Source organism: Vidua chalybeata, chromosome 10 (genome assembly GCF_026979565.1).
Source record: "Vidua chalybeata isolate OUT-0048 chromosome 10, bVidCha1 merged haplotype, whole genome shotgun sequence".
NCBI lineage: Eukaryota > Metazoa > Chordata > Aves > Passeriformes > Viduidae > Vidua > Vidua chalybeata.
This window is the reverse complement of record NC_071539.1, coordinates 17,651,760-17,795,938: the sequence shown is the minus strand read 5'-3', so window position 1 is coordinate 17,795,938 and position 144,179 is coordinate 17,651,760. Positions and strand designations below refer to the sequence as shown.

The following is a 144,179-nucleotide window of genomic DNA, read 5'->3' as shown; positions in this document are numbered from 1 at the left end:
GAAGTTTTTCTACCTTTTTGCATTGCCAAAATTGGAGACCAAAAGGGCCATTTTCTCTACATGTTGCATAATCCTGCTTGTCAAGAAAACATGAACATCCTGTTTTTGAAGTGGTGTTGTGTTCTGATATTTCATGAAAAACAAGCAATTGACATTTCTTAAATCCATGTATTTTATTGACATTTTGATGAACTGACTTAACCTTATACTGAGTCATGACTCCTGAACTTCAAATTCCATAAATAAACAGACCATTTTCTTCCCAATCATTAGCTTCCCAAAGCAAATTTCCTCTTTTCCAGTGCACCCTGTCATACTCCTCTCAAAAAACTTTAGAGAAATCAGTGCAGTTCTTGTCATCAGTCTCCATTTTCTTCCATGCACTGAAAAACTACAATTTCCAGAAGACAATGTCTACAAGGTATAAACTTAATTGTAGATACAGTCAAAAAAAACCTTTTGAATTGGATCAGATTAACTTAAAAATAGAAGAACTAACAAACTACCACAACCTTTATGAAAACAACCCTAGGCAAATACTTTTTACTATTGTCAGAAATACTTCCAAGTAACAAATAGAGAAAATATTGATTTGTGCAAAGACATCTTTCCAGCATGAAGTGCTCACCTGGACCTGCCATCCAACAGCTGACAAAACAACAATGCAGCAGAGTCTTTTGTTGTCTTCAAACTGTCCTAACAAGGTCATTGTCTTGTACTGCACCCCTCAATAGTGTTTCTGCTTTTCTCTATTTAATCCAATTTCTGAAATAAAAGTATGAAACCATCATTCCAGCCAGGGCAGAAGTACAAGATTGTCTGTTTCACAACAGTGCTGGTTCACAGAGCTCACTCCTATGAATTTCCTTCCCAATTTTTCAGGCTGCAGAAGTGCAGAAATGTATCAGGATTCCTGATGTTAAGCCAAAATCCCTGATCCAGCAGAAAAATATTTGAGCAGCTCTTTGCTGCATCAGTGTTCACATCCTTTCTAACTTAAAAATGTGCATATTGTTTTTGCTTCTCAAAAATTATGCTAACTCTAAATCCATTTAAAGCAATCCAAATTTTACTTGGAAAAATAGAAAGTAAGATCTCTCCATAATGATACAGGTTAAAAAGAAATCTTAAATCACCAGTATAGAAGAAAAATACCCCAGATCGTAAACATTGATAGGTCTTTAATTTCTAATAGAAATTGAGCCAGAAACTTGCCTGTCTGAAATAATAACCATAGATTTATTATAAATGTGCCAATAACACATTTCCCAGATAAATATGTTTCAAATTACAAGAAGTATTTGAGTCACTGGAGAATTTAGTCCTTTTTTTTGCTCCAATCACTTAGAAAACTGAAATGCATCTACATTTTGCTTCTCATTAACACAGCAGTATTAATCATTGCAATGTTTCTGTGTATTTAAATATGTAAGCACTGGCATTTAACTGTGTAAGACGATCAAAATGAACAAGCTTAAGTAAGAGAAAAAAAAAAATCAAGACAATGTCCTTTACCTGGAATTTTGTTGATGTAGGTACTCCTCGAAATGCTATCATGTTTTAATATCTTACTGAATAGCAAATTGAACCATATCTCCACTGTCAATAGAAATTAAATCAATTAACCTTTATGCTTGATTAAAACAGAAAATATCAAATATATTAATATCACAGCAGAGCTCTGATGACCTGTGTTATCATAAACATTATGTTTAGAACTACAAACAACAGAAAGAAACATTGTTTATACATATTTGTTCAGTAATTATACACTAAATTCTAATTATGGCCATTTGTTTTTTGTTTAGCTATGGAGGTGACAAAATAGTCTTTAATAGGATCAGACAAAAATATTATATATGCTTTATTGGCAGGCTGAATGCAAGTCTTGTACAGTGCTCAAATTCTGTATGTACCTTCAAATTAAGAGCTGACCTGGACTTCAGTGGGGTTTTACTTCACAACACAAATTACTCTGATGATACTAAGGTATTATCTCAAGTCCATTCATCACAGACTACATCTGCAGAGGGATTTAATTAGATCTCAAGATAAATCAAGATTTTTACCCTTTGGATTAAATTATGAACATTTTTTGCCTAAATAGAGGGAAAACGTGGTTATTGTGTATAGATAACAGCAAACAGAGCAAGCACCCCCTTCTCAATCTACATATAGGGTAAAAAAAGGGGTACAGACACATCACCATGTTGATCAGGCTGTTGATTTATTTAGGTAAAATTCTCTTACTACGGAATTATTGGATTCCTCTTACAGTTCATCACAATCAGGTATCACCAGAGCCTGCACCATGTAGAGAGCACATCCTTCTCAAATTCCATGCTGGTGTGGTGCTAGCCACTGACCTCAGCTCCCCAGCTGAGACCCGTACCCTGACTCTTCGCTAAGCTTGCCTAGAACATCCTTCCAAGTAGTTTCATAAATTCTTACTGGGGGATTTACCTTTTCACACTAGTGTAACAAAATCAGGCCAGTCAGCTTTTGGCAGATGTGGTTACTAGTTTACCTAAGAGAACAGAAATCCCTGTAGTCCATATTCACTCTGTGGTGAATCCCCTTTGGCCCACACTTTTCCCCATGGGCTGCAGAAGTTCCTAGGTTACAGTGACTGCAATCCAAGACATTCCTGATACACCCCTTCCATGCTTTCTGTATTGTTTTCTTCTTTTCCACACTTCTGACACATAGTGAATCAAATACAGTGCTTGGACTCTATTCCATGGACAAATAATGGTTTCAAGAGGCAGCAAAAGAGTCTGGAACTAATTTGAAGCCAGATATCTTCAGATTTTCTGCAGATTGCTTTTCTAATTACAGCAAAAGTAAACATTTTCCTCCTGGCACATCCCCACCAAACACTCACTGAGACACAGAACTGCAAATTCTAATGGCACCATCCACTAATCCCACATACTCTCTCGTCCTTGAAATGGAAAATTATCACATATCCTACTTAGGATAAGCCAGTTTTTTGCTCCTTCTGATATGACATATCTTTGCTCAGTGGCTTCCCTAATTCTAAAGAATCATTGAAATTGTGTATGAAAACCCAATTACCTCCAAAGTCAGCAATGACAGCAGCTTTGCCACCCACCACACACAACCCCAGCAGGGTCAGTGTCCTCTGATCATCTGGTCATCTGATTCATCCTCCACCTCCTGAAGGCAAGGAGGTGGAACAGAAAACTTATATTCTCCAAGAGCAGAAAGAGGAAGACTCAGCCTTGCTGATGGATGGTACCAACATCAGCCAGGCCATGAAAACTCAGAGAGAAAGCTGACTCTGTGTGTGGGAAACCAGGACAGGGGAAATTATTAGTCAACTCATTTCAGCAGAAGATTTGCTCTGTTTTGGAAAAGATACTCTATACTCCCTGCAGCTGCTCTGACGTGCTCTCCCTGAGCTCTGCTCCTGCATTACTTACCCGACAAGTCCCAGCTCCTCAGGCTCCCTCCAGTAGGAGAGCCAGCCTTAGCAACCTTTGCTGCCTTCTGCTTTTCCAGCTGTCAGGCAGCAGCAGGAATTCACTCCCTGCATAGCTCTGCAGACTGGGATTTTGCACCTGGCTGACTCCCAGGGACATCCATCGCCACTCTAAGTAGGGAGGAAAGCAGTGGGAAACAGCTTTTCCCTGTGAATTCTCTCAAAGATACTTGCATTTTTGAATTGCATACATCTTAATGCCATCAGAGCCTGCAGGGCAAGAACTGAAATGATCAGAAAGTGATTCCTCAATTCTCTGCATGGCTGGGAGCCAGGAATACACCAGCTCCACGTGGATCCTTTGCTTCACTTGAACCAAGCTGCAGTTTGACCAGTTCTGTTTCCTTAAAAGGTGATTGGCTGGTTTTAATCTGTTCCACACAACAAATGAGCTGAAAGCAAACATATCTGTGTCTAGATCAATTTGCAGGTTTCCTTGGCTTGTCCTAAATGTTATGCTGTTGGAATCCTGGATGCTGAAAATTTTAAACTTTCTGTGCTGAAAGGCACAGACTCACAAGAGAGCACTGCATTTGCCCTGAGGCTGTGGAGAAGACTTCCAAAATTGATTAATAGCACTGGGAAAATGGGTGTGTGGTTGGTTAGAAGTCTGTAATATCACAGGGTGGAAAACTTAAAGTTTGGGGTATTAGAATGTAGAAATAAATATAAAGCAAGATTATTTAAGGGCAGAGGCAAGTTGTTCTTCTTTACATTCTTCTTCTTCATGGGTTTGGGTGATGTTTTGTGATAGGACAGAAACTTCGAGGGATCAGCTATTGGGTTAAAAGGGAAAACAATCTAGGTGTCCTTTGTTAATTGGATAGTTTAGTTTTAAAAGACCTTGTAACAAGAGCTAGTTGGCTATTTTATGCCTTGCTAATGAAAGACTGCAGAACTCACAGCTGTGAGGCTGTTTCACTGATAAGAAATAATAAACACCCAAGTCAGAACATGAAATACCATCTCAAGTGCCTTCAATCCCAACCTTGACAGAGGTAGAAAAAGCAAACAGAGAACCCACATTATCCTACTCTTATATTCTCCTCTACAGACATAATCACACCCATGTTTACAGTTTCACCTCAGACCTCCAATCTCTGTAATCTACCTGACTTTACACCTAACATCCCAGACTGAAGAGCATTACTCTTTCAGAAAACATCCTTCCAATAAGCACAGTTTTCCAAGTGCTGGATTTGGCACTAGGTAAGGAGTTCCAGTGATCATTTTAGCCACTTTTACCATTTTGGTACATGTTATTAAAAAAAAATATAGGAAAAACAAGAAGAAAAAACAGGGGAAAGAGGGGGAAAAGAAACATAGCCAGTCACAAAGGATGTGTCTTTTCCATTAAACCATGCAGTTTTCTCTATAAGGAAAGTTATAAACACTACCCTAATTGCACAAGTAGGACTCTAGTGAGGTACATCTAGACCTGGCTCTCTGACTTGCTCAGCATAGCTGTTCATCCTGGCTGTTTGGCTTGATAAAGCCCACCCACACACGGGACAATGGCTCAGATGTTCTCAGATAGGTCGCTGCAAAGACTGCTGGTAAAAGGGAGAGAACAAACCCATCTTTACATCTGCAGGCAGTAGTAAGCTTAAGGTATAGCAAAGGTGACTTCAGTTAGCCATTAGAGAAAGCTTTACAATGGTGGGGATAATTAATACATCACCAAGAGACAAGAGATTGTGGTGGTTGAGGTTTTCCATTACAGTTCAGGCAACATCAGACAGGGATAAGTTGCTGCTACCAATCACGTTTTCTACAATTCTGTATCTGTACCAGGATGCAGAAGCCACAGCAATTACCTCAGTTTATCCAGTAGGTATCATGGAGCATCACTGAGTATGCTATGAAACACCACCAGATTAGTTAATGCATGGGAATTCCTTAGCAATGAGAAGTCATGGGAGAAGCAGAACGATGCACTAGAACTGAGCACAAGGCAAATATACCCTTATGCACAATTTATCACTCCACTGAACTCAGCTTAATTTCTGTTTGAGCCTCTAAATGCTCCTGGCCTCACAGCAGGGTAGGGGAAGAGTGATCCAAAACCTGTGTTCCAGTTATAAGCTATTGTTTAATAAATATTTCTCATTTTTATCCTTAACTTGTTTATTCATATCAATTTATAGCCATCAACATAGCAGCAAACAGTAAAATGCTTAGACCAAGCAGAATCATGTTCTGCAGAGGGCAAAGCAGAAAGTAAGTGAAAATTTATTTAGGTCTTTGAATGTGACAGCTTTCCTTCTGCCAGGATTGCTTAACTTCTGCTTCCCCTGGAGCTCTGCCTCTCTGCCTTGATGCAAACAATTGCTCACCCACAGACTTTACAATCCCTGTCAACACTTCCAGAAATGATGTGATATTTTTTGCTTTTCTTTTTGCTTGCTCCTATTTAAAATATAAAATAAAATCTTGGCATAGCCCACACCTACCCATTACATTCCAGCAACCAGTTGAGACTGGCAGGAGGATTTGAGTTTTGCTAATCATCCAGAGATGGATTACCATCAAGCATATGGCAAAAAAAAATCAAAAAGAAATAGTGAAGTGTCTCAGATTCTCAGCAAATATATCCTCTGAATGTTCTTCATCAAGTTGTTACTGCCTCTGCAAGTCCAAGAAGCCTAAGTCAAACCTGAGCTCTGCCTGCTGCAATGTGCTTGACTCCCCGAATTACCCCATCACTGAACACTAGAGAGCAGCCTTTATCCAGCATATTAAGAGTGGCATAGTGCTTCTTCCTCTGCTTTCTGGAAGAAAATTGACCCACATTCTAAGAATTCAGTGCTCTCCACACAGGAAAAAAATTCAGCTGTCTGATCATACCAGACAGAACCATAAATCTTCTAGATAGCATAATTATGGCATTTTTTATGGATACCAGCTGTTGATAGTTTGCACCCAGCCTTCAGAGAGTCACACATTTTTATTGCAGACTTTATTTTCTCATCTGGGTTATTTGGATTACTGTTGCATTAAAAAAAAATCCAAAACAACCAGACATGGCTCCAAAGGGAACCTGAAATTGGTAAGGAAATGTTCATGTCTGTTTTACAGCCTGGAACCTCAATTTAAAAGAGTTAAAGAATATAATGAACTTACAGCAACACTGGGAATTAGACCAAAGTGTCTTCAGTGGTAACTCTTCTCAGGACTGTCTGCATTAAGCCCAAACTTATGCCTTTGGAGTGCTTAGGCTTTGCACTGAACTAGCAGCACTGCAGTCTCAAATTCCTGTCCTACCTGCAGGTTATCTAGTCATCAGGACTGGCACATCCCTAAGGTTTCCTCCACAGCCACCCCCTCTGCTTGGGCACATCTCTGACAAGGCCTTTCATGGGACTGGAGGGAAAATGTTGTGCTGTACTTCTGCAGGGCTGGCCAGAAAGGATACCCATTAGTGCTGCTCATGACAGCAGTCTGTGACACAAAACCTGTCCCCTGAGCACTGCAGCGTGGCTTTCAGCTCATCTGCTGAAGCCCTGAGTCACCAGAGTGAAACATTACCAGTTCTGATGCTAAAAACCTGATGGCAGCTTCATTGCATTTAGAATAACTTCAGCAAATATCATTCAGTTCAAGACACTTTAAAAGGCTCAGAAGAGAAAGACCTATTCCTCACTTATTGTAACAGAGACATGTTCTGTCCCCAGATTATGCTGTTTTTAACATTTGTGATATGAGATCCCACTGAACTAAGGTGCATAAATGTACACTACGGCTATACATATGTATTCAAACTGTACTTTTTACAATGCTTTACACTTTGGCACTTAAAGTCCCAGTGTTGATAAGAGTACTTACTGGCTTTTGAATCATGATCACAGCTCACAATTCATCACTGTGACCATGGGATAACCTACATTCAGGTAGCAGCAAAGACAGAAGCTAAATTTTTCAATAGCCAAACCATAAGTGGCTGTCACTTCTGTTCAAAGAGGAGCTTATCAGATATGGACTTAGGGTGGTGACTTTCTTTGGCATTAGACAGCAACAGTAATTCCTTGGTCCTCTGCACTCCCATCACATTGTTATTTCTATTTCTTCCTTTATTTTGAATTGCAATGTTCTGTCCAGGGCAGTGTATTTTTGCTGAGTGCATCTATGTTGCCAAGCACAGGAGCCTCAGGGAGCCCCACTTTCATCTGCCATACAAATCCTTAGATTAGATAGAAATAAATTTTTGGATTGGCCTGCTCCACAAGCTTCCCATTACACATTTCAGGTTAACTTGTAGTCATCTGTATTTAAGCAAGACTTTTTACCCACATGAGCATCACTGCATCATGAGCACTTAAGTCATGCAGCAAGGCCAGATTTTGCCCATTTGCAAAGGCATGCAATTAACCACAGAGGATTCATTACAGGCTGTCTGATGGCCTTCTTGGCTGATAAAAGCTCAGTTTAAATAAGAAATGTGGTTAGGAACTTACCTCTTTGAAATACATGCAGCAAATTTCTGTATTTTGTCATCCAGTTCCTTTCTTCCCCAGAAGACAACTCCTGCTAAACCAATCTCACTCCAGGGGAATGTCAGACAAAGGGAGGAAGCAGAACCAGCCCCAGCAAGGTCTCTACCCTTGGCCAGCCAACAAAAGAATCCCCTCATTACATGTTAAGAACAGCACATATGAAGATGCCAAATGAAAAAAAATATATGAGGCAAAAGACGTATTGGATGTTCGTAAATGAAATACAAGCACTGAAAGATGCACTGATGGATGAAGCCTGGGGGAAGCCAAGGCTAGAACCAAAGCATCCTAAACATCTTATAACCCTGCTTGTATCACACGACCTTTGAAGGATCAGTATCAATGAGCCAGTAATATCAATAATATTTAAGATTCAACCTCCTCTTGTCTCAAATACCTAAAAGTACATTGCATGTCCCAGTGAGCAGCATTCATTAATTCAGAGTTCCCAATACCTTCCTGGTAACAAAACTAAGGAAACTCAGCTCATCCACATTTTTGATCCTCCACCACACAAAGAAACATATTTCCTTCCTTCTAATTTGCATAATGTTAGTTCTACAGTAATTACTATGTGAGGAAACTCACATTTTTACTATAGTGTAAATATGAAGAACTACAGCTATTTGGTTTGAAATATGGAAACAGAAGATAAAAATGGGACACAAGGAAGAAAGAAATAAAATGAGGTTTAATAAAATAAGTTTTGTCTCAAGTACTCATTCATTGAAACAGGAATGTTAAACATTCGCAGATTAGTCAAGTTTCAAATTGAAATAAAACTTTAAGTTAATTCTGCAATTGTAGAACACAAAGCACCCAACACAGCTGATAGGAAATTACCCTGTGAGGACTGTAAGTCCTCTTGTGGCAAACGAAGATAGCAAAAAATAGTTTCTTCTTGTTCTGGAGTGGAATTGTTTGGTTTGGGTTTTTTAATGTAAATAAAAGAAGCCACAAAGATACTTTTGTCATTTTCTTTCTTTTCCTGCTCAGCATATTTGGTGCTGGATAGTAGAAACTCTGAACCAGAACACCACTAATCCAAAGTCTTATTTTCTTAAATTACAACAGCATTTTGAAATATCTCAGTTTACAATGATCAAAAAAGATCATACACAATAGCTTCTCCAATGAAAAATGCAGATTTGATTAAATTAAAATATCCCACAAGAAATGTCTTTTTACACTTACAACATTGAACCATGTAACTTTTTAAATTTGCGTTAGAAGAAATAACCATAGAAACCTTATCAAACATTCTGATAAGGATTTTTTTAAAAGCGTATTTCTGTTGGTTAAAATTCCTTTTGCTTTCATTCAGGATGAAACCAGTAGACAGAAATTCTGCTTCCCAGTCAGCTGTTAGCAAGAGCTTAGCCAAATTCTACTGTATTCGTGAGGAGTCCTGCATTAGTTCAGGCAGCCCTAGAGCAGGCCAAAGAAACACAACAGAACCATGTGAGGTGTGTCTCGGGCTTAAAGCTCTTCTCCAGAGCTGAATCCCCTCTGATATCTGTTCATGCCCAGGACTATAAGGTACAGGTCACCCTTCTCCTGCCAGATCAGTTCTACAATTGGCACAGGGACTGATCTTTCTTAAGCAGGTGGGGTTTGCACCAAAACTATTACAGGGCAAGCAGCAAGTGATGGCTAAGACCATGATCTTTCACTGGCAGTACGCTGAAATGGAAAACCATTCAAGATCCATCAGGAAATGTTTAAATTCCTATTCTGATTTTTATTTGACCTTCTTTTACCCCTTTATATGTCATTCATTGTCCATGTTCCCTTTTTTCCTAATTTGTTGCTGCTTTGTAACACAGGCAGACCTCTTAACTTTGACTACTTTTCAGTAGTCAAGAAGTAGTCACATCAAGAAAAGCTTTACTGAAGGCTGGCAGTAATGATAAAATCTATCAAGCTGTGTAATCTGGCAAGACCATATCTGTTTAATGAAGACAACTTCTTTGCAGGGATGGCATGAAAAGTATTCCATAGGTGTCTTCTATTTAAGGACAGAAAAAGCCAAGATAATGTAGCTTTCACCCCAGGCTACCTGAAGGCAAGGAGGACCCTGTCAGCTACAAGTATGCCCTGTATCCTGTGGTGCTTTTTTTCTTCATGACTTAATATGATTGTTAAGATTACCAAAATCGTCACAGAACAATGCATTATGCTACACTTGGTTTACTTTGCTGTGCACAATGCTAAGGACATGTAAAACTGTTACAGGAGAGAGGCCAAAATGTTAAGTATTTCTGTATAACATCCAGATTTGTTTCAGTAGTCTTTAGGATTTTTGTTCCTGTAGGTTCTTCCCCTAGACAGAAAAACGCTTATGTGCAGAAAGTTATTCAATCTTCCTTATGCCTGAATGGAGATGTTGTCCTACTTCATCAAATGGGAAAAGCCTGGAGAGACTTCCCCCATACTTTAGTGCTTCATAGTGCTTAAACTCAGATGGGATCTCAACCTAATGCCGTAATCTGAGTACAGTTAAAAGCATCAGTCACTGTTCTGCTGACAGCCTCTGTTAATCCATCAATATCTGAAATCTGTACACCAAGGCAACAACACAGCAGTGAAAAAGATGTCATCTTATCAGATGAAAAGGAGCACAGGCCAAGGAGATACCATTTATAGAGAATAAGCACCAGAAGTGACAAGTGAAGCCCAAGACTCCTGGGGGAGGGAATGTTGGTTTGTCCTATAATTAAATTCACCCTCCCTTTGCCAAGCTCCCTAATCCTGTTTTGAGTGGGAGTCATTTTCCAACAGGGAAAATAATATATATGGAATCAAACAACTTGCTTCAGGCAGAGCAGAGCAGGAGGGAAGGGTGGGAAGCGCACTCTTCAAATAGTTTCCACTCCTGCTTTCAGCTCACTGACCTCAAGCTGTTGCAACGTGAACCTCACAAGAGGCTGCAAGGACCTGCTCGAGCAAACAGCCGCCCTGCCACGCTGGCAGCTGGCCTCCAGGGAAGAACACTTCAGGGGAGCAGGAAAAGAGACAGCCTGGAAAGACAGATGCTCAGTTGTTTCACCCAAAATAGCCTCATCCTTACAAGAGAGCCTTCGATGTAAGCGCACAACCAAGGCCCCTGAAGGTTTTCAGGAGTCTCAGGATTAGGCTTTAAGCCTGGACACCTATTCCCAGTCCTTACCTTGCCACTCATTTCCTTTGTGGTCCTGTCACTGTTGCCCAGACATATCACAGCATTGACAGAATTTCCCTATCCCAAAGAGCTGATAAATAACAGAGGTACGCCAAACCCTGGGTGAATTGCTGGTCACAGACGCTCACTGACACTTATAAAATGCCAGATTTCCTGCTAAGCCAAATTTAAACCTCAGTAGCTTATAATAAATTTGGGCTGACAACCTTTTCTCCTCAGTGTGAGCACATGTGCAGTCTTGGTTTTAGCCACTATCCCCAGAAGGGTTTGTCTTTGCATTAATACAAAAATATAAGGCAATATAAGCAGCTGTTTGTTAAGCTGGGGTCAGACAGTTCCTCTGCTCTAAGGGAAGCTTGAGCAGGGTTTGGTCAGACTCACGTTCAAACACCGACCACTAGCCCTTTCCAACCAGTTTTATGCAAGTGTAGCAACTTACAGTGAAATTCTACTGCAGGAGCACTTATTCTAACAGCACCTTGCTGATCTGAGCGCTGTTTGGGGTTTTCCCTTGCATCAAATTGCTTGAGGGTCTTTTTGAGACAGCCTAGGGATGTCTGTCTGCTGTTTCAGAGTTAAATATTTTCAAGCCCATCAGATGACTTACCTGGACAATGAGGCAAAGGCAGAAAGACCTGATTCAGAACTTCTCTCCAATAATAACCATCCAACAAGAAAATAAGTTAGATCCCTGTTTCATGCATGAGTGTTCTCACTGATGTTTATTGGCTAATATTTAGTTGTTTAAGAGTTATTTGGCAATGCTCCAACACAACTGACAGCTAAATAATACATAATCTGTTTTTCAGCAAAGCAATTACTAAGTAAACTTGAACACGCTGAAGGAGTAAACGACAGGTTACAACACCTAGAACAAGATGCCACACCTGAAAAAGCTAATATTACCTGAATAACTATTATCTGTAATCACCAGAATATGCTGAAATTATTGCTCTATTTAAGGGAAGATTAAGCCACCTGCTCGTAAAAGTACATGCTAGGAACTTGTTTACTGTTCTTCCCCTCTTGCACACACTTAGGAGATTCCATAATTATTCTAGTAGCACATTACTGGAAATTCTGTGTGAACTTCAAGTTTCAGGGCCAGCTTGTTCACAGGGACATAGTCCTCTTGAATCAAGCTACTCCTTCCTCTTGAAAAGCAATGTACAGGATCTGGTATTTTGTCAGAGGTCATAATTAGAACTGTGCAAATATTAGATTTTCAAAAAAAAAAAAGATAATTTAAACTGACAGTGTTCCATCTTTACGTTTAAATGAGCCCTCTCACTCTCAGCAAAATATTTTTGAGGGTCAAAGTATTACATCTGAGAGAAAAATCAAAATTTCATGTTCCATCCAGCTAGATTAATAGGAGCCTAAATATTGAATTAAATAATTTGTTTTCTCCCACATGTTTGATTGAAAAAAAAATGAATAGTTAAAATATTTCAGTTAGTCCATTCCATGTCTTCTGGACAAAATGTATTTTTAAGTATTTTCTCATCACTAAATCACAAAGCTGTCATTTGTCACTAGTATCATATGTTAGTTCTTTATTACACTTACAGATAATGTGATAAAGCTACCAAGCCATACCTTTAAGCTCTGTTTTGAATTTCACAGTAGCAGTATTGAAAAAAACTAATAGTAATCACAGTCAATGGGTCTCCCTAATCAAAGGTGCTCATTTAGAACCAAACTGAGATAATAACCACAGCAACAAGCTGCAAAAGGCACAAATTACCACTTCCCTTCCTTCTCTCTGCCAGTTCAGTGCTTCTGATAATGTTACATCATCATTAAGCCATAGGAGAATCCAGAGCATCACAAGGCAGTGATGATGATAACAGAGCTGTTTGAACAGCTGCATGGCCTTATTACATGACATTCTAGTTTCATTAAATTATTATTATATACTGGAGGATTTTCCTGAAGTTATGTGTCTGCTCTGAAAATCACCACACTGTAGTGGTAAATACATCTTAAAGCAATTAAATGCATTTGTGCAGTCTTCAAAAACAAGACACTCTATCATCTCATCCATAAAATAAGTATCTGGGGTAAATGTGCTTTTTGAATAGCAGCTCAATCAAAACCAGAGCCCATCATCTAACCAGTCTGGAGGAGTTTTGACCCAGTTTTGCACTTCCCAGCAAGCCTCTCTCTCTCTCTCTAGTAAGCCAGACTGAGGGGATGTGCACAGAGTCTTCTGTGTACAAGATACAAACAAGCTTTGCCTTTGCTGCAGGCAGCTTCCACACTGTTCTGACATAAGCAGGATGCAGTGCCAGTGGCAACACCTTGCCCTTCAGCAGCTCTCATGTGCACAGTGGGAGCACGGTAACAGCCGTGGCAGCGCGGTTCCTGCCCCGGGAATTGTGCACACAAGGCTGAAGCATTTAAGTGCCTGTTTACACACTGCCTCCAGCCCTGCCTCAGCACTCCTCTGCAAACGCCCTGTGTTTGCAAAACTCCCATCTGAAATCCAGCCTTGGCTCCCAGCTCCAGCCCGTTTCTGAGCCAAGTGCAACACTCATGCAGGGTGCACAGTGCCCATGGGCCCTAACCCTGCCTCACTCCTACTCACTGCTCCCGGGAAGTTAGAGCTGTAATCCCAGAAAGGAGATCAGGAGTGAGTCTTTTCTTTCAGTGCTGGGAACTTGACTTTTAGATTGCTATTGTTTCATTGCATGTCTTCATCCTCTACTCACTGCAAGCATGAGTAACAACAGAGTTTATGCAACTTCTTCTTTTAGTTATCTGCTCTTGTGGCCAATTTTTCTATTCTCATGTGCCATTTAATATCCCATTTTTTTTATACTCCCTCTAGGGGTGCACAAGCTGCTATTACTGGGGGCTGAAGGAATCCCTTCTCCCACAGACCTCTTATTAACCAGTTCCTATTTAATTTGATGTATTTACAATGGTTTAAAATGTTGAATATTACCAAAATTATAGACAATAAGCCTCAGTGCAGAACATTTGTTTCAGGCTGCATAAACTGCCACAAGAAGACTGTAACTAAGTTTTATTGTATGCATTAATTATTGCATGCATTGATGTATATTTTATTGTATGTGTTATTGCTTTGTTTTGTGGGCTAAAGCAAGTATGAATTTAGGTATGCTTTAAAAATATGCAAATAAGTCTATATTAACTCCAATATATTTATCTGAAGGGAAATACTGATCTTCCCATGACCAAGTTTCTGACTGCCATATATAAGCAGATACAATCAAAGCTTTTCAGGCTTTAGGGAAAGAGAGTTTTATCAAACTAACAAAATAAAATTGTGACATGCTCACATTTCTGCAGGACTGCTAAGAAAGTTTTTATATGAAAAGCCACTTTGTTCCAAAAGGGACGTTCAAACAAACATTCCCCACCTTACTGCAGTCCTTGCAGTCCAAGTGGGAACAGCAGATGGTGCTGTTTGATGTTGTCTTCTCCACTCACATTTTATTATCGCTGGAATTATCACGCTATTCTTAATGCACTTTTACAATATGTATTAGGGGCATTTCATACAGGGACCTGTTACATCACCACATTTAAAAATTACTAAATATTTATTCTGAAATGATATATTTCTTTAGTGCTTTCCAGACTTCATTTGAAGGCATATTTCTTAACATTTCTTACCACCTCAGAAAGTGAGGGGGGTCTATTTGCCTGTCAGGAGGTCATTCTCTAGTGCATGACAGAGCTTATCACAAGAGGGACAAATCCTCCCCAAACTAATTCATTTGTGGGGCTGAAGCCATAGAAAGGGCCAGCAAACATAATTAACAATAATATTTTAACACTTTTTAAACATCCATCAGTTTGGAGAACTCTGAGTACATGAGCCCGATAGAAAATTAAATCAGTTATAAACCTGAGAAGTTAATTGCTTGTTCAACAAACACACACCCCAAACCTAAGTAGATTTTAATGATGTCAGTTTCAACAAGCTAACAATTTATAATCAAGTGCCACAGTTTCTCTTCCTGTTGTTAAAAATATAGCTCCAATCTCTTGGCTGCAGGACACTCTGCTCCATTCCTGTCACTCGCCGTTGACTGACTTGCTCAGCATCACATTCAAACTTCTTGCCCTCACTTTGAAGTCCTTCACAGAAATAACCTTCTGCTGCCACTTCTATTTATAACTAGTTCCCTGACCTTAATGATTCACCACTTATGTTACCTTAATGGACATGTCTGTCTATGCCCCCTCTACTCTGCACTGTCTGCTGGATCCAGCACAGCTTAGAGCACTCCAATCTGCTACACATTTTTCCTCCTTGACTGATAAGAATCTGCAAAAAAATAAACTACAGCTGAAATGTCTTTTTAAACTGAAGGTACTTTTATGTCTAGAATATTTACATAAGAATACTGTGAGATCAAGACACAAATATGCACAATTATATACAAAGACAGGCTAACACTTCAGTAGGACCATCCAACTTGCATGCTTAAAAGTCTTTAGGACCAACTGCATAATTTGAACATCTGCATATTTCATGCTACCTGTGCTTCCAAAGCACAACAGCAGCTCAAGTCATCAAAAGCAGGTGAAGAGTTAGATGCAAGATATTTTTGCATGTCAGCACAGAAAACAAAAATCCCCAACAGAAAGTTTCTATGGTCAAATAAACAAATCAACCATCTTGCACAAGGCAACAAGAAAACAAAGACCGAGACTTGCATGCAACTTGTTCCAAAACACAGCAAGGTTTTTCCTTTTAAAATATGTGTTTTTTCCACAAATATGTATTTCATGTTTTATTTTCCTACCCAAGAAAATGGACATTTTTCATTCTCCCCACCACTGTTTTCCTTATCTCTGTCACTACTCAGAGCTTTTCAGCTGTGAAGGCATTGGGAATCAGTGTCAGACCAAGGAATACAACCCCAAGTCTTTCATTCAGTGCAGGCAAAGGAGACACTCAGAATAAGACCACCCCCACCACCACCACCTTCCAGCTGCATCTAGAGACTGGCACATTTGCAAAAGCTGTTCCCAGGGTTTGCAGAGGTCCTTCAAGCCTAGGAAAAGGAGGAGCAGCATTGCAGCTGGGGGCAGTGACCTTCCCACTACTTCCAGTGCTGTCTCAAGCAGGTACCAAGCACAGCAGCTGCGGTGGGCATCCCCTGAAGGGCTCCCCACAGCCTGGGCAGCCTCAGCACTGTGAGAGGACGCAGCAAAAACTGCCCAGGTTTAGAGCACTGATATCAGAGCTCCTCTGGGAAGGCAGAACAGTGGTCTGCCAGCAGAGGGGAAGGACTGTCTTATTTGTCTCAGTTTGTGATGTGAAAAAAGGCATGGTAATTCCTGCATTCACATGGGACATCTGGATTCAGAAAAGTTTTCTTATAGCACACTCTTAAAAGAGACTTAATTGCATAAACAGAAACAGCAAGAAGAGCAGGAGCAGTGTAAGGAAAGGAGTGATAGCAGAAAATGGGACAATTGTGACTCGCCTGAAGGACGGGGTGGCTGCCATACAGGTACAGCACAACCCCCAAGCCATGTCCCTGCAGGCCCCTCAGAGCTGCAGCTGAGAGTGCCTCCTGATCCTCCTGCACCACCAGCCAGGACACCACACATGCTGCACTGTGGTCTTGAGCATTTAACATATCTAGTCTTTGTAAAACAACATTTCCACCCCCGAGTTTCTCATGCCTTATTTATAAGAGGGGATATATTCTCTCTGAGATGGGGCACACATTTCAACTCACAGCAGCAGCTGTGAAGAAGGTTAGGAAAATGGCTCTTTCCACACAAGACCAATTTAAAGTTAAGCCAGGGCTCTGAATTAGGAAGCAAGGCCTGAGACCACTCAAGTCTCCCCTCACCAGCTCAACACATTTAGCACTGCAGGCATCCTGAACCAAGGCACCTTTTTTCTATAGTTACATTAAATGGCAGCTGACATCTCTTTGGACAACTAAAGAAACACTGGCTGCTTTTTTAATTGAAACATCCCACTTCCATCATCATTTTGGGCATATTCATGTTTTTCATCACTTTCCTTGGCTCTGCATGCAAATTCCTCATTTACCCGCTGCCTTGCAAAATTTCAAACCCTGAGCATGTGCACACAGGTTAATTTTTTTAATTTATGCCTAAAAATGTATATACAATCCTATATTGACACTTTCTCACCATGAAGAAGTTACTAGGATTTGGTTAGGATTCTGTCAGGCACTTAGGACCTCCCTTTCTGGCACAGACCTGGCCAGACTTTCCTCCTTTCATCAAAACCTGCTCCAGCAAGAACAATCCCCTCTTCCCTATGTGCCACTCCTTTTTTCTTCTCCCAAACTTCCTTGTTTTTCAACTCCCTTCTTCAGGCTCCTCTGCCAATTGCTTACCCCATTTGCCACTCTACTTCCCACTCTTCAGAGCAAGCTTTAACATATTTCCTTTGTTCATTGCCACCTTCACACACCCTTTAATGAGCAAGGCAGACTTCCTGAAGTTTTTGTGTGTCACACAAGGCCTGCCTACTCACCACCAGGCACAAACACGACTCCCCCAGCTCCTGGGAAACACAGGCTTGGGAAGCTGGACCTGCAACCACGTTTTTACCCAGAACACTTTCCCTGCAGATGCCTGAAGGTCTGTGCCAGAGGAGGGAGAGCAGAGAGGGGCAACAAGAGGCACAGGCTGGAGGGAAGAGCAGCTCTGTCCCTCTGGCAGCTGGATCTGTTGGTGCTGGCTGAAACTCCTTGGTTCAAACTCTTTCAAACCCAAATGGACAAATGCAAGCAACCCAAAGGGACATTCATATACTACAAACTCACACTTAGTAAAATTCTTCTTTTGCTTCCTAGCTCTGCTGCAGTTCCTGAGTGTTCCTCTACCTGTCCATGATTCCTGCCCAGCTCAGGTTTTTGCTGTCCAATGGAAGAAGGTCATTTCTGGTTTGTTCAAACTGGCCAGTATAAACAAAATAAAGCTCCACCATTTTTTTATGCAGTTAGTGAGAAGTAACTTCTTGTATACCTGATTCTTATTAAGGGTCTTTGAGTTCTCCCCAAAAAGCCATTGAGAGAAGTTGCTGTGACATTAGATTTTTATAGGGAAGATAGAAGATGTAGAAACTTGAATTGCTGTCAATCTTTCATTTTCTGACAATTACACCCCTTCTTTAGATAGAATAATGAAGGCTGATGCCTTGGAGTGGCTACCTGAAGCAGAGGCTAGACAAGATTAAGAGAATAAAAGCAGGTATTTATTAAAGGCCTTCACTAGGCACACCTTGGGCAGTCCAAAGCCTCCAAGGGGCTACACCCAAGATGGACAATGGTCACCAGTTTTTCAGACAATTATAAGTTTGGTCCATTTACACATCAGGGGTTAATCCTCCCATTACAGCTTCAGGTAATGAAGTCATGTACCCCCAGTTCGCTCCCCTCCAACTCAATTTTATGATGTGTTTATAATTTTCAGGGCCTGAGACAGTGAGGTGTCCTTGAGTCCCAGGTCTAGAGAGGAAATGTTTTGTCTGAATAAAGTGGGAGAACAGTATCTGACAGTCTGTGGAGCTTTAGAGTCACACACTAAAGCAGCACAGGATCTGAAAAACAAAAGCTAAATCCTAAGGCATCAAGGCCTTGAGTTCTCATCAGCCCCCTGTACTCCATCTCATCCAGGAACAGTACAGCTGCACAGACCATTTGGTGGTGTTCCCCTCAAACAGACCAAGTGCCAGCCCTTGTGAGCTCCCTGCCAGCTGTAGAGCTGGGGAACCCACAGGGGAATTCTGCATCCCCTGGTGCTCAGCACAGTTTGGGGACTGCCTGGGATATAGAGCACACATGAGGCACTCCAGCACCTGCAATGTGAGATGCTAGAGTGAAAACATGCTGATGGGATCTGGCAGCTGGCAGGATAGCAGCCAGCAGGAGAAAAGGGCAAACTTCTTATTAAGCAAAACTTTAATCTGATTCTAGGCAGACATTAGAAGTGTCCAGGACATATTGAGGATATTAGGCTATTCTATACTGCACCTTCTTCACTAAGTCCTTTCAGCAGGGCTGCCTATGAACTCTGGAGTCAGTAAACAATTTATTTCCAAAACTTTCTCCACCAGAGAACTACAGAGATGACAATAAAGGAACAATTTGTGCTTCCATAAAGAATACAGGTGCTTAAGATAGATCCCTCACCTATACTATTCCCAGCAATAACTTAGAGGATCTATCACAAGAAGAAATTGCTTTGGGAGTAACAGTCAGCACTTTTCTTGCCTTGTTACAGAAAGAAGTACAAGACATTCACTTGGTTCTTGCAAAAGCTGAATTTTGAGTTGCAAATTTAAAGCACTAATTTCCAATGGGATAGTTTCTACTTCACCGTGTTCCTTATAATTGTTCATATTTTCATACCTATGAAGCAGGACCTCATCAGAATCCAGTAGAAGTGGGAAAGTATTCACTTGTGGCAACTAAAATGTCACATTCAGGAAGCATGCATAAAAATAACAACTCAGAGGTTGCTATTTAGTTTACAAATCACACATGTAAAAGCCAGGAAAAGTGGAAAACGTCAAATGTTAGCTGAATTCTATATTGCTACCTTGTGAATTGCTATATTCAGCTTCTGAGGAAGGAGAAGAAAGTCACAGGTGAATTTATATTAAAAGACTGTCATTTTATGTAAATACACCTTGGGGAGTGAAGATAACAGCAAATTCTCTACACAAGCCACTTACAACCATCAGCAGTTTTTGAGTGTTACATTTTATCCAGAACTAGTTACAACAGTCAGCATCAGGGAAAAACCACCCACACTACTGTAGAAACAAAAATGTGCTGAGCATCCTATATTGCTAAATCTAGGATTTAATTTAATGAACCTGAGCAAGATGTCCTTTGTTTTTCTCCCAGCTCCTCCCAAAAGATGTCCTAAGCACATCCAAAGAAGTGTAGGCAGTTTTCAGATGTTGGAAGTACTCAGATATTGTCTCTCTGTAGCTACAGTAACAATTTTCAAATGCTGTTAGGCAGTGCCTGCTACTGATGCTATGTTTGGGTAACTGCATCAGTCAGGATATTTGTCATCTATTCTTACGGAGGCAAGAACCCAAAAGAAAAGCAAACAACCCAACCTACCACAACAAACTAATCCCATAAAACAAGGGAAAACTCTTGTCAGCATTACACAGATAGAGTATTTCCCTTCTGTCAAATTTCAGTCTTGCTAAACAAGCCAACAAATTAAAACTAACACAAAATGAAGAGTCAAGAATGGAAAACTTCTGTGGTTTTCACTACATCCTTGCATCACAGAGCTTCCCAGACAAAAATATCTCTGATTCTCTCCATCTTTGTTCTTTTATACCTGCTGCCACTGTAGCTGTGGGAGGTGTAGTCACCACAGGACAGGAAAGAGTAACAGTAAAGAACACTTACAGCATTTTCTACCTTGCCCTGAATGCTTTTACAGCAAGCAAAAGTTCAGCATTAATGAAGATCCACGAGGCACCCCCTAACTCACAGAGCCCTCTAGTCAGGCAGATGGAGATTTCGACAGAAATGAAGAATAAATAGTGACATATTTCAATTAAATACACGAAGCATTGACCCACACAACATTTAGAATAGAAAAAAAAAAAAACAAAACGTGGTCTGAAAAACCAGTTTACACATGACAAGTGTCTTCAGCGGCCACAAGGAGTCAGGACAGCCATTGGAAAGGCTGATGAAACTGCTTACAGCTACTGCAGAAAAGCACCTCGTGTGTTACTGCTTCACAGCACAGAGAAGTTACTTGCTGTACTCCAGCCTGAGAATAAATGTACCTCATAATTCTTCCAAAAAGCAGAACAACTGAGACCTCATGCTCTTGTCACTCCAACGGGGGTTTAGTGAGAAGCTGCACAGAAGGTTTTTCAGGGCAACATCTGTGATTACACAGTTGTATCGTATCTGTGGACTTATTTCAAGTTCCCCTTGGCGTGAGTAAAAGTCTGCAGCTTGCACAGATATTGTTCATGGCCAGGCTCAGCCACAGTACTGCTATCCTTGAGAAAAAAAAAAAAACACCAAAAAAAAAGGAAACAATCACTGAACCTTTGTGTCCAAATGAAAGGGAAGAGGACAAAAAGATATTAAATATTTCTTTGCAGCCAAGGGTATCCATATGCCAGCCCATTTATTCCATGGGTGTATGTGTACAATTTCTCTGGCAGCCTGAACAGATCTCACCATTTACCTAAGAAGATATTCATTACTACTCTAAATCTGTACCAATCAGTCATGTGGGAGATGGGGCTGGGAAAGGCTGAAGTGAGACACTCTGCAGTAAAAGACAGAACAACTGTAAACTCCAGGCTACAGCAAGATAAATAAAACATGCATTTATCTCTTGTTTTGGTGTATAATGTGACTGCTGGGATTTATGACCCTGGGCATATCTCAGGTCATGTGAGAGTCTCTCTGCCTGGGAAGAGCGTGGTTGCATGGCACACCACACAAGTGCAACGGCTGATGGACTGATTAGTCAGAACACAGCTTTTTTCTTTTCCACTGCTGCCTTTTTTCCACTTTTCCCAGACATTTAGCACTGTAATCCATGGTTACTCTAGATGATCTAAATTCATGATATGTTGCAATCCCCTTGAATACATGGTTTATAAAGTTGTCTTAGCATACCTTTTGCAGAGCTACTCAAATTTAAAACATTCATCATCTCCATGCCTCTGAAAGTTTCCTTTTCCCTTCTCAGAGGAGCTAACTCCCCATTAGCAATGGAAGTATACACAGAAGTTTTATATATAACAGGAGAGACAGGAAAGTGAACTTATAAAAGTACTCCGGATAGCCTGGGGTTTTTATTTGTTTGATTGGGGTTTTTGAGATACATATTTTTGATCACTTAAAAAATCCACCAGTATCTGTGTTTGGCAAAGATTAGTTCATATTGTCCAAATGGATATTTACTGTGAAACAGATTTTTCCATCATCTGAATTGTAAAGCCTGATTGGTTCATACATTTTGTCTTTCCTTCCACAGGATCTTGCAGTACCCACCCCACTTTTTTGAGGTGCAACTGCTAATCATTTCCATCAAGTAGCAAAGTGATCATGGGGACGCTTCCTTTGGAAATTTTAACAGAACTTCCAATTTCCAGTGGGATCTGATATATTGATTTAAATTACACCTGTGCTTAAATCTATACAAAAGCTTGCAACTGTGTTGTAGCAGCTTCAAAGAGTCTTAATTCCATTAGATGAGAGCACACACTATAATCTAACAGCAACTCAGTTCTGGTACCTTCATGAGTTCTCTTGCCATAAAAGCAAATGTCTAAATTCCAGTTGTGGAACAAAATGAGCCTGTTCCACCTCATACTTAAGGAAACAGAGAACATAATGGACATTACAAGAGGGTTTAGTGGTGGTGGTATTTTGTTAGTGACTATTACTACATCAGGCTTGGTTCTGTGTGTAAGACACCAAGAAAATCCCAAAGCACCCAGGCTTACAGGAGAACAGCCTTTACCACAACTCCATGGCATCAGTTAAGAACATGAGCTATTTCATGGAGTCTCATGCCCTGCAGCTCACTGGTGCAGATCAGCCTCTGCCTTTCAGAGCCTCTCTCCAGAAGACACAGTTGTACCATTCAGCACAAACTGTTAATTTAGAGAAAATAGTTCTCTGCTGATAGACCTTGGCAGACAAGTGAGGCACCTAAAATCCTGCTGCTGGTTTGGAAAATGGTTTAACCTCTAAAAACAGGAAAGCTCTGAATTGCCTATTACAAATAACTATTTGTTTGTGAATTTTTCCCCCCTTTCAGTTAATACTCAACGCATCTATAAGCCATTGAGACAAAATTCAGTTTCCTGTTTATCATCAAAATCAACAGAAGAAAATCTGGACACAAGTACAGCCAGAATTTGGAACAAACTCTTTCAAGCTCTGGTAAGGTTACCAGAAAGATGCCAGAAAGAGAACTTACTCTTCTGCCTCCCAAGGCAGAGCCTCAGTGCACACAGAACCACAGGATGATATTTGCAAGCTCATTTCTTAGCCTTGAAGAGTAATTCTGCCCATCTTTACAATTGATCATGATTCATAATATCTGTCTGAAAATGCTACTAAATATCTTTAGAGAAAAGAGCATTAAACAGATAGGTCAAACCCTTTCTCAGCCACATAATAGAACATATGTTTTGGGTTGTATATGTCTGTTTTTAAGAATACAGCCAGTCAGTTCAGCTATTTGAGCTTGATGTAACCATCCAGCCCAACAAGCAGAATTAATAACATCTAGTCACATCTCAGAGTCTTGTTAAGTATCATCATCTCAATCCTGTTACCCACCCTTCAGTCTTCAAACTTCACACTGAAGTCTTTAGTAGGAATGAGGATGGACTGAAAAATTAATTGCTGGAATTGACCCCTTTCCATCATTCAAAAAATCACTATAATTTCCTGATTTTACTACACTACAGGAAAGTGTGATACTAAGCAAAACTAATGATTTTGGTGGAATTTGTTGCACAGGAAGCTTTTCACTTTTTATGAGAGCCAACAAAAATGCTTTCATTGACTTCCCTCCACTTTGGATCTGATCCTAAGTCTACTGTTTTCTTCGGCACTGTGAAAAAACAGGCTCAGGATGAAGCTCTCTGCAGCTCTATTTATTCAGCTTGTGCCATGACAGCTTGAGAAAAACCTCCCAGTTACTCCTCCAGTGAGGAAAAAGGTTGAAAATAAACAACTGACCAGAGCACCAAAGCAAAAGGAAATGTGATACTGAACACCAGCATTTTACACTTCTATCTTGTCCACTAAAACCACAAAGACACTAAGATTTTTCTGCCTCTGAAGCAGCACTTCCAATAAAAAAATCAACAGAAATATCACCACCAATCTTCAGGGGAGCAGAGTTGGGCCTCTACAGGGTTCTTCAGAAAATCCCATCCTGAATTCCCAGAGAAGTGTTGACAGCTTGGGTCACCAGAAGCTTGAGGGCCATTTGTGGCAAAGCCAACCTTGCTATCTAAACACACTGCAGCAGCAGCTGCTTTTGTTGGAAGGGGAGATGCAACTTCCAACTACTCCACTCCTTCCTCTGTTCTGAGAGCACCAGTGGAGTGTTCATCCCACATCCAAGTGAAGTTAATCAAGGTTCAGGGAACCTCAGGATCCAAGGTGGCCTCAGATTCCTCTGGCCAAAATGCTTGTAATTCTACTGCCCAACATGGGGTTTCAAAGCCAGACTAAAATCTGTGATATTGTTACTCCTACTCCTCTTTCACTTTATGATTTATTGAGTGCTAATACTATCCCCTCTTCCTCAGACAAAAAGGAGTTTATGACCAGTCAAGCAGCAGAGACAAGTTTGACCTGTGTGCTGCAATAAATCAGGTGCCAGGAGCAGATGGAGAAGGGTTAGGAAGCACACTAAAGTCATTCTTGAGTTACACCTGTGGTATATGGGCTACTCAAAAGATTTTTGACCACATAGCTTAGGAATTTTGTTTTCAAAGCTGGCAACAACAAAAGGTGGTTGGGGGGGTACAGGGGAGAGAACATGAGCTGTTGTGGGTCCCATTTAACAAGAACTCCGACTCCATGGATTTCCAGGGCAAGGATCAGCAAACCTGCACGGGGGTTTTTCGTCAATGTCAAACATAACTATAAATCTAATTTTATTTTCTGTATTTTTTTTCCTGTTTCATTATGGAAAAATGCTGCTAGGATTAAAATCAACCTTTTGATACAAATACCACTGGAATTATATCAAAAGTTTTAACCAAGCTTTGCAGATGATGGGATTGGTACAATTGCTTGAATTTAAAATTTCCATTGTGGGCTAAATTTACACAACATATTTGGTCTCCAGACCACATTCCTTTTTCTGCTTTCATTTCCATCTGTCATATCATCTCTCTACTTGTCCTTGAATATTGTTGCAACTCTGTAATACGTTTCTGTGGCTTTTTCTTAGGCCACTATTTCAAATTTTTTTTTTTGTGGTCTGCAGCCCAAGATGAAGCAGAACAGGCAAGATTCCATACTCTCACAGACAAACCAAACACTGAACACAGAAGCTCATGCAGAGGCTCCACTAAAGTCAACAGAAGCCACATGTGGCCATTCACCTATGACTTTGAAAGTGTTTACCTTAATCATTACTGGGGTCAAAGCAACATAAAGGGCTTGCATTTTTTCATAGATGAGCTTCTAGCAGCACAAAGCAAAATGCTGAATGTGTGACAATGACATCTACTCAGAGTGTCTGTTCAAATACCCCTGCACTGCCATTGCACCCAGTTACTGCTCCTCCACCCTTAATATGGTGTCTCACAACTCAGGTTTCCTTTCACAGTGTCTCAATCTCCACTAAACTTAGGACATTCAAATGAATGGGTTTGGAAGACTGCTGGCCTCAGTACTACTTTTGTTTCACTTAGGTTTTTGAAGAGTCAGAAATTAGGGGTTTTATAAGGGAAAGAATAAAGGAAAAAAAAATTTTAACATCTGTTCTTTTGAATTCCAGATAATTAGAAAAGCTGTATTGTTGAGTGTTATTTGTCTGCTGTTGTTTTTCCTTAAATATTTTTAGCTATTTTCCATCATTTCACATAAAATCCTAGGCCAAATACCACTCAAAACATCACAGAATTTGTATGCTGCTAAAAAAGATGGTATTTTCTCCTTGCAGGAAAAAAAAAGACTGTTCTGCTTCTTACATGTGTGTATAGGCATAACAGTTACAAATTAATAAATTGAATGAGGTGATATTTCAAAGAAAATAACATTTGTAGTAGGAAAATTATTTATTACCTTCACTCTCTTGATCTGGGTCTATTTTCTGAAACAAGAAAAAGGTTAAATCCACATCTCCAATAGTAGAGTGGTTCTTACATAAATAAATGGTTCTATAGTCAGGAAGATCTTGCTGTCTTCAGATGGATCCTGACTGATACTAAGATCCCTATGCTACAGTGTGCCAGCAGTGGGAGGGGATTGAAAATTAATTAAAGTGAGCTGCCTAAATTGATTTATCAAGGATGAGCAAATTAACAAAAGGAATTAGAAAAAAAGTAATAATTTTCCTGTTAGTACAGCTTTGAAGTTTCTTGAAGGTTTTGCTTTGCACAGGACTTCTGATACTCCCTCAGCTTTTCTGTCAGGGCTCACCAGAAGGTTTGCAAGTGTCAGCTGTAAAGTCAACGGCAACAGTACAGAATAGCCACAGGATGTGACCTGCCAGCACCAAAGCTTGACTGCCACTGGACAGTAACATGTGACACATCAAATTCAAACCAGTCATTCAGCAGTGAGGACAGCTTCCTCCTCCTACTGTACCTGGCTACCAGCCATGGTTTGCAGCACCAGGATAAGGGGTATTCCTGCTTACACGGAGAATATTCACAGTGAATTTAAAGCAACAATCCCTTTCCTCATTAAAGATTCATATATCTCTGCTGAGTGACAGGCATTGAGTCTAGTGGTTGTTTGTCTTAGCTCGGTTTCTTACTGACTTATATCCTAGCTCAGTCACTTAGATGATTTTCTTACAAATTTAAAACACAGGGAGTGCCTGAAATCTCTAACTTTTATTGTCTATCCTTTGTTGTTGAATTTATGAGAGATAAAATTTAAAAAGCAAACTTAGTCAAGCCATGAAGCAAAGAGACATCGGTTACAAAGATTACATCACTGGCTGATTTAGTCTTCCCAAAACCAGAGTGTATTCTATTGAGTTTGATGTGCCAGGACCAGAAATTGGGAAACATATCAAAACAAATATTTAAAAAGCAAATACACATTGTTGCTCTGAGATAGGATTGTTTAAAATATAAACAGCTATGCAAATAGGAACCACATTGCCTGGAATACATGACATGCAATGCACAGTAACCAGCAAAAGGAAAATTGGGGAGTTGGATCCTCACTTGCTGCTTTGGCATTGTGCAGCTGTACCCTTTCCACATGAACTAAAGGTTTGGCCCAGATGTGAGAATAGATAAGGTGTGACTGTTCTTGGGCAGTATTGGAAACCTACAGTGCCCAGGAAAACTGCTGGTCTACATTTGCTCTTTCTTGCCTTGTTTCTTTTTTTTTTTTCTTTTTGATTAATTATGATTTCTTCTCTCTGCCCAACAAGATTCCCTCGACTCCAGCTGAAATGCAGCCTGAGATCCACAGTGGATCCTACAGCCAGTCAGAGCAGCAGGACCTGCTATCATTGCATTAACTTCGGGCTAATGACACTCCTATTCTCCTGAAAAAACAGTCACATGAAAGCAGAGCTGTAAAAGTTAAAGCTACACAGTCCTTCTCTCCACTGTAAACCATTCCTTGGGATTTAACACTCTCTATTGTGTCACAAGCTCCCCCAGTAAACACAATTCCTTTAGGCTCTGTAAATAAGGAAGGTGTTGGTCATTGTGGAACAAACAGGAGGAAACCAGGAAAAGCTGCAGGGTTTTTTCAACTGCAGCTTCCCTGGAACTATGGCTGATGGGCTGAGCACAACACAGGTGACTGTCTCAGACAGAAATGTCAGTGTTCAAGCCTGATTTGACTGGATTAGCACAGAGAGCCCAAGACAAGAGCTGCTACAAAGTCACTGTGCTCCTTTTCTGTGCTGCCTACCACTGTAGCTGATCTCAATTGCCAGGCTGAAAGTGGATTCACAAGTGTGGTCAAGTCAGGGAACTCTGTAGTGAGGTTTTATATCTGCATGTACCAAAGTCAGCTCCAGAAATGAACACTGCTTCTCTGCCTTTGTGAGCAGCATGGTACATGTGCACTAAAGGAAGATGACAAGTTGATATCACTCAACTCTTTGAATTAAGTTGGTGCCAAAAAGAAGGCAGCACAAAGTTAAACATGAGCCTGTAGCAAGGATCAGACAAAATTTATCCACCCATCACACAGCTGAGTTGAGCAACAAATGAACACACTCAGCAAGGAAAGTAAACAACGATGGTCAGTTCAAAGAGCCTTGGATCTATGTTTGTGAAAGAAACCAGAAACTGCAGCCACCAATTGAACTTGTTAGTTCACAGTGGTGATGGATTGGTTGATTAGATTTTTTCTGGGTTAATAAGGGCAGGCCTCAGTGGGTCAATAAGCTTCTCACTTGTATATTCTAGTGGTAAGTAAACTAACAACATTAGACAGTCAAAGCAAGGGGGAAAAGCGAAAAAAGTGATTAGGCTCTTTTGTTCCTAAATACCGGCTTTCCTCTGCCATGAGGTAGATGTGCTGAACTGTGGATTCTGCAGCAAAGCCTGAATGTAAAACAGTGAAAGGGTGAGACATTTAGTTTTGACCCAAGCACATTTGGGTGGTATAATGATGAAAGACAAGAAGTGAAAGTTAAAATGAAAAGCAAGGAGACAACTGAGAAATGCAAAAGCCCAAGGTCTTCACCTTTCTCCCTCTTTTCTGAGTAATGAAAAAACAAGTCACAAAGAACATGACACCATTCAAAAGAAACACGTCCCACAGTGCATCAGGGAATCAATTTATTTTACTGGAATCTTGCCTGACTGTAAATGGACAGAGTGTGAAATCGAAGCAGAACTGCAGCAGAAGATTCTCAAGAGAGACCAAAAAGGGAGAATATGCAGAAATCGTTTACCCAAGAGTGATCAAACAGCCCAAAACTCAGACCTCAAGACATACATCCTTGCATCCTCCTCAGAGACAGGCCAGCAATAACTGAGGAAAGGAGAAGACTGAGGCAAAAAAAAAAAAAAAAAAAAAAAAAAAAAAAAAAAAAAAAAAAAAAAAAAAAAAAAACAAACAAAAAAAAAACAGCAGAAGATGCATCCTCTGGCACACAGAGTGAGGAGAAAATAGGCACAAAAGGGGAACGGCTGAAATTTCTCTTTGGTACAGAAGGAATAGCAGGTAGTAGACACTAACCAGATCCTTAGAGGATGAAAAAGTAAGTCCAGGCTGATTTTCAGGGAGAGAGGCGCTGTACATGGTTCTTCAGTGGCAGAATCTGCCCCTAAATCGAAGATTGAAGCCCAGTCAGGGTAAACAAAACTTTTGTAACTGAAACCAGCTGCAGTCCTGTGCAACACAAATGGACTAAACAGATTGCATGGCTCACAGCAAGTGTGACACTGGGGGGATTTTCAGAGCTCCACCCAGAGCAAACACTTCTCTAATCTTTTCTTAAAATATTTCAGAGAAGAGTTTTCTTAACATTTTCTCGGTGAGCAGAACTGCCCCCCTCATATTGGGGAGGTTTTCAGACTATGCAAATCTTTCTATTAAAATCAGAGAGCAATGAAACTTTACATTCAAAGTCTAAAATTTTACAACAACAGTCCAATCACCCAATCAGCTGTATTTAAAAGACTTTGTATTACAGGAGGAAGCTGTCATAAAAAAAATAAAAACACTCTGTAAAAAGTAAGTAGATTCAGTAACCACACTTCCACAGTTGATTCCAATTTTCTGTAACAAGGAAAGTGTTCCTGGAAATATGATTCTTATTGTTACTTAATGTTGATGAGTTACTCAACCAAAACTAATTAGTTCTAGAATGGAAAAGTTGTACATGTGAGTTAGGCACAGTCCGTGGAAAAAAAAAAAAAACACACTGTTGTAGATTAACCCTCCTTTGTGGAATAAATCAGGAAAGGCAAACTGTCTATTTCTGGAGTCTGAAGAGACTGGAGAGCAAAATCTGGAGAGCAAAATCCAGCCAGGTACTACTGTGCCTTTACCTTTGCACTCTTTATTAATACAAGGAGAGCAGTGTAATTACAGTAATTTTTTTTAAAGGGCAGGCAGCAAGAACAAAAGAATTGCTTCCCAATTTCAGGACAGAAATATTTATGAAATATAGGTCATGTCTAACTCATCTTTATTTAGTCTAGGCACCCCAGGGCTGATCTATGCAAGTGATTTATGCCAGCAGGTAGCAGCAGCCAATTCACATTGTTACCTCCTTTGGCCTTGATCACACCATTGACTCAGTTCTGTTTCAACAAAACAGGTAATAAGTTCACAATATTCTGCAGTTTGTCAAATTATGGTGGAATGTAGAGGGATGAAACTAGGCAACAGCTACCAGATATTTAGTAAATTATCCTCCTGTAGTAAAGATGCACTGTCAGCCCTCAAGAACTAGGTACCTACAAACCAATGATCCACATCTCAGAACAGAAAACCAGACTAATTCCCGAGTTAATTGCTGGATCTATTCAGTTTAGTTTATAAAGAAATTATGACTATGAAGAAATCTCAGACAAAAAATAATCTGCTCTTTAAGTGTTACATACTACTGCTTGCTCTTTCATATGTAAAATGCCTTCCTAGTAAGTAGATAAAGTAAAGTAAATAAATGTTAGCCTACCTGGTCAGTGGGCAGAGGTACACCAGAAGCTGATACACCAGTCTTAAAATAAAATTTTATATAATTCAGTATAAATGCCTTCAGGAAAGCTCCTATTTCACTCCATTAACCAAAGAGGGTTAATGCTAACCCTCAGCCTAACCTGAGCAGTTCTGACTGAACTAAGCGCAGAGTAGAAGACCCATCTAAATTTACCAAAGTAGAAAAAAAAAAAATTAGGGAGAAAGAAACCCCACACCACCAACAAAACCACACTCAATGGCAAAATTTTGTGAAAAGCCCAAAAGCTGCAGTTCAGTCATCAAGATGATGATCAGGTTAACTCCTGTACAGTGCCAGCAGTGAGGAGACGCTTTAACTCAGACCAGTTTCTTGCATGTAAAAAGATCATGGGAACTGCAAGGAAACATTTTATAAATGGCAAAACTTGCTACAGGCAAAGTCATCAATTGGCAGCCTGACCCCAACCAGGGACATCTAAACCCAAGAGGGAGATGTGATTCAATAAGTTCTGAGTTACCAAACTATTGTTACAGCTATTTTTTCTGGCCCAAAAGTTTTCCATTTGTGGGTTTTCCATATTTCAGCAGGTTTGAAAGGTATTGTTTTCATGGCAACATCCTACAAGGGCCAATGGGGAGGGACACTCCTATCCACTCTCACTGAAAGGAAGGAGAGAAGAGAATTAAAAAAAAAAATCCCAAAAGATCTGGAATGGTTTGGCTAAATTTAAGCGTGGTTGAATTACATTACATCACTGAATCACTGGGAATTGTTAATCAAAACACAGTTTTCCCCAAACAACCAAGAGAGATCCCTGAAGCCACAGCTCTGTCTCTTCAAGCACTCACCAGCACTGTTTGAGGTAGGAGTGAACATGAATTTAAAGTCCCAGAAATTAGCAATTCATCCAGCAATAACATGCAGCATAGGAGCACTAGGGCTGAAACATGCAAAAAGGGTAATGTCCAAGTGAAGAAAACTGGTGAGGAACAAAGGCTACAGAAATTTATCCTTTTGCATCAGAAACTAATGGGACACAGGCAGAGAAAGAGGCCTGCACATCCAACTGGCATTGAACTTGGAATTTGGAGACTTTTGAAAATGCTGAGTGTCCAAATCCAAGCTCAAAACAAATTGAAGAAATTTAATTCAAGAAGTTCAAACAAACAAAGTACAGATTCTCATATTTTTAATTTGTGCAAATGCAGAAAAACACCGTGAAATTAATCTGTTCTGCACTGGGTGGTACCCAAGTCCTCAGAGCTTTAAACACTTTATGACGACCAGTCTTTCTGTAAATTATAGAAATTCAGCTCACAGTTGGCTAACAGGTGTCCAATTTTCTGACTGAAAAATTAATTAGGGATGAAGGAAAGAAGGAGGAGTTGAGACTCAGATTAAAAACAAGTAAATAAGCAAGTTGTTTTTGTAAGAATTTATGGAAAATAGAAGTAAATAAGAAATATCTAATGGTTTCCTTTTCTTTCCTTTCACAAAAGCCACATACAGTTTAGAGTACTCCATGTACAAAATAGTTAACTTAATGGAAGTGAAGGAAATGTCCTCTAAAATAAACAGCACTGGACAGATCCTCAGCTGGTGTGAAATGAGGATGCAATGTTGACTTCAGGAAAAGGAGACTAATTTGCAATAGATGTGAGTGTGTGCAAGAGGGGGATCCCAACTAAAATGGTAATGGACATGGACTCAAATTTTTTTTTACTATTCCTCTAGCAGGTATTTAGAATGGATGGCATTTTTGGTCGATGCTGATGCAAATTTAATGGTCAGCAACAGAACTGAGAGATTCAAAACTAATACTCACAGATCAAATTCCTCCCTCAGTCATACTGCATTAACTGAAGTGACAAGTGTTCTGGATTTGAACATGCTGTCCCTGGATCTGAACATGCCTCCCCCATGCTGTCTGGCACACATAATCCTGCTTATTGTCTCTCTGAAAAGGACCAAGTATTGCAGAAAAATGTACCAAAAAAGACCAAATTTCTGCTAAATACAGCGTAAGAGTAAGACAGAGATAACCTCTCCTGAGGTCACACTGTCCATTCCAATAGAAATTTTCAAAGTTTAAATCAAAAGAGAGGAAAAAAAAAAAAAAAAGCAAAGTGTTTTATCAGCCAAAAAAATGCAAACTAAATGGGCCCAATTGTCTTTTGATTTGCACATGGCTCCATTGTGTGCAGCTAAGTCTGGCAAGTAATCAGGTGACAATAAGAAATCAGGATAATCAAATCCAGTTAATTGACTGAATAATCAAGACAACCAGTGCAAGCTTCATCACACCTGATGGTGAAGAGGTGGCAGTGAGGGCCCAGAGTGCTGCAGTGGAGCTTTCCCAGGAGCTGCTCAGTGCTTGAGCAGGATGGAGGACAGATGTTTAAACCTGCACTGGGAAGCCAAAACAGCAACACAACCAGCTCTGGCACAAATAACCATTGTTTGCCAAGGTCTCTTCATTCCAGGAGAGGACCTGAAGCAACTCAAATCTGAGAAGAGAGCTAACCAGTAGAACTGTGGAAGCACCAAACTGTGAAATCCCATGGTCACACACAAAAAGGCTAAAGTCCCATCCAGTCAAAACACCTCTTCTTTACAGAGTGTATAAATTTTAATCACAAGTCATGCCAGGACATAAACACACAACTGAAAGAGAAATCTGTTGTTTAAACAACTCTTGAAAGTGGCTGAGAATATGGTTAGAAGTGTTGGGATGTTTATCCTCTCTTCCAGTGCAATTGTGCAGGGAGACAGAAATCATGGGTAATACCTGTGTGATGCCTCCCGTTCATCCTATCCAGCTCATTCTCTTCAGCTAAAGGAAATCTGTTTTCTGCATGGCACAATGGTGTAATTCAGAGCTGGCATAACATTCTGACTACATTTTTTGTAATAAGCTTAAAACACCAAACACACTCCAATGAACACATCAGTACTTCAAATATGCACTTCTGAGATTGGGACAATTTAATTTTGACTGCAGTCACTTTCAAGAATGAACAGCTGAAAAATCTGTATTCCCTGAGAACCTTTTAATGCAGAATTGCTTGTTTGCCTTTTTGATTAAACTCATTGATTTACAGCTTTCTGTGTGGTTGTATAGTAACTGTGTATAACAAAGCAGCTAAAAGCATGTCACAGGTGCAGGATACAGATAATTTTTAAAGCATTATATTAAATACAAATAATGATTGAAGTGCTGATACAAATAAAGACTTATGAAAGAAAAGCTCTACCTATCTACCAGGAGGATTATATTTGGGTTTAGGACCCACCTAGAGATGTGAATTTGGATTTAGTGTGTTTATCCTATAGAGCCACTAAGAGGAACAGGAAAGAGTTGCAGCCTTGCCCCTCACCAGCCCACTCTTCTCAGGGCCTAAAGCTGTTTGCTATGAGTAACCTCCCTGTCCCAGATTTCAATTATTTTCACTCTCCTCAGATAAGCTGTGCATCTGAGGTGACACCAATATAAAGCTGGAGAAAAAAAGCTGGCTAATATCCTCCACATCCTGATCTTGCAGCAATGAAACAAAGGTACACACAGAAGCACAGAGGATCAAAGCATACAGCTGAAAGTTAGAAAAACACATTTTTCTTTTTCCCCCTCCTTTCCTAAAAATAAAAGAAAAAACCTTAAAAAAAAAATCAATACTTAAGTGACTTGAGAGGACAGTTAAGGGCAAAGCAGTTTCCATTTTGCTCACGGTTCCAAGACTGGAACCAAATCTCGCCATTCAGCAGGGGAGTTTTCTTCAAATGACCACAAAATGAGAATTGTCATTTTCTAGAGAGCTCCTGTGGAAGCCAGGAGCCCTGCCAGGCTGATAGTGCTCAGTGCTGAGGACAGATTACACTCCCTCTCCCCCAGCCCATCAGGATCAGCACTGATAAGCAAACATGAGAGGACCCATGTGAGGCTCTGACAGAACCACTCCACTGCAATTAACTCCTTCCCTCAATACACAGCAGTTTGGATGAATCAGCAAATACCACAGAGATAGAAGAAAGAAGAGACAGAAGAGGTTTCGACAGAACTTCTCTGTCTAAGTAAAACCACATGACACTGCATGACCAAGCTATTTATGTGATTATCTAATGATTCTGTGCATCAAAAAGTTTCAAAGACTTCTTCAGTAAAATTGCTCTGCTGAAAATAAAACTAATACAGCTTTACTTAAAGCTATTTTATTTAGAGGGAGAAAAAAAATAGTCTTGGCATTATGTCAAACAGATTTAATTTTTTTCCCCTTCCCCTAAAAAAATTCCTTTGGAACTCATTGGTTCATCAATGTCACTGTGGATCACACAGCACTTACATTTTCTGCTGAAGCAAAGACCATGCTCAGTGTTAGGAGACCAGGAGCACATCACCCCTCACAGGGTGTCCTTTCCAAATCAGATCTGGAGCTGTCTGTGAAACCCCCAGTGTCCAACCACCTCACAGTTAGCCTGGGTAGCCACATCATGAACTCAACACAGGTTTGATTCTGTCACCACACTGAGACACCTCAGTGACTCAAGGCAAAGGACAAAGTGATCACTTGTAAGCTTTTGATACTTATGCCAACAAAACTACACCCAATTTTAGTCCTTTTCAGACACAGAGGTAGGATGTACATCATCAGCATGCAACAACAAGATAAGGAGTGCTTTGCCAGGCAGAAAACAAGGACAGCTACCCCAGCAAACATATTGGGCCTGACCACAGGCTTCTAAATGAGCCAGAAGAAAGTACAATTTTCTTTTGACTTACTGAATATACATTGAGCATTTTCTTGTACACACAAGGATACCCAGCCATGTGACCTCAACTGGCAGAATATTTTGATTTTTGTGTTAACTTCATGACCCCTTTGGTTGTCCTTTGTCTTGGGGGATGAAAGCAAATATAAGGCAGGGAGGGGGCACTATTATCTATATTTACTGCAGTTTCATGTGCTAGGTCACATAGCAGTCCCAGGCTGAAAAAAAGGCTGTTGCTGAGAATTTATAAGACAAGTTGAAGGTAGTGTGCAGTTATACTACAAGAAGTTGTCAGTCAAGTCTTGCTGTGTCTTCCAATTTTTTTTTTTTTTAAGAATAGCGGAAAAAAAAAAAAAGATGGACGGTCTCCAACTATGCCATTCTGTTATGGAGGAAAAGAGTTTTTGCAGGATTCACATTAATTTGATTCAAAACAAGCCCCCCAAATTTACTTATTCCCAGAAGTATCAACTCTATTAATTTACTAAGCTTACTTACATGGCAAAGGATTTGCTATTACACATCCCACACACACAAAAAAAAAAAAAATCAGCCTATTTCAGCTGCTAAAGTTTGTAGTACAGACTGCTGCACTTATTGAGTTTCCAAGCTCAGGAAGCAGGCTTGCTCAGGAGAACATGGCAGCTTGTGTTTAATTTTAAGCATGTGCTCTCCAAGTCTCACATGACTGACAGAAGACTTCAGTGTAGACTTATGTGCTCCTCTGAATCCAGACCAGAGGTACTTGAACAATTCCATAAAGTCATTTTGTGTCATCTGTGATGAGAAAAGTATTTCCTTACTAAATATCAGGCTCTTTTTGTCTATGCACACAGGTATGTCACAGATGAAGTGGCAAAAGTTTGCAACATCTGCATACTAATTACACAAGGCAGAGACAAATATAGTGCCAGGCTTGCTTTAATTCAGGCACACTTAACTTTTTCTGGAATGCAACAGCAGTCCCTGCCATGAAGTTTTCCATGCATTAGTAACTACAGCAAAAGAAAGCTCAATGTCTGCAGCTGCAGGAACACTTGGCCACCCAACATGTATTTTAGGCTCCCCACAGGTGCAGAGAGCTTCATTTCTGGAGTTCAGAGCTGTAAGTAGTCAAAATATACCTATAAGATTCTGTCCTAGATGTAAGTCACATACCAGCAAACAGCAGAATTTACACAGCTAAATCAACCTACTCCAGATGTACACCAGTATGAGGGCAGCACAGCACATCTGCCATTCTAGCTGATCCTGCTTATTCATCATAATTTTGGCATTCAGAGGAAGACAAACCCCAATACAGTAAAAACACGTGCCACATACACATAGGCAAACAAAATTAGAGAAGACACTAATATTTCTCAGCAGGAGTTTAATCAGAAGTAGACCATCTTGCAAACTAGTCTGAGAGAGCTACAGTACTAATTCACAAAGGCTGAGTGGAAACTGCAACATGCCTGCATTTCAGTGAAGCCTTTCATAGAGTATCTCAAAATGCTCAAATTAAATTCAAAGGGGACACCTCCCTAAAAGCAACCCACACACATCAGCTGCAATGTGTTACAGAGGGCCACAAGAAATAGCAAAAAGTAGGGGAACTAAATCGAATTGGTTTTAGCATATTTTTTACTAGCAAGGAAGAAGGAACTAGAAGGTTCATAGTGAGCTCACCAGATGAGCGATGTTAATTCAGAATACTAGTAAGCAGAGAGAGAAAAAATATAAACCAAAGACAATTAAAGAATCCCTCTCTTCTTGCAATGCTAAAACTTTTAAAGTTCAAGGCACTTATTAGCATGTAGAACTGAGTCTTGCTGTCACAAACAGCTGTCCAACTCCATTTCCTACAGCATCACAGCCCTTTGCCTGGGCTAAGTCCTCATTTATGGTGCTCTGTAATGCCCTCCTTTCCCCACACCCCTTCCTTCTCCAGTGCTTAGCCTGGAGCACTCTGGTTATCTCAGAGGTGTAAATCATACTTCACAGCCCAGGGCTCACCATGAATGGAGTTATTTTGGCTCTCCTATTCCTGTTTCACACCCCACACACAAAAAAAACAGAGGTGGCTGTAAAGGAGACTGACAAGGTTACACATCAGAGGCTCCTGTGAGCTCTGGAAGCACTGCACTGGTTTCATACCCAGACGACAGAGCAAGGTGAGTAATTCTCACATTATAGGCAGTGGGTTAACTGAAAGAAATTTCACATCATGGTATGTGTATCACTTATCCCTGCCCTTGCCACCCTCACCACCTTCTGTTTCCAGAGCAGGCAACCAACACATCATTCTATGGAGGCACCAAAATTGCAGCGCCTCGTCATGTTTCCTACTGCCAAGGGAAGGACATATACTGTCACAGCACATGTCACAGTCAAGAAGGCCACGATGCACAGAGTGTCACCACACAATTTCAGAAAGCTTCAACCTGTCCAGAGTAACACCATACCTCACCAGAAGGATTCAGGCATCTGCCCATACAGAGTAACAACCTGGCACTTCAGAAGGCTGCAAGCATATGCTCCTCTTGCTCTTCAGCACAACCTTTTATCCCCTCATGTTCACACATGGCACCTGTGTGCCCTCAGCTCCCTTTGGTGGTTGGTCAGAGCACCTGGGCACTCCCTGGCTCATTGCTGTCAGTGCTGCTCACTGCTTCTCACAGCTGTGCCCACTGGGGATGGGGCTGGGCCCAGCCCCACTCCCAGTCACCACAAACTGTGCCTACAATGCACACACTGGTCAGATAGGGCTCTTGTTTGTCCTACAAAGATGGCATTCAGCTCCCAAGGCTGCACATCGATCTTGTGCCACACTCCCAAATCTAAGGCTTCTCCAGCTGCAGCTGGTTCACTGGATAGTCAGGGGTGTAGAGGGACTTGGCTGCATTGAAGGCTCAGAAACACTGCTGTGGCTGAGGATCTGCCTAGGGAGCTGTAGCATGTAATTGTCCTCTCTCATTTGTTACTCATAAGGTCTCCTGGATGGGGATGAACAGGATTTGACACACAGAAGAAAAAAGGCCAATAATGCCACCAACGTGTCCTGTGGCTAACGTTGACAAAGAGACATTTTTACGACTGCACAGAGATAGGACAGGAAAAAGCTTCATCTTGTTCTCACACACACACAGAGGCACAAAAAAATGTAAAATTGTTTGAAGAACTTTTGGTCTTGTTGTTTCCAAAAAGCCTAAACTCCAAACAATGGCAGCACATTGCCGAAGAATGTTTAAGGGATTTAGGCAGATCTGATAATTGCTTGGTAAGACAAAAGCAGAAACAGCTTACAGAAATAAAGGACATGGGTTTGAAGGAAGTTTCAAAGAATTATCTTTAATTTTTAAGATAATATAGCATACACTGCAAAGAATAAAAAAACACTGACTACAAGATAAAAACAGTAAAAGATCTTCTGTCAGGAGGGCACATTTACACAGCCTTTCAGAGCACAAAAAGAAGCCAGAATTCTGTGTTTGGAAGAGTCAGTCTGCCCATTTGCTCCAAGCCCTAATAAGCCACTTAAATCAGAGTGATTCCAATTTCACATACTCCAATGTCAGGAGCATGATGTGAACACAGATAACTTGAACTTTCATTTTTCCACTCCAAACTCTGTAGATGAAGCAGCCAGGACATGCATAACATAGACGAAACAGTGATTTGTGCAAGAACTGCAGCTCTGGTCATGTTAATATAGTCAAAACCATTTAAATTGGAGTTGGATGAATCGAGCAAAAGTACATCTGTGAACATTTTCTGGCCCGTTGAAAAGCTTGTGTTCATCCCTCCCACATCTGTGTTCTGCACATATCCCACCCCTGCATTTAGGCAACAGGAGTGGCCTCTGCCTCAGATGGCCCCTGTTTGACCAACAAATCCTTGAAGACTCAGCAAGTACAACTGAGAAAGTATCACCTTATTCTTATTATCTTCCTTTGGCACAGCTATCAGAGACAGAGCACTCTGAGCTGAGTCAACACCTACATCTACAAACATTCATGCTGGTAAGCAGGAAGCAAATATCAGTTTTGTGAGAAGGGGCTGTGCCTAGCATCAACCCCCCTGCTTGCACACACACCAGAGCACATCCCACCAGGAAACAGGAGCATCTGATCATTTAGCCCAGGCTGAATAGATATAAAATCTTTCTCTGAATCTCAACAGAATTAAAAATCTACACACCCCTAAAACAGTTCATATATAATCACGAACACCACACATTTTAGAAAAACCAAATCCTTAACCTTATAATTCCACTAGCAGGAAAAGTTAATACATACATGGAAATTTATTTGCCCCACTTTGGCTTTGTATACATAGCAAGGAAAAATCAGAGCCTACCTACTGCCTGGAAATGATTACCATGCTCAGAGAGCCCTCTGAGCAGCCAGGGGCTCTGTCGTGCAGCCCGTGTGTAATGTATCCAAGCAGTTACACACAGGATACAAGTGGAGACCATTAATGGGAGATCTTGGCTAAGGGGGATGCAAGTTAAAGGCTCAGAAGATGAACACGTGTGCTATCACAGAGCAGCGTGGCATAGCACGTGCAGGATATCACTGAGCACCTCAGCACTGTTCTTTTATATTAAGCACAGCAAAATGTTCTGTATCAGAACGCTTATTTTTTCAATACTTATTAAGTAGGAGAAAAAATATTAAATCAGATGGTAGGTTAATGTGTTCAGTACAACTCTGAGCAAAGCTTTTGCAATATTTTAGCAAATATTTACTACAGACACAGAGAGGCACTTCCCATGTTAGGTTTGTGATCAGCTGTATTTACCATTCTCTATAAATGAAACGTACACTTCAATTAGAAACTGGTGAAGAATAAATACATACAAAACATGGACAAGGCAAGGACTCTAAAACACACAACCTGTTTTTCTACTAGATGCATTTTAATTACATTTTGCAGATGTTTTTTTCAATCTTTTGCCATAGCATATGAAATTAATTTTTGAGGGGAGGGAATGCAAGAGGAGCTTTTCTATATTTACATGTTAAATAGTATTTGCTGGTCTAGGCAAAATGCATTCTGCTATTCCAGGGAGGCACTTCCCAGGGATACTACACTCCAGTTCCCAGGTCTGAAGGACTCAGAAGCAACAGCATTCCACTGGAGTGGGCATATGCATACACAAACTAGTCCTTTGTCTTAAATTCAGAGTCTTTGTGTAGGATGGATTCCCGTTCTTGTTGCACCAAGCCAGAAGCAAAAGCCAAATATGTCCACTTTTCACTCTCATTTTAAAGTTTCTAAGATTTCTCCAAAATTTAGAAAATATATATTCCATCAACAAATGGATTACAAGAAAGCAAAAGAAAGAAAATTCTTTTTCCTTTACCTATTTTAAGCAATACTCTGACTTATTGTGAGGGAAATGGTTGAACAAGATAAATGTGTAGATCTTCACTTGAGATCTTGGCAGCAGAGACAGCCCGGTGCATTTTGCAGAGTATTTTGGTTTAAGGAGTTCAAAGAATACTTTCTTCTTCAAAGTCAAATTTCATCACCGCTGGCCGGGTCATGTTCCACTTCTTATTCTGATTCCTATCCTCAATGAACTCCTGGTAAGGATCTTGCTTTGAAACTGCTTTCTTCGAGCGTACATAACCAAAGAAGACAGTTAATGCCAGGAAAGAGTAAAACAACATGACAAAGAGGATGAAGAAATAGGCGTTGTCATATGGTTTGTATTGTGGCTCTTTTTGTTCTGTAGCATTTTTCCTCGTGTCCAGGTTCCTTTCCAGAAGTTGCAGAACACACTGCGAGATGAGAGAAGCTAAAGCTGTTTGGTTCATTTTGGGGAGTTAAAAAGCAAGTCAGAAAATAGAGGGGAGTGAGCATCGAGGGGCCCCAAGTGATGCTTCATTGAAGTGGGACTCTGTCCACCAGCTCTGGCAGAGCTGGATCTGGCCTGGAACCATTTCCTCTTTTGGTAAGGAATGCTGTTAAGCACTTCTTGGGTCTCAGTCATTTGATAATGAGGCATTTGGCCGATAAGCCTGTCTTGTCTGTGAAGTCTATGAATAATAACAATAATAGAACAATAACAAATCCCTGAAACACACATCTGCCAGGCAGTTTAAAATGTGTGATTTAATTTTTAATTCCCCTACCCCCACAATATTTGGGCAAGAAATCTGCTCAGGTTACTTTTAATGCACCAGTGGGGGTTTAGGGGAAGAAGAAAAGAAATACGGTGTTTCAGTCAGCTACTATCTACAAGTTGAACATGAAAACTTAAATTTGAACTCAAATTTGACAGCCTTGGAGCTTAGGTGTAAAGATGAAACTTTTAATGTGTTTGCATTGAGCATTAGGACAGGTAGCCTGTCGCTGTGTGTTGCCAAAAATACGTGCCACACTGGAAATATGTGAGAGCAATATCTAAACAGAAAAGAACTGCTTATAAAGTCATTCTGGAATATGAAACCTTTGACTGCCACTGACAAGTGGACTACACTGAATATTTTCAGACAAGGAGCAAGGAGGTTAAGTCTTCTCCAGTGTGGTTTGTCACAGGTCATGTCTACTTGCATAATAATAGCAGAACAGTGCTCCGTGGATTCCTGCTTCCTATTGTGTTTTACAGGCTGGGTCACCCTAAAGTAAATTGTTGTTTTACAAAGTAGTGAAACCTTATCTTGCTACAAAAAAAAAAGTCCTTACTGCCACAAACGACAATACCAGCTGTTTCTTTCTGTGATCTGAATTCTGGGGAATAAGCACCATGACTTTGAAGTGGAGAGCACATCACCAGACTAGCAGTTTGCCAACTCTGCACTGTTTCTTTAGGCCTGACCCCCTGAACTGATTGTATGATGACTAATTCACATGCTAAGATTGCAGTATATCGGTATCACTAAACAGCCTGCATTTGTCATTAAGGGTTCCTTGTAAAAAGAAAGATGAAAGTGAAGTCTGTAATTTTATATGAGCAGCAGACTATGGTATAAGTACATTTAGAATATGCAACTTCTAGAAGAAATGCTCAGTTCCACATTTTAACTATTTGTTTTAAAATCAGCCTTTAAAAAAAATAGAAAGAAAAAAGATTTAAAATTCCAATAAAGAGCAATGCCAAATCCTGATCTTGGTTGGGGCCAAGTTGTAGGAGAGCTCTAATTCACCTATTCTTGTGGGTAAAGGAGAAGAGATTCAGGGGACCTAATCTTGTTTTGAGGCAACGGAAGAAAAGTTTTATCAGCAGTCTAACTACAAAAAAAATACATGCATTAAGCTAGTATAAAATCTTCAGGGGAACTATGCCCAATTTATATTCATGTAACTGGAAAAGGATTTTCATTTAGGCTCTGCAACTTTTCCAGAACTCTGTAAATTCTTAGTGTTTGTTTGTTTTTTAAGGAATTTGCTTCAGTAAAAGAAGCCTGCAATTCTGCATAAATTAAGTTGATTAATCCCTGTAAATTTCTTGCCTGCTTGAGAAACACTTGACCTCTGTTGGCCAGTTTCTGGGGCTTTTGAGATTGGCAAAAAAAAAAAAAATAAAGGGGGTTTTGAGGAGTAGGACACCACATCAGAGTCAAGAATTGAGTGACAAAAGTCACACCAGTGAATTCACAGTGGCAGTTTTGGGTACGCAATCAACAAGGAATGCTGTGCTTCACCTTGCCTCTTAAAACATGGCTTCAGCCTGATTCTTGAGATGCTACTCATTATTTCCTAGTGTTTTAACTCATCTTATGCTATGCAGTGTACTGGCATCCTCACATGTCTAAGCAATTTTCTAGTGCTCGATGAAAGGCACAGAAAATCTTTGTTTCTCCAGCATTCAGACAGCCAGAGCCACATCAGCCTAAGCCTGGAAGATAAATTACTGTGTTAACAGTGGGCCATGTTGCCAATACATGGGCTTCATCCCACAGGTATCTCACAAACCCAGAATCCTGGCCCAACAAACTCAATGTGACACATTCCCTGTCCAAGACCTGGGCTGTGACATGCCCAGGTCACCCAGAGGAGAGGCCACTCGAGGCCACCCTTAGCAAAAGCGATGCTGCATGTCACCAGCTTCCATGTGGCTGCTCACAGAGCTGTCTCCACGCCACCTGAGAAAGGCTGCTGTACAAAGGAAGACTTACTTGGGGCTGTGATGGTGGCCTCTGCAGGAAAGGCTTAAAGGGTTTGCACCCTCCCAGCACAGCTCATTCCCTCCAGACTGGGAGGAGCTGCTCAGGGGTGAACCACAGAGCTCACCTGTGCTGCTCTGCTTGTCCCCTCCTGAAATGCTCTTGCCCAAACACACCTCCACCAGGAGTGAGAGGATGTGATCCAACCCCTATCAAAGGCAGATGCTTATTCATCCTCCTGCTCACCTCGAGAAGTCTGGTCTTCTTTTAACTTGGGGTGTTTCCGGACACTGTTTCTGCATCTTGTTGAAGGCATCAGTGTTCTGCTCGGTTACACAAACAAACATTGCTTTTAAAGTTGCTTTTTCTCTCCTTTTTTCACCCTCCCCCAAACAGTTAAAAGTACATAATAGTGCTTTGAACAAGATCCTAAAGAGCTATTTCCATAAAGTGATCCAATTCTTTTTAGAGATGTAAGTACATGAAATTCTTCAAATGCAGGGGGACAATGAGTGAAGATTAAAAAGAAAGTAAAAGATTAAAAGGAAAAGACCATAAGAAAAACTCAAAGGGGGGAAAAAGATCAAAAAAGAGGATTAACCATGTTACTTGTTGTTTTTCAGAAATTAAAGAAGTATGGAGGATAAGGAATTTGTTTCCTTTTGGCCCTAGAAAAATGCCAATTATGGTAGCTAAATTGCCAGGATCACATATCAGTATGCTTTGGAAATGTGAGAAATGGATGGGAAATATAAACACAGGGCAATAGCTTACAGTTATGTTATGAATTAAGCCACAAAAATATCAAGATTTAGTCACTGAACAAGCTGCCAAAGTTAATCTTTCCTGATGATCTTGAGCAGAATCAGAATAGAAGCAACAGAGCTGTAGTTTCACAGATTGAAATTGCCTTGTTCTTTGCTATCTCTGGGTCCCCACACACCTAAAATTTCCAGTAAAAATCAAAGGAAAATGGGTGCACATGGGCATAAGATTGAGCTCCTTATCTATTCTCTGTATTCTTTTTAGGAGTTTTCTTATATTTAGCAGTAAAAAAATTAACAGCTTCAAGCTCCTCTTTGGCAAGAGCACTTGTGATATTATCCACGATATTATTTTCCTTTAGACAGGGGGTGGACAAAATGCTTCCTTCCAGATCCTTCAAACATCTGGTATTTAAGTAGCCCTTTATGAATAAGGATTACAAAAGGAGGTAGGTAAGGGTTTCTGCCACAAGTTTGATGCATGTCTAAACCCCAGAATTTATTTACAGAATCTACAGGGTTATTTTAGCCAAACCAAGTATCTTTACCAAGTCTCACAGGTGGTTTTGCTGTGCTTGGTTCTCAGCAAAGCAGGGCAAGCCAGCCCTGCACCCTGTCCCTGCCCCTGGGCTCAGCATCTGGCTGGGACAGGCAGACACCTCCCACCTGAGGCTGTCTCAGCACTGGCAGGCACAGTCTGGCTCCAACAAAATGCTCTGAAACCAAAGCAGGCTACGGCAAAGGCTCACAGGGGTGAGCCTGGCAAGTGCAGTGACCGAGCAAATCCCCAGGGGATCCTGTTCTCCAGCATATCCCATTGCTCCTCACACATGGATCACCTGGGGCCTCTGCAGCACTGGCATAGCCCTGCCATGTCCCAGGAGCACCTGAAAGGGAGGGGGATTTAATTCTGCACAGTGCCCCATGCACCAGGAGCCAAGTCCAGAAATGGCACATGCTGTTCCCAGCAATTCTCAAAGGATAGACTGTGCTCTGTCCAAAAGCAGCACCTCTGGGAACGTCTCTGCCCTGGCTGCTCCCCTCAGCCACCCCTTGCTGACCCCACACAGATGAGAAAAATGCACTTTTAGGGGTACTGAGGGGCCACAGCACCATCTCCCCTTCACCCACTGTACAGCTTCCCTGGGACAGCAACACCGATGTGGAAAAACCGTATTTGGGGCTAACCCTCAGCAGAAAAAATCCCTCTGGTTTCTCAGAGGATTCCCAGCAGGGTTCCTGCTGTCTCTCCACCCACCCACGGGGAAAGCTGTGCTGTTTCCGCTGCACGTGGCATCTGGACATCCTGGCACCAGAGACACCAGATGGCTCACACACACTGAGCCCCGGCCCAGCACCAGCGCCTCCCAGCCCAGGGCTGGCCCCTTGATGTTCCCCAGGCCCAGCAGGCCAGAAGCTGCTCCTGGCAGTGCCTCTGTGCTCTCCTCAGAGCGGTGTGAGTGCCATGTTTTGGCTGCTCCCCACATGCATGCAGTTGCCCCCCTTGACCCCCCACCATCCCCACCCCATGCCTGCCATGGCTGCACTGCACTGCACTCAGAAACCCTTCTGGGCTCTAAAGGAAAAGCTGAACTCCACTTTAACTTTCCACACACATTCATTATCCCCTTTTCAAATCAGTCAGCCATGACTGTGCAAATATTTCCCTCAGGTTTCAGTGCCAGGTGGAACAGCGATGTGAGGTTTTGGGAGCGCTGCATTTGGTGCTGGTGCTGCCGGTCAGAGTCTTTGGGAAGAGCAAGGGAAAGAGAAATTCTGTTGAGCTGATGCAGGCACTGGGGTGAAAGGTGTGGCTGTTGGACACCTGCAGAGTGGCAGGACTCAAGTTTGCTGGAGAGCCACAAGGGAAAGGGATGCAATGAGGAGAAACCATCATACTGAGGGCAAAGTGTGTCTTCCGCCACCTGGAGACTTCAGACGGGAACGGTGGAAAAAGAGTTCAGTCAAACTCTGTGTCATGAACTCCACAGAGGGGCAAGAGCCCAGTGATGCTCTGTGGCTCATGTAGTGCAGAGCCAGATGGTCCCTGCAAGCCACACCACCCCCAGCCCCAAGAGACCCTTCCCCAGGTTAAGTGGGGCCAAAACAGCATTTCAAAACACTCAGGAGATTTGTACCCTTAGTTAATTATTCTGGTACTGACCATGGGGACACTCACATGAGAGTGGCTCCAAAGAATTTTTTTTCCATCTGTGAATTTCTGAATTATTAAACATCATAGCTTGAGTGTGCAGCATACCTGTTACCATCACCCTTTTAAAGCTAAAATTTTAGAGGTATGTACATTTGAAATCATTATGAATAAATGCATATATATGGGGAGAAAAATGTTTGTGTAAATAAAACCGAGTCTGTGAGGAAAAAAATGGATAATTGTACAGAGCCATGAGAAGAACTGAGACCATAATTGTGTACAGCATAAGCAAAGATACCCATGTGAGCCCTGAAAGGAGGGGAGTGTGGGGAGAAACAAGTAGCTTGACATTTGGTTATGGCCTAAGGGACAAACTTTGCTGAGGATGAAGACACTGAATGGTTAATAAAGCTTCTGAACTGTTTCCAATTCTCAGACAAGGAAGCAATAGTTCCGCTCTCACCAGCAACTGCTCTTTCATATTTGTGTATCAAGCTGGCTTTATTAAATTATTCAGCAAAGGTCAAATGTGATGTGTCTTCCTAGTTTTATTATGATTTTTCATGACATTGCCTGAGTAGCTGAATAATAAACAGTTCATGTCAAAATGGTGCAGTGCCCAAGCTGTCCACAGCCACCCTGGGTTAACCAGTCACTGAGGCCATGTAAATGCACTAAGCAAAGATTCAAACTGTGTGTGAACACTGCAAAGTGTTTTTGTGGGAACCATGATGGCAAAACAGAGCCAAGCACTAGCACTGTGTACACATCCTGAGTTTGAAGCCTGTTTGTATGATAAATACCTGTAAGTTTTTGAACCTGACTAATCCTCTAGCTGTAGCATTTTGCTCCCTGAGACTGATGGGAATTTCCCAGCCTGTAGTGAGCTGCCCAGAAGAGCTGGGAGAGAATAGGGAGTGAAAATCTGGCACATCGAATGGCCTTTTACCTGCAATGACCACAGAAGCAGACTGCAAGTTTTATTATTGTACAATAGACAAATATCTTGAACAGATTCAAATCAACTCATATGCTTCTTTAAATAACCCTAGGACTCTCCAGTTGCTCTAGGGAATATCTAGATGTTATTGGAAAAGTGAAAAGAAATTTAAAATGGGATCTTCTAATCAGGATTTGGATTTCCTTGCAATTAAGCAGAACATTGATGTGAGCAATACAAGAAAGTTTATAAATTCAAGCTGTTCCAGGTTTCTGATGGTCACATTGATATTGCCTTAAATTAATTTCTTATTCTTATTCTTCTTATATTAGAAGAATATCTTATCTTCTTCTTATAAGAATATTCTTATTTCTTATTCTTCTTATTTCATAAAAAGGTATCTTCTAGTAATCCACTTTACAGACTTTAAGGCCAGAAGACTTTATGGACAGCAAATGTTGAGAATGTTCCTGGTTGCCAACTCAGCAAAAATGTATGCTTTACACATCAGCAGTAACCAGAGATAATGCATTTCTTAAATGTGTGAGAATACATCACAGAATTCAGACATAACTAATAGTTTACATGCTGTTGTCTGCCATATTTCTGAGAAAATGCAGACATCCCTGCTACCAAAAAAATATTAGTAGCATGTGATAATTTGGGATGGGGTTTGGAATTGCAAAGTTAAGTAGCTGTGTATTTTTTCATTACATTTGGAGATACAGGTTACAGACCTGTAGCCAGATATTTTGTGTTTGAATTTGCACAGACCGTAACCTAGGGATTCAAAATCTAACTCTAGTACCACATAGGTGCAGAAGCAGATTTCTGAGGACACAGAACCTGTTTGACAATCAGCTATTTTCAGTGAAGATTTGTAGATTGGAATAGGCATTTTGTGCCTTTCAAAATAGCCCAGAAAGATACACTTCAACAGCATTTGTTATTTGGATAGAGGCTTTTGAGCAATACTGAGTAGAAAACCCTGTGAGATTATTGGAGAAAAAGGTTTATTTCTAGCTTTTATTTAAATGACAAATACTGAACTATCTAAGGAAAAGGATAGTAGGTGTCATTAAAAATGATTATTTTCCTAGCCCATTCATTAATGCCCAGATAAAGGAGTAGCAATACATACTAAAGTATGGCAAAGTGCATATACTGGGTATTGTGATGGGAGTAGAAGTAATTTCTAGATAAAGGAAAACTTAATAATAAATTAAAAATTATGGTTGTGACACAAAGAAAAACATTTTTTCATGAAAACCTATCTCTCAAAAGTTTCCAATTCCAACGAGATGACAGACAGTTGGTTAAGCAGCTGTGGTGATTTATTTCCATCTTGTAAAATATGCACACTCACACACAGAAAAAAGGAAAATAAGAGGAGGGACCCTGAGACCTGCCCTTTCTGCACTCATGAGTGAGTGGGGCTTGGACTCCATTGCTGTGAGCACATTCCTCCAGCTATTGCATGGCTTTTCTGTCAAATGCAATATCCATGGCAGGCTCATTCCCCTTTGACTTTGTGAGCATTCAGGATTCAGATCCCAGAAGCACATGTGGTTCCCAAGAACCTCTTCAGTCTTGACAGTGATAACAAGAAGGGATCAACAGTTTCCCAAGTTATCCTTATAGCTCTGTCAAAGATTTCTGCAGCACATAATAAATCAAGATACTGCTTAGTCCCTCTGGCCCAGCTCCTCCCTTCCCATGACAAGAGCTCATCCCAGTTCTCCATGGTTTGACTGAGAAGAATGGATGATTTTCAAAGAATCATAGAATGGTTGAGGTTGGAAGAGACCTTAAAGGTCATCCAGCTCCAACCCCCCACCATGGGCAGGGACAGGCCCTTTTCTCCCTGTCTCTCTCGTTTCCAGTCTCTCCTGCTCTGCATTAGGCTCTCACACAGGAAAGAGTTTGGGACACCCTTGAGAAGAGGATGGAGCAGCCAAAATACCCAAAATGCCTGAAATTCCCTAATGTGAGGTCAGTAGAGTACCTCAGTGGGATTGAGAGGATGGAGAGAAATCACAGCTCCCCCAGCCCTGCAGCTGCTGGAACAGGAAAGGAAGGTGACATTTTCCAATCACCCTGTGACAAGAGTACACTCCTCCTGGGAAGGAGCACTCATCACCCAGTTTCAGACTGTGTAAGCAAGCAGGATTCTATCCAGTGGTTTACAGAAAAGGGATTGCAAGTGGGAAATAGAAGTTTACATGGCCTTTGCAGCAAGCCTAGGACATGAGACAATTGCCAAGGACCAAGTCCTTGGAAGCAGCATTGAAAAAAAATCAGAAAAAAATAGCAGTTTAGAGCAGGGAATTGGTGTTAATAAGAGAGTTTAAAATTTTAATTGTCTCAGAAGTTAAAAAGTGTATCAGAGAAACAGAAACTGGAAAGGAAAAAAAAAAAAAAAAGAAATCTCCTTTCCCCATTTTTAATGTCCCCTGTCAAAAAATTTATTTCTTCCTTTTCTGATGGAAGAGGGCTAGACTTAAAAGAACAAAATAAAAATAAAAGGCACATGGAAAAAAGTCAGAAAGAAATTAAAGGTGGTTACATCCCCTACAAAATAATGAGGAAATTAAATGTTCACCAAGCCTAGGGTGAAGTAAAATTCCCTTGCACACTGATGTGGCCGTAGAATTAACTCCACCCATTTTGAAGGGTCTTCCCCATGTTACAATCAGTTTGTGTGTAAGCCTATTAAAAAATTCTTGAGGTTTCTGAGGAAAAAAAAAAAAAAATTATTCAGGACAGATACCACCCATAACTGACTACAAAGTCCCTGCATTTTCTGAAGCCATCCCGATTGCCCAACTTGGGCTGGGTTTAAACCTATGCAATTTTCTCTTGAACGCATGGCGAGGGCTTTTCCCTTGTTGGGAAGATGCACTGCTGGTACCCATGGTGCTCAGAAAATGCAAAGTTCATTATCTCACACACAGCCAGACTCACACAGAGTTCCACATGGCACACAAGCAGTACCTGAACACAGAGGCTGCCCAATGCTCCCCCCAGCCCAGGATGTGTGCAGAATACACTCATATAACAAATACAGTGTGCATCGAAGATAACATGGTTTATTTCTTCATGATATTCAGATTAAAATGTATCAATGTATTTATCACAATACTACATTTTAGGACAAAATCATCAGTGCTTTGAAAGTCTTCATAATGTTTATTCATTATAAATAGTAAATATTTACTGAACTTTTTACATGAAAGACATTTGTTTTTTGTTTTCTTTTTTTTGTTTTTTTGTTTTTTGTTTGTTTGTTTGGGTTTTTCTTTTTTTTTACAACACATTTTGTTGTAGAGGCTGCAACACAAAGATAATATTTCATTTTTCCATCACCCTTAAGACCGTTGTGTGAACTAACCTCTGTACTGAACCTAGTCTAACTCACTACTTCATAGTCCTTAACTCTAAAAGGAATGTATTTGTGTTCTGCCTCCCTCTTTGTTCCAAGAATAGAGAGAAATAAATAATCCCACCTTCCATCATCCTCTTCCTCTCAACATCACAAAACACAAATTTATTGACATTCTAAAATGTCACAATGCAAACTTCTTGTAAACCTTGGTTCCTATAATTATACTGTCTACATTGGATATTGCTGTATAATTTAAACAGATGTGTCAAATACAGGTCCGTCTCTGTCTATGGCCTGTACAGCACTAAAAAACATGTAAACGTAATCTTTTCTTCCTATTGTTTCCTGAAGATGACCTTTAAATCATGATTAGCAAGCTGGATTTCAGTAATCCAGCAGACTGCAACATTTCTGTATTTTATCATCAGGAATTACACACTGCAAAAATAAAAGTACCTGCAAAAATATAGTTCTGATTCTATATCTATGACTTTGGATGATCCCAAAGTTTGTGTGAGGTACACAGTATTGCACATTGCTAGGCAGTTATGAAAAATCAGTTGTGTTGTTGGTGGGGTTTTTTGTCTCCCATGTTTGTTTAAAAAGGTAAAACACACTGGGAAAACACATACAAAAAGGCAAAATTTGGGTTTCATGTTACATAAGATCTCCTCCCTTGGTAAAGCCAAACCTGTGAGTGACATTTATTGACAAGGTGATTACAAAAGCACAGTAAGGTAACCAATGAGTTGCTCGGGAAGTCTTTCACACTTATCCAGCTTCCTAGGGACTGTGACATTTCCTCTTGATGACAATTTCCAGTGTGTACTGTGAGAGGCTCTTCCAACCTTGCTTCAGAAACTGAGCTGTTTTAAAGTTAGACTAAAGTCAGCACTGGATGTCAGATGAGTCAGAGTACACAGAGCTCAACTGCTCTAAGTTTAGTTTCAAAATGTTCCATTTGTCCCAATCAATGCACATTAATTTCAACAACAATAAAAAAAAAAAAATGGAATGTTTGCCAGGCTGTGATGTTAAATAGTGCTCTGTTTTGTATACCCACTCATAATGAAGTATGTCACATTTATTCATTATTGCTTTTGGCCTTTGTCTTCTGTATAGTTTTGTCCAGCCTTCAAAAGTCTACTAAAAGCTATGACTGGAGAGAATATAACAAGCTTGTTTCTCTCAGTGGGACTGCTCCAGTTTAGGCTGCACTGTGTTGAGAAGATCCCTCATATCCAAGCTTTGGAGTGAGACCGGAAAACAAGACCAGCTTTAACTTGAAGTGGACAGTTCATTTATGCAATATCTGGCTTCAGATAATGAAAGGCACCTGCAAAAAAGCAAAAGAAGCTTTTTAAGTCATGCTGTGACAACCTCACAGCATGGGGCCATGCCAACTACAGGTTGACAATGTCATATTTAATACTGACGTATCAAAGGAATGGGACTAATATTTTTATTCCTAGGACAAGTTTGACAAAACTCTATGTATCTGGGATTATATACTGTAATGATTCTTGAGCTGACCTCATTAAGAACATGTGTTTCTAATAGCGGAATGCCAGCGGTTATTTCATTTTGGACAACTCTTATGTTTTACCTAATGGCAATCAGGTTTCATGTCTCAACAATTAATAACATCAAGATGTTGTTGACATCACTTAAGAAAATAATTATGCAGCAGAAATCCTGCTCGAACAATCAGCTATCTCACCAGTGCATGGCTTTGAGGAGGAGTAGCTGTGAGCCCTGAGGATCTCTGCTCAGAACTCCCTTCCTCACAGGCAGACAGACAGACAGACAGACAGCACAGGGTGTGGGTAGCCGGGTGCCCTTCCCAGTGCCAATGTGCCGTACTCACTTTGGCCATACTGGCCGTACTGGTAGCCCGTGACGGGGTCCATGCTGTATCCCGTGGTGCTGTAGGTTGGTGGGCAGTAGGACTGGGATGTAGGCAGGCTGTCTAAGCTCTTCATGTGCTCTAACCTCTGGCTGCAGCTGGCTGACACAGTGGTGGTGGGCTCCAGGCCCCCAGTTAGAGGGGACAGGGCATAATCAGTTTGGGGCTGGTGAGGCACACCACCGTGGTTAGTCAGGAGTCCCATTACCTAGAAAGTAGAATAACAGAAAGAGTTAAAATAGATTAAGAACTCCATTGCTTACAGAACCACAGAAGTTCTCAAATCTATAATTTGATTTTGTAAACCAGGTAGACTTGATACTTGAACTGTGCTTTGACTAGCTAATCCCAAGAGGAAGTAGAATTTGGTTGCATCATCCACCAAAATAAAATCTGATGGCTAACAAACAATAAGAAGTGATACTGGGGCAAATAAGCAATAATTTTTGTAAAACACTTTATTGGTTTTAGAGTGCCTGATTCCAGTCCCAGCTGGGAATTCTGCAGATGTTTATTCCTTGAGGACTGAATTATAAGAGAACAAAAATCAAGTAGTGGCTGTTTAACCATGATGTCCTGCATGATCTACAAACATAAAAAGCTGTGAAAAAGCTCACACAATTTTCTTCTCCAAGATCAGCAACCATTACAATGAAATCTGTTTGGAGCATATCCATCCCAGTTGCACTACTCGTGGAAGTAACAAACACCACAGAATCTTGATGTTCTGGGGGCTGGGGAAGGGGCAGAGCAGCTGTACCCCCAGTGCTGCATGCCCTGTGTGCTGTAAAGAAGTGAATGTGCAAGAGTAAAGTGCAGGTCATAACACCAGTTGTTGAGTCCAACATCTGAGTTAGAGGACACAACAGAAAGGGTCAGGCACTCCAGAGCAACTTCAAGTCAGCTGTGACTCCTTTATTAAGCTGCTTCTACAGGGACAGTTACGAAATCAGTAGCTAAAAAGAGTTTACTGGAAAATACATGCTTGTCCCTATAAAAGCCCAGCCCCCTAGGCCATAATTTCCAGTAGAAGAGCAAGAAAAAAATTCAAAAGCATCTGCATTTTCAAGCATGGAACTACAGTGAAAAGTTCTTGTTGTTCAAAAATCTCTCCCACTACATGTTGGTGAATATTTCCTTTCCTGGCACACCTCTGTAGAACATTTTGAAAATAAGTGTATGACTGCGATTTGCTTATTTTTGCTGAAATAAATCGCACTTCAGCACCTGACTAACATTCTGCAGCTTCTAATGGATGGGTGACATACAGCTTCTGCCAGAACTGCATATTGTGATAATTTACAGGCTGTTTTTGCTCCAAAAAGACATTACAATTATCTGACATGTGCTATTTGATAATCATTTGTGTATCAAGCAATTCTTGCATAAACTAAAGAGAGTTTTAAAAATTTTGAGTCTTTTTGTTAAAGACTAAATTTAATCTCATAAGAACAGGTCTGTTTCCTAAGGCTCTGATGGTCCTCCTGGAATTGTACTTGTTTTCCATCACAAACTTTAGTATTATTATTATTGTAGGGAACTTGTGTTTCCAGCTCTGAGTTGTTTGCTTTATTGCAGGTTTGGGATTTTTTCTTAATAAACAGATGAAATAAGATCCAGAGATAGTGATTTAGATAGGAAAGAAGACCTGCCCAGTTTTACATGTCTGATTAGGAAAAGAGCAAGAGGTAGAAACAGAGTAGTTCAGAAAGAGAAACCCAGATCCCTGCAATGAGAACATAAAATATGTTTGCATCAAATGCACCCAAGATATCTCACTGAAAAAAAAAATGCAGAGAAAGAAGTTCAGTTACTACATATAGCACTGGAATGCTCACTTCTGATTCACTGAGCTAAAAAAGATGAGTTTAACCAGTAGTATTTGTTGAATGATTCACAAACTGAACTATTCATGCAAAAACAAATTCCAAACTATATGCAAAGACTGCATTCAGATATTGAAATCTTACAACTTTTAAAAGGTTTGTTCATAAACTTTTGTTTATAAAAACCAAATTAATTTGGATTCAGGATGTAAGATATTTTCTATTTAATTCAACAAATACATTCAATGCCCAAAAACTGTTAAAAGAACTTGTGGTTAATAATAAAACCACAACTCTGAAATCACCACAGATTGAAAAATCATGTTATCTGTACATCATTTTGTGCCAAAACTCCCCAAAATTTGAAAATACTGGGCTCTCAAGTTTTTGTTATAAAAGTTGGTTTTGAAAACTGTTAAAATTTCTATTATTTTAGCAAGCTTTTCTGTTTCAGAAATTCCAAGTATTTTTCTTATAACTTTGGAATTTTATATGGTCAAAAATGTAGCATGCTTAACCTGACACTGCATCAGCAGGACACAGCATTAGAACCTATGTTCATTCAGGTTATATTAATCCTGGTCCTTTGAAATTAACACTAGTAGAGTTAAAAGAAGAGAAAGAACTAAAAAAAAAAAAAAATAAAGGGATAACTTAAACATTTACATTGAAAATTACTACTTTGGGAAATATTTATGTTGGCAGGAGTATCATGGTTTTGACTACAGTTCAAATGGCGCAGGGGTTTATCAGAAATCTCAAGTTCAGAACCCTTTCCCTTGCCGTGTAGGGCCAGAGTGACACCAATATTTACAGGACTTCCCCACGCTTTGTTCCAAGTTCAAGAGCAGAGAGAAGGGGCTGGGCTGGGCTCATGTCCCAGGGGAGCTCTTCTCTGCCTCAGGGCTCTCACATCACTGTGTTGTCTGCCAGCACTTTTAGAACCAATTGCTAATTTGGGTAAATAACTATTTTACCTACTGCGGATTTCAACTAGTGGTTTGTTTTAATTTAATGTTTTCAATAGAATAAAACTCGAGACAAAATTATTTGGGCTTTGCCAGCAAAAAGAGTGAGCTCAAAAACTTTCGGATTGGAAGCTATTTTAAAATTGGAGATTTGTCTTGAAATTTAAACCTGGGTGCAGACAAAATCTCAAATGCCACTCAAACATCAGTAGCAACTCTATTTTGATTGAGATTTCTTTTCTTTGACAAATTAAAATTAGCATTTAGTGAGACTTACTTTAACTTTTTTTTTTAATTAGATAATAATTAGGCATAATTTTCTTAAATGGACATGCACCTAGTAAATATTCTGAAACAGAACTGACTGAGTCATGTGTCTCTGAGCTGATGAAAACTGAAGTCTGAACAGTAACCAACTTCCCAGAAATATCTTCCTCAGAGGCCTTCAGAATCATCCTGCAGTTGATTAGTATCTAAATAATTCGATTTTTGGTCATGTCTGTTTTGAAAGCTCTAAGGGAAGTAGCCTCAGGGCAGGAGTCTTTGCTGCGGTATGTGCCATGACCTTCTCACCCATACAAGGAGTTACAGGAAGGGCATGGCTAACTTTCACCTAATCAATTAGAAATCCATTAACGGGCCATGTCTGCAAGATGCTCAGCACCCTCAGCTTAGCTGCACAGGAGACACACAAGGATCTGCATTTTCCAACTCAGATCTTCTGTGGGTATGAAGCAGTATAGTTCTAAGTAAACAGATATGATTGCTTTATAATAATTAAGGTAGAAAATAAATGTATTCAATCTCTATACCATCCAAATTACTGGAAAATATGTGCTTCCTTCTAAATCACTTTGGGAAAGCTAAATTAGTAGTTATCAGCCTCGCTGACCCAGAATCCAAAGGCTGAGCTAATACTGCATTAAAGTGATACAATAACTATTCCATTTGTTTTAGAGTAGAACTCGCATAAATGCAAAAAAAAAAAATCAGATTTAAGTTTTTTACCTACCTATATTTTGTTCTTACCTTTTACAAAACACACACAGGAATGTTAAGGCACAGCCTTTGTGCTTATACAATAAAATACAATATATCATTGATAAAATTACTCTATTAGAAAACAAAGGTGAAATTAGGAATAAATAAACAGAACACAGTAGACTGCAACAACCGAAGTCTGCAGAAAAGTTTTTAGGGAACACATCTGAAGCAACTCAAAATACTCATTAGGACAAATCCCTTGCTGGTGGAGTCAGCACAGAATCACCAGCTGAGGACATGATCGAGAAAGAGAACTTGGGGGATGAAAGCCTTAAAGTCATGAACACAATATCTGGTCCATTATCAGTGCTGGAAAATACTTCTATTATAAGCAAAATAAAGGCCATTGAACTAAAAAAAAAAAGAAGTTTATTTTATGGAAATGAAACATTCTAGCCATTAACATGGTTAGTATTTGAGAATATAGGACCCTCCATAGGCACAATAAAATTCTCATATGTTTTAATTCATTTACGCATGCTTGTGTTTAATATGCTTTGTGACCATGCCTGCAATTAATATGATTTATGAGAAAAGAACATGTGCAATATTTTGTTGGGTACAGTGATACTATTTTTCCCCTCCTGTGAATGAAAGATTTAATGAAACAGCTCAAGGAAAATGGTTGGCAGTTAACATATTAAGTTGAACTGACAGAACCATGAGTAAACTTTAGCACAGTTAATGATATCCTCTTATCTGACCCTGACACATTTGCAGCATGTAATTTACAGAAGCTCTGTCCAGGGAATCTTGACAAATGCTCCTAACGATGTCAGGGCAATGTTCCATTCTAATGTAAAACAGATGTGGGTCAGATACCCTCATTCATCACTAACACTGCAAATTTTAAACTCCTTCCGAGATGAATGGCATTACCTGCTGTTAACTCTCTTCACTGTAGAGAAATCTCTAAAAAAACAAAATATTGCACAAGAAAGGACACAAAAAGGATTGTTAACACTCACTATAATGAGAGATTTTAGAGGATTAATTAAAGTTAATTAGCTATATGGATCTATATCTGTAGAATCCTAGAACCATGCTGCTGATTCATTTCATATATATGAATATTCCTATTGAATACAAGAAACCTGACAGAAAGCAATTTTTTGCCAAATGGCAAGACCTGGCAACCACATACTTGGTTAATGAAAATAAGAGCAAATGTACTGACTTTGGACATTGATGATCTGACCCTCTGCATGCTCATAGCAAATGAGACCTCATACTGATTTCACACCCCCAGGTATCACTGGTACCTACACTGGAATTAGAGAAGGTGCACTGGTGCTCATTAGGATAATTAAGAGGATAACTTGATTCTTTCATCAAATACATTTTTACCCACAGAAAATTACCAATTTTCAAAACATTATTAGAGTCTATCACAAAATTCATGTCTTTTTTAAAGTGCTATATCACAGAGTCCCAGAACTTGGTAACATCACTGAAATAATTCTAAGATCAGCTAATTATTGAGCCCCTGGTATGAAAAGCAACCAAAGATAACCAAAAAGGTAAAACAAAGCTCAAAGATGAACATATACTCATAATTTATGAATATATAAGCATATCTATGCAATTAAACATCTCACAACTTTTTCAGGCAGCCCCAGAGACTGGAGTCTCATGACTTTAAATGCTCAACTATGGCAATATTACTCAAAAGAATTCATAACAAGCCTAAATTTGATATTAGGTTGCTCTTTGCCTGTGAACTCTCCTCCTCCCACCTTCTATTCAGCCCCAAACACAAAAGAAGGACTCTGGCCATTATGAACACCAGCCCAGCTGTCACTAGCTCAGCTCTCACACACCTTCCCTCAACAATTGGGATGTATGGATTTGTTATGGCTGAAAGCAAAACAAACCAAAAGAGAAAAGTTAAGGTGGACATTCAAAAACATATAGTTTAAACAGTCACCTGTTTATTTTTTCTGCTATATTAATGTATTTAGTAAATATGTTATACCATCTATAAATGTGTACTTCTATAAAATATAGACTATCTTATATAAAATATGAGTCTATTTACAAAATAAATAATACGTGTTGTTATTTTTACACAGCAACAATTACAAAACTATTGAATCTCATCTATTTTACTCACAGAAACAAAAAATAATTAACCCCATTGTCTGAACATCTGGTTTTAAATTTAAAAAAGAAAAAAGAACAAAAACTCGTGTTCATGAAGATTATATCATGTGAATTAACGTTCTTACTCACTAAGGATTCCATGCCCTATCTCATGTTCTTGGGTCATTAAGCAAAGAGCTCTCAAAGCCAAGTGCATCGTGCCAACGATCACGAGCTTGTCATTGCTGTGGGACTTGAGCCCAAATGAAAAGTTTCTGAGGGCAACCAGCTCAAGGTAATCCAACAGAAGGCATAGGGAAAAGTATAATGAATTAATAGTTGCTTTTTTTTTCACTGCTCTTGTCCCTCTTAATGAGGGAATGAAAATTTTTTAGCCCTGGTCCCTGTGCCTCCCCTAAAAACAGAGTTAACAAGACAATATGAACATATCTAACTGATTCGACAGCTGCCATCAGTTCCATACGTCAGGTTAATGAGAACCAAGTGCTCTCCAAGACTTAAGAGAAGCCTATTGCCTAAGATCCATCTCACCAAAAGGAGTTACAGGGTAACTCTTAAACTCAGACAGTGAAATGTTTTGACAGTAGAAGAAAGAAACCTTGAAACGGCTTGAATCTTTACTACTGTTCACGGAAAAGTTTGGGATTTTCTTATCAAGATTATTCCTGAGCTCCAGGTAATGGCATGAAACTGCAAACTTTGTTAAAGACTGTTATGATTTCCTACACAGCCCATTCAATATTCAATCCACTTCCCATTTTAAAACTGCAGCCTTTAAAACTATGGTTTTGATTCAATTATGGGGGGAGAAGGCAAGGAAGAGGAAACAGTAGATCTGAGAAGTTTTCTAGAGGGCAAGGAGGAAAAAAAATTATGCCTAGCAGGAGACAGGTAACACATGTTTGTTCTTCTCCCAGTAAAATCTTAAAACTGAAGTACTGTTTAAGCCTGGATTATCCTACACTACAAGTTAAATATCCTACAGGTTAAATACAGGATGCACACGGCCTCATGGCCAGCAATCCCAGCAGAGTATTGCTGCTCCATCTGGATCCACAGCAGCCAGAGCAGCACTCTCCAAACCAGCAAGCTCCCTGACCTGGTGTAGGGCAAACTCTGCTGCTCTGACACTAATAAAAAGCACATGAGGAAGTCAGGGGATGCCGATGTACACCGGAAAAGCCTTTTCCCTTATCTTAAATGAAGCAGTTCAAAATACTGATATAGTGTCTTTAAAACAATCTGCCCTTTACTAAGACCATACACCTGCAGTTATGAGACAAGTGTTTCTGTAGTCACTGTTCTGCTTCACAGCAAAAAGCCACTGATGGCCACTAATCATAAAGTGCCATGCCAATCCAAAAGCATGCCTAAGTCCTGTATACATATATTAACATCCAGATATGCTATCCCCTCATAATTCTGAGTTTAAAAACATTTGTTAAAAGAAAATTCACTGAGCAACTAAAACCTAATTTGAAAAGGAAATACAATATTCCCATAAATGTATGCATGACAGGCAAGAAGCTGCATAATAGGCATAGAAAACATAAAAATATGCAATTTACATATATTACACACTAATAATCTCTTTTCTGACATTATATTTAAAGAGCCCTGGCTGAGATGGCATGCTTGCAGTTGAGTTGCTTTTTCATGAAATACAAACACTCCAGGCTGCCATCTCCCCAAGACATTAATCCCTGACTTTTTCCAGCAAAAGTCAACCCGTTGCATGCCTCCAAGACAGAGGTTCTCTCACCACATCCAGGTAGTAATGAATAAACCAGATGGACAAGGAGAATAATCAGTCATCTGAAGGACATCTGCAGGTCTTGTCTTGATGTTAAAAAGTATTAAACAAGGTGGAACTCTTTCTGTTCTCTTATATTTTTAAACAAGATCAACAGCTTTTCAACACACAGCTTGCAAGACAGGTATGTAATGGAGCATTCTGCTTCTTAGAACCGAGACATACAGTCCCCTCTCATCCCAAAATTCAAGGCTAACACAATAAAAATAAAACAGCATCACCCTACGTGTCTCTGCTTGTCCTCTGCCTTCACCAGTGCTTGCCTTAAACACCATATTTGTCCATCATATTCAAGAAAAAAGTTAGAATGGAACCATTGTACATAGAAAATAAAGCTTCCCTGGTATCTTTGTGTCAGACCTTCATTTGTAATAAATTGATGACAAAGAGGAGAGAGAGGTTTAAGTCTGCTAAGAATATGATTCTGTGTAACTTAGTATTTGATTTTGTTCTGTATGTTCTAAGGGTGGGAGTTTTGTTTAATCACAAAATATTATCTGGGCTTCAGACAAAGCCCCCCTTCCCTCTCCCTGCTACAGTCACCGCAAATTCAGCTTTAGACTCAGTTTGTCAGGAGCACTTGCCAGCAAGAGACACATGGATGGGTGGAAACATTACGTTAATTGCTCACACACCCAGATTTATTGTGGCCAAAAATGCACTGGCTATAAATGGACCCTCTTTCTTTCTCATCTAAATTCCACGCACACAGGCAGGGCAGTGCAACATGCCCACTCTGCAGGAAAACTCCTGTTTCCCTTTTTCATGAAACCCCAAATGCAGAGAAGGCTTCCAACTTTACCTCAGCCTCTCTTTCAGCACCTCAGGAAGAGTCCTGAGGAAGCATGGAGATGGGGATGCACAGTGACACAACTAAGGGACATTTCACACACCAACATTGTGACCAGCAACTGAGGCTCCTTTGGCCATCAAGAGTTTCACTGGTTTGCTACAGTCCCACAATTTGTTGTCCACAATTCACACATTTGAGGCTGCATTATATAAAAACAAAATCTGAATGTGTCACTTTATACATCTCTACATTTTATGCATATCTCTAACTCATTGTTTAGGCACCAAAACTGATATAGAGGAGTTGTTGGCAATGCCACATGAATTCAGGTCTGGGTTTTTCATTTGTTTGTTTGATGGGAAGATTTTTAACATCTGTTGAAGGTAATCATTTAGTTGCCAAGAAGTTGATCCAAATCTAAATGGATATAAGTAATCTCCTCTAATTCTAAGCAATGAAAGCATGATGTCAACTTTAAAGGGATCAGCGTTCCCCTAAACCTTGCTCTACCTGTTGGTAGTGCTGGAAGTGCTAAGCACTGGGTTAGAAAAAGGTTTTAGAAGCCTAAGGAAAACAAATAAACAAACAATAAAACAACAGAAGTCTCCTAGTGTAAAGACAGGGCTAGGTGTAAAAAAGCACAGAATCCCCTTTTGATTACATCAAACCTCAAATCAGCAAGACTTTGGCAGGAGGAGACCTGGCCTCACATTTTTGTCCCATTTTACCCAGCCATCACAAGATTTCATTACTGTTGTGCTCCACTTCTGTGTCACAGACAATAAAAGCTTTGTGAAAGGGGAAAAAAAGAGACCACATTTTCCATAGCCAGAACCAACACACATTTAAACTGACACTAACAACTACTTTTTATGGATTCACATTGAAAACCAGATAGATAATTATGTCAAAATTGTGGAAGCCTTGCACACTATGAAACTAGCCATTAAAAAAAAAAAAGAAACAACTAATATAATGTCATGGATTTTATTGAAGTTTGCATTTAGAAATCAGTATTCTTTCAAACAAAATCCATTCAAGTCTTGTTGGAAGTACATCCATTTGTTTTTCTGTTGGTATTTTTTTCCTGAGGTTTCAAGCCATGAAGTTTTGTACCACACTCTATGCTATAGGAATCTGTGAATCTTAATTACATTTACCGTTACAAAAAAGGGTTTATGAACTTTTGCCTTTGGGCAAAAATGTTTATTTCATTGCCTTTGTTATTCATTCTTTTCAACTCCAGTGCCTTTGAACTTTTCAGCTGCACAGAGTTATCACCGTTGCACAGGAACCAGGAACTGCACTCCCGAGATGCAAACCACAAGTTGAAGAAAACGAAGGAGGCAAAGATATACGAGTCGTTATTTTGGCCACCCTTTGTGCCATTAAAATCTCATTTTCTGCCTATTAGAATGCCCTCTCCCTGCTTAGGCAGTGGTGATAGTCAGTGATTAGTGTGTAATTGAGTATAATTGTCTTTTCACTTTTCATTTGTGTCATTCTGAGCTTCTCTCTGTTTTTCTAACCACTGAGAGGAAAAAAAAGGGTAGAAAGCAGATAAAGCTGTTAAAACTCTCACTTTCAGCCCTGAAGAGATTCCTGATTGCAATTATAGATTGCATCTTCTTTGTGACTCCTCAGAATTTAGTGGACATCTCTTTCCAAGCACCTGGGCAAAGCTCTTGCTAATAAAATAAACTACCATCTATTCAAGCTTTAACTAATAATGTCAGCTTCAGACAGATGCCATGTGTAGGAAAATTTAGCCAATCTTTTGACACTCAATTATCAAGGCAATTTATTAACCTGATTTCCGTAAAAGAGCTCATGCAAATTAGAAAAACAATTATGGTATTCATGCATTTATATATTGCCAAAGAGCAGTAATACTTCTAATTTATGTATTTATAACTCGATTATAGCTCATCTCAATACACATTTCTCAGTCCTTGGAACTCTCCTCATACAACTTGTCCATAATTTTCCTGGACCACTTGGTAAAATCTTGATGAGGTTGTTCTAATTTTATTCACAGAAAAAATACAAGATCTGTTTTCTTGCCACGGACCTTCAGGAGAAGAGCAGTGCTTTACAAATTCTTGTCAACTGGATGCAAACATGAAGTCTGCATGATTCCATTATAAATCAGTTGAAATTAAATATAAGCTATGACTCTTTATTCAGCCAGTAGGAGGGAAAAAAATTTTAAAAAAAGAAAAAGAAAAGGAAACTAGCAAACTGAAATCATGTGGCTTATATAAAGAATACATTATGGTTTAAATTTGGCAATTCATTATACTGTGGCCTGAGGGAATAGACTCTTTGGTTCTGGTATACAGCAAATCCTCTGTCTGAAAAGACAGGACTGACCTGAGGTGAGAGGCCATTGCCAATGGCAGGGTTCATGGGATTGGAGGGCCCGGACGGAGGCACAAAGCTGTCTGTATAGCTGGAAAATCCGTGCCTGGTGCTGGGCAGGCAATAGGCAGAGCTGCTCTCTGGGTTCGAAGGGAGGCTGCTTTGGTGTACAGTGCTTGGAGGGAGAGGCTGAGGTCTATGGACGGTACTGCTTGGATCAGACACGGCTGGAAGCAGAAGAAACATGTTGATATGTTTTCCTCCTTTACTTCTGGCATAATACGTTCATTATGTGAAGCTCAACTTAAGAGAATTGCATCAGAACCTGCGTCTAAATACTGGTTAAGCAGAAAAGTAAATCTATAATTTTGCTGGATATTTAACCAGCCTGTGAGTTTACAGGAAAAATTCTTAAACAGACTGTAAATATCATAACAACAGACATGCGGTTTTCAGACAACCCTTAGTGAGCACATATTGTCAGCATTATTTTTTTTATATGTCTATATATAAAAATAAAGGAAAATATTTATTTGCTTATAAGACCAGCTTTCCCCTCCAACTCACAGCTCAGAAATCCCACCATGGTTTGTATCAAGTCAAGCAATGGATGGGAGAAGCCCTGAGCTTTGAAAAATTTCCTCAATTAGAACCTCCACCAAGAGTTAGGATCCAAATCTCAAGGATGAAGCAACAAAAGGACATAGTTTTCAAAATCTCACTCGTAATGTTTTTATTTAATAGTAAAATCTAACAAAGCCTAGATTTTAGGGTCTGTTCCCTCCCACTCAAATCCATCAAAGTTCACAGAATTTCTGATAACATTAAGAAAAATTTTTACCCTACTGAGACTGGCTACTGTCTGATGTGAAACAAGGTGGTCTGAATAGCTGTTTTATCCACCCTCAGATAAATATTCAGACTATTTACAGAAGTTCCAGTGCTCCATCACTGATAGTCACAATAAAGACAGAGTGCACCTGTCTCTTTCTACATCACACCAGACACCTCCAGCAAAGCAGGCCAATGCAGTGGCAGGACAAGGATAAGTGTCCATCACTTTACCAAAGCTGCACACCTGCTGGGCAGAAGGTGATTATTTCTCTGGAGAGAACCCTTCACATGGAACCACCCCTTTCTTGCAGCAAAACTAATCTCAGTTCTTACGTGCTTTAAAAAAACAGGCTTGCAGAGTCCTCCCTGAGTCAGATCCTAAATTAACCAACATGTTAGAAAAGAAAATATTTCTGCAATGGATGAGCACAGGAAACCCTCTCAATAACTGTTTTAACCAAGTACCTGCGGGCTACTGTACCTTGCGGTATGGAGGTGGGTTGGTAGGAGGGCTCAGAGAGCTGGTACGTCGGCAAAGTCGGCATGGCACTGGGTGGGAATCCTCCAGGGATCAGATGGTTGAAAGCCATCAGTTGGTTGGCTCCTGCCTGTTTCCTCCATCTGGCACGACGATTACTAAACCAGACCTGCAAATGTTTTAAATATGAACATTTGATTTTTGCACATTTAATACAGGTCTATCAGAAATAACAGCGTTGTATTTCAAACACGGGTAGTGTCTGAGATGAGAGATGCAGAAGATGCACACTGAACTCAGTGCTCCTAGACAAGGAAGTTGCCCTTGGCACACATTTCCATGGTCCAACAGATTCAACACAGGAATTCTAATCTCTAGTTTCCTCTCAAATTCAGTCTCTCCTGAGAAAAAAGCTGTCTACTCTTTCAGGCTTTAGTGTTTTTTATCACTTCTCCATTTAACCTAAGTGCCAGCCAAAGCTATTTTGTCAGCACTGTATTGTCTTTAACTTGCTGACAAGTTAATGGTATTGCTTAATGCACTGTTAGAAGGTGCACATACTTATATACTGGGATACTGTATTGCCCTAATGACCAACAGAACTTTAAGCTTTTAATTAGAAAAATACAAGCCCCATATACAAAATACACAAATCCCTCCCAGCAAATTTTCATGTGTTCACATATGTACAAAACAGTAGGTCAGAACTTCAGTACTAGATTAGCATTTCAGAACCACTTTGAAATCTGTTCCCAGGACAGCACACCAACCAGATGGGGTTTGGATTTGTGGGACACTTTAGCTATAAATCTGCTTTTCTTCACATCATTCTCAGTTTGTGTTTTAAGCTTTCCAAGTCTTGGATGGTTCTTACTACATCCAAAATACAAAGAGGCAAGACATCACAAATGCAGACATAATAGGAGTTGCAAAACACATTTGTTAATTTTGATATTATAACAATTCCACACATCACAAATTGGAAGGGCAAGAAGTGCAGGGGTGCCTGGAGCAGGGTGCAGGCGTATTGCCCTGTGGCAGGGTCAGAGCAGGTTCCTGATTACAGCTCTCAGTTCCATGGTGGAGCACTGAGGGAAAGAATGGTTGGTTCAGGTAACAGACTACACACATTTGTAAACAAGCAGCCAGTTGCTCATAATCCTACACCCTGAAGCAGCTGTGGTGCTCATCTATAGATACAATTAATTAGATAAGACCTCAACTGAGTGTTAACATCTGATAAAGTAGATCTGCACAGCCTGCAAGGCAGCCTGGCCTGAAAGCCACTGAGGCATGTTAGCTGATGAGCCACATATAAATGTGTTTGTATAAGATGGGGCTCAGATCTGTAACCATTGAGCAAGCAGCCCTTGCTGGCTTATGACTCAGGCTTCACAGACTGGGATTCTAAGTGTACACCATTTATAAACCATGAATGGCCCTCACACTAGAGGGTAACAACGTTTTGGGCTACGCTGTGGGCTTCTCCTCTGCTTGCTATTTCATGGCAGGAGTGGTGGGACTCATTGGGCCATCTGGTTTCTGACATAGGCCATCTGTCACCATATAGTTTGTTCTGACTGCATCTTCTTTTCAGAATGAGATGCTCAGTTCACACAGCTGCCTCCTCCTTTGGCCGCAACACCAACTCCTCAATTATACACTCCCACTCCAGTTTAAGATGTAGGACAGAGGGATAGGTGGAGCCTCTGTTCTATGTCACAAATCCCTCTCTTGTTGTTTTGCTGTACGTACTAACCCCCCTCTGTCTCCACATGAACCATTTCTGAAAGCAGCTCCAGGGACAAGGCACCAGGGTGAGACGCAAAACCTGCAATGAGCCCTAGTTGAGGACAGGTCTAGATTCAGGCTGTAGAGCAAGAAAGAGACCTTGCTAAAGATCCAAAGAACACTTAGGAGGGATAATGGAGGTCAAAGAGTGATCAGGGAACAGCAAACCTTGTTGTAATTAGCTGACCCAGGTCATTAACTCTGGCTTTTTGCCTTGACACTCTCTCTTCTTCAGGTCAAGAGGGTTATCTCATGATCTCCAAGTGCTTTGGGAACACGACCAGAACTAGGATATGTGATTGTATTTCACTCAGGAAAGTGAGGTAACAAGATTTCATTTTCTCTACAGATAAGCATTTGACTTCAAACTCAAGATCTTTATTAAAATGAGTCAAATCCCAAACTTTAATTCAGTAGTAAGTGATTTACATAAATGCAAGGTTTTCTGTTTACAGACAGATTTTTGGCTCATTTTATAGACTTGTATTTTTTCCACAACCGCAGCTATGTATTAGACATCTCTGAAAGGAACACACTCAATGGTATCAAAAAGTCTGCAGCAGCCACAAAAAGGACATCCTGGCACAGAGCTTTGTTGCCACCTGGAGCTCCATTATACTGAGTGGGACTCTACAGGGGTGCAGAAACCTGGCTGGGCTGCACAGAAACAAGGCTGTGTACTGCCACCTCAGTCCTGTGTGATTGGGATGTGCCAAATGAGTGCTACTTGATGGGCACCCATGTCACATGGCACTGGCACTGTCCTCTGGCACTGGCCTCTTGCTTTCCCCGGTGGCAGAAAAGCAGATGGCACCAGAGTTAGTCCAAAATTAACTCACCAAAACCCCTTGAACAAGTTCAAAACTGCAGAGGAAGCCTTATTGCCACTAATACCACACAAGTTCCTCACTACAGAATGGTAGAGGCACATAAGAAAACAAAAATAAAAAAGCCACCAAATCAAGAAAAAGTTACTAAAAACTAAATGATTGAAACCTAAATAACTCAAACCTAAGTATTTTATTTATATTTTATGTAATGCTTATTACAATTAGTGAAATCCCAAGCTTTATTCAGAAGGTTGAACAGAATTATCAATGTTGAATTCAGAACATATTCAGAATATGTTATTTTAACTGAAATTATTTGGGTCTTTAATCATAATATTTCCCTTAGACTACAGTCAGTTGCCTTGACCTATTTCAAGAGTCCAGAATTTTTTTCTTTTCTTAAATCCTTATGTATCATGAAAAATCCATGTACACTACTACTACTAAAGAAATCTTGGAAAACTTTGCTAATCTCAAGCCAAGACTTAAAAATAAATCCAGTCACCACAAGCCAGTGTGTCTGCTTAGAAACATATTGTAAAAACCTGGGGAAATATTTTCTTTTGTTTGATTTAAATACAATGTCCCCTTATGTACAACAGATTTTCACATCCACCAACATGGCAAAATCCTCATCTTATGAGTGGCCTTTTCAATTCTAGCACGTCCCCATAGGATGCTCCTGTTCTCCCACAAACTCCTTGTGAGGGGCACAATCATCACCTGGCTGCAGGGATGCTTCCAGTACAAAGCAGCCCCTGGAGGAGATCCCAAGTGTCATCCTGTGAGAAAGTGCCAACCCTGCAGCGGGCACAACAGAAATCAAACTCTAAACTATCTAAAAATGGACAGAGGAAACATGTCTTGGCTGAGGGACCCAAGCATTCAGAAACTATGTCTGCACAGAAGCCAAGTCACACTCACCGTAGTGAGGCTTGGACTCCTCAGTTCCTATGTCACTTTCAATGATGGAATGTAAATGATCCAGATGATTTGGAAACAAACTTGAATCCCAAAGTCTGGCCAACATTTATGGCTCAAAAATAGAACTGAAGAGGATGAAATACACGACAAAATGGGGGAAAGTAGCACTTTAAGTACTGGAGGCTCCAGTTTTTCAAGCACCTGGGACTGGACTGACCAAAAAGGAAATCACTCTGCCACAAAACATAAAAACTGTATTTTGCACCAATGTAGATGGGTAAGGTAAATAACAGGTTTCTTCCATCTCTATTTCCTGATATTTGGATCCTGCCTCTTATTATATTTTTTTCTTAAAGTAGTTTGCAAGTGATCATGCCAATATCTTATTTTGTTGATCCCAACAGGATATTCTTTAGAAGATGCATTTATTCACTTGGAAACACACTAGTGTAATTAGCCTTGACATTTCGACAGTCTGATCATAAACACAGAGTGCTGTATGTGCTTTTAAGGCAAAAAGATCTCTGATTCAACAGGGCAAAACGTTCAAGATGTGAATGTTGCAAAAAACCCATGGAAATTTTGTTCTACAAAGTCCTGACCATTGCAAGCACGAGTGCCAGAAACACAAAAGTCGAGAGACTGATGTATTGTTAATGGCACTTCTAATTTTAGATGGATTTTAGATGGGGGGAGGGAGGGGTTCGTTCAGTTTTTCCTCATGATATTTTTCATGCTAACTGCCTTCCCTACCCTACTATTCCCCACCTCTCCCTTTCCACAAAATTAATATGTTCAAAACAAAGTCTGACCATCCTATAAGCCAGAGTCCTCAGCGGATGTTCCACCAGGAAAAGTGTGGGCTGTGCCAGAAGCAGCAGGGGTGCCTTGGGAAGGGGGGAGGCTGAAGAAGGAAATTGCAAACAAAGCTGAGCTCCACCAGCCCAGGCAGAGCTGACTCTGTTACCTTTGCAAAACGTGGCAGTGTGACTGCTACAAACACCCTCAGGGTCTGCTCCTACAGTCCCTATAAATGCCAGACCTCACTCACTTCAGCAGCCCTTCGAGGGCATGCACAGGAAATAAGTTTTTTATCCTCCCTTTTCTCTTTCTTTTTGCAGTACGGTGAGTTTCCCTCCTGGCTCACCAGGGTATCAGCACTATGAGCTGCAGGGAGAGGACTGCCAGGGAGTAGCCATGGGATGAAGAAAGAGTAGAAAAATAATTGCTTTTTAACACAACTAGTTGAAAAATCAGCTTGACTGTAACATCTGCACGCCCCCAGCCTCACAGGGATAAGGTCCACTGCATACAGATGCACACCATGTTCCCTCACAGCATCCCAAAGGTGTGCCCAAATCCTGCTGAGAGCAGCCTGCCACGGCCACCAGAGGGAATGTCACAAAGCTGAGGGCTCCCTGCCTGCTGAAGCCTGCTCTTTATAGGCATGGGAAGTGATGCTGCTTAGGATACCACGAGTTATCAGTGTGCTAGAAACCAGAGTTCCTTGAAAACATATTGGGGGGAGGGAGGTGGGAATAAAAGGGGAAAATATACCAAACAGAACAAAACAAAAAAAAAAAAAAAAAAAAGCCCAAAGCTAAGAAAATCAAAATTACATCATACACAAAATCAAACAAACAAACAAACAAACAAACAAACAAAAAAAAAAAATACCAAAAAGCCACTAGACTGTGCCTGGGAATAGGGACTTCCAACCACCTCCCAGTGTGATCCAACATACTCCGATCTCTTAGGTTTCTTTGAGAAAACTTTGACTCAGTCCTACAGAAATACTTCTAAAAATCTGCAGCTGAATAGTTCTGAAAATTATTGAGTAATAAGCAAATTGAACTGTGTATTTATAAGTTAAAGCGACACTAATTAGAGCCCTTAGGCAGCAGGGTCCATAAAGAGGCAGTCAAAATCACATCCCTATTTTCCTTTATATTTAAAAATGTCCTCTTGGGCCTGCATATGAATGCAGTTGGTTAATTTAACCATAAGAATTTCCCCTTTACAGGGTAAGGGGGACCTGCAATTACAGGGTTATCTACTACAAGGATCCACACAGCATTTTCTTTCTTTAGCCTTTTTATGATGCAAGAGATTCAGTCTCAAGAAAAGGCATCAGAAATTCTCCATAAACCACATCAGGAATAACTGTAAAGATCTGATGAAAGTGAGTCTTGAGTGCTCTTGAATCCATCCTGCATTCCTTTGCCCCATCTCCCCATAGGACTGGGCAGTTCAGTGTATATACTCAAACCATTTCAGAGGAGCTGAAAGCAAATTATGACTTTTTTTTGGCACAGATTCCCCTCCCCAGTGACTTCTCAGAGAGTACTTTTCACTGTTTTCTACTGAGAAAAGACTACTAAAGCTGAGAAATTGGACTTCAGAGCCTTTAAACTTTAGTACTAGCTCAAGAGTGTTAACTTCTCTCACCTTTCCCCTTTCTCCTCTCCAAACTCTTTCCCTCCCTGCACCACAGTGAAGCAAAGAAAATAACATCCAAGCACAACACTTAAAATACATTTTTGGTAATAATTTTTCTTCTAGATACTCAAGACATCTGAGCTCTTGGGACTTATTTGCTGAGGTTATAATAAAGTTTTTACAATAGCGCATAAGCTGATTACAAGTTTGACATGGGAACATTCAATTCCATGCTAGTAGCCTGGAGAGATGTGCCTAAATTTTCAGACATGCTCTGTTGATAAACAACTTTTTTTTTTTTTTTTAATGTCTTCAAGCAAATCAGTTTAAAACTGGGATTTGGCTGAGAAGAAACTCTTCAGGGTGGGAAATAGTCATGATTCAGAATTCTTCCTTACTTGCCCTTCTTTTTCACCATTATTCATGGATGAAAAAGAATCCAAACAAATTTTTCCCATTGCATTTTGGAATTAAACAGGGGGGCCACATGCCAGCTGCTTCTCACAGCAGGGCCTCCTGCCCCAAGGATCCATACAGCTGGGGCACTCCTTAACAGGGTCCAATACACAAGTCTCATGCAGCACATTTCTGGCAATTTGGGATGCCTGCCATCAACACACAGCCCCAGAAGATTTGCTTGCATGTACAGCCCCCGTTGGCCAAGGCAGGTTCCTGGCTAGCCACAGAACAAACCTGAACCTTATTTAAAAATCCTTTGCCAAAAGATTGACGTAAACACTCCCCACCATCAATCTGAAACAGGCCCAAGCTGCTGCCAAAGCTTGCCCAGTTTGTCCAGGTCTAAAAACAAGCCTGCTGTGGGAATCAAAGGTGGCCAGAAAAGATACTACCCACTTCATTCCTGATGCACCATTTGTTACAGAAACCATAACTCCACAGCTCTGAAGCTCAGACAGACCCTTTGATCTACGCTGGAGATAAATACACTTTTCAAACTTGCCTTCGGATTGTCAGTAAAAACAGGCCACAGACCTTGAGGACCTGCACTGCAACATAATGATGGTTTTAATGAGGTTTTAAACTGGACAGGTAAAGTACTGCCGGGTTGCAATTTTTACTCAAAACATGCAACACATTTAACTTCACATTCCTAGAGTATTGCTATTTTTCTGTCTTTTTAAAGGAAGGATCCTCCTTTGGAACTGTGCTTATCTTTCTGAATTTTATCTGATAAACTCACAAGACCAAAGAACTCTCCTCTTCCTTCTGCATCTAGTGTGCAGAGAAGAGCAAGTGCCTTTGGAAGAGGCAGCAAAAGAGGTTGTTCTGGCTCCACATCACATCTAGGTTCAAACACTGGGGGAAAGGACTCAACAATCCTTGAGTAGAAAGTGCTGCAGGAGGAATTGCAGGGAGTATTTTAACTCATTATTACACCAAGTGTTAAAATATTTGCCATGATTATAGTTACACATCTCGTGACTCTTACAATGTGGAGTTTGTTGGAACACTTCTTTCCCCAGAAGCCTTTCCTGTTCCCATGATTAGGTACACAAATAACATTCACAGTGTTAAGTCTGTTTTCAGTTGCTTGTAGCTCTCAAAAAATTCCCCTTAGGGGCTGACATGTTCTACACTAGATCTCAGACCAGAGGCACCTCCAAGCAACCAGGTTAGAAACATGCATTTGGTTACCCTTCAGCAGTGGGAAAGTGAGAAAAAACATAGTTCAGTGGTGTAAGATTCTTCCTTTCACAAGAGTAATAGACAGCCTCAGGAAACAGAAGGAAAGGGGAAGCACAGGGTGGCAGGGTAGAGAAAGCAAAACATGAGATGCAAGTAGTACACAGAGGGACTGAGGGAATAGCAAGGTTGATCCAGTTGTAACCAACTAAATAACTGCCTAGACAATATAAAACAACTGTACAAAATTGGACCTTACAGCTCCAAAGGAAATAAATAAATAAATTTCTGGGCTTAGCTGGATTCAGGCTGCAAGAGCCAGCTCTTTTAGATAATGCTTTATTGGGAAGCAGTCAAAGAGATCTTTGTGTATATATCCATATAAAATTTGGTATCTCTGATCTCTATCATAATGTTACCAAAAAAGAAGTGTGACTAAGAAAGCTTGAATGCTACTTCAGTATGTCTATCCAGCCCTCTCAGCCTCAAGTCTCTTAGGGTTATTTTCTTTTCACAGGTCGTCTTTTATTTCATGCCCATAATACGTGGCTATTTTAAGGGCCTATAGAGAGGTGCTGAATGCTGATAAGGCAAATCCTGTATCCCTTAATCCACTGCTAAATCATTCTGCCAGCCTTCAAGTGTACCAGACAGATGGAGTGCACTAGGAAACTGCCCACAGGCTGGTTACTTCAACCCCAGCTCATCTTTAATCCAGAAAGGTTTTGTTCTGGTATTTTAATCATTGATTGACTGGGAACTCTCTTCCATGCCGGGTTAGGTAAAATATCCATGTCAGAGGTACTGGGGAATTCGTGAGGCTGTAGATCATACGAGTGGTGTGAGACAGGATGTGTCTCGAGGGAACCAAGGAAGCCATGAGGAATGCAAAAAGTCACAGGGTTAAAGCCACATTAAGACAGCTGTTATGTTAATGAGAGTTCTGCTTTTCTTCTAGCTGTGGGTCATTGATTTAGAAAAACATGAACAAGGTCTTTTTCATTTTATCGTATTTTTCCACTGAAGCTAACATAGACCAAAACATCATCTCCGAGATCCCATTCGTCTTGCTAACAACACATGTGAAGCAAGTTATCTTTGTTATGTTTGTGTGCAAATGATTCCTGGGGCTTGATTTGGTCTTACCTGGCCCAAGTCTATCTATGGAGCTGTTTTGCAAGCATTTCACTTAGTAAACATGTTAAGAAAAGAGTCATGCACAACTGAGTTTGCCTTCCAGACAAATTCATCCACACATCTGATTTTCTCCCACAGTCATAATAAACACTTACAAGAAATGTGGCGTGAAGTCTTCTGCGAAAACATTTAGCAGGTAAAAAGTCTGAACCTTTCAAGACAGATGCTCAATAATACAGCCATGCTGCAATAGGTGTGATTCTCTTAAAAAGTCAGAGAGGTGTTTTGTATTGCTTGTTTCAGCTTGCACAGTCTGAATGCCTCAGGCTGAGTTTCAAAGGTCAAACCATAATAAGAGTTCTACCAAAGAAACCAAATTCACCTGTATCCTTGGTCAGACCACAAGTCACCACTCATTTCTCTTCCTTTGTCAGATCACATGCTTCAACATTTTGCTTGTCACCCAACCACACATTAGTTAGTAATACTTGCAACTCAGACTGATTTAAAAGGGGCATACTTTCCCTAGCAATTCATAGATGTCAAATGGTGAAAGAGCAGCAGAAGATTCTGCTTACAGTATTAAACTTTTCACAGCATGTGTTTCTTTCATGTTAAACAGGAGAAGTCCTAATCAAAACTTGAACTCTGAGGTGCAGTTTATTCCGGGATAATTTGGCTGCTATTTTCCCGGGTTTAGACAGCTAAAAATCCAGGCTCATGCTTCTTTTAAAAAAATTAAATCAACTCCATGTTACTGTTCTAGTACATTAGCTTGTTTTAGACAACGCAGATCTACATGAGGCTGTGAAGACTTAGAAGTTATTTGAGCACTTATTTTCTTTTGAATTAAAGTGAGAGTGGGGATAAAAGAGATATTACAGAATTTATACCAAGTCATCTTCAAAATCTAACCTGAAAGTGGACTGTAGATACTGCACCAACCACCTTGTTCCCTTGCATGGCTCTGTAGACATATTTTCCTTTAAAAAATGTTTTTCTCTCCTTTTTTAATGTCTGGAAGACCCAGACAACAACAGATGAAATCAGTTAGGTAACTATAAACTGGCCCAACAGCTGAGCTGTTACATGAAGAGTGCTGTCAAGTGGATAAAGCAAACAAATGGGGATATCAGACTTTCTTCCTCTTCAAAGATTCTGCACTATATTCATGGTAGGTATGGAACAATTAATGGGAATACACAAAAGCTTTTTCAAAGCAGTTCTCTTAAACAGTTGTAAAACCAATGTCCATGTACAGATGTAAAAACTCTATAGCTGTAAACAATGTTGTTTTGCATTTTCCTTCTACTCCAGAGCAGAATCATGTAGGAATATAAAAGGACTCACATGCTAACAGAAAAGGAAACTCATTAGGCAGTTTGTATTATACATACCTGGACACGAGCCTCTGTGAGCTTGGCTCTTTGTGCAAGTTCTTCCCTGGTGTAAATGTCAGGGTAGTGTGTCCTCTCAAAAGCTCTTTCCAGCTCTTCCAGTTGTTCTGCTGTGAAGGTTGTCCTGCTGCGACGCTGCTTTCTTTTTAGAGGCAAGTCTGGTTCAGAATCAATGTCAGAGCCTTCATCAGACTGAGGTGCTGATGCTCAAAAAAGAAAGAAAAAAAAAAGGCAAAATTAGCTTTAGTTAAGGAGAAAAAATGGCAGAATGTTGAATCAATCAATGACATCCTTTCATATGGAGGCTGTCTTGGACCAAAGCCCCCTCACAAACCCCAAGTGAGAACTTGAGAAAAGTCAGCAAGAAACAAACCACGTACAGCATGACCATGACCCAGGAAGGGGATACCAACTCTTGCGATCAGCAGTTTGTAGAGAAATCAATATGGAAACTCTTTCTGGATTTCACAGACATGCAGATAGTGAGATCACAGACAGGGCCAGACAGATCCCAGCAGCATTGCTTGTTTCCCCTGGCCATCAAGTGAACTCGAGCTACAGCTGAACCCAGAGCAGTAACTGTGAAGGCAGCAGAACCTCTTCCAGTACCCAACCACACTCACTTTCTCCAGTAAATGGTAATGAACCAAAAAAGTAGACTTTCAAAGCCAGTCTTCACTTGCACCAGCTGCTGTCCAGGCAACCAGCATTCCTTCTTGCCTGAGTCTTCAAGGGAAACCACCTAAAGAGGGCAGACACTCCCCAGCGACGCTGAAACTGCTTGTTCAATGGAAATACAAGAATTGCTGCTACTATTTCAACAATGCCAAAGAAATTATTGATATAGACATTGATTTAATATAATCCTTTTAATGTAATTTATTTGGAAGCAAACTGTTTCTCAAGCTCCAGCTAAAACCCCCCACCAGGTTAATTTCTAGCTATCTTACATTTCCAATTTCACTCAAGCTGTTTCAGCTAATAAATACAGCTAATCTGTTTACTTAGAGCATGAGAAACACAGTGCTTTTTCAGACAATTTCTGCACACCAAGAAAAAAAAATAAAAAAGAACAATTACTGCTAGACCAGTGGCTCTTTTGTGAAAGGTGTCTTCATTTTCCAGACAGCATCAATATCTTGGACCCAGCAAACACAGACATAAAGAGAAACTCCTGTGGATCTCTGCATCAATATACTGAACAAACATCAACTCCCAGAGTCTCTTACTTGCAGTGAAGCTTTGTCCCAAGTAAGACTGCACTAAGAGGTTCTCATTCTTGAGAATATTGTTCTCTAGAACAAAGGGGAATCCAGCACAAACAGCCTATCCTAAACAGTTCAAGTTCAGTTCTTATTAAACAGGCAATCTAGAGTATCCCAAAATTAACCTTATACATTGTCTGAATTAGTGACAAATCCCAAATCTTCTCAGCTAGGGCGCCAAGTGACACCTGCTTTCCTCAGCAACTGCCAAGTTACAGCCCTACAGGATGGCTCCACACTGTCATTCAAGAGCAAAAAGAAATATAGGCTATTTTAAATAGAGTTTCCCAATGTCACTCTCAGATACAAATCACCCACCTCAAGCAGAACAGCTCTTACTGCCCAGCTAGGCTGGAGGAGAGCACAGCAGCCACACTGCCAGGGTCACACTGGCTACCACTCTTCCCTCACCTGGTGTGGTGAGGTCTGAAACAGAGCTCAGAAATGTCCCTTTTGGAGACAACTTCCCTGACAAAAGCTGCCTTTAATTGTGTACAATGAGTTAAAAGAAAAGGAAGTCAAACCCCAAGATGTCAGGAAATTTTCAATGCACTTACAGACTCCACTATGCTCTTACAGACTCATGTATGAGTACAGCTTCTTCACACATCTATGTATATGCCTATAAAAAGCTGGCTTAAACTGTGCAATTTAAAGGGGATGTTTACTGCTAAATTCCTGAACGGAACTCCCTCCCAACTGAGTGGGAAGTATCAGGAGACATATCATAATCTTTTTTAAAATGTTTTATAAAAACTTAGCAAAATGTTGACGTTTCCCTATGCTCTCATTCCTTTCTGCAAAAGAACATGGAACTAAAAACCCTGACTTTGTTTCATTTTCACTTTATATTTCATTAAGCAGTATATAAAAGGAACAAAGGTAAACCAATAAAAAAACCAACTCTATAGTATCTAAGAGTCCAGAACAGTATGTATAATCAAAGGCAAGAATTTAAAGAGGAAGTAATAAAATTAAAGCAGGGAGAAAATGTATATCACATGAATTTATTTTCATATCTATCTGCTTTTATTGGCATTAACTTTTGCCAGGCCTAGTTGATATGTGCAGCTTTATTGAAAACATTGGTTTCTTTTGTCTTATTTGTCCTGTGATATGAAAGTCAGACAAATGTATTCTCAAAGGATATGTATGTACTACAAAGAGTACTGGTTTTATTTCTTACAAAGTATTCTTAAATATCACTATCATCAAGGAAGCCTTTATTCTTTTTTTTTTTTTTTTCTTATTAAAATACCATGATTAGACTTTTGTATAGGTGAGAAGGGTCAGAGTACTGGCTGAGCACAAAAATTGGATACACCTCAGCCTTTAGACAAACAATATATATTTTTTATATATATAGTCAAAGTGCATTGCCCTCTCTAAGCACTATCTCACTAACAGGTCTGCTGATTTCCATGACATACAAAGATATTATTCAGCACTGGCAAAGCTGGTGAGATTTTAGCTGGGTTATTTCTACATCCATCACCTCCACAGACACAAAACATATATCACATGCATATCACTAAGCTTTAAATGTGTCAATGCTCCTAATTTTCCAAGCCCTCAAGTCATAAATATAAGGAGAATCACTGCCATGGGAGATTGCCTGGCTGGGCTCCTTGGGATCACCAGAACCCCTCTTATTATACAGCTCAAAATGGGAGAGGCAGTAATTAAAGAAGGAATTACAGAATTAAAGATAAATTATTTGTCTTTTAACTGCTCATGACCTATCTGGTGGCCTAAGGAATTGCTGCATGCTGATTCTCACCACAAATGCAAAGCCCCACTGCCCAATGTCACAGGCATTCGGTCACCTGGAGTTCTGCAACCATTCCTTTTCCAAACACTGTAAATAGACACATGGGGCAAAAACCGAACAACAAAATGACACACAAGAGGTCATTCTGTGGACTGTTCTTCCTCCCAGCAAGACATTTCATTTGAATAATTAAATAACAATAACATGACAACCATTTAAAGCCCATGCATTAGGGCTGCAACACAGTGCACCTGACAGAGGCAAGCAGAGGGGTTATCATGGAGAGGTGATCATCCTGCGACCTGTGTGAGCAGAACTTCTCTGGCAGCTCTTTATTCACTGTAACATTTTTTAATAACATATTACACAGGCTCTTCCTCCTAGTGTAACCACCAGAATTAATTCTGTCTAGCTTGGATCTCACTAAAATAAGGCCAAGGAAAGAAAAAATAAAAATAGCAAAGGCCAGGGAGGGTTTTGGTAGCAGTTTATTAGCTAGCTACCCACCACACATCCATCTTCTCAGTTCTTTTTTTAAGCAAGATTAATTTCACAGAGTTTCCCCCTTGCGCCACTGCCGCCCTGGGGCTCACTGGGGTGCTCACTGTGCCAGCCTGGGGCTCACTGGGGTGTTCATTCTGCCAGCCTGGGGCTCACTGTGCCAGCCTGGGCTCACTGGGGTGCTCACTGTGCCCTGGGGCTCACTGGGGTGTTCATTCTGCTGGCCTGGGGCTCACTGGGGTGCTCACTGTGCCCTGGGGCTCACTGGGGTGTTCATTCTGCTGGCCTGGGGCTCACTGGGGTGTTCATTCTGCCAGCCTGGGGCTCACTGGGGTGTTCATTCTGCTGGCCTGGGGCTCACTGGGGTGTTCATTCTGCCAGCCTGGGGCTCACTGGGGTGTTCATTCTGCTGGCCTGGGGCTCACTGGGGTGCTCACTGTGCCAGCCCTGGGGCTCACTGGGGTGTTCATTCTGCCAGCCTGGGGCTCACTGTGCCAGCCTGGGCTCACTGGGGTGCTCACTGTGCCCTGGGGCTCACTGGGGTGTTCATTCTGCTGGCCTGGGGCTCACTGGGGTGCTCACTGTGCCCTGGGGCTCACTGGGGTGCTCACTGTGCCAGCCTGGGGCTCACTGGGGTGTTCATTCTGCTGGCCTGGGGCTCACTGGGGTGCTCACTGTGCCCTGGGGCTCACTGGGGTGTTCATTCTGCTGGCCTGGGGCTCACTGGGGTGTTCATTCTGCCAGCCTGGGGCTCACTGGGGTGTTCATTCTGCTGGCCTGGGGCTCACTGGGGTGTTCATTCTGCCAGCCTGGGGCTCACTGGGGTGTTCATTCTGCTGGCCTGGGGCTCACTGGGGTGCTCACTGTGCCAGCCCTGGGGCTCACTGGGGTGCTCACTGTGCCAGCCTGGGGCTCACTGGGGTGCTCACTGTGCCAGCCTGGGGCTCACTGGGGTGCTCACTGTGCCCTGGGGCTCACTGGGGTGCTCACTGTGCCAGCCTGGGGCTCACTGGGGTGCTCACTGTGCCAGCCTGGGGCTCACTGGGGTGCTCACTGTGCCAGCCTGGGGCTCACTGGGGTGCTCACTGTGCCAGCCTGGGGCTCACCATGGCCGCGGTGGCTGCCGGCGCCCATCTGATCCCCACAGCCATCCAGGCCGAGGCGAGGCGAGGCGAGTGACCTCCTCGTGTTTGCTCGGGTGCAGGCAAGGGGAGTGCAGCAGGGCCGCCACCCCCACACAAACCCACAGCAAATGACAAATGACACTTTCTCTTTGTGATCTTTGGGATTTTTGTTGACTTATTTGGAGGCTTTTGTTGGGTCCTAAGAAATGGCCTGTGGCTGAGGCCTATTGGGCCGATTTCCACGCTCCATCTGTGGTATCCATCAGCGGGGCCTTTGCCCGCATTCAGGGCTCTGACACCTGCCTGGCAGGATGCGGGAGGCACAAAGGCGGCTGCCGTGGAGGCGGGGGCGGTGGGCCGGGGGGCTGGGGAGGGCAGCCGGGTGAAGGGGATGCACAGCAGGGGTTAATCCAGCTCCCCCTCCCCAAACCTCCGCACCTGGAGGCGTCCCTCCAACACTGCCTCCTCCAGCAGAGGTGAGGGGCTCAAACGCAGCCCTCCTCACACTGAGGGGGAATTAAGGAGGAAAGGGAGGGAGGGCGGCGGAACTGCCCCAGGATGGGGGTGTCAGAGGCACCCGAGGCGCTCCCCAAACACACGTCTGGTGCTGGCTCTCTGTGATGGCCAGGAGCAGCAGTAGGTGGCCAGTAGGGCATTCCTGCCTGGATCCTTGTTTGTGTTGGGGTAGGCTTTCAGCAGCTGGCTTTTAACAGTCGACAAGATAGAAACGCACCAAGCACCCTTTTCTTCCTCAAAATAAAGTCCACAGGAAGATAAAACGGCATCCTTGTTTCGTGCTAACAGCCCCTCTCTTTCCTTTCCTCTCAGCAGTCCTGTTCAGCGGCAGGCTCTTATATCCATACAAAATAATAAAGACTCTAGAGCACCTCTCTCCCTCCCAGCACATCAGCTCTTCATTTTTCTGTGTTTGCCTGGGGAAACATGACGCCAGGCTCCCCCCTCTCCTCCTCCTCCTCCCGAAACCTCACTGTCACAGCAAGGAGCCATTAAAAAGAAAATACGCCCTGCCAGGTCTGTGCTAATCAAACCAGGACAAATAAACTCTGACACTCAACAACTCCCCGAGTGCCTGCAGCCCGGGGAGGAGACTACAGATTAGTTATGAATATGGCAGGCAGCAGGGGACAAGCTCAGGGGTCCCGAGTCACCCCACAGCCACCTGTGAGCTCTTTAGACGCCGCAACTAAAGCTGTGTTTATCTAAGATAAAACATGCTTCAAGGAACAGAAGAGCACCCCTAAAGTTTAGGTTCTCCCCCCAAAGTACTTTTGGGCAAGGTTACTGATACTCAGAGCTGCAATTTACCCGATTCAACGTTCATTTTCTGTGCTTCAACATCCGTGAGGTAAGAGGACAGAAAGGAGATTTGGACACCCAAAGTTTCACCCTATTAAGTCACAGCCCAAAACTTGTTATCAATTGGACTCCTTTTCTTTGAAAAGAAAAGCAAAATCAGATTTCAAGAAACAAAGAATGAAACAAGCAGCCACAAAAGATTTCTCAAATGGGTTTATGATAAAACATGCTAATGCTGCTACATGCTTCTTTTTTCCTATTAAAAATGAAAGTTTGGGAATCAGCAAATATATAAAGAAATTCTCAACCTTGCTAGAAAGCAGCAGAGTACCTGATACAATGTGAAATACCCACAAGTAATAGAATTGCTTTTAACCAGTTCTACTGGCATTTTGACTATGATATATCAAAGAAGGAGAAATGAAACCAAAAAGAAAGCCTCTGTTCTAGACAGCAATATCGCTCATCTAACAAGGATTAAGTCACACTTCAATTACTCCTTTGAAAACTGCTGCTATTTGTAAAGGGCATACTTACAAAAAAATTGTAAATGACTTTAACTCCACAGGCACTTTAAAAAAAGTCTGCAGTGAGAGAATGAGAGAAATGTTGAGAAAATATGTTGCTACTTAAGTAAACTCGTTAATAAGAGCAATTTATCCGCTGCTGGAATTGGAAAAGAGCAAGCCCATATCCTGTGAGCTCTAAGCTGGAAAGTCAGCACAGAAAGGAAACAACCACCACAGCAATGATAAAAGTGATCTTCTTGAGAAAAATGAATGGTATTTTTATTTTGTTTGCGCGATTCACATAGAGAAATGCGCTTTGTACGGCAAAGTGAAAAGGAAAACAGTAGCTGCAGTAAAAGGAAAAGGCCAACAGTGACTTTTATTTACAATTACCAAGAGACAGGCTATTATTGACCATATGTGCCACAATCGCCCTCCTTATCATGGGTTGGCCATCATGTCCACTGGGAGCTGTTAATGAACTGGGTAATTGAGCTGCTGACATGTGTTACCAAAACAAAACAATAGGAAGAAGAGACAAATGAACATTTTATTTGCCAATCAGAGTAGGTTCCGCTTTTCAGAGAACTGTGCCTAAGTAAGTGGCTGAATACATAAAACAGTGCATTGAAGGCAAGCAGATGCATGCACAATAATGGTTAACTGACAGCCTATGGCCCATCTGTGCTTAACATTTTGTTAAAGAAATTACTTGACTTGCTAAAGAGACAAATCATACAGCTGCCCCAAGTGCTGCATTATAAGAGATAAATCATTAGCTAAACTGTTTCATGCTTAAAATGACAATGCATATTAACAGTTATGCAGGGACATTTTGTCAGCACAGCTTGATGCAGTTATAAGTGACAAAAAATGTGACAGCTCATAGCTATTCAATGATTTCAACTTAGAAGAGAATGACAACACTGTGAAAACAATTTCACCGCATAAACAATAGACAATTCACAGGCTCTTCTTTTTTAAAAATATTTTTTTTGCAATGATGAAATAATATGGAAAAGAAAAAAATGCAGTGTCTAACTGTTCTGCACCATTAATCTGCTAGCATGTACTTCATTCAGAATCACAGAGCATCAAAAAGGAACACATTCCATTTTAAATATCAAAGACTGCATCGCCAGCACTAAGAATAAATGGCTAATTCTCAACTGTGCATGAAAGGATAAAGAATTTCTAGAGTGAAAGGAAGGGAAAAGGAAACTGCAAACACAACTACAAAAATCTCTTCTTATTCCCCCACCTCCTTTGCCAAAAGGAGATTTGCTTTGTTGATACAAGTAACGCTAAAGTACTTACCAGCTTTGCATGCGGGTCTGATCCCAACTTTCACTGCTGTAAATTTGCACTGGGGGATTACTATTATTGTCATTGTGATAATTATTCTCATTATCATTATTGACATTATTAATTCTTATTACTTACATTGAAAACTAAATATAAAGGAACTGTAGTTAGTGCTTAGATCCTGTGGTCCAGGAGCTACACAAACGTATGTGCATTATAAAAAAAAAAAAAAAAAAAAAAAAAAAGCCAAATAAATACTGTGATTTGGTAAAAGTCATGTAGCCTGTGGGAGGTTTCCCTGTGTTTTCAGAAGTGGTATTTATATAAGAGTTAGCTCAGGTTTAATGACTAAATAAAATTTAAGTTGCTACAGTTTTTCCCACGAAGCCAAGACATCCTCTCTGACTGTGCAGAGTTTCCATTCACTAGCCTCAAAAGACTGCTCTGCTATTTGTACACGAGCAAAGCTGGATCCACGCAAGCTTTGCCCCTTGCTCAGTCTGTCTGTCCCTCCTTTCCCAGCAGACCCAGGCAGAGCGCAGCGAGCGGGAGCGGCGCTGCGCTGAGCCGGGCGCGGCACCGAGCGCACAGCCCGACCGTGCCCGGGCCGGGAGCCGCCCGGGCCGGCCCTCCGAGCACAGCCCGGCCGCCTCGAGCAGCTCTGCAAAAGCGGCAAGACGAGGCAAAAGCACAGCTCGTTGTTTCTCTCCGGGAGCTCACGAGTGCCCACGTCTGGGGATTTTTCCAGCCCTTCCCACAGGGAGCATCCCTGGTAACGCTGAGAACACGAGTACTGTATTTAAGTATTGTGGCATCTTGTCTGTTTGCTTACAAAATACTAGTTTTTCCATTTCAAGGAAAAACTTCCAGAGGATTAAATAACTTTGTCTCCTAAATTAAAAAAAAAAAAAAAAAAAGTGAAGGAGTGAAGGAAACTAAGGAAACTAAATACACAATTTCAAACGAGGTTTTCTCCCAAGAAACGTTAGGAATTTTAGGTGATATTTTAATATAAGACAGAGAGACTTAGGAGGAAAGTGAGAGCTCTCTTGTAGAAATCCCAGAACATATTAAGAAAGGATTGGCGTCATGTTTTCAAGCCAGTATGAGCTGATGGAAGAGCTGATTGATAACCAATTAAGACTGAAAACACTGAGTACCCTGGGAGATGGAATTTGTCAGCTGAGAAATTAAATAAAGCAAATGAAGGAGTCTCTGGATAAATAATGAGACTGTATTAATGAGTTAAAGAGCTGCAAATAATTGAGTTGTCAGCAATCTCTCAATTGTGTAAGGCAGTGTGGATTTTTCAGAAAAAAAAATCTATAAATTATATTTGCCTCAATCCTTTGCAACAACACCATGCAAACAGAACTCCTAAAGTTATATGAGTTGCTCAAACTACTGAGGACACCAAGATAGAAAAGGCTTACAAGCATTTCTCAACATCAGCTCTGTATTTCTTCACTGATTCCACTTGTAGTAGTGCTAACTTTTGAAGAAAACAGAAACTATACAGATAGCTAAAGTTAAAAAAAAAATTTAGAATGTTTTCATAAACTTCCTATTTGTCTAACTAGCATCTGAATTAATAACATTCTTGATTCCAAAAAAAAAAAAAAACACTAGCAGAGCAAGCTGTTGTAGATAGCTTCATCTCCATGACATGATTACACTCCTCAAAGTCTCAATGGGAAATCAAGTTTATCATCTCTTCTTAAATCCACAGCTGCAACCAGACCACCCCTCAAGCCACTTTTACCCACTACAGAGGTACACTGAGTTATATGACCATCTCTATTTATTGCTTTCAGGACTAGGAATAGCCAAAATATTTCCAGACTTTTTTTTCCTTAAATAGAATATTGGATTTTGTCATTGAATACAACTCCGTTTCCTCTAGAAATTACTTAACTTTGCAGGAGACTTTTGTGAAAGAAAACTAAAAGTATGGACTTTTTTTCCTCCACTTTTCAGATTACAGTCAATAAAAATAGCTTATCTTTTTCATCAAATATTTTTCCTATGATTGATTTTTGAAGACACTACCTACTCCTGCCAAATACTTCTTTTCCAGCCAAAGCTGTTAGTAGCTCTAGGTCACTTCCATCACAACTACATAAGAATTGGGGTGCTGACCTCAAAATCCATCATCTTCTGTCATGAAATCTGGTCCTACTGGGAACTGAGCCCTCCAGTCCCACTGGTCAAAGACAGCCCCTGCCTTTATGGTTGTTGCAGTGTTTGGGATAAAAGGACCCTACAACAGGATAGCAGCAGGGTGCTCAGTACCTCTTTGTGTTATTTCCTCTGGGGTTTCTCATTCCAGCCCCTACCTTGGGTGCCAGCATGGGGGGGTGCAGGACTCTGTGCCCAAGACTCACTGAAGCACACAATGCTCTTTCATTCATTACAGTGCCTATGATGCTGTTACAGTAATTACCTTGAGTCCATCTGAGAACTGGTCACCTGCAGATGCTCCTTGTTCCTCACCCTGTGAGGTTTGCACTCCCATGAGCTCCTGGCATCATCCTTTAATTACATTTCCTGGGGACTGTCTTCTACCAACCTCACAAAAGCTATTGGAGCTCACAGATGTCACTTGACCAGTGCACTGCCATAATACAGACGCTAAACAAACATGAGAAAATAAAGCACACACAAAGTGCTCTGAGGACATGGACCCTGGCTTGCTAATAATGAAGCAAGGTACACAGCTTGCTATCTATTCCAAAGAAACAGGAGGAGCTTAATTTCCAAAGAAAATTCACAATTTTTCAGTCCAACAAAAAAAAAAAAAAAAAAAAAAAAAAAAAACCAGAACAAAGCCCCGCACCAGCTGACCTCGGAGCAGTCAATGAAAGGGAGTGATGGGCTGTGCTGGGCTGCAGCCAGCCCCACAGCACCTTTATAGCATGGAAAATGTTCCAGCTGGGAGTCACTCTGCATCCAGCCTCAACACCACAGACATATGTAATTCCCTTACATTTGCTCTCATTTACTGCTTGTTGACAGATGCTGATAAATGTTCTTGAAAACCTGCAGGAAGGATGGTTGCTGGTGAATGTCTAATGGTAGAGATGTCAAAAATTATTTGACTAAATATACACATACTTAACATCACCAGCTTTGAAACCTCTACATATATTAACAAATTCATAAGTGTCTCTCTGAATTATTAGCAGTCTCAAAAACTGAAAAAATAACTCTGCACCAAATTTAGTGCAATAAACACACTGCCTTCTCTTAACTATTCACCATACACATACAGCCCAACTGCCAGTTTGCCTGTTGATGAGTCCTGTAGGCTTTGCTTGGACACTAACATCACAAAATATATTTTCACTCATTTCCTTTTTTTCCACTCCCACAGTGTACCCTACAACATAAGCATCCAGAATTTCAATGACTTAAAATGACATGCTTGTCTAAACTGAGAGCATTTAAGTGATATATAAGGTACAAAATCACACATACAACTCATTTGCTCCTTGCCATTCCCAAAGAAAGAGATTCTGAAGAATCCAGTTCTACATTCCCAGTATTAAACGCAAGTCACATTGTGGCAGTGATCTTTGGATCCAGCCTCTAGATTCAGATGTAGCCCTCACCCACCCTCAGGCATCAGGAATGTCCACACTCAGAAGACACAAGGTTTTTACTTTAGTTCTTTTTACCCAAATGGGGAACCCAATGAAAGTTCCTGTGGGCTTTTTTGGAGCATGAAGAGGAGCTCACTTTTAGATGATCTCCCACACACTGAAAATCAATGGTTTCATTAAAACTGATAGTTTCACCCTCTAGAAATAGGGCAAATTCTCAAAGATAACAGTGAAAGTTGCCCCAAATCAGATTTGCAATGTTTAAAATTGGGGGGGGGGGGGGGGGGGGAATTGCCAAAATGCGAAGAGATGAATCCAGAAAAGTTAAAATGCCTAGTTTCTTAGTTACAGTCTTTCATCTCTGTAAAATCAGCTATCTTAAATTGTTAAGCTGTAGGGTTAATTGATAGCATCTATTTAAAGGTTCTTTCTGTTTCCCCAGAGGTCCTCAACATTCAGCAGCAAGCAGGAGAAGATCTGGGAGAAGCTTTATGCCAGCTATAAAAATCCTGGCTCCTGCTTCATCTTGCCTTCCAGTGCTCTGGCACTACTCAGAGTTCTTTTTTGCTTCCGCTTGTACTCAGCTAAGAGCACCACAGCCTGCAAACACTCTTGTATGCACTGCTGGGTACCCAGGAGCATCACAAGTGAGAGTCCTAATAGCTTAATCACAAAACATGCAACAAGAGAGCTTTCTTAGGTGGGAATAAAAGTAGTCCTCGTTGTTTCTAATTTCTCTTGAAAACATCATATTATAGCACATTCAAAACCAAGAGGGCTTCTCAAAAGTAGACTCCCCAGAGTGCTTGGCATTTTCCTGCCACCATATGAAAACATAACAGGTCCTAAAATGGAATCTTGAGTATCTCATCTTGTAAATCCAGACTGAAAGAGAAATACCACCATGATGAATACTGGAAGAACACCAACCACTAACACACAGCCTGCCTTCCCTGCCTATGCAAACAAGCAGCACATATTTTGCTGGGCTTTACTAGGAAGCTTAGAAAAGACAAGCATTCAAACCCAACTGAATTTCTGCAAAAATCATGCTCTTTCTTTTTATTTGACAGCAAATTTTTAAAATGCTAATTTTTTTCTTCAATTCATACCCTATGGATTGTGAGATGTGATTCTCTGCCTGCTTTAGGTCAAACCCTGCTGAGAGCCACATCAAAGTGGTTAATACAGATTAGGAAGTCAAAACTTGGCCTGCAACCCAGGCAGACAGAGCTCGATGGAGGGGTCTGACAGATGCCCCAGATGCGTCCAGGGGGAGGCTGCCAGAGTGAACTCTGCACAATAGCAGAGAGACAGAAAAGAATAAAAGCTGCACACTGCCAGCCAGCCTCCTGTGTCCGCAAAGGAAAACCGGGATCAACGGAGAAACCAGCTCTTGGCAGCCTTTCTAAGTGGCTTCCTTTCTATTGTTAGACAAGCAGGACAGGGAGATCCAGGGTCCCAGCTTTAATCCTGCCCAAGGGGACCACAAACCACAGAAACAAATGCAAGAAGGCTAACCTGTGAGGGTAGTGGACTTTTTGCCTTCATCTACTGCTGGCCAAGTAATCAGTGTTCCTCTGTGCCTGGTAGCATATAAATGTGCCTTTGGGCTCACAGCAGAAGCCTAGAACATTTGTTGTCTCAATAGACATCAAGTGGGACAGGAATTCTAGAGTGGCTTTGCTACAGTGACAGCTCGCCATCATCTGCTGCAGTTTTTGGGTACCAGTGAGCTGAAACCACTGCTCATCATAGAGCTCAATAGCCTCCATCTCCACTTAAAAGTCTAAAAATGTCTGTGCACCTTCACGTGCTTACATCATTAGGCCCTTTTCACAGAGAAATCCCAACATCTGTGTTGGTACAGCTCCCACCACAGTGGCAGTCCACGAGCAGGGTTCCTGTTTACCATAGAAATACAAATAACAACAAGTGGCTGAGTGACAGATGGCCAGGAAACATTTCTGATGTTTTCAGTGACAATTACCTATTCAGACACTCCAATCAGACTTTCCAAATCACAGTCTAAGGGCAGTTGCAAACAATATTTTACAAACAAACTTTGACCCAGGCTTGTTTGGGTGAACATCCACTTAATTCTAACATACATGATCACATATAATTGAATTAGCCAATATGCACAGTGGATAATTTCACAGTGAATGCTCAGACTGGGATCTTCAAAGAAGAGCCTGCATCTGTCATTAAAATTAAATAACAGTCATGCTGTTCTGCTCAGGTACCAGAATTTCTATTGCTAAAATCCTTGCACTTTTTGAAAGTCACCTTCAACTTGAAAACTATTTTGTAAAATTCTAACATCCAGAGGTTTGGGTTTTTTTCCAGTCTGACTGCTCAGGAAAAGAGTTTGCAAAAAGTGTTTCAATCCAAACAAAATCTCATCCAACCTTCCATGCTTTGTTTTGCATTTTTAATCCCATATCACTTGGAATTATTCCTATACTGTTCTATATAAGACACAAAACCACTAGAAGTACCATTTAGATTTTTTTGTTTGGGATCTAACCCAAGAAACCTAATTACAACCAGGGTCTGTGTAAGGAAGGGTCTAGACCATCTTCTGCCCAACTTGCAGCAAGTGGGACATCATTGCCTGCCTCTGAACAGTAACACATTTAACTAGAAAGACAAATATCAAGCATCTTTTCCTCCAGGAATGTTATTGCATTGGAGACTTCAATTTTCATTATAATCTGGGACCATCAAGGTTCAGTTGGAGGTTTGTGATCTTTCTAAGCAAACCTGGACTTAGTTTTGAATAAAAAATGGGCCTATTTATGGTTTTGCATCAAAGTCATGTGAAATGTCTGGTTTTGCATGGATTCAATTAGAGACAAGCCTAAGGCACAAAGAGTTCAGATCCTGATCAGGATCCAGACCCACCCAAAGCTGAGGGACATTTAGACTGAGTGACTTGGTTCTTGTCCATCTCTGATTCCAGCACGAAAACCAGGTGGGTCTCACTTTCAGCAAATCCCAGATTTTTGCAGCTTTTCTAGCTTGGCATGTCAGCAGCAACAGGAGGGTTCCTATGACTTCTGATAGGATCTGAAACCCATGAGACACTGAGTCCCTGCAAACCAAAACCGTGGCATCTTCCCAACTCTCACAATTAAGCTTTAAGCTGTAAGAAAAAAAGAAAAGCCAAATTAACAGCCCTATTGACAGTTTTATAGACCCCTGAGGGCTCTGCCTACATCCAAAGACAGTGGGGCTTTTCTAAATTAAAGCGAATTAGCAATCAAGTTCCTAAGAAGGATTCATTTAATAAATTAAAGGGCAGAATTCAAAGTAATTTCAAAAGTAATCCCTTGGCCACAAATCATTCTCTGTACAGTGGGAAAATGGAACATTGTCATTCTGATGTTTGTCTTAGTTGGCATTCAGCTGTTTTCCTCTTTTAAAGTAATTGTTTATTATTTTAGTGGGCACCATCTTGCAGTAAACTAATGCTGCCATAAGCTTCATTAGGAACATGATAAACTCCTCATTTTGTCTGATAAACTCAAGTTACTTGGTTAATTTTTGCAACCAGAATTAGGGAGAAATAATTAGAAGTAAATTTGATCCTGCTGAGGCACTGAAGGAACGAAGATTCCCACAGTCCTCCTTAGTCTTGGAGTTCACAAAGACATTGAACAAACTTTTGGCTTTCTGAATTCTGTGCCGCACGTACAACATGGTTTCAGGAGTCTGTTCTCATGACGCAGCTCACATTTTCTAGCAGAACTCTGTCAGGACCAGGCTCTAGCACAAAGTATTTTACAGAGTTTCAACTCTCAGTTTAGCAGAAAAGATATTCTCACAAAGTCAACCCCACAAATTTCCTGAGAGCTTATATCAAACTCAATGCAGCTACCATTAGAAGTGACGACTTACTGACTCCCAAAATGCCATTCCCTTTAATATGATTTCCTGTGGTAACACACAATTCACTGGAAGGCCTTTGCACCTATTTAGGAACAGGCAGACTTTCAAATTAACTTCGGTGGAGCCATGACAGATTATAGCAGCAAAGGTTCAGCTGCTCTGCCTTTTGGGTATGTTTCCAATTGATGTCATTTCATGCTTTCAGACCATGATTGCAACTTGGTGAGAAAGGGAATATTTGCCCTTCTCTTTATTTCACATTTCTCCTTCCAAGCTTTCTCCCCTGCCTTCCCAATTCTGTGCTAGTGGAAAAAAAAAAAAAAAAACAAAACCCAAAATCTAGTTAAAGTCTTTTGTGAAAAATGGAAAGAGAGAAGGAATCATTTGTCTTCTAGAGGGAGAAGCATGTGGTCATGGCACTCACTCAGGATGCTTTAGAGTGGAGACCAACTGAACAGTCTATGAGACCCAGTAGCTCCTCTATTTCCACTCTTCAGAAGGTCCAATGAGTGCTTGAAAAAAGACAGATCAAAAACCAACCAAACAAAAACCCAACACACACCCCAAAATAAGCCCCAAGCATCTGAGTTTGACTCTCCCACACTCCAAATACCCAATAGAGGGTAGCTAGAGAGGTCTAGTTACAGCTTTCACCTCAGTGCCAGGGAAACACATTCCCTTCCTAATGCAGGGACATACCCTGCTCACAGCAGACAGGACAGGCACTTTCTCCCTGACTCCCAACCAGGAATTCCATCTGGACTCTGGAAACTTCTCCTAGCAAATATGATGTGCTCCCAAAAAAAAGTAAGTTTTTTCTGACTGCCAGGGTCCAACAGGAAAAGCATTTTGTCTAAAAAACTTCAAAGTTTGACTGTTACAGCTCAAGGCTTTTTCTTAAGACTTTCCTCATATATTTTACCAACACAAAATTCAGAAAGATTTACTGAGAAACTTAATTAGGAGGCTGGAACTCTTGTGTTATAACTGCACTGAAGAGCAGCAAACACATGATTGTTTTCCCGAGCATGCTGAGGCTTTCCATTATGCTGATGTCTCTGGAGCTCAGGACTTTCTAGTGCACAACGTGTGTATAAATGCACAATTCAGGTCTACAATATTCAGACTATACAAATAAAAGTCCAACAGATAATCTCTCTTCTGTCACCTCTTGTCACACTGGTTCCCAGAAACACTCAGTTATCATTGCACATTATATTTTAATCGCCATTCAATGCAAACATAATGGGCTTTAGTGAACAGTCATATTTATTATTCCTACAACTATGCCATTCTCTTCCCCTCCAAAGCATAAGCAAAGTTGCACCGTTCAAACACATCTCTTTAGAAAGTCAGGCAAAGTGCCTCCTAAAGGCATCAGAATAACAGTTTTTAAAAGAACCGTATTCCATTTTTTCTTTTTTTTTTTTTGGCTTGTTTCAATGGGGAGCATCTTAGCGTGGAACTAAAATAAGTCAACACCACGAAGCACAAAAGATTGCAAGGATTTTCTGCAGCATGGGCTTGTCAAAGCAAGTAGGCAGCCTTTGTGTGCTCCGGCACAGCAGGAGCATTCCTCCAGGTCTGAGTGGCGGAGCGCCCCCGGCCACGGCTGCCCTGGGCGCCAGGGTTCCCACACCCAAGGCGGTGGGAAGAGGAGAAAGCAGAGCTGCAGAAGTAGCGTTGTAAATGGGATGAACTGGTCAACACGCTTCTTAGGAAATCCATGGCTTCCAGGAAGGATCACGTGTAAAGATTTACAATACCTCTACATCAAAGGGTTTGACATTGGCTATACTGGTCCTTTCAAAAGAAAGACATGTCTGTCCCCTGTAGCATCAACTCTGACTCAAGCAAGAGTGCAAAGACATTGCTGAGAATCCTGCATGTACATACAAAAATAAGTTTTATTTTTGGATTTAAAAAGGAATTGAAAAAAAAAGCACAACCAAGAGTAATTGAAATAAAATTCCTATTTTCCTTTGCTCCTTTAAGGATGCTCAATTTAAATCTTAGTCTTGCAAAGTGTTCTGATAAATCACCAAGTTTTCACAGTTTTTCTGTTTTCCCTTTACACCTTGCACCAAGGCAGCTTTAAGGATAACGCCTGTGTTAGGAGCATGAATGGATGACCCTTCCGTACACACTGACCCAAAGATAAACTTTGACCTGATGTTTGCTAATAACACTTCTTCTTAAGATGCCTTGTTTCTTTTATGAACTTCTGCTTGACTCTAGGATCTAGAAGCTGACATGCATTAATATGCATTTCTGGGTGCCCTTTGACTTGGCCATCAAGACCCTTTGACCCCAGACTTGATTCCTAAACCCTGTCAATTGTTTTCAAGTGGAAAAAACTTATTTTCTAGTAATAATTAATTTTAGACATGTTTAATTAAGCATTTCTTGCCTCTTTTTAACTTGTTGTTATTTGAATTTGAGTACAATTGATGTTTTCTTCATTTAGTGGGTTTCCAGATTTAAAAAAAAAAACAAGCCTAAAGATACTCCTTTAGAGTTTAATCTTTTGTTTCCAAGCTTTGTAAAACTCCCAGTAACACTCAAGCGCTTTGACACTACAAAAACCTCCCCACGAATGATAATATATTCTAAAAAGCCTCCTTTCGTGCTTTTCAGGTTAGTTTGTGTATTTCTGCAGCTTCACAACCTTTTTCAGATCACTTTACAGCATTTTTCAGATGCAGTCCCACAGCCATAAAAGCCAAAGGCAAAACTTCCATGGATTCCCATGTCAGCAGGATCCAGCCTTTCAGCTGAGGCACTCAGAACCACTTTCTAGCTAGCACTTGGTATTTTTAGACTTAATTCTTGGAAGAACTTTCAGAATCTACAGTAAAAAAAAAAAAAAAACAGATCCATTTATATGGACATCTATTCCTCCCCTCTGTACCCTCTGTTCTTGCAGCCATACACACACACTGTGCACTAAAAGGACAGGGTGAGGAGCCCACCGCCAGCCCATCCCCGCCGGCACAGGGCGTGCTGCCACTTCCTGGTACATTCAGAGTTGGAAATTTCTAATTCCTGGAATCATGTTACATTATGGCAGGAATTGCTGCACTTCTGCCTGTTTTACATCAGGCCTGAAAGACTGCACAAAGGGAATGAACACTTTCCAGTGCTTAGATGATGTATCAAGTGTACGTTGTACACACAGCACTACAGCAATCAGCATCTGGGAAGGAACACCAGCAAATAAAAGGCCTCGAGTCTCAAGGAGAAGCCCTGGGACACAGCAAATGAGGGGTTTTAGCAAAGCAAAGAGACTACCCATTATTTTTGTTCAGAAAATGCAGTATAGCCCCATATTCTAAGAGCTGGATCTGCTTTCTTGCTAGGCAAAAATATTTCTCAAAAGAGGAAAGAAGCAGCTTAAAATTAATTTTTGCATTTATATTTATTCTAAGTCCACATAGCACAAACCAACATTCACTGAAGAAATCAAAGATGATGGATGCACCAGGCACTTGCACCAACAAGATAAAACAAGCACCAGTTTAATGGAAAAGATGCTCAGGTTCTACCTCTTGCCACACAGCTAAACTAGACTTCAGTTTAGTTGGGTGGGGGAATAGCCAGATAAGAAATTTTAAGCTTTCAAGCATCCCACTGAGAGGTGCAACCCAGGCACCCACCTCACATCTTAGGTGCCCTGGCTGACAATCAGGAGTGGCCCAGGGCAGTGTCCAGCCTCAAAGCACACTTCTCATGGACAGAGGGGACTCAGTCACACACACAGCATCTAGGAAACTCTACCAGAAAAGCAGCAAAAATCAAGGATTGGGGTTTTTATTAAATCCTTCTGCACATCTGAGAAGACCTAAAATGCTCTTTCCTCTTTCCAAAAGAGAACATACCCCAAACAATGTGGGGTTTGGAGCAGTCTTTTCAGGGTTTGGGGCTTGATGGCTCCCTTGGATCAGGCAATTGGACAGATTTCTGTAGGACAAAACCACAAGTAGAGACAACTGCAACAAAGAAAGAAAACCTGTCCCAGGCAAGGCCCTGGCTGCAGCACCTGTCCCACCAATGCATGTTGCAGCCAGGGCTCACTTGGTTTGAAACCAAAATCTAAGGAGGAAACAAAGCTCCCCAAAACTCATGCAAATGAGATTTTGGCAGATATCCCAACTCTCCAAGTTTCCACAGAACAGGGTGTTCAAGCCCCAAGTGGTTTGCTGTATGTTCAGATAATAGATAACACGTCATGGGACTTCAGTGCTTTCTGTTTTCTTTTGTCAGCTCAGCTGACTCCATCCAGCCATCCTTCTTTTCCTCTGGTCATAACATGAAGACTACTGCATGCTTTTGCAATCCTACTCTCCCAGTTTTACCTTGGCAGAGCCCATTGAACTGGTGTGCTACCCAGCAGGAGAGGGAACCACCCCTCTGGGACATGCACTGACCTTCCTCGCTCTGGGCAAATACAGCTACCCCAGGGAGTGAGAGCAGTGCACTTTCCATCTGCAGCAGAAGAAAGAAGTTTAGATAACATTGGAAACAGCTAAAACCAAAGGAGAGAGATGATGAAAACAGCCCACTAGCCAATTACACCAAACAGGACTGCCACTGCCACAGATCCTGGTCCAAGTCCAGCTGGAGATACAGGCAAGGCAGCTTGCACCAGCTCAGACTCTATGCTCCTTGTAGAAATCCTCTCTATTTTCAGCTGATGAAATTATACTTTGTCAGTCTTGATATATTCAGAGGGGTCCTTATAAAGCCTTATCCCTCCTGTAAGAGGAGAATCTTTTAAAACTCAACAAATTTAATTTATGGCTTTGACTCCAATGAACCACAGATAAAACCCTATGGACATCAGGAGGGACCCATACAAAACAACGGTCATTGGTTCTGTACAGTTATTCCAGCTGGAATTCTTAGACAGTGAAGTGTTCACACAGTGCCATTTTTTCTATTACTATGTAACTTCAAAACTGTGCTGTGCCTAACATATACAAGAATTCCTCTTTTTTCTGCTCCTAAAAAAGAAAATACAGTGGCCACTATAAAAGAAAAGATGATATTTCTTCTTGTATGATGGCAAAACCCTTCATACAAGAACAACCACACTGAATAGCCTTTTAGATTATTTGTTAGACTGAAGTTCAAAGGAGGGTGCAATGTAGCCAGGAAAAAAAAATAGTCCCTCTGGTTAAAATTTAGCATGCAAGATCTCAACAAAAGTGATTTTTTTTGACTGTGCCAATGCTTTTGTTTTCTCAACAACAGCAACAAAAAATTATTTCTTCCTTCTCCTCCACAGTAAACCATTACCAGCTGTTGATGGAGTATTTTTTTAACATGCGTTAAGTCATATTGTATATTGTCCATTTCATGTGTGTGGAGCATTTTTTGCTACAAATCCTTTACCATGTTAAACCAAGTGTACCACCCAATATTGCTGCACAGCTTAGGGCTTGTTAACACAAGTGGGATCCCACCAAACAGGATCATGCTGGAGACTGAAGTTACATTTACACAAAGGTGGTCACAGCAGCACCCGCAAACTGATGCAAACCTACGCAGTAGATTTACCCAGTACAAAGCAACAGCCACTCTTTCCAATTAAAATCCATTCACATTAAAAACAGACAGAAAAAAGAAAGAAAGATAAAAATATCAAGACCAAAAAAGCACCTCCAAGTTGCAAGTAGCTCGGTAATGTTGCAAAACTTCACGTATTTCAAGATGGCTCTTGCCACACACTTCTGCTCATGACTTATGATACAATCTTCTGCATCATCTGGATCAAGGCCAGAGCACTTTCTCACATTGCAAATTCATTATTATTTCCTTGTTTCAATAATTTGACAATTTAATGCAACTATGAAGATAAGTTCAGGAACCTCTTCTTTCGCCAGGACTTTAAAATATGCCTGTTTATGGGCACATCCATTTGGGCAAATAAAATAAAATGCTTTTCATGTGCAAATTCGGGCCAGTGGAAAATCAAGCCCCATGGGGATAATTTAACCAACAATACCAAAAAAAATTGTGAGGCAAATGTGAAACTTTGTCCTTAATTTACCTTGTTAGGGCAAAATAAGGCAGGAATCTCATACCATGTGTGCTACATCGCTTAGGTAAAATAGCATATGGTAAGTTAGGAGAGTTGCAGTCTTGGCTCTTAATCTGATTGTTTATTGTGGTTTAAAGTCTGACCCTTAACATTATGTGTGGTTTAAAACTATATTTGGAGGAAAGATCGAAAACGACGCTCCAAGGTTTGTAAATGTGTTTGTCTTTAAGGTTTGTTCCAGAGGAAACCATGCGTGTCTTAGCTCGCTCCATAAGCAAACCCTTACACGATTTTAAACATGCTAATGCTCACATTCTGCATCTCAGGTTAATCGAGAAGGGTTTTTTGTTGGTTTTCTACTAGCAGCTTGCCTACAATCCACCAACCCACCACTCTTTATGTATATATGTTGAATAATTATGAAGCTGTGAGTATTTATCACCTTTTCTGAGCAGTAAGCAGAAAGAAATACAATACTATTACTTCCAGCTACTGGCTTTCCCAAGATAATTAGGTAACACAGTGGACTGAAGCCTTGGTTAGCCCAATGCTGTTCAAGTTAAGTGATTGACATGCCTCTGTCTGGCTGCTCTATTAACTGTTTCATTTTGTTGCTATTTGCAGTTTGCTTGGCTAATACTTCGAACAAATACAGACTGTTTCTTTAGCCCCTTTTTTCTCTTTGACCTTCTCCTGCCCATTTTCTTTGAGTCACTTCAAACTGCCTTGAAAAGGCCTGTTGAATGTGCACAGTCCATCAGAGTCCCAGGTTCATCCCATTCCTTGCCCTGAATGCTCTACTTCAAAGATGGGCCGCATTCTTTAATTGCCCTTTGAATTAATATCAAAGGGTCACAATGCGAGTGCCAGAAGAGAAAGAGGCTTTAATGAAGCAAAGAGCTGCCATTCATTTGCAGATAAGCACGTTTTTATGCCTGACTGGTCACCATGGCTAAATGCTGGGTGAAGAGGAGGCAGGGCAGGCAGTGAGGCTTTTACTTAAGTGGTGATTAGTTCAAACAAACAAGAGTAAACAAATAAAAAACAACGCAAACATCCCCACAAGAGAAAATAAGTTAATATGGCTGAATGTGTTAAAAAAGCATCAACATCCCATTGTGTTCATGAGGCCTTAACCCTTGGCAAAATGCTGGGGTCCAGCTCAGCCTCTGCTTGCTTCCCTTACCCTCCACAAAAAACACTTTGGGGTTTAAACTTTCAGCCTTAGACTCAGACCAAAGAAACAAATAGTTTTAATATGGTTCTTTCCAGGGTTATAAAGAAAAGGAATCAGCAAGTTAATTTTGCTTATTTTTTCCTGAGACAAAGCACATTCAGTAGTTTGCATTTTAGTGCCTAGGGAATAAAAAAGTCTTTACTTAAATTATTATTGATTTACATTTTCCTAATTAATTCAGTACTGTGTTAAAATGTGTGGCTGTTCAACTTTCTTAATTGCCTAAAGGTCTTGAATGTTTTGTTTTAAATAACAATACTTGGGGATTTTGTCAGGTTGAATAGATAGTTTTGATTATTTGAGACTTAGGAAGCTGCACTAGGAAAACTTATTTAGCTTCTTAATTCTGCCTATGAAGTCTTCTATTTTCTCTTTAAAATAGCAAGAATATAAAATTGAAATGAGAAGATTTAACATAAAATATAATGTAATATAATTACAGCCATAATGCAAGTACACAGAAACAGGAAGTTCCCAGGTGTCTTCTTTATAAATTCTGACTTATTATTTATAAGATCAGACTTCTCTTTACACAGAAATAATTTACTTAACAAATACAAGGTTGTTTCCTTGCAGAAGAATTACTCCCCCATGAAAGAGGATTAGCTATAGTCATAACAGTGTAAAAGTGACTTATGAGTGCATTCTCACCAGGAGTTGTGCTGGTATCTCCCATAACTAAGAAGGCTGTAGGAGTACAAACAACCTGGAAAAACACAGACCACGTTTTTAGCCCCACTTCTTCAAAAAGGGTTTTTCATTAATATTGCATCCACTCAAGCCTAATTCTGTGCGCAACCTGTCACAAGATATTCTCTCACCGACACTTTCTGAGATTTATTTTTTTTACTCCTCCACTGCTACCCTACCCCTGCCTTGCTTAGCAAGAGTGTTCATCACCCCAAACCTGGATCAGAATCTTTCTTACTCACCAGAATGTGGAGAACTTTGACCTTAAACATCCAGCAGGAAACTCAGTACTGACAAACTCTGGAAAAGCATCTTGCATTTGTGGGAAGAAGCAGCACAGTAATGAAAAACATACCACAGAAGAAAAGGTCTCAGCTGCAGAAGAGGGACAGAAGAGACTTGGAGGTTTCAGTGCCAGCACCAGCATGGTTAAATTGCTCTTTCTTCAGAATACAAAGCCATATGTTGAGCAGCCTGCTAGAAAACTGCCCAACTGCACTGCATTAAATTAACGGTACTACTGAAATTTGGATTGGGTTTTTTGAGCTACCCTGGTCTGCAATTTTTTGCTTTACATTAGTCAAGATCCTCAAAACTCTGGATTAACTCTGACATTTATTTCAGTTTATGTTAAACACCACCACTGCAGTGCTCCTCTAAGACCTGATGCTCTTCTGTTTCAGAAGTGTTGTATTTTCCAACACATTTTTCAAAAAATATTAGCTAATTTATTTTCGCTATATTTTCCATACTTCACATTATTAATTTCACTCTTCTTCATATATTGACAGGCAGCTCTGTGCATTAGGCTAGATTACACTGTTAGCTGTCAACATAAAACATTCTGCCCCACTTGAATTCCTCTTCTAGACATGACAGCCTCGGAAGGGCACTGGAATAAAAAAAAAACTGCGTCACAGTACATTTAGAAATAATCATTTATAAGCCACCTCCACTCATAGAACAGCAATGTTTCCCAGACGCAGTGCACTTCAGAGCAAGGCTGTGGGTACAGTGGGGACAGCAAGCTGAGCAGCAGCCTGACACATGGCACAAGCTCAGGGCTGGAAAAGCTGTTCCCAAGGGTTTCTCCAGGCTGAGGGACTGCCCAGGCAGCTCCAGCTCTGAACCATGCACCCAACAGCCTCCTCCATGCCACAGCCCCACAAGAGGTCAGAGCAGCAGGCCCAGCCAGGTGCCTCCAGGTAGGTTTGCTTCACAAGGCAAAGGTGAGGCTCACATACAGACAGCAGGGGCTCCCGAGGCTGGCACAGCCCCAGCCTCAGCACAAGCAGGGATGAGGGATCTCGCCCATGACAGACACTCCAGTGCCATTACAGGAGCTGAGACCTGCATTTTGACCCCCACCAGGTCACAACTAATAAGTCAAATCTGCACACACACCAATTGCCACAATTATTACATGATTGAAACAAGCACCAAACACACAGACTGTCCTCTTTTGACAAGCAGTACAGTGGGGTTTTCAGCCTGTAAAGATCTTTGCTACAAACTGCTCTTATTTGTTATACACAGTCTAGAAATACAGCAAAGTGCCACAATAATTCCTGACTATAATGTATAAATTACATATGCAAAGCTATAGCACTAGTCTCCAACAAGGACACATAAACTTTCTGTTTGGAACATGTTAACAATCAATCCAATAAAGCAAAACAAATAGCTTAGATGCTTTCCAACTTTCAAATTTTGGTAAATTGCTTTACCCTTATACATTAACCCCCCCAACACTAAACTGGGGGAAAAATTTATTTCCCTATTAAATTTATTCTGTATTTTGTCCAATCTGTCACTCCAGCCTCTATCAGTACAGAAAACATACACAGTGTTACAATAATAGCAGTTCTAGAATAGCCTAATGCTGGGCAAACCAGAAAAATATTAGTCAAGCCATCTTACATATTCACTACCATAAAAACAGATAAATAGCTACGTTTTGTGAAGCAAAGGGACCATTGATTATTGTCATTATCATTATTGAATTATCAAGAACCACCATAAAATTTGAAACATAAGCAAATGGATTTGTTTTGTATTACATCAGTTCTTTGCTGATACAAAGCAGAACAGAGCCATTCATAGAGACAAACCACTTCACGCTGGACAGGGGCATGCACACAACCAGCCCTGCTCCCCTGCAATTAGCTGTCCTTCCAGCACTGCCTGGGGCATGCGTGTTCCTGGACAATATTTTCCTGAAAATTGTGTGACAAACACCACAAGATCGTTTTATGATAACTGGATTCAGCTATTCTCTGCTTTTTGTCATTGTTAATATTATTTCTGGTTTTGGTTTTCATGTAAATAGCTTCACCACCATGCTTGAATGTCTGATTATCCAGCTTTTTTTATTATCTGCAACTTCAGTAGTAAATCCTATACAAAGTAATTTAATACTGGCAGTGGGTTTATTACTGTTACTAAACAAAAAACAAACAAAAAAAAAAAGGCGGAGGGGGGAGAAATTAAATACATAAACTGAAAAAATAAACCAAAATACTTCAGAGCTTAATATTCACCAGCTAATCTTATCTTCAGGGAATCGACTGAAAGTAGCCAACTTAAACTTTGAAGAACAGCATTCCCCTACCATCTATGTCCTGTGGGTGGAAATACAGTCCCAAAAGTTCAGATAATCTGCTCTTTGCTACTAAGAGTTCCACCATTCCTGGGGTTTATGCAGAGCCTGATGCAGATGGGCACATCTTCCTTCATCTCCTGCCCAAGCCCTACCTGCTGCCAAACATTTTATCAAAACTTTTAGGTTGTCTTTAAGAGCCCAGGATGTTTCTGGACAGAAAATCAATGAAATGAAGCCTGGATTTTTTTTTTTTAATGAAAAAAAAAGAAAATAAAATTCTTGAAAGATCACTGAAGCTGAAAATCAAATTGAATCTTAGAAAACATATAAACTTAAGGACAAGTTTGAATTTCCAGCAAAACTGCAATCTACGGGAAAGCAAAACTGAACTGTGCAGTCAGCATTCCAGCTCCTCTGCAGGACAGCTGCTCTCCCAAAGCTGCTAGTTCTAACTGCACAGAGTCCCAGGAAGCACCAAAATACTTTGGACACATTTCATTAAGTTTTATGTACTGAATTTTTATTTCATAAATTTCAGTCTTCCTATTAATTTCAAGACATATTCAAGTTCTGAAGAAAGGGATTTATGTGTGTCTAATTTTTCTTTTTCCCCCTACAAGTTTCATACTACATCTGCTTAACCTTAAGACTAAATTAACAAAAGGGTTTGGAGGTTTTTGGTCTGGAAATGTTCAGTGGCAAGCTTTTCAGAAAACAAACACTTTAGACAGTTACAGAACAGCAGTGTCTAGCTTTCACACATACAACACAACCTAATTTTCTTAAAGGAAAATTAAAAGCTGTACAATAGAATGAAAATGTGACCATATGTTAATTCTTTAATCTTAAAAGACCACTGGTATGGCGCCAAAGCACATGCTCTGGTATAATCTGTCCTGTGCTCAGCCCAGAGGGACCAGTCCTACTCCCACCAAGACAGCAAGAAGTTCACATCGACTTCAGGAAGAGGAGGATTCTCCAGGAGCAGCTCCCAGACAAGGATGGCAGTGCTGAGATGCTCTTAATCAAACTGCCATGTGTGAATCCAGAGAATGCCTCATTTGTCCATGTGCCCAAACAAAGCCATCATTTGAATCACCGTCATTTGAAGAGTTAAAGGAAAGGCAGGAGAAACCCACCTGAAAAGCTCTTCTCCACTTACTACCCAAAGGACAGGCATTTTACATAAGCCCTACTGTTTTTTCCACTATTAGACCCCAGCAGATCCCAAAACCTTGAGGTCACTTTTCCTTATCCACCATAAAGAGCAAGCAGCAAGTACTGCACAAGCTAACAGGATTTAAATAGCAAAATAAACAGGATCCAAAGATTTCCAAACAGCTATCTGCTGAAGGTCTCAATAGAAAACATTTGTTATGAGATTTTAAGAATTTGCATAATTTTGGGGAATACTTTGTTTTCAAAGTAATTCTCTTTTTCACCTGCTTAGGACTTGACCATGTATGGCTTTAGTTAAGTTTTGTTGATGGCAGCTCATGTTTAACCAACTGTTTTTAATTTACAAATTAAACTTGTCAGAAGTAGAAATCCTTCCCTTGGAACCCTTCCAATATGTCAAGAATTAATTCTAATGAAAACGGCATTGCCTAAATGCAGGATGGCCAGTTACTTACTTTATTTACACAAAGTCCTTCTCAGTTTCTTTGATAAAAGCAGCTAAATCTTTTTCCTCTTTCATGTTTTGTCAGCACTTGATTCCTTTTGTCCCCTGGCTATTTGCCTAGCTGTGGACAATAAGGCAGGAAGAATAGAAGCAGATTGTTGGAATGGCCCTCAATAAACCTAATTATGACATGTTGACTGCACTCACCATGACATATTCAGGAGATCCAGGCTTATTCAATTACCCTTGCCAGGTTTCTCTTTCAGACCTAAAGTTATCCTTTGACTGTTTGTATTTCTGAACAGTATTCATGTTCATTGTGAAAGAAAATCCCCTGGACTTTGAGGGGTTTCTAAGTTGATGCTGTTATTGTAGCTAATTTTTATTAACTGAATGATAACATGATAAAGAAATAGACTTTTGTTATGTAATAAGAACAAATCAGTGTGTGCTTAAAGTTACACCTTTCTTTCCTTTTTTTCCCCCCCTGCAGAAGACTGGCAGCGCCCAGAACCTGAGTTAATAAACAAAACTCATTCCTCAACCTGTATTTAAATTTCAAAGGCGCTGAATATAGCCTTACTGAAAACTTCTGGCAGCCCCAGAAATCTTCCAAAAGCAAAAAAACTCCACATCCTCTTCCCCACAAACCTTTTTATCCCCAACATCCAAAAGCCACAGAGGTGCTCAGTACTGTCAGCACCATATCATCTTTCCACCCACACCTTCACACCAAGGGATGTTTCTTCATCTGTTTGAAACAGTGTAGACAGATCTTTTAATTAAAAGTCAGGCTATACATTGAGGGAGTAATTTACTCAGTGGAAAAACTGTTCAGGGATCATGCCGACAGTTTCTGCAAAACCAGTTTAGAGGCTGTGTGTGAAGTGGACAAAAGAATGAAAAAATGAAGGAATGCTAAAGGGAGAGAGAAGGAAGCAGCCCAAATCAAACTCAGCTTATACGTCAAGCAGCTTTAAAAGAATTAATATTCATGTCTCTATTCCAAACCATTGCACAGTCATACTTAACTGCTTTGCTGCTAAGTTGTCTGCTATTTCCCTCAACAGCTCCTATGATTGTAAATGAATAAAACTCTGCAAAGCAAACTAAAAAAAAAAAAAAAAATTACAGTTATTGCATAAATCACTTCTTTCTAAGCTACGTGCAAACCAAATTTGCTCAATACTAACACTGCACAGGTGGGGAAAATATGTTGCTCTGGTGCAAATGGGTACTCCTACTGTTTGCTGTGACAGCCTCTTTTTTCCTCTGAGGGACTGTCCCAGCTGGGCAAGTCAGAGCTCACGCTCCGGGTCCTTGCAGCCAGCTCTGGTGCTGCTCTCCCTGTGCTCAGCAGCACCACAAAAATCCCTCCTGAGCTTCACCCTGCCAGGGGCTGCCAACGTCTGCACATCCCACGGGCTGAGGGACCTGTGGAGCCACAGTCTGCGTGCTGGGGCAAAGAAAAGTGAAAAGATTGTTTCTGACATTTCTTCTCAGTCAGCCCTCTAAAGGACATTTTGTGGAGTAAGAAACCTTCCCCAAAGAATTTGAGTATCTCAGCATTTGTTTTCCTTCTGGTTAAGAGAAGTTTGAATATGTCTCAACAGTAGAAAACTGCAGAGGAAAATTATTTTTAAATGCATTCATTTTGTCTCAAAACAGAATAATAATCAGATCTTTAATCTTCATTTTCTAAGAATAAACATTTTTAAATTACAAACAAAATTTAAAAATTAATGAACAAAAATATTTAGTTCTGCCAAATGTTGAAAAGAGTGATTTTATGTAGCCTGAATTCTTCCTTTTGTTTTTTTTTTTAGAACGAAATGTTGCCATAATTGTCATGATTTGACAGGGTTTTACGTTCAATGGATTCGTATCTTCCCAGCAGAAAAAACAGTTCTGAGATCTCCAGAGCAGCACAACCTCCAAATAATATTTAGAAAGACAATAGCACAAAGTAACTCAAAGGATATTAGCAGTGTTCACGTGGAGGGGTGCCAGAGGAATGTCTTGAGGATATAACCTACTTTCCTAAATTATCTACACACAGAGCATATTCATAGGATTGGTTTTGTTTGAAATTCGAGGGTTGGAGGGAGTTGTTTGTTGCTCTGTTTTATTTTTTTTTAATTTGGAGACTTTAATGGGTGCTGACAGCAAGCCCTCTGAGCAGTAAAATAAATGTTTCTTAACATGCATAAAATCCTCCATTTGCATTCTTTTACTAATAAAAAGAGGTACAGCTTTGCTTAAGAAGTTACAAACTCATCTTTTGTATCAAGTACATGAATTTCTTCTAGCTGCACAAACAATGTGCCTGGCCAGACGTAGCTCTATCCCAGCTCCATAGTTTATGTGTATGTGCAGAATGTGTGTGAAATGTGACACACACATAGAACAAGCAGAAGTTATGAAGCATTATTCCTCAAAATCTGCAATATTCCTTAACAATACATTTAGGAGACTGACATCAATAGGCATATGCATTACACTGAAGTGTGCTTTACCACCTTATTACAGAAGCTACATTAAAAGGGACCAGAAATCTTTCAAATTTTACCCAAAATACAGTATTGTTGATTCCATAACTTGTTTTATATTACTAAATAGGAAGAGATTCTCTATAAAGAGCAACTATTATGCCCAAAGAAAAATTAGAAAAATTATTTAACCTTACAACACAAATAACTCAATGTCTGGCTGTACATTCTATATGCCCTTGCTCAGGAAAGAGTCCTCAGTTATTCAAACTACAACATGTTCCATTAGCCAGCTTGAGATCTCTTATATTCCTGGAAATCAAGGAACTTCAAAGGAACCACTCTGATTTGATACCAAGTCCAGGATCTGATCTAAAAACATATTCTATACTGTAGCACTATTTCCTGACAGGTTATTGGAAAATCTACCTGAAAGTACAAATTTGTAATTCCTCAGTCCACTATTACTTGTTCCACAAGAGTCATTAAGACAGTATCTCAGATTATGTTGGTTTGCTCTTTGTAACTCATCAAAATAAACAACAGGAGATTAAAAATTGTTCTTTTACTAAAATTTTAATCAGGGATACACAGCAACTACAGAAATATACAGGAAAAGGGAGATAATGGCTGAATCTACATGGTCTGAAGCTGATGCTGAGTTCTCCGCCCAAATGTCTCCTGAATATTTGTGTAACAGAAACTTGTCAGACAAATTTTCAAGTTTGCATTTATTTTGATATCTGTAAAGACTCATTCTACCAGAGCCCATGGCACTCCATGACTGATGAACATCTGATCAAAAGTGGCAGCAAAATAAGAATCACTGCAGGTCCTTAACTTTCCCCATCTCAATCTTTAGGAAACAGAGACTGCTTTAAATTTGGATAAGGAATAGGGTAAAAATAACACCCTGAATTTATCTAGAATTTTTCCAGCAGGGAAGTCAAAGGACATTTATTATTTTATAAAAACAAGCACTTTGGAGATGCGACTACAGAGACATTATCATAGTCAAAAATGTTCTATTCATATTACAAGAGTCTAAAATTGTTCCAGGAAAGCAGGAACCAAAGTCTTTCATTTCCCAAATACATTTTAAGCTGTGTACAGCTGATGCAAAACAAGGACTATAACCTGATTTCCACTAATGGTCTAAGACTGTCAGCCCACAACATGACAAAAATCCAAAATGCTCCTCTTTCCCTTACTTTTGAAAAATTAAAATCCTGCTGACAACACTCTACCAAATTCAATTCTATTGTCCTGTTTTCAGCTCTAAATCTTATTTATTCTTTCACCCTTTTCCGGAAATGAAAGATAAAATTCAATGTAAGTGAATGTTCATATACTTGATTTTCAGTGAGTTAGATGGCATTGGGCTATGCTGAAAGTAAAAAAAAAAAAAAAAAATCTGTTGCAGGATTGCACATTTGAAATTTACTACAAAGTACATTGTTTCAAATGACCATTTTCCACAACTGCATGTCTTCTTTGTGTGAAACACCCCTTTGCTTTGCTAAATGAAACTTTCTCAGCAGTGAAGATGAACTCACCTGAAATCATTAATGCAGTGGGAATTCGTCTTTTTTTCACTTAAAGAATTTTTCCTCAGTATGTGTGCAAACACTTATACAGAAAATTTAAGCCAGCCAACACTAATCTGGCTTTTCTGCCACCTTCCAGTGATAGCTTCAAAGGAGCTCATAGACTCTATCTAGATAAGTCATGCAATCCACTCCTAGAGAATATCACAACTGCTGCTGCTGTGGGCAAATCATTTATTTTGAACCTAACCTTCAGAGAAACCCCATTTCCTTCAAACAGCATGACTGAAGACAAGGGTGCCTGAACACGTAGGGCAGGCTCGAGCCAAGAGACAGAGCATGCAAACAGAGATCTTCCACATCATCCCAAAGACTTATTTTCCATTCTTGCAGCCTGTCTTGGCTTGTAAGATAAGCATATATTCTATTTGCCATCTGTCAGAGGTGGGGCAGGTATCTTCTGCTGGGCAGTTTTCTTATCTCTTCCAAGAACAATGTCTCCCTCCAGGGAGATATCTTCTGTTAATGGGCCATTGAACGGCTCACTGCATGACTGATAAAGTTACATCATCTCATTGTGAGAAGCTCCACCCAGAGGGAGGAGCCAAGCATCCCTACCTGCATAAAATCAGCATTTCTTGAGACAGCAGCTCAGTCTCTTCACTGGATTCCCAGAGGAAGACCAGGCCTATCTACTCTATCACCAGACCTTCAGAGCAAACTATACCCTTCTACTGGACCATCGCTTCAGCAGCATTTCATCTGCCACTCCAGGAGCAGGAGGAGCAGCCACCATTTAACTGGACTATCACCAACACCCTGACTCCTCAGGGTATCAGGTTTCCGACTCTATCGGTAGTTTTGTTTGTACTAATTACATTTTTTTTAATTTAGGGTTTTTTTTTTCCTAGTAAAGAACTGTTATTCCCATTCCCATATCTTTGCCTGAGAGCCTTTTTATTTTGAAATTGTGGTAATTTGGAGGGAGGGAGTTTACCTTTTCCATTTCACGGGAGGCCCTTGCCTTCCTTCACAGACTCCAGTCTTTTCAAAGGAAGACGCAGCCATCAACTCAACTCATCACTCAAACACACCATGAAACAGTTACTGGAACACAGTATTGCCAGCTTGCTCATAATTACTGGTTCTTCTTCCCTGCCCAATGCATAGCTAAATGAATGAGGGCTGTCATGGAAAGGGACTCAAATGTTAAGTCTGGCAGAGCTGGATGATCAGGATAGGAACACAGAGAAAACACACAAAAATCCCACAGCCTCATCTTTGCAGCAGTGAAGTCCCAAATCCAGGCTTGCACCATAAATATTTTGAGAACATTCTACATGGCCCTTCCCTGCACCTCAGAAAAACTGCTACAAATTTCCTGAGAAAGAGCACCCAGCACTCTGCTCCCACAGCTTTGTTTGGCCCCTGGCTCTGTGAAGCACAAGTGGCACCCACAGATGCTCACACAATGCTCATGGCCACGGGCTGGCAGAGGGGTTACCCACTCACCTGTGCAAGCATTTCTCAAATATTAGAGACAAGATGCTGCAGGGTTTCTCTTGTTACAGAAGAGGCCTGGCCTTCCCTACCCCATCCCCCAGAAAGTGAATAGCCCTGTGTGCATCAGCAGGAGCATCAGCCCTGTTTGGGCTTGCAGTACAGACTGCTCTGCTCTGTGCTCCTGGGAACTCAAAAGAGCTGCTTTCTCCATCAGACATCCTCTGGTTTCTCTGTTGTGTCTCTGCCTTTAACAAAGACTGATGTAACACACACAGACCTCTAAAGTAATGCCTCCAGAGCACAGCCTCACAGGTAACACTAAAACTGCTCCTTAAACCCATTTTAAAATGAGATAAATTACTCTAGACTGCAGTATTTAACATAAATAAATTTCCAACCAAAATTAAGTATTTTAAAATTCATAAAATGAAATTATTAGGTCAAGTTGAAGAGATTTCTCTGGATGCTATTTGCAGTTTCTCTTTCCTATATTAGAGAAGCATCTCATTTACCAACGCTGACACCCTCCATATATGAAGTTCGGTTGCTGTTTTAAATGCACAGCAGTTATACACTTGGACCACTCATATTAAAACACATTGGGGCTGTTTTTCCACCTTAAAGGCAAATTACAGTGTATGAATAATGAGTATTTTTTGGAGGCAGAGAAATGGATCATCTTCCCCCTCCATCTGGCATGGTGCTTTTCCAGCAAGGCAGAAGTGGAATTTGAGACCTCTTTATGAATAAGCAATAAAAGACTCATGAAATGGGATGGTTTAGTAACTTCCAAAAAGACAAATCTGGAGACAGAGATAGCTGAGGCTGGGTACCTCAGTTTGCACATGATTTATTTCCTCCCCTGCTACAGGAGGAGAGCTCCAGCTCCCAGCACAAACAGCTCCCAGCACAAACAGCTCTCCCCATCTTACCTCAAGAAGAACCTGTCAGGAAAGAAAGAGCCTAGCAAGTGTTCACATTGGCCTTTGAAGTTCTTCCTTGGCTGACTGATGCTCGTCCATACATAACTGGAAGAAAAGACTTCCATTGTGCAGCTCTTTACTCCAAGCGTATTATTCTCCAGACAAAAGCTTTCGAGTCTTAACTTTTAAACACACCTCTCTTTAGGGTGCACTGTTTCTAACCCATAAAATCTTTTTCTGTTCATTAAAAAAAAAAAATAGACAGCTTTCTCCCCCTCAGACAATCTACTCTGCTTAGCTTTTTTGCAAAGGGATGCCACAGAGCAGCCAGCAACAGAACAGCCAGCTCTCGTTCCCAGAAATACAGTATTTTTCCTCAGCTCTCCAATGGCTTACCCAGCCCAGCTTTAGACATGAAATACAGCCATTGTAGGAACTCCTTGGTTTTAGACTGAGACCTGGTGAATAATCACCCTACTGAAAACATCTCCAACATCTGGCAGCTTGCTGCTATTTGCAGGGTCTGAGCGCTGGGTCAGGCAGGGATGCAGGAGCAGGGCAGGGGGTTAAGCAATGAACATGCTCAGCACCTGCTTGCTCTCTGCCTGATTCTAATCAGTATTCTCCTCTCATGCCCAGGAATGCTAGAATTCTTCAGTTTTCTCAGAAAAACTCAAAACTTCTTCTGCCTCAAGGAAAGGAGGAGGGGGGGAAGAAAAAACAAAGAGAGACGGGGAAAAAAACCTTTCTGTTTAGGGTCTGGCCAAATTTCATTAAAGACAATGCAAGTCTTGCTATTAAATTCAATAGGCCTTTTTTCAGATTTATGAGCAATCTCTCATGCTTGACACTATTAATTAGAGGAATTAGTGATGTTAAGAAAGAATAAAAACACACAAAACCGACCTATAATTTTACTGTTTAAGAAATAGACTGTAACAATACATTTTTCCTTAAAATTTTAGAAATCAGTAAAAAATATTTGTTTTACCAATTCTAGAAATCAAATCTTGCTTTACTGCAAGTTGTACTACAGTTTTAAATCTAAAAACTTTTCTTTTTTTAAGACCTGTTGACAAGTTTAAGCCACTCTATCAATTGCAACTAGCTCCCTGGTTTTTTGGTTCGTAACTTCATGTCCACGTTGGGGACTATTTATCTTTGTTAAGAATACTGCTTATAAAATAAATTACAGATTTCATGTAATAAAACTTTAAAATCAAACCCAAGTAGTTCATCTCTAGTCAGCCTGTTTAACACAAAATCCCACCACTGAGAAATGCATTCTCTTGCATAAGGATGGAAAGCTACAGTTTTAAACTGTAAGTACTGCAATGTACAACAAAAGAATGCTTAAAGCATGATTTCTGTCTCCTTTTTCTGCTCGGTACATGTTTCTGCTTTAACAAGTACAACGGTAAAAAACAAATGCAATTTAAAAATAAGAAAAAAATTTTAACAGTTATCCAGGAAATACACATTTTTAGTGAATGCAAGAGCAGCTGTAGAAGAAAAACCAGTGCAAGACCTCGGTGCCCAGTCACAACCGCATAAATTTCAAGCATTGAATACTTTCTTAGAACCAATGATTATACATACACATTATTGAATAGATTTTTCACACCACATATTTGAGAGAATTGCAGGATATTCATGGGAGACTCAGCAAAACCAGCAAAAAGTATGTATCAATTCCTGCTGTACTCCAGTAAATACGTGGTGGCTCAGAGCCTCAGTGTAAATTGAGGTAACATCTCTAGATTCTTGGACTTAATCCCGGACCACACTAGCTACTGATCTGCTTTAGCTTTAAAAAATAGTAATAAAACTACTAAAAATAAAGGTGTAGAGTCTTTACCACTTCACCAAAGCACACCCCTGCTGCTCTGTGCCAGGGCTTGCTGCATCTGGTGAGTTAAGAGGTCCATACCATGGGCCACTGGACCAGAGAGTACCACTGTCCCCTCTACAAACAACCCCTGGTGTTCCCGAGCTCTGCAAACCCAAAGTTGAAAGCCCAACTACTCTTTTTCAAGGACAGGCTGCAATCCTATCTAGCCACAAACATTCATTCTAAAGTATCATTCCATCTGGATTTGCAGTTTCAGCAGATGAACGATGACAGCTGAACCTATGGAACACTTTTGATTCCTGGACACCAGACATTTGGAAATACCATTGAGGGAGGAAAATATCATTGGTCCCATGTCTTTAAAAAAAAAAAAAAAAAAAAAGAAGCAAACCAAAACACAAAAAAAAATCCACAAAAAGAAAAAAACACCACAGAAGATACAAGGAGAAAATTTAACCACAGAGAAGGAAGAGACCAGTAAGAGGGAAGGAGGAGCAAGCAGTCCTATCTCAGCTGGCTCCAGGCACAAGCCGTGAAGAAAGTCACTGCAAAAAACACAGAGCAAATCATACCAACTCCAATCAGTTCCCCTTCAAACTAAAGCCAACTCTTCCAGCACCAATTTTGCCATAACCACTTTTTTCTTGTTTGTTTGTATAGGGGTATCACTTACTTATAAACACATCAGTCACCAAGATCACTCCTTCCTATTCAAAATGGGTATTAAAAAAGATCCATTAGCCCAATTCAAAGGCACAGAACACACCACAGCCCAGCAGGAAGAAAGTCAAAGCCTATGGAAAGATGGGCTGGGCATCCCCTTTTCCACAGCAGGAAACCAGCACCAGCTGTGTAAGGGTGGGAGAAAGCCCTTCAGCCCGAATCACAGCGACCTGAGGCATCCACTCCAACAGCTGAATGTCACCAAGGGCAAAGCACCACCTACAAAGCACCTCTGTGACCCCCTGTCTGCACCTCGGGAACACAACGGTCCTGTGGAAGCTTTAAAGCTCACAAAAAATCTAAAGAAATCACTTGCAAGCCTCACAGAAGAAAAGGGCAGAGTGAGGAACTGCCTGGGCTGGAAACAGGGTAGCCCCAGCTCCCACCTGGGCTGGGAGCCAGCCCTGCACCCAGCCTCAGTCGCAAGGACTGTGCTCACTGCTTCAAGCTCGAGCTCAGAGAAGCACAATGGGTCTTTCAAGCAAAGGATCTGGCCCTGAAAAGGGGCCCAAGGCACCCTAAGGGCACGGCACTCCACAAAAACCCCGAGGCTAAAACAGGAGGAGCAATGCAGAGATGCATCCAAAGGGGCTCCCCCTTTGCCATCCTGGAACCCCACTGCTCCACAGGCCCTCCCTGTGCTACCCAGCTGGCCTGTTTCTTTAATAGAGTGGTCACTTTTCTGCATGGTAGCACTCAAGAATAGGAACAGGTGAGTCCCTCCTACACTTTTGCATCACCTGGAGGATATTTTTTCCCCTCATAACACTTTTTTAGGGTGTTTTAATTTTTATTTATAACTATCATTACCAGGATTCAGATACTAGCTATAGTTACAATTTTTTTAATACTCACTTTCTGTCTGTGATTTACTCTTCCAGGGCTGAAAAGTCTGTTTCTGATGTCAGATTAACAGAAATATTTATGTCATCAACCATCACTCCATCTTTTCAACTGCCAATACAGGAGAAGCACAGTAACATTAAATTCTGATTTAAGTTCTTCCTTGGCTAAGTGACCTCTTACAGTCTGGGGACAAACCCTCTTTACACCCATCATAGTATAAGGTTTGACAACCATTCAAATTACATAGTGTCCTTCCAAAAATTTCATGTGCTGCGTCAATTAGGACCAAGGACAGGAATGTTGTATATGGAGACACAGTGTGCCTCCCCTCCTGATACCCTTCAGGCAGGGAGGACCCAGAAATCAGAGGGAGCAGCACTGCCTCCCACCCTGCCAGGACTGATGGAGCAGATTGGTTACAGAGCTCCTTACAGCAGACAGCCGGGGCGAGGTTTTTGCTTTTCTCTGCTAAATCATACGTTAGAAAAATTAAGTGCCATTCTCTAAATCAGCTTTTTTTAATTTGCTCTGCTTGCAGCATTTTAACTGCACTTACTGGCTATGTCAGGTCTCTTCTTTAGCAGCAAAAATTGATGTTTAGCACTATAAGGTCTTGCTAAGTCTGAGAAAGTGAAGGTGTTCCCTCAGATCTGGAATGTGATTAAACTTTCATGCAGATTCAATGCTAAGTAACCTGCACAGCCCCGCTGAGAGTACAGGACTGTTCTCATGTAAATGCCAATACCATTTGGTCCCAAGAAACTTTTAAAGCATAAAGATGGAAATAACAAAAAGACTGAAAATGTGTCTGCTGTATGCAGCCATTTTGCATTTTCACCAGGACATGTGAGTACCCTGAGACCCTGCAATGCTTCTGGCTGCTTCAGCCCCTGCCCCAGTGCACACAGCATGCGGCTCACGCCAGTCCCAGTGCTGCTCAGAGGAGGTGGACAAGCAGTTAGTTTTAAGGGGTTTTCAAAAGACAACACTGTATTTGTTGGAAAACAAGTTGTGGGTACTAAAGCAACAGGGGTTTGTGTGGTTTTCTGTGTAGCTGCCAAATATTCGAGCATTTTTGCTTGAGCCTGTTGATTTAAGAGTAGATCAAATCAACTGTGCTAAAGCAGGGATGAACCCACAGGGCTTTTTCCTAACTGTGACATCTATTGTATAATCTTCTAAATAGATTCCTGAATGTTTTCTTCTATTATTTTCCAGTTCCACAGACAAAGAGCACAGTGAAGTCATATACCATCCAGGGAATAGCCACCACACGCAGCAAGGGAGGTATACACGATGCCTTTCCCTGCACCACGTGTTAAAATTCTACAGAAAAAAATTGTAACCTCCATCTATAACACTACACCATAAAGATTTGATGACTGCTCACTTAAAGTATCACTCCTTAGCTAGTAGTTTTTTGGAAGTATCTCTTCTATGCAAATACCGATAATTTAATTCAGCGTTCACTCACACAACAGCAACTGTTCACCATCTGCAGTGGAATTACTTGATTTATTCCTTGGTAAATGGAATTCCAGATATTTTTTGTTTTTTCAAAATCTGTCCTTTTCAGGATTTCATTGTGAAACAGTGTATTTTGCTTCCCATTTTCTTTAGCTGAATAATTTCCACTTCCTGTTTTTCTTTTAAAACACCTTCCTTCTGAAAAGAACTTATTTTGCTGTTCGTGAAACCAGCTGAGTCCTGACTTCCAGCTAGTTCTGTGCAAGTTTTTTCCCAGCACTCAGCCTGACAGGAGAGGCTGAGTAGGTGTCAGAGTATTTACTGGGGCACAGATTCCCCCACCTCACACTCTGACCCTTCAGCACTTCACAGCAGATCAAACAGCCAGCCCTTAGGTCAAAATGAAAAGGAAGTCCTGCCACACCATCTTCAATAAAAACGGATTTTCTGTGGAAACATTCCCTGCTACTCTGCTAGCCAGGTTTCTATGAAGCCTGTCCGTACTCATCTCCATCCTCCCTAGGACAGTTAAAAATAGAGATGAAAAATAGTTTTAAGTACAATTTGGTTACACCAAGTATGGTTGGTGCTACTGCCTGGCAGGGGGTAGGTGGGTTACATTTTTAACAAAGTGCAGAGTAATTTTGCCAAAAGAGCTGTGGTTGCTATTGCTTTTCCAGCTAGTACGTGGAAGAGATTCCAATTATATTGGCTTGAACAGTCCTGCTCACTTAAGTAAGGTGAATAAGATTTGACAGGGGCTGAATAAGCTGTCTACTTGCAGAATTGTCAGCCACAGACAGTTTATTCCTCATACTATTCAAACCACAGCCATCTATGTGACAATATATCTGATAAAGAAATTACTACATAGTCATTTTTAAATCAGACATCCAACATGAGGCATATCATAAATATAAAAATCCTTAAGACTAGTCCTTATATGGGCTTGTGCATGATATAAACGTTGATCATGTTTGGCAGAAAGTCTACAACCAGGAAAATATCTGTTTAAAAAAATCAAAAGGTAGCATGGATTTTGCTGTGTTCACCACAGCTCTCTATGGAAACAAAAAAGTTGAGTTCATGGACTTTGAGGAAATTTGTATCTAAAATGCTTTCAAAGAGTGTTAGCTCTTACTCTGGGACAAAATGTCTTCTAAAGTAGCTGAGTACTTGCAAAGCATGCATGGACTGATATTTTAGTCCGCAATAACCAGATAGAATGGAAGCAGAGTGTATTTAAGAAAAGGAATAAGGAAAAAAAGATATAAAATTTTTCTCTTATCCTTTACTTTGCTGTTTTTCATAACAGCAGAGATCTACCCACTCACCTAAAAATTAATGCAACACCAAGAGAGGCTTTCTGGTTTCACCAGGCTTCTTACTGCTGTTTGTGAAGCTAAATTTCTGTGTCTGGTGGATGCAGTGGGACCTGGGTCTAACACTCCCATACCTCACAATTCGGATGAAAACTCGTATCATAATAACAAGAAAGCACATCCAGATTGCACAGCCTCTTCTACTGAGGATGTGGTGGGACACATGTTGCTATCTCTGAAATAAATATAGCTTTCTGCTATGGAATAAAGAACTGATTGTTCTCAAGGGCTCTTGCTTGTTTTTCTGCGCAGCCTCGTCAGTCCAACTTCCCTTTTTTTGGGAGAAGGGACAGCACAACCATTCTAGCTGAGACAAGTAGGGGCCATAAAATCCAAACTGAAGAAAATGACCAAACAAATGTTGCAATTCGTTTGTGTCCCCTATATTCTGAGAGCTCAGTCTGGAGAATGGGCTGTTTTCTCAAGCTCCCTTTCTTTTATTGGCAGCCCTGGACTATTTATCTCCTATGTGATTTGGTATACGAAGACAACTTTTTTTTCCCCTTTAGGCTACACTCATCAAAAAGATTACATGCAATAAAAATGCTTTTAGTAAAATTCAGTTAAGTACATTGTATTTTACCTGCTACAATAGTAACATTTCAATGTGCTGTATACTAAAAATAAAGTGATTAAAATAAAATCAAATCCAGTAATGCTAAAGGAAAAAAAACCGCAAAACTGTAAGAGAATACAGTGTATACATCCAACAGACCATGCAAAATAAGGATTCCATTCAAATTTCACATCTCATTAAAGACAATTTGGCCATTAATCCATACGGGTTTAGGAGGAAAGAAGGATTTTCCAAGACAGATAAACTGAAATGATCCTCCTTTGATCTCCGAGGTTAAGAATCAGCAACAATGGAAGATGAACAACAAGGGGCAGAACCACTGGCCTTTTTATGTGCCACAATGGCATCAGCAAACAACTACTTAATCAATATTTGGCCAGGGACACTGAAAACTTTCTTTTCAAATTTTAATTCCTAGTTGTAAAACAACTGTAGGGCAACCAGCAAGATAAGACATTAAACTGACTGCTTAATTGCCTTTTACTGTCTTACTAGTTATATATGCACATTCTTAATAGTTTGTGAATCTTTATTTACTAGGATGAATAAATGACCTGTCAACAATTACATCAAACTCCCCTAACTAAATAATCTCAGCACATGACACACTTTAACTCTAATGTGTCCTCAGTGAGTTTTAATTTCATTACAATTCACTTTTTTCTAGGCAGAGTGATTTAAACTGAATTAGTTTAACAGCATGGGGCAGGAGTACTCCAGGGCAAGTAAAGTAAAATGCCACATTCACACTAGGCTAAACAAGGTCTTGCGGTGAATTACATTACTGTACATCATTTTTATTAGCCAGAAAGCTCAGCGTTCAGGGACCACTTGGAAGTATCCTGCATTTTTATTTCTATATTTTGTTCTTTCTCTGGCCACATATGTTTGCTACATAGGATTTAAAGTGACATTTACATGGAGAAATTCACATTGACTGGCGTGCTCTGATTTATTGCTTTGTGTTTCACTCAATTTCTTCTTAAATTAACCAGAGACCACTTTGTAGTTCTGCTTCATTTCCCAATGCAGTTTTATTACACAGCTCTGGGGACTCATGATAATTTATCACTATCAGCTTTATTGGCTTCCCTCTCCTAAACCCTGTTCCAACCCTTATCAATAAGTAAACCCAAACCAAACTAAACGTTCCCCAAATAAGTGTTAGATAAAAGTGTTGTATTTGCATGATATAACAGAGAATCACTATTCAAACTCAGTCACGGGAAATTATTTGTTTTAAGAATGTTATCAGTATTAGCTTTTACTTACAGCATTAATTGCTAATTAGCTTTTTATCTAATTAAAACCTCTGTCTGTCTTCTGATTCCACTGCTACCTCTGTGTAAACTGAGACACAAATACCCTTGCCCTCAGTGAGAGTTTTGCCAGAGTTTCACGCGGGATTAAAGTCACACTCCTGTGACTTGTGGGTACTCTTTACTAACAGAATAGAACAAATTTGGGCCCCATTCCTGCCTGCCCCAGCCCACGTGAGCAGCGTTACACACATGAATAGGCTCTTTGAGTGGGACTCCTCGGGACCATCGCCGTTGCTGCATCTGCAGGGCTGAAGAGAAATCGAGTAAACCCCTATTACATCCCAAACCTGAGGATTTCCCCAGGAGCTGCAGTTCCTCAGCACATTACAGAGCTAGTTCCAAGAAAAGCCTGATGTCTATTATGGTAAATTCCTACTGACATCACAGATCCTGCAATCATAGGAGAATCTGGAATGCCAAATACATAAAGCACTTTCTCAGAAGAAGTCCTAGCCACACCGAAGTCAGCCAATTGTTTCCTGCCTCTGCCTTTCTGGAATGACACCCTTTTAGTCTAATAGATGAAGATTTTCAAAGCAACCAAATAAGGTGCTAACTTGGGTACAAATTCAAGCTAATCGACTGCTTTGTGTGAAGCAATCCTGACATTTGCTGAAATAACATTCAGCTTTGTTCTAGATAGATGCAATTAGAAAAACTGGAAAGGATGCCCACAGCAATTCTGCTTGAACAGGCGCTGACTCTTAAGTTGAAGAAAGCGTCCCTAAGATGGCAAAACATTCAAAGCCACTAATAAAATCATGATTTCAAGCCAAGGATATGATGTGTATATATATTACTTCAGAGAGTCGCTTCTAGATTAACACCCTTTCTTCCCACAGCTGGAAATATTACTGGTGCTTTTGTCAGACGATTAGCCTGCAGTTAGTCTGACAATTAGCACTCTCCTCAAAATCCCACACTTCAAGACAGGAGGGAATGGGCTGCTCTCGGCAGCCCTGGAAGAGCAAACTCCACTTTGAAGTCACCCTGAAATCAAACATTTAACACCTTTCTAAAAATGCTCAGCATGCTGGGACATCACACTCTCACTTGATGGTGAGGTCATTAATTGCTGAGGTCATTAGTTGTTATTATTACTATTATTATTATTTCAGAATATTTATTTGGAAGAAGAAGCCTGGCCCAGAGCCCCACAGTGATGATGGGTCAGGCAGAAGAAACAAAGCTGTGCTGGGTTAGCATGGAATCGCCTGCACCGATTTGCACCTGTGCAATACCGGGCTTTTCTGCCTGGACTCTCACTACCAAGATATGGAGGAAAGAGAAGGGGAAAAAGACAGAAAATATAGTTGGCACTGTCTCCCTTGAACCAAATTCTGGACTCACTAGGGAATTTTTCTCAATTAAGTACTATTTTCCTGTCAGCTCTGAGAGCCCCAGAAATGACACTGTTCAAGTGACACGAGTTGATTTCTTAGACCTGCTAGTGACCAAATATATCGAGTACTGCACAAAATGTCAGGCTCAAGGAGATAACTGCCTGCAGCCATAGCCATTACACCTCACTCAATAAGTGAATCTTTACCATGAGCACTGAGCAGGGGAACAAACTGTGCTTCTCAGCCCACAACAGCATTTCACACAGCACCTAAGTCCTCCTACCACTGCACCTTGGGACAGGACACTGGATCAAAACCAGGCCAACCCCTGCAACCAAATTCTAACTCAGCATCTGACTCATCCCATGCTCCAGCCACTAATCCAACAGTCTACTATGTAGAAATGAATGACTCAGACTGGTATCTGGTGCCTCCATTTTAATCTTCACCCTTAATAAAGTGTCTTTATTAGTTTAGCAATCTAAAAATAACTGGCTGCATGATACTGACCAACCGTAATCAAAACATCTGCCAGCCCATCTAGCTCGAGCTACCCTTTAGATCATGTGCCACCACTTCAAAGCCTCCTGCATCAAGTCAGTAATTGTAACATTGCATCTAAATATTTAAGCTAGGGGCTGGTAGTCGCGTGTCCCATTTACAGTCAGCATCTGTCCTCTAATTCTATTACAGTACAAAGCAAAAATGTTTCCCAAAACTCACAAACAGGAAAAGCATCACACAGCTAGAGAGGCAGCAGCAGTTTGAACTTTCAAGCTGCTGAGCGGGGCTTTTGTGCTAAGGTCCTTTTTTTTCCTACCCCCTCAAACTCCCCACATACACACACTAAAATAGGGGTGGTGCCGAAATTGTATTAATGTGAGCCTCAGGCACACAGAAAAAAAAGAAAAGAGGAAGGGGAGGGAAAGGGGGAAGGGTTTGGTCCAAGATGAAAGTAAGAAGAAAATAAAGGAGGCAATTTAGTCTGCTGTAGCCTGAATTGCTCTCAGTACAGCCAAGGGTAGAGGCTTGGGATGAGTAGGGCCCTTTTTGGACGGGTGCGCATGACTGGGGGAGGACCCGCCAGGACAGGGCCCGAGGGCCAATTCCGCTGGCTGGGAACAGAGGCCCCCTTTGAGGCCGGGAGGGGGGTCCCGGCCTCAGCCCCAGCCCCCTCCCCAGCCCACTCGCAGCGGCCCGGGGACCAGCTCTGCCCCATCATTGCAGTGCTGAAAGCCACTGGTTCCTGCCAGAAAACAACAGCTATTTTATGAAGGGGGAGTTATCGGATTAGTCAGCAAACCATGCCGCACATAACTCCCACTAAAGGTACAAGCAAGTCCCTTTTCTGTAGTGGTTATGCTAAAAATAAGCCCTGATGTGCCACATAAAGGCACAAAACTTTCTTGTGTTCTTTATTTATGGCTTGTGCCTTTAAGAAAAAAATTATCATGCGTGCAGAAATAGAGATATGCTGTTATAGAGCTATCAGCCTCCTGATACACACTCTAAACAATCCAGTTTTCTTTAAATATATACCCAGAATCAGAATTGAGGGTGACGCTGGCAGAAACACTGAAATACAGCACGTACAGGGCTGCGCATGTGGCATCTGTAAATGGTGTGAGAATCACGTGTAAGTGTCCGAGAAGAGAGGCTGAAACAGAATCACACCAGCCATACAAAAGTTTCCCTACACCCATATATGTGGCGGGAGAGATCCCAATGATTCGCTGTTTCTATCACACATTTTTAAAAAATATCATGTTTCCATTCTCTCTAATCCCACTCTGCTGTAAATACTCCCTACTAATTTTGAATTAGCTACCATTAAAATGACAACTCTTGTCCTTGTTCTTGGAAAAAATGCCACTCCTTGAGCCACCCAAAGGCCCATGGCGAGGAGGAGATTTCAGGCAGCGCCAGCAAAAGTCCAGCACTAATGTGTGCTCCCGAGCAGAAAAGCCGTCGTGAACAGCCTCAGGAGTCACTTTCTGACCTATCCCACAGCCTTCCCTGGCACCCAAGCTCCAGGATACCTCAAGCCCCCAAGAACAGAGCAACAAAAACTCCTCATATTGCACAAAACCCCGCACTTTTTTCCCCTGTTACATAGAGCGCTCAGGGCTGAGCTGGCACCCGAGGGTTTTGCTGCACAGCACATGGATACCCTTTGGACATTCCGCAAGCAACCCGAGTGTCAGAGAGGGCATCTGAGATGCATTGCCAGCAGGCACCCTCTGCCACAGCAGGCCTTGTAGCCAAGCTGGTGGGTGCTGGCAAATATGATCCTGCAGCATCAAAATCCTTAGGAGCGCTGCCAGTTATTTTAGTAACAGAACAGGATTGTTTTTGTAGATGAAGTGAAATCAAAGCTCCTCTGCTGGCAATGGAGTTGAAGCAGAACTTTTTTTTGTTGGTCAGATACAGAAAGTAGTGGTGGGTTTCTTTTATGGTTATTCTTTTCTTGTAATGGTCTCACTGGTGTGCTGTGGCTATAGTATCACACTCCATGCAGGACACGAGTAGGGCAACAAATGTTTTCTGGAGCAGCAGCGCACTCGCACCGCAGCATCCCAGCCACTCCAGTAATGAGATTAAGCAACAGCTTGCTAGTCAGGGAGGGGGAGCAGGCGTTGCTGTGGGGAAGAGCACACTCTCCCTCACACTGCCAAGCCTTCCCAGCCACTGTCACAGAACAGATGGGATTACCAAAGCTGCCATTTCCACGGAACTGTCCGGTCACATTCACGCAGCAAAAACCTGCATGCCTAGGGCAGGAGAGGGCTACACTACCCCATGTAATCAAGGGGAAAATTGCTACTGATTGAACTCAAAACAAATAAAGTTAGAAATTCACATCCACAGAAAGTGAGAGAGGGTACATCGAAGCCTCCTCCTACAACTGTGGTGGGAGGCATGAACAAGCCACTCTCGCAGCAAGACATCACCAGCCCCAGTGGCTTTCCTGAAAGAGTTCTGGAGCTCCCCTGGGCTGGTGGAAGGCAGCCATGCACCCAGACAGTGATTTATAATAAATCAGGAGCCCCACTTTAAAGGGCAGACAGTCAAAGAACAGGAAGACTGTTTCAAAGAGAAACAGAAGGATGGGTTATATTGATAACAGTATTTGTTCTCTTGCTGTTGCTACTAACCACTCTTCGTTCCATAAAGCAGTGATATTATCAAGCCTTACTATCTTCTGTTTCTAATCTCTGTCAAGAAATTGAAGAAGGCAGCAAAACTAGTTATTTAACAACTAGGACACTGAATGTAGCTATTCTTCCCTTGGTGCACATCCCTCTTGGAAAAATCCTCTGTTGAAGGAGATGCTGGAGGGAACTCTGGACCCGTCATATGGGGCAACTAGACCAGGCAATCAAATTGTGCCTTCTGGCCTTAAAATATCTAATTTTGTTAGCATCTTCTACATGTCTGTATTACACACCTCCTTGCAAACACAAACACACAGAAGATGAGGATTCCCTGAAAGTTTTCATAACAGTTGAAAACTAAGTTTTGGGAGGGTTTAGGGGTTTGTTCTAATAAAACAAGGACATGTCCTACTGTCAAAGAATGGATTTCTGTTGTCCTTGCACGGCATCAGCATCACTTGATGCCTAGAAATGCTATAAACATTTTCTCTCTAAAAACAGCTATTTTTTTCCACGTTAGAGTCCATAAAACTGCGTGGAGCATCAGCTATTAGGGGCTCATTGAATAATTCATCCCTCATTGCAAGCCCATAATGTCTTTTCTCAGCCTTTTGTGGGGCTGTTTTCTCTTCTTTTCTCCTTGAATTATAAAAAGGTTGCCTTCTTTTGTTCACATCAAGCTGCTGCTAGCTGAAGCTTTGTCTGTGCAAAGCCAAAGTGTGAGTTTCAATGGACTCCCCCCTCTTTGTTTTCCAAGTTCATCTCCAAGTGTAGATTGTGTATAGAAGGCCTTCTTTGTAAAAGCTGGAAAAGTTGTACAAATGTTTGACCAGCTCATTTGGTACTTTTGTCTCGCCTTCTCCAGTGCCTGTGCATGTGCTGGGCAGCGACTTCCACACACAGGCGGCCGGGCCGGGCCCTTGCCTGCCCCTGCACCCTGGCCCGGCCGGGAGCCAGGCATGGCTTCAACGGGAGCAGCAGCTGTCTCCCCGCAGCAGCCATTCACCTCCGCCTTGTTCAGGTTGCAACCTCCTCGCAGTCCCGGGCCAAACACCAGCACATACTCTTCCCAGCAGTTTTAAGAGCAGAAAAAACAAAACATGTGTCTCCCTGCCCTGTTCAGACTGCAGAGACTTGAGACTCCGCAGGCTTTTGCTACAACTGCCCCTTCTCTGCAGCTGCAGCCTTTCTCTTGGCTTGGGAAAGGAGCCCCTGCACGGCTGCGGTGAGGGGCTCTGTGGTGGCCCCAACCCTCCCTGCTTCCTGGGTATTGAAAGCCAAGCTAGCAGTGACTCCCATCTTTGTTCCAACCTCCACGCCATTCCTGCACACTGCAGGGTGGCTCCGCCGGGGGAGTGGGATACGATGGGATGTGGCAGCCAGGCTGGCAGGGCTCACTCGCCCTACACGTCCCGCTGCGCCGGCCCCAGGACAACCTCTGGGGGACGGGGAGTGATAGCCACCAGCACCTGGGACTGGCACTGGGCCGTCACCGGGCTCCACGGAGAGCAGGGGCAAGCAGGACTTTACCTCTTTCGCTGAGGATGCCATCAATGCTGTGCTTGGCCTTCTTGTCGCCTTCCTCCACCTCTTTTCTTTCCAGCTCAGCCTCCTCTTCCTCGCCTTTCCCAAACTTGCTCCGCAGGATGCGGCTGATGGAGCTCACTTCGGGGGAGAGTGCAGAGCTGTGACCGGCTCGTCCCCAGCAGCCCCCTGTGGCTCTCGGGCCAGCCCGGGAAGCCGAGTCCCCCATCAGTGCCACCGGCCTGTGTCCCTCGGCCACTGCCAGTCGGGACTTAGGGACGGCAGCTGCCCACTCCCGTCCCCGCGGGGGTTTCACGGAGCACCGTCCCGCACCGGACTTCAGCACGGGCACAGCGGCTGCCGAGAATCTTTCTTTCCCCCGAGTCCGCATGGCGGGTGATAAAGACCCTCAGACCCCTCACAAATACTGCTCCGGCTGCACTTGCCCCCCGCCCCATCCCGCAAACAACCCGCCGGCGCAGGGAGCTGCTCCCCATCTCCTGCTTCCCAGCTCCTCAGCTCCGGCAAGCTCCGAGCCCTCCTGCGGCAGAAGCCCGGAGGGGACGGCGGGGAAGCGTCGGGAGGAGGAGGGGAGGGGGATGCAGTTGCGATTTAATTGAAAACACCCCACCGAGAGCAGGAATCCTCCCGGGAGGAAACCACCGCGTGCTAGCGGCAGCCGCTCCGTGGGCACTTCTCCGACCCGGGGCTCCGATCCCGAGGGGACGGGGCTCACCCGGCTACCGCGCTGACCTCCCCGGGCCGCCCCCAACCCTCCAGGACACTCCGAAGCCCTCGCTCCGTACCTGACGGCACCGAGTTGCGGTCACACACCCCGTCCTTCAGCAGCTTGTCCCGGATCTCCCAGCTGAACATGCCCGCGTTTTCCCGCTTGTATTCCTCTATTTTCTTCTCAACATCCGGCGTCGTCACCTGCTTCAGTAAAGACAAGGCGAGCGGGCACAGTCTGTAGGGCCGGGGGAGCCGGGGCTGCCGCCGCCAGAGCCCCGGGGCGGTCGGAGCCGCCCGCGCCGTCGTCAGCGAGAGCCGACACCGGTCCCGCTTAGAAACGCCGGTATAAAACACCCGCAAGCGGGCAGGGTAAAGTAAGAGGGGACACAGAGGTAATAACGGGCCGCATAAAACGAACACATTCCGCGTTAAACGAAACGTCCCAGAAAATCCTCCGAGGTTACCGGGAAGGTGGGACAGAGCCTTCGGCATGGAAAACCCCGAAATAGGCAGCACAGGCTGCCGTGCGGCCGAGAAAACACCAGGTCACGACCAGCGGAGGACTCCGGGCAACGAAGCTCCAGGTCAGTAAAGTTTCGGCTGAACAAAGTTTGCAGCTCCGAAAAAAACCCAGCGTAATAAAAACGCGGAGAAGTTCGAGTACCGGCATTTTTCTTCGGTAGCCTCGTGATTTTAAAATAAATCTAAAAACCAAACAAAAGAACGATCTCTCGGCTGGCAATAGCCTTACGTTTGAGCAGCACGCTTATAAAAAATTACCTCTACTCCTAACACGGAAAGGAAAAGTTCGGGCATTGCTTCGCTACTTTAGAAGAATCAAAGAAGGACGGAGCGGGGGGGAATCTAGCAACAACTTCCAATAAAAACTCAAGTCTTTACTTTACTTTAGTGGGAAAGAAAAGCTAGAGAAGGAGAAGCCTAATCTAGGGAAAAATTTCGTCTCCGTTATTGTTAGCGCAAACTTTTTGGTGGCGTAGCTATAAATACTCGCAGCTCTAGAGCAGAGAGAGAAAGTAAACAGAGCAGGAGAAGGAGCGGTAAAGAGACCGACAGAAATACAGGTTGTTTTGCTGCGCTTTCAACGAAAGCGGGGAGGGCCCGATCCAGCCGTGCTGGGTCAGCTCCACCACCAGACCGATCGCGCCCCGGTCCGTCCCGCAGCCCCGAGCCCGCCTGCGCTCCTGCGGGAAAAATGAGCGTGGGGCACGCGGGGCTCTGGGAAGCCAAGCGCTCAGAAAAAAAAAAAGCCCCTTTCGTCCTATTTTCGTTCGGGACTTTTTTTTTTTTTTTTTTAATAGCATTTCCTTAATTAAAAGTATATTATCGCCAAGAACTCTAACAATATTTTCTAAAACCTCGGGAAGTTGGAGAGCAACAGGCTTGGACACGGCGGGGGTGCTGTGTCCCATAAATGTCTGCGTTTACCCCCGGTCTCGCACGGTCCCCCCGGCCCTCCTGGGTGCCGTCCCGACTGTTAACCCCGGTGCCGACCAGCCTGGGCGGAACTCGCTCCCCGCCACCGCGACCGGGATTTGCCCGGTTCCTGGCGGGCGAGAGAGGCTCACCTTGGGCTTGCTGCCGCCGATGGCCCCCGGCCGGATGGAGCCCGTCTCCTGGTACCTGCAGAGAATTTTGGAGACGCAGCCGTGGGACACTCGCAGCTGGCGGGAGATGACACAGGGCCTTATGCCATGGTGGGCCATCTCCACTATCTTGTGCCGGATATGGTTGGGTAAAGGCCTGCCATTGATAAACACTCCTCCGAGCTGATTGACTCTGCCCTGGCCTAGAGGGGTAGAGACTAGAAAAGGAGGGAAGGGAGGCAGGGGGGTAAATGGCGTTAACGTCTCCTTCGGATCCTGCTGCGTCTTTTTTCTTTTTTGTTGTTGTTGTTACTGTTTTTTTATCGTTTCTTTTCTATAAAGCAACTCACCCCCGCCCGCCCCGCCGCGCGCCCGGGGCCCGCAGCTCCCGCGGAGACCCCGCCGCCGGCCCGGCGGGCAGGGGAGGGAGGCGGCCATGGCTTCACCTGTTGCACTCAGCCGGAGCCGGCTTTCAGAGCCCGCCTGGCTCCGGCGGAGAACGGGGAAGCGGTGCGGGAAGGCCGCAGTGTCCCCGGCGGCGCAGGGGCTGGCCCGGCTCGGCCGCCCCGGGAGCGGCGGTGGGAGCCGCGGCAGCCGCCCGTCCTCCCTCGGGCACGGGCCTGGTTAGTCCCCAGCACTGCGGGGCCCACGCACCGCCTCTACCTTGATTAAGAGCGGCCACTCGCAGCGGCTCGGTGCCGACCCACGGTTCTAAACTTCCTTTCGATTCGCATTGCTTTTGGTCGAATTGATTTTTTTTTCCTAACTTTATCCCCAACTTTGGGCTCCCCAAATTACTACCCTTCACTCCACTAAGAGAACCGGGGCCGGCTGCGCTGCCGACCTCCCGCTCGGCTCCTCCTGTTCGCGGGACGGGCCGTTCGCAGGGTGTGGAGCCGCCCGAGCCGTGCCCGTCCTGGGACAAACCCTGCTCTGACAACCCAGGGGGGAAGCCGGCTGGCTGTCCTGCAGGACTCCGTGCGCCAGTTCTGGGGGGCCGCTTTGTTCCGGCGTCCCGACACGGAATGATTTTCCCTTTCCCGACCGGGAGCAGCATAGGCGCGGCCTTACCTTCTAGCGGAAACCCGCTGCGGGGATAGTTCTGCCCGGCCCCGGGGCGCATCATCCTGGGGACAGCTCCGGCCAGAGTTGTCATCGCAGCGGCAGCGGCCGGCAGGGTTATATCCAGGTGAGGGCTGATCTAGGGGAGACCCGCGCTGTCAGCGGGCCCCGCCGAATCAGAAGCGGTCCCGGAGGGGGTGGGGGATGCCGCCGAGGGGCGGGGAGGAGGCAGCTCCGCCGCTGCCCCTTTGTCAGTGACCCGCGCTGCCCCGCACCGGGAGGGCAGGGGCCGGGCCGGAGCCCCGCCGGGCGGCGCGGCTGAGCGCGGGGAGGGCGGGCGGGCGGGGGGCGGCGGTGTCCCCGGTGCGGCGGGGAGCGGCGGCCGCGGGGCCGGGAGCATTTATCGGCTCCGTGCCCGGCGCGGCTCGGCGGCGGCGCCGCCGCGATTGGCCACCGCCGTCCGGCCCGGCCGCGCCGCCCCCGCTGATTGGGCGAGCGGGCGGCTCCCGCGCATCGCCCCGGCCGGCGCGACGGCGGCGCGACCGGACCGGCACCGCACGGCTCGGCACCGCACGGCAGGACACGGCACGGCCCCGCGCTGACCCCGCGGGCAGAGCCGCGCTGGACACTTTCCCCGCAAGCAGAGGGCGGCCGGCGATGGCGATCTACTCGGCACCCCGACGGCCGCCCCAGCCCCGGGAGAGAAGCACCAACCGGGCCGGCCTGGACATCGCGCCCCTTAGGACCCCGTGTCACTGCGGGACTATGCGGGACAGCCCCCGCCTGCCTTCCACGAAGCGGTTTTTTTTTTCCTGGCTCTGCTCCCCGAGCACCAGCGGAGGGGTGGGGGCAACAACCTTTTTCATTTTAAGAAAAAATGCTTCTTCCTTCATTCTTTCCTTTTACTTATTTACTTTGAGCTGATATCTCTCTGCGTACAGAAGAAACATCTCTGGAACAAACAGTGCTCACGGTTTTGAGAGCAAGAGCTACCAATGAGATCTCCGTGGGGATGTCTGCTTTTAAAACCGATGGGACAAGGGTGTCCCTGCGTTTCACGCGTGTGCGTGAGCGTTTATATGTGTATGAGTGCGAGGCGGTGCATGTTAAAGTCTTACTAACAAGCGTTTGTTCCCAGGAATTTATTGTAGTATTCAAACTAAACTGCTGGAAAAATAAAAGAGGTAAAGTCTGCCTCGGAGCTGGAGTGCCCACAGCAGGATATGACGCCAGGAGTGTTGTAAAGACTGTCTGTCCTTAGAGAAGGTACCATTGTGCACGGCCTTTTATTTATAACTTGGTAAGTGCCAGCAAACTCGCCTCCTTTACACTCCGAAGTGCCAGCCCGGCTTTCCACAGGGCTCTTTATTTGCAATCGTCTATTCAGGAACTGTCACTCCCGAGCTTCAAGTTATTCAAGACCTTAATCAATCAAAAGGATGAGAATCGCTCAGGTTTCCTCCTTTGAAATGAAGGGGAAAAATGTTTTCTGGGCTCCCAGTCCGCGTTCCCTTTACGAGCAGGACGATCGTTGCTGGGCCGGGGCCGGCCCCAGGGTGGGCGGGGGTTCGCGTTATTTAGGCAGAAATCCGGAGCCTTAATAATAAGTGAACCGGCCGTCGAGGGACCGGCAGCAGCACGGCGCGGCCCCCGAGGAAACTCGGAGTTTTCGTCGGGCTCCGCTCCGCAGTGGGGGGCGAGGGGTCGGCAGAAGAACCGGCACCCACTGCACGCCTGGGTGCCTCTGTCCCGTGGTCCCTCTCTCTCCGGCCCCACGCGCTGGCCACCAAACCGAGCGGTTTCCCTCGCTTTCAAATGCACACAAACAGATCCAAATACCGGGTGCTGCCCGGGCACGCTCCCGCGCCCCAAGGAAGAGTCTGGCAGGAAAAGTTCACACTCAGTGAAAGTCAGCGTGTATTTCACAAAGCGTTTGTGCTCTACAAGCACGCCGCTGGCCGGAGCTCTGGGAAACCCGTTAGCGAGCCCTATGGAAAGCCAGTCCCGTGAGAGCCGGGCCGAGCCGGGCCGTGGAGCGCCTGCGGCAGCCGGGGAGCGCCCGGGCCCGCGGCCCGGCAGGGCCGGGGCGGCAGAGCCGTGCGGCCCGAGCCGTCGTTCCACAAACCACACCGCGCCGCTCGCCACGCGCCTTTTACTGGAGGGAGGAAGTCGGTAGAAGTGTTATTTAAAAAGAGAGATTAAACTCCTTAGGGTTTAATTCTCGCTTGGGAACCCCGCGGCGGGGAGCAGAGCTGCACGAAGTGCACCCGGCGCTAACAGCATCCCCGTGGCCACCTCACTCCCCACCGGTACCACTGAGGCTCCGAGCATGGGAGCAGAAACCCTTCCCAGCCATCGCGACGGGTGCCATTGTGATGCTGTGGGCAGTAATCCTCGTCCAAGAGAGGAGGAGTGCGAACTGGGACTGTCTCGATCCCCTCACCCGTGGAGGAGGAGGAGCGGAGCCCCTCATCCCAGCAGGAGAGCCAGCCTGGGCAGTGTTTTTCAGCTGCTTCCCCCCTCCTTTAACGACGCGCTTTCGTGTGAGTGCCGCGTGTTTCTGCGCGGAGCCGGTGTCACGCCCGGGGCCCATCCCGTGCTGGCCCTGCCACAAACGGGGAGCTCCGGAGCCGTCGCTGCTCCCGGCGATTGTAGCCAGCCGGGGGTCGGGGTTGGAGCAGGGGTCTGGACGCTTCCCCCGACACGGCTGGCGGCTCCCACAGCTCCAGTTCCCCGTTCCGCGCCCGGCCCCGTGGGGCTGCCCTGGCCCCCGCCACCCCAGCGCGCCCCTGCAGCCCCAGGGCGCTTCCCCAGGACAGGCTCGGGGCCGGGCTCGCGTGGACGGCAGGGGAAAGCCGTGTGAAACCCACCTAGTCTCGCCCTCGCCGTCCTGCGCTACCGGACACCGAGTGCCCCGCGATGAAACAGCCTCATCTTCCCGCACGGGAACTGTGAAAAATTCAAGGCAAAAAGATTAGGCACGAATGCCTGGCCCCGCTCCTCCCTCCCCTCCTCGCCCCCACCCCCATATTACAGTCCTTTAGGCCAGCAGAGATGATTTCACGGTTTTCCAGTGGAAATAGCTAAAAACGCTCCTGCTAATTACAGAGCTCTTCCAGGCCAGGTGCACTTTTAATTGGATTAGTAAGTGCTCTATATTAAACCTGCAGCACATCAAATGGACAGTGAAAATTAGAGCTATTAAGAACACAGGCAATAATTTCTGAGCGATAAACAGTGTTGGTCTCCCCTCTATTAGAAATAAATCAATTACACTGTTTCCGGTTTGGTGCGCACAAATTCATTTCTCATACGGGTTTGGAAGCGAAGTCTCCGGCTATTTCCAAGGGAGGTGGAGAGGGTACTACACAGTTTGATACATAGAAACATGTGCTTGGAGAAAGGAAAGGAAAGGAAAGGAAAGGAAAGGAAAGGAAAGGAAAGGAAAGGAAAGGAAAGGAAAGGAAAGGAAAGGAAAGGAAAGGAAAGGAAAGGAAAGGAAAGGAAAGGAAAGGAAAGGAAAGGAAAGGAAAGGAAAGGAAAGGAAAGGAAAGGAAAGGAAAGGAAAGGAAAGGAAAGGAAAGGAAAGGAAAGGAAAGGAAAGGAAAGGAAAGGAAAGGAAAGGAAAGGAAAGGAAAGGAAAGGAAAGGAAAGGAAAGGAAAGGAAAGGAAAGGAAAGGAAAGGAGGGAGAAGGAAAGAGAATGCGGAGGAAGGAGTAGGAGAGAAAGAGAGAAAAAGAGAGATAGAGAAAGAAAGAAAGAAAACCGAAAAACACCAACACAAAAAAAAAAAAAAAAACTCTAAGAACGAAGGAAGTCAAGACTGGCATAACTATTGAGTATGGACGCCTGTAACTGCTATTTCGTACTCCACGCTGTCCTTGCCGTAAACTCCTAAAAAAGAAACCTCTGGGTCTCCGGCCGAGGAGACCCTCAGGGCTGCTTCACCCGCTGCCTCATGGCTTTCCCTTCACACTGGTTTCCCTCTATCCCCCCCTCCCACAGAGCGAGCGGGTGTGTGTGCTCCCTCCCGCCGGTGAGGGAGCGTGTGCCCGGCGGGATGGGCAGCTGGGCTTGCGGGGCTGGGGCTGCGGGCTTCCAGGAACCGCTGTCCAGCGCCGAGCGTGTGCTCCGCGTTAGGAGGGTCCTTCCCCACCTCAAGCCAGGCGTGGGGACATGCGAGCGCTGCCACGGACCAAAGGCGTGTTAAGCCAAACCGGTATCGACGCGTTCGGACGAGAGTGACCCCCGTAGGGCGGCGAATTGTAAAAATGCCACAGAAGAGAAACTTAAATACTGTTCAAGAAATTTGGCGTCAGTGTAATATGAACGCTTATTGAATCCCCTGCTTCGAGAGGGGAAGCGATGGGGAGTGTCGGGGGGTGGTGGGATGGAGAAGCGGGGCAGGTAGGGAGGCAGCAGGTGGTGGCATCCCGCGACACCGTGCCGGCAGCCACGGCGACAAGCAGCTCCGTACAGCCCAGTCTCACTTTCAGAAATAAGCTCCGCCATAGAGCCCTCCGAGGAAAGGCGCTCTGTACCCTATTTTTGCACATCAACCCTCCCCGTTTGTGGACCCAGAGGCGTCCGGGAACATTACTCGTCGAGCCGTGGGCTGTGAGAGAGGGAGCCCCGCCGCCGTGCTCTGGGGCAGCCACCCGGGAAGCGCGGCGGGACGCGGCGCTGGGATCGGCGGGATGCGGCGGTGGGATCGGCGGAATGCAGCACTGGGATCGGCGGGATGCGGCGGTGGGATCGGCGGAATGCAGCACTGGGATCGGCGGGATGTGGCGGTGGGATCGGCGGGATGCGGCGGTGGGATGGACGGGACCCTTCCCCAGTCGCCGGGCTGTAAGGCTGGGAGAGAACCAGCCACAGTCTAGAAGGGGAAAGCACCCGCCCGGACTTCCCGGGCCCGCGGAGCACCGCGCTGGAGGGCAGCGGACCGCAGCCGCCTCCGCCCCGGAGGAGCCCAGCCCGGGGCCCGGTGCCCTGGGAAGGCCCGAGCTGGCGGTGGAGCGGGCAGGAGGGGCTGGCTCCTGGCCTGGCACCTGGGCCCAAGCTTTAGCAATAAATAGAGACAAGTAACCTAAAGACTAATTATTTTTAGTGAGGGTTTTGTTTGGGTTTTTTTTTGTTTTTTTTGGTTTGGTTTGGTTTGGTTTGGGGTTTTTTTGTTTTTGTTTTTGGGTTTGTTTGTTTTTTTTTTTTTTTTTTGTGTTTTTTTTTTTTTTTTTGGTGGCAGAAACATAACACTATTTGGAAAAAAAAGAAATTACCAGCAAAGGGCCGGGGAGATTAACATTTGGAAACTTATGAAATGTAATCTGCATATCCAATTGATTCCCAGCATATCAGTTGAAAGGATAAAGATGCGTATCTCCATGATGGATATTGCATTAATAGGCACATAAATAAAGGTTGAAAAGTCATCACTGAAAGCTTTGAACCTTTTTCCATCGCTTTTATGTCCCATCCGCACGTTTCAGCACCATCTTTTTTTTTTTTTTTTTTTTTTTTTTTTTTTTTTTTTTTTTTTTTTTCCCTTCCTTTTTGAGTTGTTACGTTTTCATTAATTTACAGCCACAGTACGCCTGGCAGTCGGTGAAGGGGCAGCTCAGTACGGGAGGAGGGTCTGCAGAAGGCAGGAATAGGGGACAGAACACCCGCAATCCCCCGAGCCGAGTCCGGGACCACTCTCGAGCTCCACTGACCGGGCCGAGGGGAAAAGGAGGGCACCCTGCCTCTGCCACTCCTAAGGAAGAGTTTCCTCCGAGGGTTACATCCTCGGGGATCGCCTGTGCCAGCACTACGGACGGAATAGAAATCTATTTCTATTAGACGGAACGGAGGGGAACGGCAAAGTATTTCCGTGGTGGGAAGATCCGAGGTAGAGCTCATCACAGGGGCCCCGCAGGGAGCCGTGAGAGGGAGCAAACATCCAGGGGGTGAGAGGTGGCCCCGGGAAGGGCCGAAATCCATCCCCACGTAACCGGCGAGGCTGCCCGTGGGCGAAGGCCGCCCTCTGTCTCCCTGTAAACTGGCAATAAATACAACATGTATTTCACTAACTCCTCGCCTTTCTGATTACTACCAGATCCTGCAGTAAGCGATACTACAGCTGCCACTCCGCACTGACACGTGCCCTCCGAGCCAGGACAGGGATTCATCTGCACCCTGGGGCTGGCAGCGGCTGCGGGCTGCGGGCCCCGGACCGCAGAGCCCGGGGGCTCCTTCCAGCGGGCTGGGAAGGGACGGTCCTTCGCTGCAAGAGACGGGAGGAAAGGGCGGCGTAACTCATTTATTTCTGACTTTAAAGATTCCCATCGAGCTTCGGGTGCATGTCAGAGAGCGGCGGCAATGCAGGGCCGGGTCCCCGCGGGTCACCTATGGGAAACGCGCGTCTTCCTCCCGCACCTCCTCCGTTGTTAGCGGCCCCATTTCAAAACGAAGCGTCTAATCGTCGTTAATGACCAGTAAAAACACCAGAGATTATTAATTCCAGCAGTGTCACAATGGATTTCCACCGGGAGTTTTACTGCAGCAGAGACCATGAGGCTTTAGAAACCCGAGGCTCGGACCATCAGATACATTTGCCTGCGGAGCAAGGGGTTGCACAGCGGCTGGAGAAACGAGGAACGTCCGTGGCCCTGAGCGACCCACTCCGGGTCTGCCAACAGATAGGCACCGGCAGGCATCCAGCACTCCATCCCAAAGGTCCCAAATGTCTCCTCGGACATTCTTACTTCCCTCCCTGCTTCCTCGCCCTCCATCCAATACGATTGAGACAGGAATTAACGATATTAAGGGAGAAGCACAGACATTGAATTCATTAATCGGTATTTCGCCCACAGCTATATGATTTCATCATTTATTCTTTTAAAGATGAACTGAATTAAATTTTGGGAAAGGATAAGCAGAAAGAGAGTAAAAAAGAGAGAAAATGAGGAAAAAAAAAAAAAAAAAAAAAAAAAGGAAAGAAGACGGAAAGAAAGGAGAAAAAAGAAAGCACGAAGGAGGAAAGGAGCAGAGAAGGGTCTTGCCGGTACCGGGACTGCGGCCGTGCCCTCGGGCCGGAGCTGGGGCAGCGGGCAGGAGCCGGCCAGCTCCATGCCCTGCCTCCAGCCCCGGCTCCCCGCATCCCATCCCGAGCGGGGCCGGGAGCTGGCTGATGCTGCTGTTTTGCCTTCTTCTTCCCCGCCACCCATCCCACGCTGGAATACCGGGATCCCGCTTCACAGCTCCCGTCAGTGCCAAGCGCGCACTTTCAACACACACAGCGTCACTGGGTTAAGCAAAACACAGCGGGGCAGACACAGCGAGAGATGCGGGGCTTCGGGGCGCCCCCAGCACCGGCCGCGGGCACCCTCCGGCAGCTCCCCGGGGCCAGGGGAGAGCTGGTGCTCGGCCTCGGGCCAAAATTAAACAACTGCCCACAAAAAACCAAAGAACCTAGGGTGTTTGTTTGTTGTTGTTGGTTGGTTTTCTTGTTGTTGTTGTTGTTGCTGTTGTTGTTTTTGGGGTTTTTTTGGTTGGTTGGTTGGTTGGTTGGTTTTGGTTTTGTATTGTTGGTTTTTTTTTCCGGGGGCAACAGACCCGATTAATGTCTGGACTAATAGTATTAGTAATCATTACCAAAGACAGATTTTCCCTTCAGAAAGAAAGCAGAAGGAATTTCCAAACTGGAATGTCACCTATTTTCCAAACAATGTTGATACTTAAATAATGCAGGGAGATCTAAATTTATTCTCACATAGAAAGGTTTGTCACCTAACTAGAAGAAAGTGTGTTTTCTATTTTATGGTGTCATTTAATTTACTTTGGAGTTTTAACAGTTTTAGATTTTTTTTTTCACAGAGGAATACTTTCTTTCTCCTAATATAAACTGTCTAACTAACAAGTCCTTATTTTCCACATGGAAACCAACCTAGCGTTATTGTTCACCATCACTTTTTCTAAGTTATAAAAGGTTTAATTCTTCTCATTTTAAAGGAAAGCAAATTTTGATCTTTATCTCTCTCTTTACTCCCCAAATTTCACTCACGAAAACACACAATTAAACAAACAAACAAAACCTCTACAAAACCCCAAATGCTGTTGTTGCTATTTATTACTAATAAAAATATCACAAAATAATAACTAAAATGGATTTGTTAGATTTTGCTAAACAAGATTAGAGGTAGGATGGGGAAACTTAGCTTACATCTAGACTTGTAATGAGCTGAAGTCTAAAATTTAGGTTTCCTGATGAATCAGAAGTAGGTTTGGGGGAGAAAAAACAATAAGAACAATTCAAACTATTCCCCTCAAATTTCATAATCCAATGAGTCTAATCAACCTCATGGTATTTGATTACTGTAAAAATCTTCTTAAAACAGCTGAAATATTTCTCATTTGAAGCTATTTGTAAGAAATTATGATCACCTTGATGCCAAATCTCTCAATCTGCATGACATGTGAACAGCACGCCTGAGACAGCTCAGACGCTGAGCTGTGAAGCCGGTTTCAGACCCAGGTGTTTTCAGTAAGACCAGATACAGGCAGAAGGCCAACACTGCTCCTTCCAGAGTACAAGCAAGAGTATATTATGCTGCCTTGATCAAAGATCAGCGTAGTTGAATGTGTCTAGTATGAAAGTATGACTCCCCCATGACACAAACCATATTTTGTTAATGTAGTTGAGGCGTTTCTTTCAGCTGTCTCCATTTCTACATGCACCTGGATAAAATGTGAAAGCAGGGCAAGTTGCACGATTTTCTAGTTTTAATAAAAGCGAGCCACCAAATTTAAATACCCTTCAGAAACATTAGGAATCATTGCCATGAAAAACCCATTGTTTCCTTGACCCATTTGTAACATGAAGAGAACATTTGTACTGTTTGTGTGAAGATTTTGCACCAAGGGACAACTGACAGGGAGCTGCCTTTGACATGGTTTAAAGGAGAAGAGATGATCACAAGCAAATATAAACATTTCTCTTTTTCTTTTCTTTTCTTTATTTTTTAGATTCTATGGCAATATAACATGATAAAAAAAAATAACTAACCTCCAGTCAAAAAAGCTTCTCCTCTAGACTGGTAGAAGAGACAAGGACAGAATAGTTACAAAACATCCATAACACAAGGGAAAGGGCCATTGAGCTCAGAAGGGTTTAAGTGCACACAAGGAGCTCTGACAGAGTCAGACACATTTAATTTCAATGAATTTTAAACTCTCAATTTTGTGTCATGAACATATCTCACACCATATTAATAACAACTGCACTGTTTATGCTTCAGCTGGTGGGTCAGAGATAGTTAAAAACCATTCTTCTGGATGCATTCATGTTTAAATATTGGCTCCTCCAGCAGCTGTTAAAATTCTCAGTGATGCAGAGAATACACTGTCACGGGAAAGAGATGGGATTGTACCAGTCATGAACATGAGCAAGGGTGCTGAACAGCCCCTTCCTTTCCTTGGGATTCACCAAGACCACTGCCCTAAGCAAAGCTGTGAGCCCCAGGGGTGAATGCACACAGCACACCTACAGAGAAGCTGCACTTCACACACACTTCCAATTCCCACTCGCTGCACTTTTGTCTGTTTACACAACCACTACAGCCAGCTGGAAGAGTTCTCCCACTTCAGTGGTAGGATTTAAACAGGGAATCCACATGATCCCTGTAATTATACCTGTACCTCTCAGCCCGTGGTAACTGTCTGTGTGCAGAAACTCGCTCTCCTATAGTACATAAAAGGTGTTTTATACAAAGGGTTACACACAGTGAGCTACCTTGGGATGCAATCCTTGAAAATAAACCCTGTGAATGATGATTTGTGCTATAAAGAAACAGCATTAAGGTAAGAAGCAACAATATTTCCATTGCACTTGTCACTCACCATATTTTAAAAATATTTTTTTACAATACAAAGAAAAAATAACAGAAATTTATTCTTTTCTGTTCTTTGAATTATAAATGCTGACAAAAACTCACTTTTCAGAGTAATACAGTTGAGATTCTCAGCCCACAGTACTATGATTAATTATTATTTTCAAATTATACTTCCAAAATGCTGTCTCAACTCAGATAAACCTAGATGGGAAGCAAACTACTAGTCACTTCAGGAAATACAGGTCATTGCTCTAATTGGAGGGATGTACAACCCAATACCCACTGCTGTTAACTACTTTTTTATTATTTGGATTTGTGCTAAATTTCAAATTATCATAAGCATGAGGGTAAGTGCTATGTTGCTTTATACATGATAAACCAGAAAATTCTATCCATAAACAGGCCTTTTAACAAACCAACTAGATAATATTCCTTCCATGCATTCATGAAACACTTCATGTGAGTGTTTTTCTGTCACACCTGCCTTTCCAAGATGAATACCCACCATTATATAAATGAATATTGTGTGATTCTTTACTGCTTGTGGGCTAGTGGTAAAAAAAGGAATATAATTTCTTCTCTGCAACCATAGGATTTATTAGAGACACTTCCAAAGGAGAGAGCAAAAATAACTGTGTCACTGAAGGCACAGGGTTAATATTAAAAACATAATTGTTTTTAAAAAATTGAACTCTTGGGCACAAGTTACACAGAAGGACAACATTAAAGAGATTGTAGTAGCGATCACCCTAATGCATCCCCACATACTGTCAAAGGCAGAAGCTGCCCACAAATAGCACATATTGATCTTTCTCCTGCAGCTGCTGTTTGGTCCAGTGAGAACTTTCCTCCAGCAGAAGCAGCCACCTCTCCCAGGTGAGATAGAAAAGCCCAGTTCGCAGCACATGACTACTCACCCAGGCTGTGTGTTGATTATCTGGGTTCTGCCCTGCTGTTTGTCTTTCCTTCTCTTGGTCTAACATGACTGACATCTGGCAGCCTATTCCAGATCTCAAACTCCACATTTGATCTTCCCATTTAGAGTCCAGTACGCTTCAGTTAGTCAGAGGAACTGGGGATTATTGCCACAAAAATGTTAAGAACTTTAGGCACAACAGGAAACTATGGATCTTAAAGAGTTCACCCAGACTGTGATCATGGAGAGGTCAAAAAATTTCTGAGAAAGCATCAAGCCTTTGTTTCTTCTCTTGGTGTTTCCATTCCTTGTGACCCAGACTGAGTACCAGAGGAAAATACTGCACAGTAGGAAAAAAAAAAAAACCCACCAAAAAACAAACAAACAAAAAAAAAAAAACCAAAAAAAAAAAAAAAAAAAAACCCCCAACAACAGTAACAAAAAAACCAAACCAAACTAAACCAAACCAAAACAAACAAACAAAAAAAAAAAAACCCACAAAAAGACCCCCCCCCAAAAACCGAGCACAAGAGAAAACCAGGCAGTAGCTTGTATTTCCCAGATTTCTCCCATGGTGTTGTGGATTACCCTATTGTCCCTGCTTTCTCACAGAGTGCCCCAAAGTGACACTTCTCCTGCAAGATGTGTGGATTGTGTGACTGATGCACGCTCCTGCTGCATATCTCTGTGTGGTTTTAAACAACCAGAATACACAAGTGTTGTGACTGAAATACCTACAATAATAAAACACCACCAGCCACACAGATTTTATCTTTCTATATTTTTACTGAAGTTTTTTTTTTACTGAAATTTGAGCAAAATTTGGCTTTGGACAAGCAATCTGTACACTCAAAGGAACACAAAATACAAATATAATACTGGGATTCTACAGTAGCCAGAGATTTATACAATGCATGATTTTTTCTGACTGGTACTGTGATGTGGATCTAGACTAACACTCCTGAAACCAGTGGAGTTTCCCAAAATTTGTGTAAGCAGAGAGAAGGATTTGGCATAAGATCAGACTGTCCAGTTTAATTTGGCTCTGATATATTTTTAAATATATGGGTAAGAACCTGATATGTAATATGATCATTCAATGTGAATAAGCCTGAAAATCCTGTTTAGGCCTGTGATCTTCAACTTTTTGTAATGTGCCAACCTCTAAATGCTTTAAAGTTGACCCTTACACAAAAGATTTAAGTTTCTGATGATCAATTTGCTTTTCTTACTTACCTTTCGCAGCTCTTTTAGTAGTCCATGGATCCCAGTTGAAACCATTGATTTAGTCAAAATGGCAAATACTGTTTACAGAGAAAAGGCAAGAATAAAACTATGACGTGGAAAGTAAAGAAGAAGATGGAGTAGACACTCCTCACTGTAATCAGTATTTCAGCTCCATAACAGCTTCCATGGGACAGCAGCTCCTACACACATTCCCGCATGGCAGCAGCTCACTGGTGTGCCCACAGTGCTGGCAGCACCCCTGGCACACCTCAGCAGCTCCCTGCAGCCAAAACCTGCTGGACTAAGGCAAAGTAAAGAAAAGAAGTGTGCAGGGAGCTCCAGCTGAGCTCCACGAGCACTCAGAGCCACCTCTGGATGTCCACGAGACACAGCCGGAGCGGCGAGGGCCGGCTGGGCTCACCTGAACTGCAAGGAACTGGAGCTTACCTGGCTGAACAGAATTGCAGACACACACACTGCATTTGCAGGAGAAGCACAACAAGGGAAATCATATATTGGTGCATATGATGTACACATGTACATATTTTATATATTTATTTTTCTTAGAAAACATTGCTGCTGTTTATGTCCATTAATTTACATATATTTATTCCTACTACAGTATCATTTACAATAATACTTTCACTTCTATAGCACCTCCTCTTCAAGGATCTCCAATTGCTTAAAAACATTAATAAATAAAGCCTCACATCTTGCCTGTGAGGTAGGTCAATGCTATTATCAAACTTTACAGATGCATTAACTGAAGAACAGAGAGGTTAAGGCCCAAATTTTCAAATATTTGTACCTGAAGTCAAGCACCTAAATTCTCATTTAGATGCTTAAATAAAAGTCTTGTGATTTTCTTTGGTGCAGAACATCTACAACTACTGCTGAAGTCAACAGGGGCTAACGGTCAGGCCTGATTTTAGGAGGCATAACCTTTTAGACAGCTAACGAGCAACTCCAAGTTGGAAAACACTGGTCTAGATACACAAATCTCAGTCAGAGCCACAGTTGAGCCCAGTAATTTATCTCCTCAGGGCCTTTATACCATGATATACAACTTTAAAAGGCTGGTGCGGATCTTTTTCAATAGACATAAGTGACACAAAAATCATCTACTGTTTCCACAAACTGCATCCATCATCAGAGTCTATACAAATACCGCTTGGTTTGTGGGGTTTCTTGTGTGTCAGGGGGTTGTTTTTCACACATTTGTGATAATCAAGACATTGTACAGCACACACCACTTGTGCAGTCATAAAACACATCACACATCTTCACCTGCTGTCTTTACATTTCTACAGAGTCAATTTCTTGTGATAAACAGAAGTGGTCCAGTAAAGGTCTATTAAGAGGATACTTGTCAGAATATCATGCAGACAGCTTGCAAAATACACATACTAAAAGATCACTTTTAAAATTCTTGAATTGTTAAGCACGAAAATAATTACCTCATTCCATTACAGTACTGTGTAGAAACATGGAATAAGCAGCATTATCTTATTCCCAATAGAATAGATTATAACAACTAATTAAGTTTAAAAAATTCAGGCACCAAATGAATTATCCTGCAACATAGAACAGTATATAGAGTGCTCTCCTTAATATACTACAAAACCAGCTGTATGGCAATGTTTTTCTGTTTCATATTATGAACATCTTGTCACATTTCAAAGACACCTTTGAAGTTCCAACCTCACAGAACAAAATTGTTTTCTACTGTCCCTTACAGAAACTCCCAGCAGAGAAGATAAACTTATCAAGAGGGAAACCCATTGTCTTACTACAGCTACCTCGACTGAATTTTCAATCACAAATTACACTACTGCATTCCACTTTTACAGTGATGCTGAAAGTCTGTTCTTTAATGTGGGCTCCTCTCATCGCATAAAAATTGAAATCAGTGGCCAGTGAAATATTAATCTCTATGACAGGAGGCTCTTAGCTCTGTTTTAGAGCTCCATTAATTAAATAATCTTCCATCAACTGTTTTAGGTGTTCAATGTAGTGTTTCAGTCTCCCACATTAAATTAGAATTTCAAAGAATTAAATAATACAGCTTATTTTAAGCAACCATCAGAGAGCTCAACAGCCTTCTAATAAAATTATAATGAAACCATACTCAGTACACTGTGGGAAACTTTGGCTCAGTCTCTTTTAAGATAATACACTTCTGTTACAGCTTCTTCTATATGTTAACTTGTTAACGTCATAAAAGGGAAAATACAAAGCGCATTTAACATCGTGTTCCTGTTCTGCTCCTAACCACAGTGAACCTCTCCAATTATCTTCCAGGTGGGGGCAACAGTAAGCCAGTTTTCTTTAATCGCGATTGTGTCCTTCTGCATCAGGAGCTCAGCACCCGGGGACGCGCTCCCGCAGAGGCGGGGACCGCGCACATCCCAAGCTCCAGCTCCCCAGGGAGGCCCTTCCAGCCACCTCTGCCGGCAAGGCGCGCCCTGCCCTCCCTCCTGAGCGGCCGGACCCTCCGTGACCCCTCGCCGGGTCACCTTGCAGCCCATCCCCACCGCCTCGGGCTGTGCCAGCGCCGCAGGGCCCACCGCGACATCGGGCCGGGCGTGCGGTCGGCGGCCGTGGCAGGGCTGGCACCTGTCACCCCGGCCCGCCCGTGCGCTGCCCTGCCGCCCGCCCGCCCCGCCCCGCGGCCGCTCGGGGCTCACCCCCGGCCGGAGCAGCGGCCGCGCTCAGCCCGCCCCGCGCCGCCCGCCCCGCGCAGCCCGGCCCGGCCCGGCCCCGCTGCGCTCCGCCGCGGCTACGTGTCGCTCCTGCGGGCGGCCCGGCCCCGCGCCGAGCCGTTGGCCGTGGCCCCGCCGGTGGCCGCCTCGGGCCGGTACTTGAGCCAGCAGATGAGCCATGTGACGACGACGGAGAAGAGGGCGAGGATGCTGGCGACCGACAGGCAGATGGGCCCCACCGGCGACGGCGATGCCGCGGCGCCGGGCGCGGCGTCCCCGCCGTACTGGTTGACGAAGATGAGGCCGGTGAAGAGCAGCACCACCATGGAGAGGAAGGAGACGACGACGCACACGCAGCCGGCGCTCAGCGCCGCCCGCTTGCAACTCTGGCAGCTCTCGTAGCCGCCGCCCGAGGAGCGCGGCCCGGCGGGGGCGGGGGGCGGCGGGGCGAGGGCGGCCGCCGCCTCCCGGGCGCGGGGCGGGCGGCGGGGCGGCAGCGGCGGCAGGCGGTCCTGCGGCACCGGGTCGCGGGCCCGCAGCTGCGGCGGGCAGGCGGCGGCTAGCTTGGTGTTGACCGGGAGGCCGTGGACGCGGTGGTCGGGCAGCGCCGTGCGGTGGCGGCAGAGCGGGCAGGCCAGGGAGCCGCCGGGTGAGCGCCCCGGGCCCGGCTCGGCGCCGCCGGCGGGGGGATGCTGCGCGGCGCGCAGGTGCAGCTGGCTCAGGCACTCCTGGCAGAAGGTGTGCAGGCACTCCAGCAGCTTGGGCGCCCGCCGCTCCTGGTCGAAGTAGTTGTAGCAGATCTTGCACTCGTAGTCCTCCGAGCTGGGGGCGGCGGCCGCCGGCGGCGGCGCCGCCACCGCCGCCTCATCCTCCCGCCGCCCGCCCTGCCCTACGCCGCCCGTCTGCGCCGGCTCGGCCATAACATCTCGCCGGAGGGGGACGGAGAGCCGCGGAAAGCGGGGAGTGCCGGGCCGCCCCGCGCCTGGCAGGCGGGCGGGAGCCGGGCCAGCCGCGACCCCGCCGCCTCCTGGCCGCGCCCGCGGGCTGCGGCGCGGCCCGGCGGGGAGGGCGGGGGATGGAGGGAGGGCCGCCGGCCGCCTGCCTGCGTCGCCCGCCGCGCTGGCGGCTGCTGGGGGCTGCTGGCGGCTGCCGCGGGCGGGGGGCGGGATCGGCGCCGCCCGCCCCCGGGAGCGGCCGCCGGTGCGCGGCGGAGGCTGCGGTGCCTCTCTCCCGCCCGCCTGGCGTGCGGTGCGGTGGGGCACGGCACGGCACGGCACGGCGCCGCCCGGCACGGCACGGCGCCGCCCGGCCGTGCGGCACGGGGCCGCTGCCGCGGCGATGCCGGTTGCCAGCGCCTCGCTGCTGGCTCGCCGGCGGGAGCCGCCCCCGCGGCGCTACCCCGCGGGGCTCGGTGCTCTCTGCAGTCCCTCCGCCCTGCAGCGCTGCGGGGAACACGCCTGGGCGCCGGACAGCCTTTTAATCCTGGAATGTATTTTTCTAAAGCGTTCTGTTGATTTTAACAGTTGACGAGGATTCCCCACTGTACTTTGGGACCCGCAGTTACAATGACATGACACTCGTTAGGCACGAACACGGCAGATGAAGGGTTAATATGGGAAGGCAGGGTGACATCTCTTTCATACACCGCAGCTCACAGGCTAACTGATATTTTACTGCTGTTCGGAAAGAACATTTTGTGCACTCTGATTCTTGTTCTTTGTGCACACTGAAAAATAAGAGGTATTTTATTCCGGAAGCTGGAGGTCGAAGGAGCTGCTGATGTTGTTATTTACATCCTGACATCGCTATACAATTGTGAGCTTTCCCCCAGTTTAATGAAAAAAACCATCCAAACAGTGAGATGTCCATAGCTGGCAATGTTAAACAGCCTGATACATTTCACTACATCAAAGTCTGCGCTGTCTCATCAGGAAACTCTCTGGAGAAACTCTTTTATCTTCAGGTGTAGCAGAGGCCATAACAGTGATTATTTCTGTCTGCAGTTCTGAGGATAGCTCCAGGCAAGTAATGACCAGGTTTCAGGTACACTGCATTGCCTTGCTGTCTTGCTAAAGCTGCATCTTGGGCAAATCAACTCTAGCCTGAGAGCTTTGTCATCTTGGGTGCCTTCTGCCCTCCTCTGCCATGGGACATGCTGGATCAGGCGAGCTTCACGGCAAGTGCTGAGGAAAGCTCTCTCCTTCTCAGTGCTGTCTGTGCTAGGGCTTTGTTCTTGAGCTCTGAGCATTCTTGAAGAGCCAAATAAAGCGAGGGGGCTATTGTTTAGAAAGACTGACTTGTTGGAAAGATAAAAAGTAACATGTTTGTAAACTGTGATGACAGATCTGATGATTGTCCTAGCAAAAGAAGGAGCATATCTTAGCTTAGCATAAACTGAAATCATGGGCTAAGGTCAAACAGTGAAAAGTAGGAATGTTCTCCATACAGAGACATTGTTTTTATAATTTATCCTAAGAGATGTTTTAAAATCATTTAAAAATGTTGGTTGTATCTCTAAAAAAAAGAAAGAAGATGACTTTTGCTGTCACTGTCCATACTGCACAGCTACTCAGCCTGTGGAGTCAAAAATTACCCTTTTTTAAAGGCCCACACTGGTTTGCAATCTCAGAGCTAATCTGCCTGATGAATTTGGACTTTTTCATCTAACTCTGGTAACTTCCTTTTTTAAAATGAAATCTCATTGTATTTACTCAGACATTCTTATATTCTAAAATGTATGTTTATGGTACAATGTCTATTTTGGTTTTTTTTTTTTTTTTTTTTTTTTTTTTTTTTTTTGTAGGTTTTTATTTTGGTTTGATTTGGTTTGGTTTTTTTGCTTGCTACTCTTTCCCAGTTAGCATCATCTTCCTATTTAATTAGTTCACTGTTAAAAGATGCCAGATTATCCCAGGTACTGCCCTTTTCTTTAATATTACTGCCACTTTCATAACCCTACAACCTCCAACGATTTTCAAAACACGTGAAAGTCCTCAGATACAC

The 144,179-nt window shown here is 42.5% G+C and overlaps 2 protein-coding genes across 8 annotated transcripts; both read right to left on the bottom strand.

The window, feature by feature from the left end:
- Window positions 1-50,320: 50,320 nt before the first annotated feature.
- Window positions 50,321-129,402, bottom strand: PAX3 (paired box 3). 7 transcript variants are annotated; one of them, XM_053951468.1, is made up of 10 exons: window positions 129,330-129,402; window positions 126,469-126,598; window positions 125,380-125,615; window positions 123,868-123,997; window positions 123,068-123,202; window positions 74,925-75,130; window positions 64,766-64,931; window positions 63,463-63,677; window positions 52,504-52,750; window positions 50,321-51,972 (listed from the first exon to the last, which is right to left on the bottom strand). In XM_053951468.1, exons 2-10 carry the CDS (start codon window positions 126,551-126,553, stop codon window positions 51,938-51,940), a joined length of 1,455 nt encoding a protein of 484 aa, XP_053807443.1. In that variant the 5' UTR covers window positions 126,554-126,598; window positions 129,330-129,402; the 3' UTR covers window positions 50,321-51,937. The 7 variants fall into 7 exon arrangements, with proteins under 7 accessions (XP_053807443.1, XP_053807445.1, XP_053807446.1 ...); XM_053951470.1 differs by lacking the exon at window positions 129,330-129,402 and having other exon boundaries at window positions 74,925-75,124; window positions 126,469-126,710; XM_053951471.1 differs by lacking the exon at window positions 129,330-129,402 and having other exon boundaries at window positions 74,925-75,124; window positions 123,868-123,994; window positions 126,469-126,710.
- An 11,799-nt stretch (window positions 129,403-141,201) lies between these two features.
- LOC128793082 (RING finger protein 223) lies at window positions 141,202-142,115 on the bottom strand. The gene has a single exon (XM_053952045.1). It carries the CDS (start codon window positions 142,094-142,096, stop codon window positions 141,254-141,256), a length of 843 nt encoding a protein of 280 aa, XP_053808020.1. The 5' UTR covers window positions 142,097-142,115; the 3' UTR covers window positions 141,202-141,253.
- Window positions 142,116-144,179: the final 2,064 nt, after the last annotated feature.

Excerpts from the sequence above, each read along its gene's own strand:
- PAX3 (XM_053951468.1), bottom strand. The coding sequence starts at position 126,553 with ATGACAACTCTGGCCGGAGCTGTCCCCAGGATGATGCGCCCCGGGGCC. Across the intron at positions 52,751-63,462 it reads GCAATGGCCTCTCACCTCAG|GTAATGGGACTCCTGACTAA; the intron begins GTCAGTCCTGTC and ends TCTACTTTCTAG. Across the intron at positions 51,973-52,503 it reads GTACGGCCAGTATGGCCAAA|GTGCCTTTCATTATCTGAAG; the intron begins GTGAGTACGGCA and ends GCTTTTTTGCAG.
- LOC128793082 (XM_053952045.1), bottom strand. The coding sequence starts at position 142,096 with ATGGCCGAGCCGGCGCAGACGGGCGGCGTAGGGCAGGGCGGGCGGCGG.